This window comes from Andrographis paniculata, unplaced genomic scaffold (genome assembly GCF_009805555.1).
Source record: "Andrographis paniculata isolate CXL003 unplaced genomic scaffold, ASM980555v1 Contig69END, whole genome shotgun sequence".
Classification (NCBI taxonomy): Eukaryota; Viridiplantae; Streptophyta; class Magnoliopsida; order Lamiales; family Acanthaceae; genus Andrographis; species Andrographis paniculata.
Window position 1 is genome coordinate 2,639,322 of NW_026137605.1, and position 144,179 is coordinate 2,783,500.

At 34.5% G+C, this 144,179-nt stretch overlaps 7 protein-coding genes and 1 non-coding gene across 9 annotated transcripts; 3 read left to right on the top strand and 5 right to left on the bottom strand.

Annotated features, from left to right (window-relative positions):
- Nucleotides 1-20,154: 20,154 nt before the first annotated feature.
- On the top strand, nt 20,155-21,841 carry LOC127264192 (zeatin O-glucosyltransferase-like). Its single transcript, XM_051293643.1, has one exon. It carries the CDS (start codon nt 20,181-20,183, stop codon nt 21,558-21,560), a length of 1,380 nt encoding a protein of 459 aa, XP_051149600.1. The 5' UTR covers nt 20,155-20,180; the 3' UTR covers nt 21,561-21,841.
- Nucleotides 21,842-32,126: 10,285 nt separating this feature from the next.
- Nucleotides 32,127-49,447, top strand: LOC127263833 (putative calcium-transporting ATPase 11, plasma membrane-type). The gene is made up of 9 exons (XM_051293078.1): nt 32,127-32,491; nt 45,514-45,568; nt 45,674-47,679; nt 47,757-47,915; nt 47,976-48,147; nt 48,232-48,530; nt 48,605-49,031; nt 49,132-49,169; nt 49,271-49,447. Exons 1-7 carry the CDS (start codon nt 32,315-32,317, stop codon nt 48,905-48,907), a joined length of 3,171 nt encoding a protein of 1,056 aa, XP_051149035.1. The 5' UTR covers nt 32,127-32,314; the 3' UTR covers nt 48,908-49,031; nt 49,132-49,169; nt 49,271-49,447.
- Nucleotides 49,448-49,556: 109 nt separating this feature from the next.
- On the bottom strand, nt 49,557-51,870 carry LOC127263834 (UDP-URONIC ACID TRANSPORTER 1-like). The gene is made up of 4 exons (XM_051293079.1): nt 51,181-51,870; nt 50,625-50,728; nt 50,005-50,233; nt 49,557-49,703 (listed from the first exon to the last, which is right to left on the bottom strand). The coding sequence occupies exons 1-4, from the start codon at nt 51,646-51,648 to the stop codon at nt 49,557-49,559; spliced, it is 948 nt and encodes a 315-aa protein (XP_051149036.1). The 5' UTR covers nt 51,649-51,870.
- A 1,606-nt stretch (nt 51,871-53,476) lies between these two features.
- LOC127263832 (chromatin-remodeling ATPase INO80) lies at nt 53,477-64,768 on the bottom strand. The gene is made up of 23 exons (XM_051293077.1): nt 64,375-64,768; nt 64,060-64,147; nt 63,536-63,911; nt 62,464-62,899; nt 62,177-62,377; nt 61,951-62,061; nt 61,287-61,711; nt 61,044-61,152; nt 60,880-60,960; nt 60,641-60,813; nt 59,929-60,054; nt 59,145-59,306; nt 59,011-59,068; nt 58,137-58,367; nt 57,674-57,820; nt 56,670-57,188; nt 56,308-56,565; nt 56,113-56,220; nt 55,401-55,495; nt 55,150-55,306; nt 54,752-54,949; nt 54,501-54,644; nt 53,477-53,995 (listed from the first exon to the last, which is right to left on the bottom strand). Exons 1-23 carry the CDS (start codon nt 64,420-64,422, stop codon nt 53,777-53,779), a joined length of 4,470 nt encoding a protein of 1,489 aa, XP_051149034.1. The 5' UTR covers nt 64,423-64,768; the 3' UTR covers nt 53,477-53,776.
- A 14,253-nt stretch (nt 64,769-79,021) lies between these two features.
- On the bottom strand, nt 79,022-81,276 carry LOC127263612 (alpha carbonic anhydrase 4-like). Its single transcript, XM_051292719.1, has 5 exons — nt 80,927-81,276; nt 80,705-80,838; nt 80,425-80,627; nt 80,272-80,343; nt 79,022-79,234 (listed from the first exon to the last, which is right to left on the bottom strand). Exons 1-5 carry the CDS (start codon nt 81,274-81,276, stop codon nt 79,022-79,024), a joined length of 972 nt encoding a protein of 323 aa, XP_051148676.1.
- A 914-nt stretch (nt 81,277-82,190) lies between these two features.
- Nucleotides 82,191-82,262, bottom strand: TRNAT-UGU (transfer RNA threonine (anticodon UGU)). The gene has a single exon. It is a non-coding gene; the product is annotated as a tRNA-Thr (tRNA).
- Nucleotides 82,263-100,957: 18,695 nt separating this feature from the next.
- On the top strand, nt 100,958-102,900 carry LOC127264163 (uncharacterized). The gene is made up of 3 exons (XM_051293591.1): nt 100,958-101,250; nt 101,767-102,031; nt 102,493-102,900. The coding sequence occupies exons 1-3, from the start codon at nt 100,998-101,000 to the stop codon at nt 102,725-102,727; spliced, it is 753 nt and encodes a 250-aa protein (XP_051149548.1). The 5' UTR covers nt 100,958-100,997; the 3' UTR covers nt 102,728-102,900.
- A 30,224-nt stretch (nt 102,901-133,124) lies between these two features.
- On the bottom strand, nt 133,125-136,532 carry LOC127263793 (BTB/POZ domain and ankyrin repeat-containing protein NOOT1-like). 2 transcript variants are annotated; one of them, XM_051293019.1, is made up of 3 exons: nt 135,859-136,532; nt 133,512-134,491; nt 133,125-133,212 (listed from the first exon to the last, which is right to left on the bottom strand). In XM_051293019.1, exons 1-2 carry the CDS (start codon nt 136,321-136,323, stop codon nt 133,541-133,543), a joined length of 1,416 nt encoding a protein of 471 aa, XP_051148976.1. In that variant the 5' UTR covers nt 136,324-136,532; the 3' UTR covers nt 133,125-133,212; nt 133,512-133,540. The 2 variants fall into 2 exon arrangements, with proteins under 2 accessions (XP_051148976.1, XP_051148975.1); XM_051293018.1 differs by lacking the exon at nt 133,125-133,212 and having other exon boundaries at nt 133,397-134,491.
- Between the last annotated feature and the right edge of the window lie 7,647 nt (nt 136,533-144,179).

Below are 144,179 nucleotides of genomic sequence, written 5' to 3' on the forward strand. Positions count from 1 at the left end.
ACATTTCTATCGTGGACATTGGTGAGATCTAAATAAACTTTTATTTACATTTCATTCATTCTGATGTCGGGTGACTAATGAGTATATTGCAATTCATGTTTTATTTAGTAATTGTGGCTTGAAAATGCATTTATATCATGTTTTGGTGGATATTATTGATTTAGTTGGCTGAAAATGGCCTGTTATTGTTGACTTCAAAATGGCATCCACGATTACATATACTCATATTAAATTGTTTTCACTAACAACTCAAGTTTAATCAATGAATTGGAGTTAACAGTTTAAAAACAAACATTTCGTATAGCAAAATGCATTTCATCATAATGTCTTACATTATAAATCTGTTACTAAATATTCTCACATGTTTGCACAAGCATAAACACTTACAAAAAGACTTTCTTACATCAATTCATAGTACTAATAACATAGATCATTCATAACTCGTTAAATACTATTCACATTATATTTTTCAATTACATAGTGAATGCATTCATGTATTAAGTCCATTGGAACACTTACGTCATGTGGAAGATTTTTCTCTCTCAATAAACTATCTTCCCGTGTATGTGGAAGCTTATAGAAGTGTCACCCTTCGTTTTCATCACTTCAATCATGCAACATTGCAAACTTAAAAATACCTTGTTTAAACGTTCAAGTGTCAACTTGTTAAAACTTGAAATGACAACATCTAGTAGGTCATTCACCGTCTTGCATGATTTCTCAGTCCGTAAGCTTTGTATTGCTCTAAACCAGCCTAGGTCATTCACATTTATGTTGGGTGAATTTGGTGGTTGTTGAATAAGTTTAATACTAAATTAAATATAATTATATATTAAATAATTGCTTAATTAAAAAATTATAAATTTAATTATATAAAAATTATTACTTAAAGGTATTGGATGTTATATACATTAAATAAATTGTGATAAATCAATTAATAAATTCCATTGACATAAATTATGGAAAATAATTGAGATAAATAGTAATAGATGATAATATAAATTTAATTTAAATATAATTATATAAAATTGAACTTACTATAAAAAAAATATAAAATATCTTAACACAATGATTATTACTTTTATCGTATGAAAAATGAAAAGTTTTATTTAAAATATGTAGCTACTTAGATAAATATTGATGTTAAGGATGACGATATTATTATTCCAAATACATTACGTAGTATATTTTACAACGACAATGAATGAAATGAATTATGTAAATGAGAGTACAATCAACCTTCAATAGAATTTGTTTATATATTTAAACTAATAATTATCTATCCATGGCAACAAAAAAAATAAATAAATAATCATCATATAGTACATTTATATATATTGTCATCTATTAAATATTATTATTTTATTACACATTGATCGCTAATTTGTTAAAAAAATCAAAAAATTCAAAAGAACGTGCTTATATAATATTTTGTAGTAATGATTGACTGATTCAAAATATATTTGTATTTTTTTATATTTTTCTTTATAATAAATTATTTACACGATATAAATTTAATAATTTATAAAATTTGTGCAACGCACTGGTCACATACACTAGTTAAGGATATAATTGAAATTAAATTGTTTTTAAAATTGCTAGTAGTATCTTAATATTGTAAGTAAATTTTTTATTTGTTTTTTGCATGTTGATATTTGAATATTAATTATTATATTTAAATATAGTACAAATCAAAGAAAAAAGACAAATACTTCTATTAATGTCTTATAATATAAATATAATAACACTAGTATAAAAAATTATACAAATGTAAGAATATTTTTAATGTTAAATATAATGACGCAAAAGATAAATGTAAACTTATTAAGTGAACGATGAAGTATTAGAATTTTTCTGATTTTCTACCTCAAATTAAAATTGATATTGTTTGACCCGCATAATTTTTCAATAACATTATACTACGTATTATTCTATTTTATAAAATATTAAGTATTTAAACCAAAATCAAAATCATATGAATAATAAAATAAATTATGTGTATTTTTAGTAGCTTAAGCTAGTCATATGTCTCATATTCAAATCACACCATCTGAAGAGGCATAAATGCTGTCATCTAACAACATGAAACTATTTATATATATATATAATTATTGTAAGTAAATAGTAATTATGAGATTCTGAAATACAACCAAACACAACCTAAATTATTATAAGTATATTAATATTAATTTTATTATTAATTTTAAATCATAAAAAACTTGACTATTCTTTCAACTTTTTCCTTTTATATGTTTTTTTAAAAAATATTAATAAAAAAATATATTTATTATTTTTTATACTCCATCCGTCCATTTACAAGGATTACATTTATTTTTGGCGCAGTGTTTAAGAAATAATAGTATTTTAATTATATTGAGTAGTTAAAAGTAGTGTAATGATATTTTTGCTCTTAGTTTTTTGTGTAAAAGTAATGATGTGATGTAAATTAAGAGTATTTGTAGAAAAAAGTAGAATATTTAATGAAATATAAACTTTGTAATTGAACGTCCCAAAATAGAAACATGTAAACTTTGTAAGCAGACGGAAGTATTTTTTTCGCAAAATAAATACACCTAAAATGATGTAAAATACGTGAGGAATTTGAAATAAATCTGAAGTTTGGAGAAACGTAATAGCAAAGTGGGGTCACGTGGTATGTAACATAATTTAGTTAAGCATACATAATGGAATTAATTTTTTAATTACGAGTTTTTTTTTTTTTTTTTTTTAAACATGCTTACAGAATGATTTAAGCAATAATTAATTAACATTCAATACTGAAAAATACAGACAAAAGAAATTGATACAATTATATCACTGACACTCATACACATATACATACCCAGCGGATCCTTGCCAATGCTGCTAGAGCTGGCATCCATTCGTCTCGGGTGCAATACTTTAAACGAGTTAAATTACTTAATCTTAATTTGATTTATTTATTATCATATCGAGTTCGTGTTGACTCGTTTATTATCGTATCGGATTCAGGTTGACTCGTGTTGACCCGTATACATAATTAAGTCGAAATTCTTGATTCAAATTAAATTATTTTTTGCCGTGTTGTCATGTTATGTTAGTTTTTATTGATTTGAGCGTAAATTAGATTGAATTATTTAAAATTGTACTTAGTTTAAATTAATTTATGAGAAAATTATTAAATTATTATTATTCTACATATATATATAATAAATATATTAATTAATATTAATATATTATAATCAGGTTATCGTGAAGGGTTCGAGTTGAAAGTTTCAATCCTGATTATTATCGTGTCGAGTTCGTATCAACCCGTGTACATAAACGAGTTGAAATCTTTGACCCAAACCTAATTATTTTGTATAAAGTTATCTTATCGGATCAATTTTTGCCAACTCTATCTACTACCCACGAGCTGCCTTTATTAATGCAACTGTGTATATATATTATATATTTATATATTATATATGCATACAAAAAGTGTGTAATGAGGGGTTGGATAACTGAGGGGTTGTTGCTTCGTGTCATACATAGCTATATAAAGGTATATTTACTTATGCATGATTAAGATATATAATATTTTTTCATCCCAAAATAAAATTATTATTTTTGTCTATTTTAAAATAATAGTCTTATTTTTATTTTTGTAATTAATTCTTTATTTTTTACAAAATTATCTTCAACTTTTCACAATAATTATATAAAATAAGAGTATTTTGGTCTTTTAGAAATATTTTTTCACTCACTATTAATATAATTTTATTATTCTTCAATTCACGTGCCAATCACAAATGTATCTATTTTTTTTGGGAGGGACGGAAAGTATTTGTTACCCACAAATAATAATAATAATAATAATAATAATAATAATAATAATGGTACTAGGATCTCAAAGGAAAGTTAGGACACGAAGTCGGGCGGAAAAGGAGAAATTATGCACTCATGTCGGTTGGTCCTCGGTCGGTTGGTCCGGTCGGTTGGTTCACAGGTCGGAAGGTCCGCAGGTCAAATAGTCTGCGAGTCGGACGGTCTACAGGTCGGACAGTCCGCAGGTCGGAAGGTCCGCAGGTCGGATAGTCAGCAGGTCGGATTAACAAGTCGGATGGTCTGCAAGTCGGGAGGTTTGCGGCTGGACCAACAAGTCGGAAGGTCTGTGGTCGGACCAGCAAGTTGGTTGGTTTGTGGTCGGATAGGCAGGTCGGAAAGTCCGTGGTCGGATAGTCTGCAGTCGGATGGGATGGTTTGCAGTCGGTTGGTTCGCAGTCGGTTGGTCCGCCATCGTTTGAGTCGGCCAATACGGAGTTTGGACCAAGCGAAAAAAGGTTGTTAATTAGTCGCCTAATTAAGTGAACAGTAGTTAAGTCGCTTGGTTAGGGCGACCTTTGAATCGTCTGGAAAGACCAGAGGGTGGTCGCCTCGTTTGGTCTAGCGATCAGTTAGTCTCTGGATTGGTCGGTTGGGTTATGCGTTTGGCGAGACAGTTTCCGTAACCGACCAGACGACGTTTCAAAACGTTTCGTTGTGGGCGGTTGATGGCGGTTGCTGGCGACGGTTCCGAAACGTCTCTTCTGATGAATATTTAAGGATTGGGGTTAGCAACTGGCAGAGTATCTTCAATCGACATCAAATTCAAGAGAATTGCTTTTCGGGATCACCACTTTATTTTCCAGTATGTAGTTTTATTTTCCTATTTTATTTATGTATCCTACAGTGTTTAGAGATTCCTAATCTCAGGCACTAATTGTATCAAATTCGAAGATAATTTTCTATTTTCGGATTTTACTTTTTATTGTTGAAAAAATACATCAACAAATTGGCGACCACGGTGGGAGAAAGACAAGATTACTGATCCTACATCAACAGAGAATTTCATACGACTGAGGTCCGGCCGAATCATCAGAAGGATCCATATGGCAGGTTCACAACCTCAAGCGTCTTCAACACCGGTGGGAGAAACAATTTCACCACCTGCTATGCCGAATGCAGGGGAAGCTCTACAAGTACCTACTGATTGGGTGCCTTATGTTCAACAATTGAACAATCAGCAAATTTTGGTCATGCAAAACATGTTGCGTGAGCAGCAAAACCTTATGTTGCGTGAACAACAAAATCTAATGCGGAACATGTTGGATCAGGCGTTCTCTAAATTCACACTACATTCAAACTTGCCTCCAGCCTTGTCACCTTCTCGCTTTCAGGCAACTTTTCCAGGATCAACGTTTGCAGGGCCAACATACGTTGTTAGTACATTCCAAGCGTCACAACTTTCAACCGAACAGATATGGGGAAAACCCCTCTAACTTTCCCAGATAATGTTCCTTTGGGACCGAAGGTTGATAATACCCAGCCAAATGAGAGGTTGGGGGAACAGGCGCATAATCCCATCCCAGCCGAGCCAACCGTCCCCATAGAAGAAAGATTGGGAGATCAGATTCATAATCTCATCCCATCCGAGCCAGTCTTCTCTAGGGAAGATTCTGTTCCACCTAGGGTAGATCCGGAGGATATCGCTCAAGTTTTGCGGGTGCATTTCGGAATGAACCTGCAAACGGTGAACCGACCAGCGTATCAAAGGCCATTTCCAGAGAGAATCATCAATGAGTATCCTCTCCCGAGGAATTATCGACCGCCAGACTTTCATGTTTTCTCAGGAAAAGACGGATCCTCCACCATAGAGCATATGGGTCGGTTCACAGCACAGTTAGGAGAGGTCGGTAATAACCTTTTTTATAAACTGCAACTATTTGGTTTGTCTCTTACCAAAATAGCTTTTTCGTAGTTTGTCGATCTACCACCTTGACAAATACAAACCTGGGAAGGTTTGGAAGCGGCCTTTCATGCAAGGTTCTTTAATCCTCTTCTAACAGTCTCACTCACAGACTTTCTGGAGATCAGGCAAATGCCAGAGGAGACCGTCTACCAATTCATAGAGCGGATGCGATTAATAAAGGGACGTTGCCCGAAAATCATTGAGAAGAGCGAGATGACCAATTTGGTGGTCCGAAATATGCATACACAACTGCGGGAGGCTTTAATGGCCCACGACGTTTAAGATCTGGCCAGTTTAGCATCCAAGGCAGGGAGGTTAGAATCATTTTTCAGAGAAAACGATCACGAGGTGCTGAAGAAATGGTAGTGCAAGATCGACCAACGCGCAGGCCAGCACCAGTCCATGATAAATAGAGGCCGGGTCCAACGTAGCCTCGAAAGATGGAGGTCGGATATGAGGCTGACGTGGCCTCGGATGATGGCCTGCTAACTCCTAAACATCATGAGAAATGACGCTTAGGAGTCTTGCGGATGAGGCAAGTTGTTACGCACAAATAATAATAATAATAATAATAATAATAATAATAATAATAATAATAATAATAATGGTAGCAGGATCTTAAAGGAAGTTAGGACACGAAGTCGGGCGGAAAATGAGAAAATATGCACTCAGGTCGGTTGGTCCGGTCGTTTGGTTCACAGTTCGGAAGGTCCGCAGGTCGAAAGGTTCGCGGTCGGATAGTCTGCGAGTTGGACGGTCTACAGGTCGGAAGGTCCGCAGGTCAGAAGGTCTGCAAGTCAGATAGTCTGCGAGTCGGACGGTCTACAGGTCGGACGGTCTACAAGTCGGACCGTCCGCAGGTTGGAAGGTCCGCAGGTCAGATGGTCAGCAGGTCGGTTTAACAAGTCGGATGGTCTGCAAGTCGGGAGGTTTGCGGCTGGACCAACAAGTCGGAAGGTTTGTGGTCGGACCAGCAAGTTGGTTGGTTTGTGGTCGGATAGGTAGGTCAGAAAGTCCGTGGTCGGATAGGCAGGTCGGATAGTCTGCAGTCGGATGGGATGGTTTGCAGTCGGTTGGTTCGCAGTCGGTTGGTCTGCCATCGTTTGAGTCGGCCAAAACGTTTCGTTGTGGGCGGTTGACGGCGGTTGCTGGCGACGGTTCCGAAACGTCTCTTCTGAGGAATATTTAAGGATTGGGGTCAGCAACTGGCAGAGTATCTTCAATCGACATCAAATTCAAGAGAATTGCTTTTGGGGATCACCATTTTATTTTCCAGTCTGTAGTTTTATTTTCCTATTTTATTTATGTATCCTACAGTGTTTAGAGATTCTTAATATTAGGCACTAATTATATCAAATTCGAAGATAATTTTCTATTTTCGGATTTTACTTTCTATTGTTGAAAAAAATACATCAAAATTATTATTTTATTAGACATTTTAATTATATGTTTACTATCTATTATTATAGTTTATAATTAAGTAAAATTTGACATAATTATAGCATAATTAGATATTAATTTTTCTTTTGTAAGTTGAATTAAATAAGTATCCTTCGTCCCATAACCAATGATACCATTTTTATTTTAGTCTGTCGCATAACTAATGATATAATTTTATATTTGGTAAATTTTATTAATTTAATACATACATAACAAATACAAATCAATTTAATTATCTTCATAATATATAACAATATACGTCATAAGACCTACTCAAAACTCATCTATATCTATCCCCCTCTTCAATAAAAGAATATTTTAATCTACATATCTTTTATAAAATTAGTTTATGAATAAGGGGTAAACTGTTCTTTTAGTTTCGTATCTGACCCTCTTTATCATTTTAAGATTTTAACTGAACCCTGTTTGAAAATAGTCCCATAAGTAAAAAATTTTCGTTAAAATAGTCTTCTGGTGCCGGACTCGCCACGCTGACGGCCGTTGCTAACGTGGCGCTGACGCGGCTGACATTTCATCGCCATGTAGATGTCATGTCGGAGGACTATTTAGCGAAAAAATTTTACTTGCAGGACTATTTTTAGACATAATCGATTTAAATGTCCTAAAATGATAAAGAATGTCATATACGTGATTAAAAAAAATAGTTTACCAAGATATTTTGTAAAATAAAAAATAAAAAAATAAAAAAAATCACGTGTCACTAACGTGGCATCTACGTAGCGATGACATGTCAGCCACGTCATCAACAGTAGGCCAGCATGGCGAGTCCAGCGCTAGAGTACTATTTTAGCAGAAAAGTTTTACTTACAAGACTATTTTCACACAAAATCTACTTAAAATTTTAAAATGATAAAAAAGGTCAGATATGGAACTCACAAAACAATTTACCTTTTATTAAGATATAATTTCTAGAATATTTAATTACATATTTTAAATTTCTTTTAATCATATATATTATTTCTTATTCAAAAATTATCATCATAAAATAATATTATAATCTACTATTATTAACTAATTAAATATTATTACTTTAAATAAATGTGTCCATAATCAAAATTATCATTTACAATGAGAATGAAGGAGTACAAGGTAGTATTAACTTTTTTTTTTTTTTAAATATCTTTTATTAATAATTAACTTAATATTAATTTTATCATATAATTAAATTCATTTTAGAAAAAAAAATTTATAACCTTAATATTATTTTAAATATATATTGTCTTTTATCATAATATTAACTTAATATTATTTTTTGACTCTTTGAGTGCGGGGCATTCGAAATTTAAATTTGAATTCATAATCTCACGATTACACATCCACTCAATATTTATCAGACTATTCATTTAATAATTTAATTTTATAAATAGTTTAAGTGATCTCATTTAATTACCACTCATTTTTATTTGTATTGACCTAAATATCATCTCATAATTCATTTTGACTTTACAAAATTCAAAAGTATCTTCATTTTTTGAATTTACACATACCCACTCTCACTGTACTCCATTCGACCGATTCTAAAGATCTTATTTATCTTTTGCGTTATTATATTTAACATTAAGAATATTTTTATATTTGTATTATTTTTTTTACAAATATCATTATAATAGTATTATAAGATATTAATAAAAATATTTTTGTCATTTTCTCTTGATTTGTACTACGCTTTAATATAATAAATAATATTCAAAAATTAACATGCAAAAAGTAGATAGAACTCTTAGAGCCGAACATGATAATATAATACTCTCTTGATCTAATCCAAATATAATATATATATATTTAAATTATTTACATAGAATTATATAAATTCCCATACTAAAACTATTGATGCAAATAGTCGGGAATAGCTCAAGCGGTTGAGCACTTCTTGATATCATTGAAGTTGGAGGTTCAATTAGGCACATCGTATAATCCATTAATATACAAAAATTATAAAATTATTTACATATCTTACATGCATAAATACATAATTAAATATATAAATTTCTCTACAGTATTATATAGATATATAATTAAATAAATAAACCGGCCAACAAACCGAAAGAAAATTTATTTTTTTCAATGTCTGATTTTGATTATAATATTCTTTGAACTATGAACCGTAAGTTTTAAATTTTTCGAATTAAAAAATATATATATACATATGGAGAGAGAAATTTGATTTACCTCAAATGGATTTGTATCGTCTTTCTTGATTTTCCTTAATTATTTGAGGAATTAGATCACTTCCATATAGTAGTGAGTTTAAAAAGAAAGACAATGAAAATAAAAAACAAATGAAGGAAGAGGGAAGAAGGAAAGTGAAGGGAAAAAAAGAAAAAGAAGAGGAAGATAGGTTTCAGCCGCAACATCGATTTTGGCTTATAGGATAATGTTTTTTTATTATATATTATTTCCGTCTCAACACTTTTTATATCAAAATATATTTAATAAATATAAATTTAATTTAATTAATTATTTAAAGCATACCATCATACAATCATGTAGACTCATTTAAAACTTCTTTACTATTTTCTCTCTTCAGAAAACAAATATTTTTATTTACATTCAAAACTCTACGTCTTTTATAAATAGTTTATATTAATTATAAATAAATAAACATATTTTGTTTTACTTATTTGTATAATAGAAATTTTATTATTTATGAAATGATATATATATTGCATATATTTTTTATTAGAAAATAAATTTAAATACATATTCTAATTTTTTAATCGTATATATTAAATTTATTTTAAAACTATCAACTTATTAATTATATAAAAATAAAATAAAATAATATCATAACTCACTATTATTAACTAATCAAACATTGTTATTTTAAATATCGTATCACTAATGAACTGAGTCAATTGAATCGGGACGGAGAGAGTACTGCTTTTATAAAAAAAAATTATTATATACTAATATTATCAAAACCTAAATAGTTACTACTATTATACATAAAATAATACTCCCTCCGTCCCAAAACTATAGTTTGGGTTGGATTTGGCACGAAATTTAAGGAATATTGATATTATATTGGTAGTTGGTAAAAAGTACGGGTAAAAGACTTCTTGGCCCTTGTGAGTGTATTAGTGTAAAAAGTAGTAACAATTGTCTAATAATAATGAAAAAGTATGTGTAATTTTATAGTGATATAATTATTTATATAAATGAGAGTATTGTTTTAGGACGGACAAAAATAGTAAACATAACTATTGTATTGGAACAAATGAAGTACTTTTTTTATCATTCAAATATATGCTCAAAACATTTGAATATGAATTTTAATGTAAATGAATAATAATCGTTATATTTTAAATTTTTTATAATAAAAAAATGGAGAAATTCTCCAAATTTTGAGTAAAATACATTTCAACCGACAACCACTTATTCCTTCAATTTTTTTGAGGAACACTGTACGGTTTCTCTAAAAATGGAGAAAACTTTTTTATTTAATTGTGTTTTAAATCCTCCATTTTTTTAAAAAAATTTGATTAACTATTTTTTAAATTTTGTATCCGACCATCTTTATTATTTTAGAATATTAAATGGGTCATCTTTAAAAATAGTCACGTAAAATAAAAAATTTCGCTAAAATGATCTTCCGATGCCGAACTTACCATATTGGTCTGCCGTTGCTGACATGATACTGACGTGACTGACATATCATCGCCACGTAAATGTGATTTGCAACATATGGAAACTTTTTTTCTTATTTTTTAATTTTACAAAATATTTTGGTAAATTATTTTTTAGTCTCATATCTCTGACCTCATTTATCATTTTAAAACTTTAAATAGATCATATATTAAAGTAGTCTCGCAAGTAAAAAAATTGACGAAAATAGTCCTCCAATGTGCACTGATGTCACGATGACATATCAGCCACGTCAGCAACGGCGGACCAGCGTGGCGAATCCGGCACCGGAGGACCATTTTAGCGATTTTTTTTTATTTACGAACTATTTTCAGACAAGGTCAATTTAAAGTCCTAAAAAAATAAAGAGGATAGATACGAGATTTAAAAAACATGTTACCTTTTCATTTTTTATATACTATTTGGTATTTTTAATTTAGAGTAAACTGTTTTTTAGTCTCGTATCTAACTCCTTTATCATTTTAAAATTTTAAATAGACCATGTCTGAAAATAGTCACATTAGTAAAAAAAATTTCGCTAAAATGATCCTCCAGAGCCGGAGTTGCAACGTTGACCCGCCCTTACCGATGTGGCGCTGACGCAGCTGACATGTTATCGCCACGTAAATGTCACGTTGGATAACCATTTTAGCGGAAAAAAACAGCAAAGTACATAAATTATATTTTGTATTATTTTATAAATTATAAATTAGATATAAATATTCATATTGCAATAAATATATTATTATTATTATTATTATTAAAATATTACATAATATATAATATATTATTAATCCCTTCGTCCCACTTATTGTATCTATTTTTTTATTTCCGTCCGTCTCACTTATTCAGACACTTTTTTTGAAAAATTATTATACACTTTAATCTCATTTTAAAATTTTTAATAAATTTTTTTAATTTTAATTATATTAATTAGTTATCTTAATTTTAATTTAAAATTATTTTGATTAAATAATAATTATTTTTACTAATATATTCTTAATTATTTACTAATTATATTTATTCTGAATTCATGTGTCGGACATCATATCTGAGACGGAGGGAGTATTATATGACACATAACTATTACATTATAATATTAAAATAAAGTGCAAAGTACAACAAGAAATATTTATAGATATTAAAAAAAAACAACAATAACTAAATTATTGGAATAGAAACAAATGAAAATACATATTATATTAGTACGGCGGAAAATCAGATCGTCTCTACTTAAATTATTAAAATTATAGTCAAAGAGATGTGAAAAGTAGGTATGGATTGTCGTTGTTTCGTAATTCTTTTTCTTAATATAAGTCTTTACTCAATTTGGAAATACTCCCGAATTTCAGAATCAACCATATTATTTAAATCTATAAGCAAGATTTTGGCCTTTTTTTTATTTTTTATTTTTTAATTCTTTGTAAGTTCTCGTTTCTTTTTTCTATTGGATCTCTTGCATTAATTCAAGATTCTAATTTTATTTCTATATTGTTTTATTCAACCATTTTTATTTTATTTTATTTTATTTTTAGTTTAGCCTTTTTCACTTTAATAGGTCTTTGACTCGAAGAGCCATATGCATTTTTATTTAAATTTATAGAAAAACTTGAACGTCCTTGCGATGTTAAAAAATTAAATTCAAAAGTAATGATATGATTAGCAGGATCAGAAGAGGTATAACCGACTCTTTGTGATTCAGATTGTTATCTTAGTTGAGACATTATTGCAAAAAATTTCAATGAATTCCGAATATGGTCAAACTTAAAACTTTTTTTAAATGTTAGATCTTCCATGAATAAAAACTTTGTTCAATCTAGCTGCAAATAACTTAGGCATTCAATAAATATATTCAATCATATCAAATTTCAATGATTTTATATAATCTATATATATTTACAATATTTTGTTTTGATACTCTATTGATAGTCATGTTTTAAATTTTCTGAGCACATGAAATTAATTTTCGAACCACATTCTCTATATTATGTCATTGACATTGTAATAATTTGACATTTACGAACCTTCAATTCAAGCTCGTGTTTTGCATTCTATGTTGCTCTAAACTCTTGCCTAAAATTGCTCTTTAGATTGATAAACACCTACGAAATCTTGAGATTACTCGTATAAGTTGCACATAAATTGATAGCTTCATGAATAATGTATCCAAAAGCTCGAGAGCTCATTTTGTTTGAATGAGAAAATGATAAGTAAAACACTATATATATATATGTATATATATTGTTTGAATGATAATACTAAACATTGTATACTTTTTAATTTGAAGATTAGTATATATAGACAAAAATATTATGGTATTCAATGATGAATTGCATCCATTTATTTGGTATCCAATGATAATGTATCTATTCAATTGGTATCTAATTTTGAAATATGAATTATATTCATTCATGTATAGTATCCAATATTAAATTACGAATCATATCTATTCAATTGATAACTAATTTATTATGGTATTCAATGATGAATTGCATCCATTTATTTGGTATCCAATGATCAAATGTATCTATTCAATTGGTATCTAAATTTGAAATATGAATTATATTCATTCATGTATAGTATCCAATATTAAATTACGAATCATATCTATTCAATTGATAACATATATTGAATTATAAATTATATCAATTCATGTATGGTATCTAAAGTTGAATTAAAAATTGTACCATTCAATTGATATTTAATGTTGAATTATAAATTATATCATCCAATATTGGATGATGAATTGTATCCATTAAATTAATATTCAATATTGAATGATATTTATATTTAAATTCATCTATAAATATAATTTTAATATGAACATATAAATCATCTCATTTCATAATAAATTACAATAATATTCTTCACTTCATAATTCATCATTATCATCAATTCCTTCTAGTGATAAATTTTAAGCGGAACAATAAGTATTACTCTAAATATTTCAAAATAATATTTAGAATATTATAATATAATTTTTATATGCTCAAGCATCCTTGTCTAGGTAGTTTATCTCTCGGTAGAGTGATCAACTATGACCGTAAAGCTGCAAAATATCAATTTGTTCAATGATTACTTCAGTGATAATTCACGATACAACGATGAAATATTTCTTCGTAGGTATTGAATATATGATCGTTTTTTTCTTTTTTTTTTTTTGCTTTTTTTCTTTTGTATTATTGAAAGTGTTCAATCTCACAATATATACTTCCAACTATAATGTGACAAATAAAAAAAAGTTGGATTACAACTTCTCAAAAAAACAGTCGTTTTTCGAATGTCGGCATATGGTGTACCGGTAGATGCACCAGAAGAACATGTGAAAATCGGTAAATAAACAACAATTGGAAGTCCTAAAAGATTATTTCATGTTGTTGTTAATATTTTTGTAGGAATTTATTTAAGATCATCTAATGCTAATGATGTAGCGAGACTCCTACATAGTGGCCATAGCATAAGCTTTTTAGGAATATTGGGTAATTTTGATTATATGCATTGGAAATGAAAAAATTATCTCATGTATTTGACGAATAATATACAAGACGTTCGGAAAAATTAACAATTATACTGGAAGTTGTGGCTGATTATAATTTTTGTATATGGCATGCTTATTTTGGTTTCCGATGGCACATAATGACATCAATATGCTTGAATCATCAAATTTATTTTTTAATTCTACATAAGGTGTTACTCCACCTGTAAATATAAAATATTATTTAACCGATAATATATATCAAATGTGGTCAACACTAGTGCAAATTATTCACAAGCAACGAGGCAGAAAGAAGCAATATTTTATCATGAAACAAAAGAAGTGTAGGAAAGATGTGGAGTGTGTATTCAGAGGTCTGCACTCACGTTTTGCCATTATCGCAGGACCATGTTATTTTTTAGATAATTTTTTTTATTACATAATATATGTGTTCATTATCATGAATAATATGATTATTAAAGATGAACGTAATCTCAGTGTACTGATAATAGACGTTCTACATACACTACTTCCTACGGTTGAAAGAATCATTGATGAAGATGTTCGATTTCAACGATTTTTTAATCGACGTAAATGAATTAGAGACAAAGATGCACATATAGTACTAAAAAATATATTAATAAATCATTTATGAGAGGTATATGATAATAAAGAAGACTATAATAAATAATATGTTATTTATATTTTATGCCGTTATTTTCTTAATGTAATTATGATTTTACTATAATTTTTTATTTTACTCATAAAATATTTTACAAGAAATATAACCAAATTAAATTATTATTATTATTATTATAAAAATACCCATATTGTATAATTTGAATTTATAAAAAAAAATATTTTTGAAATTAATATGTAAATAACTAAAAATTGAATAAATGTTATGTAATTTTTTAAAATAAGAAATATATATGACATTCCTTTTTTTTTTATTAAAAATATAGAATGGATTAAATGATAGTTACAGTTTAGAGAGAAATTTAAGGTAAAAAAAATTAGAAAAAATGGAGGATTCAATTTTTGCTGGTCTTAATATAAGAGATTTTATATCATGCAAATTGTTAGTATTTCTATAAAAGAATCAAACAAAATTTAAAGACTTTTTAAAATTCGACTATCTCAAATAGTAAAGATTTTAAAAAATTTGAATTAATACTCTCCAATTTTGAGATCTTAATAAAATCTAATAAATTCTAAAATCATTTTACATTCATTCCTAAGAAACGATAGTATTTTATTAGTTAATAAAAATGTGTAAAAAAGTTTTGATAGTTTTATTATTTGTATTTTACAAAGTACAAAGTAATAGCATAAATAACTATATATTTGTTATTTATGTAAAAATTGAAGATATTTGATATTATTGTAGAATGATTTTAACTATAATATATATATATATATATACTTGAATAAGCTATATAAAAATGTTAAAAAAAAAATAGTTCGTATTAGACTAAAACTTTTGTAGTTCTAAAATATTGGAATGGTAGAAAATTAATATTTTTATATGACATTATGTAAGAGAAAAAAAAAATATAATTAATGTAATATTTTTAAAAATTAAATAATGTCAACATTTCAATAATATTGTGTAACAAAATATATTTTGGTGAAACATAAGGAATACTTCGTCTGTTGGCTAAATTTATTCTTATTTTTCTTTTTCGTTCGTCCTTTAAATTTATCCCATTACTATATTTGAAAAAATGAAAAATTCAATATTTAATTATTACGCTTCATTCAATATTTATTTATAATAAATATACTCACTTTATTATATTTTCTCTCAATTTTCTATAATTTCTAAATAAATTTTCAAAAATACTTTCAACTACCATTTTACTTTTTCTACCTTTTTAATAAAATATTTATTTTTCTTAATTCGTGTGCCGAACTCAAATGGGCTAAATTTCTCGAATTGAGAAAGTATTGTTGTTTCTTTAATTTACAACAAAATTATTTTAAGACCATACATATTGGAATACAAAGTAAATTATTAGCATTGTAAAATAAATATAAAAGATATACACTACGTAGTGATCAAAAGATCTAATCTTTAACTTTTTTATAATTCACCTTACCAATGCCCGTTAGCCTCAGAAGACATCCCTGCGGCGGCTTGCAGTTTCATTCGGGTCGAGGCGGCAGGCTTCCATATTTTTGTTTTCTCTAGTTTCGTAATACTTTCTTTATTTCTGTTTTACTTTTATGCTTTTAATTTTCTAAGTTCTATATGAACTTAGAATTATGTATAATTTGATCCTGTTTAGGTATATAGCCAATTCACTTTGACCGCAATAAAAAAAAAAAAAAAAAAAAGATTTTTTTGATAATTCAATAAATTTTTATTTGATAATACATATACGATAATCATAAAAATATATATATAAGGTATCATAGATATTATATTTGACCATGGTGGAATTTTGTGATACTTTCGTTTGTTTTGAAAAAAAATGTTATATTATCATATATACATATTGTACTATTAAATTATACACATGTGGATTTTTCATTTTGATGGTGTTCTTTTTTTATTTAGAAAATGTTTGTGGGTCTCGTCATATAAAAATATACTATTATCATTATATGCATAATTAATTTTTCTTTTAGATACTATTATAATAATATGCATAATTCAATTACAATGATATTTGATTACCAACCAATGAAATTACCATAATTTGGTTGTGAATAATAATATTTGATGTTTGCATTGAATTACTTTTGCTGATTACAAAAGCAACCGAATCGTTGTAACTTGGCTACGAATAATCATATTAAGGCTGACATTGGATCTCATATGAACAATACTATCGATTGGTTGCATGAACAATCAAATTGCTATCTGAAATCATTTGTAGTGTTTGCTTTACAAACAAGAGTACTCTCTCCATTAAAAAAATATACACATTTGGTCGGACAAAAGTTTTAAAAAATAACAATAACTTGGTTGTGAATAACTATATTTGATGTTTGTATTAAATTATTTGTCGATTGATTACAAAAGTAACCGAGTCGTTGTAACTTGGCTATGAATAACCATTTCTAGATTTTGATATTGAATTATCGTATAAACAATGCTATCTATTGGTTGCAGGAATAATCAAATTACTATTTGAAATCATTTTTTGTGTTTGCTTTACAAGCAAGACTACTCTCTCCATAAAAACGTATATTCATTTGATCAGACATATGTGTTAAGAAAAATAAATAAAATATAAACCTTTTCTTTGTAAGGTAAAGAAAAATTTTTTAAAAAAATTATATTTTTTATTAGAAACAAAAATAAATTTAAATAATAACTAAAATAAGAAAATAAGACTAAATTTGAATGATGAAGAGAATATTCAAATATAAAAAAGGAATACAAAAGAAATAATTGACATTGTATGATAAAAGAATCATATTCTCTCCATCTCAAAATGATAGAGGCATTTGTGATGAACATGGAAATTAAGTAATAATAATATTATATAGTGGTTGTGAAAGTATTTTTAAAAAATCAAAATGCCTCTATTAATTATTGTGAAAAAGTGAGATAGTTTTGTAAAAAGGTAGAGAACTAGTTACCAAAAATGAAAATGAGACTATTGTTTTAGGACGGACTAAAATGACAAACTAAGATTATTGTTTTGAGACGAAGAAGTACTACATAGTGTTCAAAAGATCTAATCTTTGTATAATTTTTTGATAATTTAGTATGTTTTTATGTTGTGATACATATATGAATTCAAAATTTATAATGTATCATATAAATATATACTTCCTTCATCCCAATTAAATTTTTTTTATTATTATTATTTTCTTATGTTCCACTTTAAAGTATCTATTTCTTATTTTAGAAAAAATAATTATATACTAGTACCAAAATATCCTTAACTTTTACTTAAATTACAAAAATACTATTACGTATATAATTATTTAATACATAAAATAGACTAAAAATGTCAAAAATTCCTACACACTTTCACTAACTAATAAAAAAATTATTATTTTTTAATTTATTACAAAATTTCAAATGGACTTTTGATTTATATAGGAAGGAGTATAATATTTGAAGATGGATGATGTGGAATTTTGTGATGTAAATTAAATATTAAAAATTGATTTGTATAAAAAATTGTACTCTTTTATTTAGGTAGTCGCAATATTGTTTGTTTTCATTTTTTTTGATTTGAGGTATATGTTTTTATATGAAATATGATAAATTATATTGATAATATAAGAAAATAATGTATATTAGATATTGACTTTTTATGATAGCATAATATATATATTATACTTTCTTCATTTAAATTCCAAAGGGGTCTGTTTTATTATTTTTTTTATATAGATTAAAAAATAATATTTCTTTCGTCCATCTATATATACATTTACGTTAAATTTAAGAAATAATAGTATTTTAATTGTATAGATAATTAAAGTTATTGTAAAAATAATTTTGTTCTTATTATTATTATTTTTGTATAAAAATAATGATTTGATAGTAAAGTAGACGTACTTGTAGAAAAAATGTGTTATTATTTAAATAAATATTTTGTAATTGGACGACCCAAAATACAAATAAAAATATATATATTTTGTAAATAGATAAAAGAAATACCGTTGTATTAATTAGTGAAAATATATTAAAAATTGTGACTGGAAAAGAATATTGTGCGAACAAAGCCCAAATTTCATGTGTTTATCTATTATTATAACAATGTATTTTAATCATGTAACAATAATGCCAAATTTTTTTAATAAATATACAATTCAATAACTGTGTATAACACGGAAAAATGATAACAATAGGTAGAGTATGAGTCAGAAATAGTTGAATTCGAGACCTCTACGAGACTTCTACCCCATATATATTACTAGATTTGAGATCTTACCCGAACCTGAATATATTCATACTTGAATTTACCTGAACTCTACTATGATGTATCTACCATACCTACTAGACATGTTAAATTTAAAAATTTTCAATACAAAACGCAATTATCAAGAGTGCGCTCTACTATTGAGCTAATAGCCGGTCCTTAACTAAAATTCGAATTCGATCTCCCTAAAACAGTATCTATTTATTTAAAAACAAGAAAAATTAAAAAATTCGTATTTTTCATATTTATTCAAATATAAAAATATATCACAATCATTACCTATCATGAAATCATTGGAATGCATTTTTATTTGGTTCATTCATCGTAAAAAAAAAAAAAAAAAATAAAAAACCTAATCGCCAGAATTAGATCTAATATTTAGGTGTAAAATGTAAATCTTAAATTCTAAACTTAAATTTTATTTTTGTAATTAATTGGGTCCGGGTCTACGACTAAACTTTAGATCCAACCGTAAATAAATAAAATCTAGATCGGATCCTGTCTACCCAAATTCATTTCTATCCCGGTCAGAATTAATATACAGAAAAATAAACTATCCTGGTGCTCACCTGAAGATAAGAAATTATATCACTTGTGACATATGGTTCATCTAAACCAAAAATTTATTCAAAAAAAGTAACGATTACATAATCCTACGTTTAAAAAAACACAAAAAAAGTGACAAGCAGCCATCCTACAGTCCCACCTCTATTATTATTATTATTATTAGTATTAGTATTATTATTATTGAGCCAAACACACTTCACAGTCCGCACCTTTCCTAAATTAATTAATTAATTCCCTTGGCTTCCACGGTTCTTCCAGTCAAGTCTGCCTCCTATACGTGGACACCACGGCCGCTACTGCGGCCCGCGCCAGCCCCCACTCTTCAAATACAATCCTACAATGAGAAATAAACAGGTTGCTTACTGCTAATTCACTCATTCGTACGACAATAAAAGTACTTCATCATTATCCATTAATGGCGGAGGCGCGTGGGCGCGAGTGTGAAGTTGCCGTCGTCATCGTTCCACTCCCCGCCCAAGGCCACCTCAACCAGCTCCTCCACCTCTCCTGCCTCATCTCCTCCTACAACATCACCGTCTCCTTCCTCGCCTCTCCCCTCCACACCCGCCAGGCCAAAGCTCGCATCAATGGCGTCCACCCCCACCTCCTCGCCAAAATCCACTTCCACCAAATCCCCCTCCCCGATTTCCCCTCTCCGCCGCCCGACCGCACCTCCCCCACCAAATTCCCTTCCCACCTCTGCCCCTCCTTCCTCGCCACCACCGCCATGCGCCAGCCCTTCGCCGACCACGTCCGCCACATCTCCACCCGTTACAGACGCGTTGTCGTCGTCCACGACTCCATGATGTCCTTTGTCGTTCAGGACGTCCCCTCCATCCCCAACGCCGAAACCTACGCACTGAACTGCATCTCCGCCTTTTCTCTCTCCTACTTCGCCTGGAAACCCACCGACTCGCCGCCGCCGCCCGCCGCCGCTGACCTCTTCGCAGAGCTGCCGTCGTTCGAAGGATCCGTAACGGATGAAATTCAGCAATTCACACATCTACAATATAAAGCCCTAAATCACAGATCAGGCGATTTGTACAACACCTGCAGATTAATCGAATCCCCATTTCTCGAAACCCTACAGATCGACGCCGGAAATCGGAAGAGTTGGGCAATTGGCCCGATTCTGCCCCCCAACCCATCTTCAAAACGACACCACAAATCCTTACAGTGGCTGGATAAACACGAACCAGATTCAGTTCTCTACATCTCATTCGGCACGACGACGACAATGTGTGACGAAGAAATAGCAGAGCTTGCAAAAGGATTAGAGCAAAGTAAAGTGAAGTTTCTATGGGTACTAAGAGAAGCCGACAAAGGAAACATATTCTCCGGCGAGCCCCGCCGGGCTGTTCTGCCGGAAGGGTTCGAGCAGAGGGTGGAAGGCGTGGGCCTCGTGGTGCGTGACTGGGCGCCGCAGCCGGAGATTTTGGCGCATCCGGCGACGGGGGGATTCGTGAGCCATTGCGGGTGGAATTCGTGCATAGAAAGTATTATGATGGGGGTGGCGATGGCGGCCTGGCCTATGCATTCCGACCAGCCGGCGAATGCGGCGTTGGTAACCAGAGTGCTGAAAACAGGGCTGCTGGTGAGGCCGTGGAGTGGGGATAAGGAAGTGGTGAAGGCTTCGAGTATTGAGAGTGTTGTGAGACGATTAATGGCGTCGGAGGAAGGCGATGGGTTGAGGAGTAGGGCGAAGGAGGTCGGCGCCGCCGTGCAGAGGGCGGTGCAGCCTGGGGGAGCTTCTCGGCTCGAACTCGATTCCTTCATTGCCCATATCACAAGATAGGCATGGCATGAGTATAACATATAGCACAGCTTGAACCCACCAAATCCATCAAATTAAAGGATATATGGACGAAAGTAGCATCATTTCCGGATTAAAGAATACTCGTATATGCAAGGAACTTTGATCATTGTAAAAAAATATAATAAAGTTCATTTAAACTATATAAATAAATATTATCCTTAGGATTAGGATGTATATATGTAATCGTGATAACTGAGTTTTGAGATCCACGGAAATAAGTCTTCATGAGTGCAATTGATTATGAAACAAATTTTCAAGAATTTGATATGAAATGAATGTGTATTATTTCGTAGATAATTAAATTGTTTTTCTAATTATACATAAAATAAATAATAGAATAATTATTTATTTATAAAAAGATATTTAAAAAAAAATCATAAATTATTTTAAGCACAAAATAAAGTTAGAGTTTGAATCTAGGAATGATGAATTGACGGGGGCGATTCAGTGGTGGGCCAGAGTCATTCGATTGGATGATTGTTGGGGTCAGGTCTGTCGGACGGTTGGCTCTACGGACAGTTTTCATCCGAGTTTGAGTCTTGGGGCGGCTGGGTACAAAGGTAATCGACGATGAAACAGTTTTTGAACAGTTCAGAACCGACGCTGAAACAATTTTTTAACGATTTGTAACCGGTGTGGAAGCAGTTTTTTGATGGTTCGAATTTGTAACCGACATGGAAGCAGTTTCTTGACGTTTCAGATCAGTAACCGACAAGGAAGCGGTTTCGAACGATTCATATCGGTAACCAATAAAAAAGCGGCTTCAGACGGTTTAGTTTAATATGTATATAAGCAGTACCAGTGAGAAATGATGAGCATCTTCAATCAGACAAAATTTTAGAGAAATTCTTATTAGGGATAACTATTTTAGTTTTCCAATTATCTTTTTCAGCTTTTCTTTCTCTTTTCTTTAGCAATATTATGTATTGTCTGTCTAACGATCCGTAATCTCAGACACTTTTCACTCAAGTTCAAAATATATTTTCGAGTTTTACTTTTTATTTTTGAACTTTTACCATCAACAAATTGACGACCACAGTGGGAGTGCAAAGCATTGTTAATCCTACTTCTAACGAAAACTTTATACAACTCCGATCTGGTCGAGTCGTTGCAAGGAACTTCCTGGTAGATTCTCAATCTCAAAGCCTCAGAACAGCCATCGGGGCCACCACGGCAACGCCATCATCAATCCCCACTATGGGGGTTGTCTCCTAAATACCATATGAATGGTTAAATTAGGTTCAACAAATGAAAAACCAGCAAACAACAACCATGCAGTTAATGTTGCATGAGCAACAAAACTTGATACGGAATATGCTAGATTAAGCCTTGTCGAGAGTTTCGCTTCACTCCACGCCTTCACCTCCAGGAATGTTTCCGTCGTGCTTTCAGGCAAACTTTTCAGGGCCGTCGTTCGTGGATAGCACAATTCCAAGTGCTACAGCCCTTAGTGAGGTCAGGATGTCAGGACTGCGCTGGCAACAAGAAGAGCCGACCTGGGAAGAGCCCATTTTGGCTAGCCTAGCCAATGATTGTTATGAGAAACCTGAATGGGCAAAGATAATAAATCCGGATCCAGCAACGGACAATCCTTCACCAATAATTTTCTCTCCGTAAAACGCAAGTGTTATAACAGTAGATGATGAACTGTTTCGTTGGCCAAAATTTATTCGAGAAGAAAGAATCATTCTTTACAGCACAGGACCCCTTGATCGAGTATAATGTAGGAACCAATCTGGTTCCAAGGATGGTCAGAGTTAGTAGTTTGTTGTTAAAATAACAATAGAGTCGGATGGTCGATTTGATTCGAAGTAATGTAAATTGTTTGGCATGGGATTATTCGGAAATTCCAAGTTTGGAGAGAATTTTGGTGGAGCATAGGTTACCTATCAAATCAAGGTACATGCCATACAAACGGCCACCTCGACGGATACGCCCCGAATTGATGCCTCAAGGCAAAGAAAAGATTGAGAAGGTTTCAAAAGGTAGGATTTATTCGGCCATGTCGATATGCTGAATGGTTGGCAAGTATTGTACCAGTGACTAAGGAAAATGAAAAGATTCGGATTTGCATCAATTTTTGTGATCTCAATTTAGCGACTCCTAAGGATGAGTACGTCATGCCTGTATCCGACATGTTGATCGATTCAGCCGCAGGACATCGGATTCTTACTCTGATGGACGGATATGCTGGTTATAATCAAATTTTTCTGGCATAGAAGGACATCCCCAAAACATCCTTTAGATGCCCAAGGGCATTAAGGATATACGAGTAGACGGTCATGTCTTTTGGATTGAAAAATACGGGGGTAACATACCAACAAGTGTTGGATGCTATTTTCCACGATCTCATTGGTGAATTTATGGAAGTCTATATTGACGACGTGATCATTAAGTCGGCTGATTTCAAAAGTCATTTGAAATATCGAAGGCTGAGATAGGCCGACTGTTTGGATCACTAGAAGGTCGGCTTGGAGTTCGGTGATCCGTTCCATTAGTCGGTGCAAAACTGGAGTAGCTGCCGACTCGGTGGGGGTCCTGAACCAACAAATCAATCGTGACTTGTGCCAGAGCTTGAAGATCTTCAGGCTTCAAGTCAGCAAAGGGAAGTGTTGCACATCGGGCCACGACCGATCGGACAGTTGCTGGAATTAGAGCTCGGGAAATGAAGGAGAGATCAAGATTATGCTACCAAATGGAATTACTGATTTATAATTTGGAACATCAACAAGATTTTTTGAGAAGTATGCGAAGTTGTCTACCTGACCCTGGATGGCGGTCGCCTCGGAATGAGCCAACAATGGGGGAAGTCGGTTAGCCTCATATGGGAAATATTGGAGACAACAGTCCAACAGGAAATCGGTTGGCCTCAGGATATGTCTATCAGACTCCTTTCCAACGAGAAGTCGGTTGACCTCAGGAGAGTCGGGCGCTGGAGGGTCGGCCTCTTGTTGGCCGGCTTTGGAAGGGCCAGCTGCCGGGGGACCCCAAGATGAGAGCCCAACCGCCAGAGGATTAGTGGTCGGAAGGTCAGCTATTGTCAATTAGGTTAGTTGTTGCTCAGGAAAAGCCGGTAATGTGATCGGGCAACAGAGTCAGGAATACCTTGTCGACAACCGAATTCACGTGCAAAAAAATGAGGTTGGTAGTTAAAGACTCCCAATTTTTGTTGCAGAGTCCTAACTTCCACTTCTTGCGCCGTCGAGAGTGACGTTTGAGAGTCAGGAGATGAGGAGACAAGTTCTTGACCACAAAATAAGGTTAGAGTTTGAGCCCAGGAAGGATGAATGGTTGGGCCCAGTGGTGATCCAATGGTAGAGTTATTCGGTCGGATGGTTGTTGGGGCCAGGCCGGTCGGACAATTGGCCGTATGGACAGTTATCATCCGACTTTGGGTCTTCGGACGGTTGGTTACAAAGGTAACCGACGAGGAAACAAGTTTTGGGCGGTTCAAAACGGACGTGGAAGCAATTTTTGGATAGTTTGTAACCGACGTGAAAGCCGTTTTTTTACGGTTCAGATCGGTAACCGACAAGGAAGCGGTTTCGGACGGTTTAGTTTGATATGTATATAAGTAGTTCCAGTGAGAATGGATGAGCATCTTCAATCAGACAAAATTTCAGATAAATTTTCATTGGGGATCACCATTTTAATTTTCTAGTTATCCTTTTCAGTTTTTTTTTTCTTTAGCAATATTATGTACTTCTTGTCTCCCTTGATCTCAAACACTCTTCATTGACCGGATGGTTGGCCCTTTAGACTGCTTTTTCATCCGAGTTGGTTACAACGATATCTGACAAGAAAGCAGGTTTCGGACGATTTAGATTGGTAACCGACGATGAAGCGATTTCAGACAGTTCTGATCGGTGATCGGACACGGAAGCAGTTTCTGGACGGTTGGTAACCGACGAGGAAATGGTTTCGTACAGTTCAGATTTGTAACTGACATGAAAGCAGCTTTTGAAGGTTGTAACCGACGTGGAAGCAGTTTTTTATGGATCAGATTAGTAAACAACAAGGAAGCGGTTTCGGACAATTCAGATTGGTAATCAACGAGGAAGCGGTTTTGGACGGTTCGGATCGGTAATCGGACACAGAAGCAGTTTTTGGACGGTTCGTAACTGATGAGAAAGCAGTTTCGGACGGTTCAGATTTGTAGCTGACGTGGAAACAGCTTTTGACGGTTGTAACCGATGTGAAAACAGTTTTTGACGGTTCAGATTTGTAATCGACGTGGAAGCATATAATGGCTTCTCTGGAGCCTTCAATTAATTTTGTAATACCACTTATTGTATTGACATTCATTCTTTCCCTTTTCAAATGGTAGAAATATTTTTCGTGTTTTAATATAGTATGTGTCATTACACTGTCAATGAAACACATATTTGCATAATTTTGATTGGCATCCATTTAACTTTAAAATATAAATAAACGCAGTATTAGTAAAGATAAATATAAATATTACAAAATGCATTACAAAAAGGTAGTATGCGATAATTTAAATATTACAAAATATAAAATAGCAAAATATAAAATGACATAGTATGTCTGTCACTGAGGGTTTGCTGGATCTATGAAAAAATCCGCTATATCAAGATGCGTTGTGTCGTAATCCAGAAGATCATCATCGGGGTCGTCATCATTATCAACGTGATTAGTCTCGACCTCCTTCCCCTTTTCTGTTGTGAGGCTTGATAAAGATCGGCTAGGTGTTTGGTTGTTCTGCATGTATTGGCCCAATGGCCATCAATGCCACACCGATTACAAATTCTGATATGCCTATTTCCTTGTTTAGCCTTTTCGGCTATATCCCCATATTGGGGTTTACTCTGCTTCTTGTTAATGTCAAAACCGTGATGATTGTAAGGGGTATATCGACTTCGTTGACTCTCACAACTGCGACCACGTCCATGGCCTCTACCACGTCCTCAGCCTCATTCATAAAATATTACGTTCAGGGAACGGACTAAAACCAGTGGGTCAGGACTGATGATTTTTCATCAGTAACTTATTATTTTGCTCAGCTAATAAAAGACATGCTATGAGCTGTGAATACTTTTGAAAGTTTTTCTCACGATACTGCTGTTGCAGCACAACGTTAGAAGCATGGAAGGTAGAGAAAGTCTTTTCTAATTTATCATTCTCGGTAACATTTTCTCCGATGAGTTTTAACTGAGATGTAATCTAATGGATAGCAGAGTTGTACTTTGTAACAGTTTTAAAATCCTGCAACTGCAGGTTAAGCCAATCATGTCGGGCTTTCGGGAGAATGATATATTTCAAGTGTCCAAATCTCTCCCTTAATTCATTCCACAAATCCAGTGGATCTTTCACTGTCAAATATTCAAACTGTAGAGGAATGTCCAAATGATGACGGATGAAAATAATAGTCTTAGCCCGATCTTGGCTTGTAGCCGCATTTTCACTTGCAATTGTATGAACAAGGCTCATTAAAACTAGATGCATTTCTATATCCTGGGACCAAGTTAGAAAATTATTGCCGGTGAGAGACAAAGATTTAAAAGAAAATTTTGCAAGATTTTCCATAATTTAGAAAATAAATAATATAAAAATAAAAATTACCAAAAATAAAATAGGCAAGGACCTTCGTGCTCATAATAACGTGTTATGTAATAATAATAATATAATATAATATTGGTAAGTATACATAATATATACTATATGTATATGTATGTATGCTGTGTAAGTATATATTATTATATATATTTTATACATATAAGGCACTATGTATACATATATATTAGATATGATATATACTAGTGTAATTAATGCAGAGAGAAGGAACGAGAAAGATTTGTAAATGTGGAGAATTGATATTATGCAAGTACATCGTGGTATATATATTATATCTTATAAATACGAGTTTGTACGGATCTGCCACTTGAAAAGTCTAACTTGCCCCTCATTTCGAAAATGACAATTTAGCTCTTAACCTACCTTTGTATTGGCTTGAAAAGACGTTTTGGAACCGTCGTCAGCAACCGCCGTCAACCGCCCAAGACGAAACGTTTTGGAACGTCGTCTGGTCGGTTACATCAACCACCTCGCCAAACGCCTCCACCTGTTCCAGAACTCAAATAGCCCAACCGACCAATCCAGAGATCAATCGGTAGACCAAAAGACTCCTTGGCCGCACCCACCAAGCGACCTGTCTATCCGCATGCGGACCAGCTGACTTGCCTATGCGACCGCAGACTAGCCGACCTACTTTATCCGACCGCAGACCATCAGAAATGTCTGTCCGACCTTTTGACCATCAGACCTGTCTGTCCGAACGCTAACCATCCGACCGAGGACCAACCGACCAGATCAACCGACCGAGGACCTTCTGACTTGCCTATCTGACCGCTAACCAACCAACCTGATCATCCGACCGAGGACCAACCGACCAGACCAACCGACCGAGGACCTTCCAACCTGCCTATCCGACCGCTAACCAACCTACCTGACCATCCGACCAACCGATCTGACCAACCGACCTGAGCGCAAATTTTTCTCCTTTTCCACCCGACTTCGTGTCTAACTTCCTTTAAGATCCTGCTATCCTTATTTTTATTATTATTATTATTTTTTGTGCGTAACAATTATCAAAGTTGAAATATCCTTGCTATTTTTTACATTTCAAAACTCATAAAGAGATGTAGGGTCACCCTTCTTATCTTAGTCTATCCGCCTGCGGACCAGCTGACTTGCCTATCCGACCGCAGACCAGCCGACCTATTTTATCCGACCGCAGACCATCAGACATGTCTCTCCGACCTGCTGACCATCAGACCTGTCTGTCCGACCGCTAACCATCCGACCAGATCAACCGACCGAGGACCTTCCGACCTGTCTATCCCACCGCTAACCAACCGACCAGACCAACCGACCGAGGATCTTCCGACCTGCCTATCTGACAGCTAACCAACCCACCTGACCAACCGACCAGACCAACCGACTGAGGACCAACCGACCTGAGCGCAAATAATTCGATTGCATTTTTGTTTTACAGTTTATATTTTAAATAAATAATGTTTCACTACATTACATTATAGAATAGTCGCGCGATATACCGCGCAAGAGCTTGTTCTAATATATATATATATATATGAGTTTTTTCAGCCAATCACAAATATTCACACCTATTCTAAATGTTTGGCAACAAAATGCTGCGTATTGCATTTGTTTACAACAATAAATCAATTTGAATAACACTAAATAAATTTAGATGACACAAATATAAATTATATGGCATTATAACATTATTTAAAATTAAATATGACTATTTTAGTCACATATAAATTATAGCATATATATATATATAATTTATAAAATGACTCGCATAGATAATCAATTAACAACATAAGATAACAAATAGATCAAACTTGGTCCAAACTAGCCGGTATTAAGTGATACTCCCTCCGTCCCAGATATAGTGTCTGCTACACTGTAGACACGGTATTTTAGGAGGGGTGTAATTAGTAGATAATTAAGAATGTATTAGTGAAAATAATTATCTTATAATATAAATAATTATAAATTAAGATTAAGACAACTAATTAGTTTAATTAAAATTTAAAAAAAAAATTAAAATTTAAAATGAGATTAAAGTGTGTAATCATTTTTCAAAAAAAAAAAGTGACATGGTATGCGAAACGGACAGAAACGACAACATGAACATGGTATTTGGGACGGAGGGAGTATTATTGGAACAACACTTACAAGTACAAAATTTGGATCCATTGCACCTAAACTTGAGCTAATCTAGATACAGCAGCAGATTAAGCTAACTATCTAATTCGGAACTAATAAATAAATCGAAGCTAGCTAGCTAGGATTAAACTTCAACAATTTGAAACATAATTAATCAACTAAGAGCATCTGTTGTTACACTCATCTCTTTTATTACTTTTGTAATTGCATTTTCAATTTTTACCGTAACAAAATTCATTACCATTAATAAAAAAAATACAATTATAAAAAAATTTATTACATTTATCAAGAATCTATTACCTACGACAAAATAAAAAATAAAAAATAATTAAAAACTATCCAAAATTTTTTTGAAATTTCAAAATTTTAAAGTTTAAATTTAACATAAATTATATATTAATATATTTAAATTTCATTAATTAATTCTCTATTTTTTCATATTCAATTAAACGAAATGCCTAGTAAAAATATTGATCCTTTCAATAAGTTTTTTAAATTAAATTATTAGACACAATTTGATAATAAAAATAATAATTTTTAAGTTATATTGTTGATATATTTATTTTTTACATTTATATTACATTACGGTTCTTTCTTATGTTATTTTTAATTAATATATATGTTGATTTATTTCGAATATTTTCAATTATTAAAATTTATATAGATCAATGTTTAAAAGTTAAAATATAATATTATATGAAATATTATTAGATAATAAAAATATATAGAAATATGTATAATTAAATAAATTATTTATATATATTATTACAAAATAAAAATATATAGAAGTTAATAAATTATTGTTGATTTATAAAATAGTAAATGTAATGTGTTATAGGTGATTTAATAAATGAAATAATTTGAATGTTGATATAAATACGATATAGACAAGAAAAATAAAATGAGATAATGAAGTAAAGATAATGATTATAACAGATGCTCTAACTAAGCACATGTTTCCATGCAGAAATGAAAGCAATCAGGAAAAATTCAATATAATTATTAACTAAGCTAAAACAATGAAAAGAAAACTCGCCTGCGTTTTCTTGTTGCAGTCGAATTTTTTTTTTTTAGAAAAAAGGTTTGGCGGTGCCGATGCGATATTTACTATTGAACTCCTTTTTCAACATCTTTCGTGGCTCGGGAACTTTCAAAGAATCCACCTAGGCGCTTAGAAATCAAAATGATTGCTTACAGCTCCTTTTTATGATGACGTTACGGAAAGTTCTGAAAATTCTTGACACCATTCTGATATTCTTTGCGTAGGACAGAAAACCCTCATTCTCTAAATCTTTCCCTAAAAGAATAAAAATTCTTTGAAATTCCTTGGTTTTGAAGGTTTTCGCTTCAAAGGCAAAAGGAAGATTCTTTGGATGAAAAGAGGTCTGAGCGAGGAAAATTCTGAAGATGGAGTCAAGTGATTACAAGTGCGTGACTGGGAGAAGCCAACTTAACATTACTATGATATTGCCAGCTTTGGACCGACTGCACAAATTTGTTTTCTCTTAAAGGCTTCTTACTAGTGGAGTTTATATGGAATTTGGGTTTACACCCCAATACGTTGCAGCCGGAGATCTTGGTGCATCCGTCGACGGGTGAGTATGTGAGCCATTACAGGTGGAATTCGTGCATAGAAACCATTACGATGGGATTGCTTGGCCTATGCATCACAACCAGCCGGCAAATGGTAACCCGAGTGCTGAAAATAGGCTGCTTGTGAGGTCGTGGAGTGGTGACGAGGAAGTGGTGAAAGCTTCAACTATTGAGACTTGAGAGTGCCGTGACGCAATTAATGGCGTCAATGGAAGGCGAAGCGAAATTTTTTGAGAACCTTATCCTCTTTATGCAAAATGCGGCGCATCCATTCATACTTCCAATCTAAAATTAATCGATGATAGGTGGAATGTTCTTCACCCTTAAAAATAAAAGAAAAATCCCACATTTTTCTAATATAGAATATATTAAAGACTCCAACTCAATTCCTTCATTGCCCATATCACAACATAGGCACGTCACATCAGATGACACGACATGACATCACATAACGTGCATACGCATAGGCCGAACGAACGAATCCATCAAACTTAGCGGTACGCATGCATGCACGCACGCACGGGATTAAAGAATATTCATATATTTTCTATTGACTAAATATATACAAAAACAAATTCAAGCAATTTGACTATTCTCAAAACACTGGAAAAGAAAAAGTAATAAATCGTCCACCCTTATCTAGTGATCCTATAAGAGGTGATCTAGTGGTAAGTCACGTATAGTTCGTTAAGAATAATTTATCTTTTTGTGTAATTTGTCACGATTTTGATCGAAATTATTTAGAATATATTTAAAAAATAATTAATGCAATACAGCACAATTAAAAAATTTAAAAGAATAAATTATATAACATTGTTTTTGTGTTTTAAAAAATACACAAAATATTCATGTATTCTATTTATTGCATGAAACATCTTGTTAATTTAAAGTTTGCACAAAATAATTTCTAGTCAAAGCTGAAATTGGATAAGAAAAAGACTTATTGTTTTCGTATTTATAATCAAATATCAATTTTGGATAAAAATAGTATTTTAGTGTAAATTTTACATTAATTCAAGCAATAAATTAAATATAAAATATTTTTATACAGTTTTATATAATTTATCCAAATTAAAAATAAATATAAAAATAAAATAAAACAAAAAGTCAAATACAGGCCAAGTGGAAAATTATACGTCAGAATAATAAAAATAATTAATAATAATAATTTTAATAATAATAACATGAAAGAAAGGAAGAGCACGAAAGTAGGGCGCGTAAAAGGACCAAAGCGCGTACGATATTATGGTGAAGTCGACTCCACATTTTCCCTTGCAAATTCGCTCCGGTTTCCTGCTCTCTGCTGTTTCTCTCTGTGTCAGTCGTCTTAGCTTCTGCAACTTGGATGATGCACACGCTTCTATATAATGAGGAAGACCAAGCTTCCAGAGCAGCGATAAATAATTTTATTAATCTGCTCGGAAATGGAGAATTTTATTCCGCCGGAGTTCGATTTGCACCATAAAGAGCGGTCGGAGGAGGCGCTGAAGCGGTGGCGCGATGCGGTTGGGAAAATAGTGAAGAATCGTCGACGGCGCTTCCGCTATGCTGCTGACCTAGAAAAGCGCTCCGAAGCCAAGGAGCAGATGCGGAGACTCAGGGTAAGTATGAATTGCATTTTTGTTATTATCTTTTTAGCTGAAGAAGCTAATGCACGTTATAGGTATTCTCGCTGCTAATCTATATTTTTCGTTGTTTTATCTTAGTTGCAATGATCGAATAAAAATGGTGACCTATATATAGTGAACTTTGCTGTTAACACGCGATTTAGTGACGCGCAGTAGTTCATCATTGATGATATTGGAAATTTAGCAGTTTTCTCGAGTTCCTTTTATCTAAGTAATTATAAATATTACCTTCCTTGAAATTCTATTGTGGCTTTAAAATTACCATTGCAACTTACACTTTTTATGAGTAAAAAAGCTTGAATGATATTTCCTTGCAAACGGGTGGAAATGATATGATCAGTGTCCGTACGGGGGAGAATGGATGGCCACAATCCATCTATACTGTCAAACTAACTGCCATTGTCGCTCTCAAAGTTTCAATAGCGATGTGTCGTTCTGCAATTCATGAACTCATACTATGCCAAACGCGTGATACTTACGACCCTCTTTCAGGTCCCTGCAATGTGTTATTACCATAGAATAGGTGTGTGACCATAGTGGGTTGTCTTTTATGATGATCTCTTTGAAATAGAGTGAATTAGTGACTGCTTTAATGGCAACCTGCCCCACCAGGCTCCCTCTCTGACGAGACAGCCGATGAAAAGGTCACAACAAATAGCACCTTCTCCATCTCTATTTAGATGTACGTAGTTGTTCAAGCGTTGACATTAGACCAGTGGACACCTTCTACTTCACTTATATGTATCTGAGAAAATAGTTAGAACATTGAGTTAACTTTATATTATACTCCCTCCTCCGTTAGCCTCTCACGGTCACATTTATGGTCATTGTACTTAACATTAAAAATATTATTATATTTGTGTAATTTTTTATACAAATATCCTTCTATTAGTATTACAAGACACTAATACAAATATTTTTGTAATTTTTTCTTGATTTGTACTACATTTCGATGTTGTTGATATATTTTTTCAACAAACAAAAAGTAAAATTGAAAGATATGAAAATATCCTTAAATTTGATTAATTAGTGCATGAGATTAGGAATCTCTAAACACTGTACGGTACATAAGAAAATTAATTGGAAAATAAAATGCTGGAAATTTAAAGTGGTGATCCCCAAATCTGACTTTACTTTGTTGAAGTTGATTGAAGATACCCGAAGAAGAAAAATCTAAATCCTTAAATATCCCTTGAGAAACAGTACTGAAAACCGTCGCCCGAACGGTTGCAACGTCTCTTTTTCAACCGTCTGCTAACCCTTCTCCTGCTGACACGTGCCCTCAACCGACCACAGGATCATTCTCATTTACTCTCAACGGTATCCGCCTCTTTGGACCGACCGCAGACCCTCCGCTCTTTTGGCCCGAACGCAACTCTTCCATCTTGTTGGTCCGACTACTAACCTCCCGACTTGCAGACCACCTGACTTGTTCGGTCCAGCCGCAAACGTCCCGACTTAAAGACCATCCGACCTGTTTGGTCCAGCCGCAAACGTCCCGACTTAAAAACCATCCGACCTGTTGGTCCAGCCGCAAACGTCCCGACTTAAAAACTATCCGACTTGTTGGTCTAGCCGCAAACGTCCCGCCTAAGAGACCATCCGACTTGTTGGTCCAGCCGCAAACGTCCCGACTAAAAGACCATCCGACTTGAGGACTTTCCGACCTGAGGACCTCCCGACCTGAGGACCTTCCGATCCTGAGGACCTCCCAACCTGAGGACTTTCCGACCTGAGGACCTCCCGACCTGAGGACCTCTCGACTTGAGGACCTTCCGACCTGCGGACTTTCCGTCCTGAGGACTTTCCGACCTGAGGACCTCCCAACCTGAGGACCTCCCGACCTGAGGACCTTCCGACCTGCGGACTTTCTGTCCTGAGGACTTTCCGTCCCGAGGACCTCCCGACCTGAGGACCTCCCGACCTGAGGACCTTCTGACCTGCTATTTCCTTTGAAATATATCTTTTTTACCTGAGTTTCCCATGGTGCCCCTCGGCCACTTCGATTAACTCGATTACTAGGCCTATTCTTCTTTTTACCTTGGGCTTTTTAACCTAATTCTAAATTTCATACGTAACAACTTGCCCGCCGCCAAGGGACTTTCAAACGCCATTTATCAATCGTTGTTTAGAAGTTCATAAATCACAACCCTCCAGACTTAGGGTTATTTTGGCACCTTTAGCGACCACCATCCGTCAAGAGGTACGTGCAACCTTGCACAATTAATTCTTAACATTTATTTCTCCATTCAGCCTGAGATAAACATCTTTTTATTTCAGGGATGTCCTGAGCTAGCCCTCTTGTCGGCGATCCCCATTCCGACGGACGTCCGAACTGTAATTGCACAGGCTGTTGACCAATCTTTCCCGACCTGGGGTCAGACTTGCTTGACAGCCTTCTTCAAGCTGTTGGTGGTCTCTTGTTCCAAATGTCTTCAGAGTCGGCTGCTGCCCCATTCTTCATCAATTAATGGAACGACTATCCGAACTCCGGAATGAAGTTCTGTTCGCCCAACTTTTGACAGCTGAGACACCCTCACCTGATTTGAAACGAATAAGTCTGGAGGCTTCCTTGACCAAAATCAAAGAATCCATTCAACAAGCAGTCGGCCGACTAGAAGGCCTGAATAACGCCAAGGTACAAATAGAGGGGTCAATCCAGCAAAAAGAGGCAGAGCTGAGGGCGCTTCAACAAGAAAGGTCTGTCCTGGAAGGACATATCAACGACGAGCAACGCCTGATTGATCGGTACCAAAGCAATGCAGCCGACCTGGACCAAGAATTGAAAATTCACGCCCGATCCCAACTCATAAAGCAGTACCAGTCGGCTGTTAATAACAGGCGACGCTCCAGAACATAAGACAAATGGTCCCAAATAAAACTTGTATTAGGATCTCTTTTGTAATTTTGACTTGGTAAATAAAATTTCTCTCCTTTTATTAAGGATCACCTTCCAAAACTCCAACTATTTGGGGAACTCACCAATTCATCTCCTTATAAACATTTGCAATCCCTGCAAATCAACTGATAAACGTTTACTCAACCTTGAACACGTTTGTTCACAAGCATTTAAAATGCCACCTCACTATCCCCATGTTCCTGCAAACAATTGGCAAGGCGTCATTCAACCCTTCTTCGTGGATAATCATCCAGTTGGAGGTCACGCTAAAGACCTACTATACATCCTCCAACAATTGGATTACAAATTCAGGTTTTCCCAGCGAGGCCGAAAGACCATCCACCGTGTCATTCGCCTGATGGAAAACATGCTAGAAGGATATGAGACCCTTCGGGATATTCAAAGTCGCCTTCCCGACATTGATCATCACATAGATTTGATTGAACACCATGTGACAGTCATACTTCCAGACCTTGGCTGGGATCACACCTTTTCCAACCAATATGTAGTCTTTTCAAGATACGCACTTTTGTTGATCGTGAACGCCAAAGCCATAACTGACATGAAAGCCCGAACTGACTATGATCTTGAGAAGATGCAGGACCAATGGGAGAAGTACCGACCTAGCTTTGAAGACCTTATTGATGAAGAGCCAGACCTTATCCCTAACCATTGGAATGATGATTCTGACTCAGGAGAAAGTGGCCCTCGGCATAATTCAACATCTGACAATGAATGAACCCTTGTTAGGTTCGAACCCTTGGCAAATGGGTTTTGAATACTTACTGTTTCATGCTTTCTTGTAATCTGAAAAGGCAGGAAAATACCTCTTCAGATATCTAGCATTAATACAGTCGTGTACCATTTTACCTTCTTGATTTATAATAATAAAGACACCATTTCCAATCTCCTTTTGAATTATGAATGCCCCTCCCAATTCGGGGACCACTTTCCTAATTGGTCAACCTTCTTATAAGTTGGAAGAATACTCTTCCAGACCAGATCTCCTTCCTTGAATGTTCTGTAAAAGATTTTCTTTTATAAGTCTTGGCCCTGATCTCATTTTGCTTCACAATCTGATCAATTGCATGAAGTCGGTTGACATCCAGCCTTTCCAATTGCTGCAACATCATTTGTTGATATTCCTCAGTAAATTTATCATTGGTAAAGCTTGTGCGTCCAGATGAGACCTGCACTTCGGCTGGTAACACATCATCTGGTCCAAAAGTGAGTTGATATGGTGAGAACTCTGTGGCAGAACTTCTGTTATTCCTATGTGCCCATAGGCTCGAGATAACAACAAATGCCATTTCCTTGGGTCAATCGTTTTCTTGATAATCCCAATGATAATCTTGTTAGCTGCTTCTGCCTGTCCATTAGCTTGGGGATAATAAGGTGAAGAATGACTCAGACGAATGTCAAACTCTGCCAAGAAGCTCAAAAACTTCTCTTCAGTAAACACCAGACCTTGGTCGGTTGTTATTGAATGAGGTATACCATATCTATATATGATTTGATTCAGCGCAAAATCAATCACCTCCTTCTGATCTATATCTTTCAAAGCAACCGCCTCCACCTATTTAGTGAAATAATCTATTGCAACCAAGATAAAACAATGATTCTTGGATGAGGGAGGATGTATTTTCCCAATGATATCCATAGCCCAAGATTTAAAGGACCATGGTTTTACCATCGTTTGCAATTCTGTTACTGGCGAATGAATTAGTTGCCCATGTCTCTGACATTCTTGACAGCCCTTGGCAAATTGTATGCAGTCTTCGTAAATCTTTGGCCAAAAGAAACCTAAACGATGAATAGCCCATCTCATGTTCAGACTTGCCCGATGAGCTCCACATATTCCACTATGTACCTCTGTCATCACCTCCAAAGCCTGCTCAGGGCCCAAACATTTCAAAAGTAATCATTCGAATGTCCTTTTATATAACACTCCTTCTACCAATTGAAATCGCAAAGCTTTCAATCGAATTCCAATTGGTACATTTGCTCATGGGTCTTGCAAATACATGACAACTTCTGTCCTCCAGTCGATTCCTGCTCCAGTATGCCAGACGGTTCCTTCTTCAGTCCTCCAGTCGGTTCTTGCTCCAGTCTGCCAGACGGTTCCTTCTTCAGTTCTCCAGTCGGTTCCTGCTTCAATCCTCCAGTCGGCTCCTGTTTCAGTCTCCCGGTCGGGTCCTTTTTCCATCTCAGGACCGACCTCTGCGCACATATCTTTTAGAATTCCCTTGCAAGCTTTCTGAGCTAAATCATCTACAAACTGATTCTCCTTTCTAGGGACGAACTCGATTATCACTTCGGAGATTTTCGATAGCAACCGACCTACCAAATCCCTATACCTCCGTAGGTGGGGATAATTGCAAACATATTTTTTGTTTACCTGGTTAATAACCAATTTAGAGTCCCCTTTTATAATAACCGACTGAACTTTTCTGGCTATCAAAGCCTCCAATCCCAAGATCAAGGCTTCATATTCTGCTGAATTATGGGTCATATCTTCCAATTGCAGCTGCAAATTAACCCTTTGACCGTCTGGTCCTTCTAACAGGACGCCTGCACCGGATCTGTTTCCTGAGGTAGAACCATAAAAAAACATTAACCAATTTCGAGTGTTTACATAAGATATACACCAAGTCGGTTGCTCTTCACGACATGTGAAGTCTGCCAAAAAGTCTGCTACTGCTTGGCCCTTGACCGCCCTCAAAGGAGAATGATACAAATCAAAAGGGGCTAACTTAATTGCCCACTTCATAAGTCTGTCCTGCATCGTAGGTCTTTGCAAAATCAACTTGATGAGATCAACCTTTGAAATAACCTCAACTCTTCTTGGCAGCATGTAATGTTCAAGTTTGGTGCATGCAAACACCAATGAATAACACATCTTTTCTGATTTTGTATAATTTAATTCTGGTCCTGTGAGAGTCTTGCTCAAATAAAAAATTGCCCTTTCCTTTCCATCATCTCCATCTTGAGCTAATAAGCAACTGACCACTTCATAGGTGTTTGCCAAATAAAGTTTGAGGGGACGACCTTCATTGGGAGGCATCAACTCAGGTGGTTGAGCCAATGCTTGCTTTATAGCCTCTAAGGCTGTCTGTTGGTCTGGTCCCCAATCAAAGTTACTTTCTCCTGCCTTCAATAATTTAGTGATTGGCCTGACCTTGCCAGGAACATTAGAAATGAACCGCCTGAGATAATTTACTTTTCCCAACAGACTTTGAATATCTTTAACCGTCTGAGGCGGTCGGCTAGTAAGGATTGCCTTGGCCTTGTTAGCATCAATTTCAATGCCCCTTTCATGAACCAAGAACCCCAAGAAACTCCCAGCTGATATGCCGAAAGCACATTTAGTCGGGTTCATTTTCAATTTGTATTTCTTCATCCGACTGAAAGCATCCTTGAGATCCCTCAAATGTTCCTCAAAACTGGAAGACTTGACAATAACATCATCAATGTAGACTTCCATAGACTTACCAATGAGATCATGAAAAATTGAGTTCATGGCTCTCTGGTAGGTCGCCCCAGCATTCTTCAAATCAAAAGGCATAACTGTCTACTCGTAAATGCCTAATGCCCCTACATCTAAATGTTGTCTTGTGGATGTCTTCTTCTGCCAAAAAGATTTGGTTATATCCTGCATAACCATCCATCAAACTGAGAATTATGTGCCCTGCTGCCGAGTCAATTAGCATGTCGACCATAGGCATCACATACTCATATTTAGGGGTGGCCATATTAAGATCTCTGAAATCGATGCATATCCTGATCTTACAATTTTTCTTAACCACTGGTACAATATTGGCCAACCAATCTGCATAACGGCAAGGTCGGATGAAACCCACTTTGAAGAGCTTCTGAATCTCTTCTTTGATCTGAGGCATCAAGTCAGGACTCATACGTCTTGGAGATTGCTTACAAGGTTTGAAATCCTTCTTAATGGGCAATCGATGTTCTATCAGACTTCGCTCCAGACCAGGCATTTCTGAATAGTCCCAAGCCAAACAATCAATATTGTTTCTTATAACCTCGAGCATTAATATTTGTTGCTCTTTAGACAAGTAACCACTCATCCTGATTACTTTTGGAACCAGGTCGGTTCCTAAATTAAACTCCAGCAAAGGATCTTGTGCTGAGAAAGTTGGCTCTGTTTTTTCTAACAAATCAGACCAAGGAAATTGTTCATCTTCTTGGAAATGAACATCATGTATATTTTTTACTTTTTCTACCTTTTTTCAAAAGCTAATCTAAATAATACTTATTAATAAGTAAACTACAATCTTGTAATTCTGCTTCTTCCATAAGAAAAGTATTATATAAAGTAGGTCTGGCTTACTAAAGAGTCATATAGTACAACTGTTCTTTAAAAGAATATTGAATTCTGGCCAATGAACTTAAAACCCTTCTTTGGGTAGTCATTAGCCATAAAAAACTGATATATTGGAGGTACATGACCAAAATAGAAAATTGATTCTTCTACTTGTTCTGATACTCCAAAAGGATTGTCATTTGCCTCAATTTTAAAAACCTGATTGCCTTCCCAGAACATCAATTGCTGATGCAGTGTTGATGGCACACATTTAGATGGATGAATCTAATCTCGTCCAAGCAGGATTGAATATGTGGTGTTGCATCCACCACGAAGAAGACAGAAGAAATCTTCTTTGGACCGACTTCAATGGAGGCGACCAACATGCCTTCTGGTCTGGTCGGCTGTCCTGTAAAGCTAGTCATCTCAAAATCCACAGGAGATAGATCATGAATCCCTTTCCCCAACTTTTTGAGAGTCTTTAATGGCATTACATTGAAAACGGCTCCATTATCTATGAAAACCTTTGTAATTAGTTTCCCACAAATATGAGCATTAACGTACAGGGGCTTCAAATGAGACGCCACGCCTTTTGGAATGGGAGGGAAGACTACTGGAGGGACCTCTGATTGAAAGTTAGGATCTGCAATTTTTGCCCATTCTGGTTCTTCTACAGACTCATCCACCAGACTTGCCCACAAAGGTTCTTCCTCAACCCAATTAATTTCTGTCATGCGGCAAGGAATACGTGGCCCTAGTCGAGATTTGACAGACCTTGAATCCTTCTCTGGAATTTCGTCTCCGACTTCCATTTTGTGTTGAACAGTCAAAGATTCCAAGCGAAATTCCTCTAGTGATGGGTTAATGTTAACCTTCTCACAATATTGACATCTGAAACCCTTAACTCTTTCATCAGACAGGCCTTTACCCTTCTTTTGCATGGACCGACCTCCCTCATTGTCCCGAACGCTGGTCGGCTGCTTTGATGAGGCAGCCCCAATAAACCGACCTCCCTCTGCCTCATTCGGTTGCTCAAACGAAACGACCCTGATGGACCGACCTTGCTCAGTATATTTGGCAGTGCCTCGGTTGTTGTTCGGTTGCTTTGATGAGGGGACCTTGTCTCTGTATTTCGCAGTGTATCTACGTTTGGCATTTCGAATCTGAGTACGATTTATGCCTGGGAAGCGAGGATCCACATCAATTGGTAAAGGTTTCTTATTTCGAGTCCATTTGCTTCCGACCGCACCCGTCTTCCTGGTCGGGTGGTCCCGAACTATAGCCTGGTCCTTTAATTCCACATTAAAGGAACCATCTTGGTTGTCCCATTTTTCACCCACTGTTTTTTCACAGACCTTGAGTTTCTCCTCCGGTCGGCCACTGTTTGAGGAACTCCCTTTTTCTTTTCTGGAAGTTGTTTGTATATTAACCATTGTTGTGGTTACTTTTGGAAATGGTTACTGTTCAACTCCCAAAGTAATATACTTGAGCCGACCTGCCTTAATCGCCTTTTGGATCTCATTTCGAAAATGAGTACATTGACTTATATTATGTGTGAAGGAATTATGCCACTTACAGTATGGCCTCCCTTTAATCTCTTCCTTAGTAGCCAACCTCTGCCCTTTAGGAATTCGAATCTGACCATCAGTTAACAGAATGTCAAATATCTCATCAGCTTTTGAACTCTCAAAAGTCGGTTGCCCTTTAGCTTCTGTTCCTGGTGCTGGCTTTAACTTAAAGCATACATAAGGTTTCCCTGAAATTATTTCGGCCGCTATCTCTTCTGTTTGATCATAATCAAAGTCGTATGCCTCTGTTTCCATACTAGCCATATGTTGGCCTTTATTACGCCTGAAATTCTGATCACTTTCCCTGAAAAGCGATTCCAAACATCCAGCCTTGGATGCGAGACTTGCCAAATCCTCGACATCATGTGCAGTGAGTGCATCCCTTAGGCGACCATGCATGTTTCGGACCACTAAGTTGGTCATCTCTTTCTCATTGATTATAGTGGGACATCGTCCCTTCATTAATCGCACCCTCTCAATAAATTGTGAATTTATTCCTCTGGATATTGTTTCATCTCCAATAATTCAGTCAGAGAAACTGTTGGCAAGGGATTGAAAAATCTGGCATGAAATGCCATCTCTAAACGTTCCCAAATTTGTATCTGCCCAAGCGGCAGACTTACAAACCACGAAAAAGCAGTTCTAGTTAGGGACAATCCAAACAGTTGTAACTTGTAAAAAGGGTTGTTACCAATCTCCCCTAACTGTGCTATGAAACGCCCCACATGCTCTATAGTCGAGGACCCATCCTCTCCAGAAAAAACATGAAAATCTGGTGGCCTGTAATTCCTTGGGAGAGGATATTCATTAATAATCCTTTCTGGAAACGGTCTCTGATAAGCAGGTCGGTTGGCCATCTGAGGATTTAAACCAAACTGAACCCTCAATACATGAGCAATTTTATCACCCAAATGAAACTGTTGATGATCAGGAACATCAATGGGATTTTGTACAGGAATATGAATATGAATGGGATCCTGCACATGTCCCCTGGCCTTTCCTCTCTTGTAATATTCGGTTGCATATTTTCAACCCTTGGTCCCAAAGGAATATTATTTGGGAAAGTCAAAAGAGTCTTTCCCCTATCTGTTCGGTTGAAGTTTGTGGCGCTTGGAAGTGTGCTGTCCACATATGATGGCCCTGCGAAATTTGCTTGCATTTTTTATGGTGACACCCCTGGTGGCGTCTGAGTGGGTTGAAGAGTAACCCTTGACAATGCTTGATCTAACATGTTTTGCATAAGATTTTATTGCTCGCGCAACATGTTCTGCATAAACACATTCTGCTGATTGTTCATTTGCTGAACATAAGACAACCAATCGGTAGGTGGTTGGGGAATCTCCCTTGGATTTGGCATAACTGGTGGTGAAATATTTTCTCCCACCGGTGCTGATGATGATTAAGGTTGTGTGCCTGCCATGTTGATCCTTCTGACGATTCGGTCCGACCTCAGTCGTATGAAATTCTCTGGTAATGTAGGATCAGCAATCTTGCCTTTCTCCCACTGTGGTCGCCAATTTGTTGATGTATTTTTTCAACAAACAAAAAATAAAATTGAAAGATATGAAAATATCCTTAAATTTGATTAATTAATGCATGAGATTAGGAATTTCTAAACACTGTACGGTACATAAGAAAATTAACTGGAAAATAAAATGCTGGAAATTTAAAGTGGTGATCCCAAAATCTGACTTTGCTTTGTTGAAGTTGATTGAAGATACCTGAAGAAGAAAAATCTAAATCTTTAAATATCCCTTGAGAAACAGTACTGAAAACCGTCGCCCGAACGGTTGCAACGTCTCTTTTTCAACCGTCTGCTAACCCTTCTCCTGTTGACACGTGCCCCCAACCGACCACAGGATCATTCTCATTTACTCTCAACAGTATCCGTCTCTTTGGACCGACCGCAGAACCTCCGCTTTTTTTGCCCGAACGCAACTCTTCCATCTTGTTGGTCCGACTACTAACCTCCCGACTTGCAGACCACCCGACTTGTTCGGTCCAGCCGCAAACGTCCCGACTTAAAGACCATCCGACCTGTTTGGTCCAGCCGCAAACGTCCTGACTTAAAAACCATCCGACCTGTTGGTCTAGCCGCAAACGTCCCGACTTAAAAACCATCCGACTTGTTGGTCTAGCCGCAAACGTCCCAACTAAGAGACCATCCGACTTGTTGGTCTAGCCGCAAACGTCCCGACTAAGAGACCATCCGACTTGAGGACTTTCCGGCCTAAGGACCTTCCGACCTGAGAGGACCTTCCGATTCTGAGGACCTTCCGACCTGAGGACCTTCCGATTCTGAGGACCTTCCGTCCTGAGGACCTCCCGACCCGAGGACTTTCCGACCTGAGGACCTCACGACCTGAGGACCTTCCTACCTGCAGACTTTCCGTCTTGAGGACTTTCCGACCTGAGGACCTCCCAACCTGAGGACCTCCCGACCTGAGGACCTTCCGACCTGCGGACTTTCCGTCCTGAGGACTTTCCGTCCCGAGGACCTCCCGACCTGAGGACCTTCCGACCTGCTATTTCTTTAGAAATATATCTTTTTTACCCGAGTTTCCCATGGTGCTCCTCGGCCAGTTCGATCAAGTCGATTGCTAGGCCTATTCTTCTTTTTACCTTGGGCTTTTTAACCTAATTCTAAATTTCATACGTAACCGATGTAATAATTAATATTTAAAGATTAACACACAAAAAGTAAATGAGAGACTCTTAGAGCCGAACAGAGGTAGAACTTATTTATATAGAAACTTTGTTTTAATTAAAAAGAAAAAAAAAAAGTCTAGCAGTGGATAGATTGCTTAGGTTTTGAACAATTAAGTGAGCCAGACAATTTTATTTATCTATGTATATAATATATATACATATCTTTTGAAGAAATTGTTTTATTACATTACTTAAAACTTTGTCAAAGATCCTGGCTGGATTTAAACAATAAAATAAATAAAGGAAAGAATCATCATATGGTAGGCAGCCAGGCAGGAGACTCTCGTAGATAATTCTACCTTTGATAAGTCATCAATCAACTTGAAGGTCAACTCAACAATAGCATGATATAGTCCATTTTAAACTAAACAGCATGGTTTTATTTTTGGACTTACTCCGGCGCTCATACCAGTGGAGATGTGTAGATTTTTTTCAAATCTTCAGAGGATGAAATTGCATAATGAAATTGCACAATGAAATTGCACATAATATGAATGCAGTGGAGAATTTGTAAAAAAAAACAGTACTACAACATAAAGAGAATATGCTATTGCTTATTAAAAATAAATAAATCTATCACTTAAAAATGATAAATTCGATAAGAAAATATATTATTGTATTTTTAATTATATTTTTAGTTTAATAATTTATAACAATAATAATTTATATATATGTGATATTTTATGAGATTTGAATAATATAAAATAATTATAAAAATTAAATCATAGTAAGAACAATAAAAAATAGCAAATAAATACAAATTAAATCGTAATAATTAAATGTGAAAAAATCAATAAATAAACACACGTTCTCTCAATTTTATTTCTCTTTCATTTCTATGCATACAGAAGAGAAATGAAACTAGAAACTAGAGAATAAAAATAGTTTATTTTTCAATCTTGAATTGGTTGTCTCAACCACAAACACATTTTCATTTTTCTTGTCTCCATTTTCCAAACACCCCTTATGTCAGCCAACCACACCATTTGCTGAAATGTTGATATATTTAAAAATGAGAACCTTGCTAGTGGAATTTTTTCCAAACTAACTGTGTGAGCTTAAAGAAACTTCATTTAAAGAATAAGCTAGATTCTTTAATTTTAAATTTGATAAGAATCCATTTTAACTTGAGAATATGTTCTTGGCAGAGCTGAACTGTTGTGGATTGAAACCCGTGAAGGAAAAGAAATTTATAAGAACTTGTTATCAACTCAATAGGAACTATTTTGGAGCATGCAATGATCTGCCAACTATGTAGGTCTTTTTTGTAGAGATGGTGTCACTGCCTCTAGATATGCCTTTTTGTTCTATATGTTTTCTTCACTATTTTGCACCCTTGTCTGTTAATGATAATTGACCATGGTTGGGGTAAATTCACTTTCTTGAGTAGTTTCATCACTTCACGCAAAGATGACTGTTCAGCTGCACGCAGCTTTGGTCTAATATGGCTTTCTGAATCTAACAATGCTCTTTTTTCTTTTTCTTTTTAAACCAGGACAATATACGTATTTGCATTGTCGCTTATACTGCAGCAATCAAGTTTCTTGAGGGTATATTTCCTTATCATGCATTTTGATAATTGGTTGCAGCATACAATAATTATGCTGCTCATTGTCTTGTTCACTTTCCACCATTTTTCTGTCCTTGTGCATCAGGTGGACAATGCAAGACATCACCCATAAGAGACACTGGAGTCTCTAGTGAAAACCCTGAAGACGATGCAGAGATGGAGTTTCAGAATGGGCTCAAAGAACAGGCTAAACTTGCTGGATTTTATATCAATCCAGATAAACTTGCATCCCTTGTTGCGTCGTATGATATTAGGACCTTAAGAAAACTAAAAGGAGTCGAAGGACTTGCAGATAAACTGAATGTTTCACTAGACGGAGGAATCAGCTCCAGTGAGGTGCTCACAAGACAAGATGTATTTGGTCCCAATTTGTACACTGAGAAACCTTTGAAGAGTTTATGGATGTTTCTGTGGGATGCTTTGCATGATCTAACACTAATCATACTTATGGTCTGTGCTGTAGTCTCTATTGTTGTGGGACTCGCCACCGAAGGGTGGCCTAAGGGCATGTATGATGGGGTAGGAATCCTTTTAAGCATACTTCTGGTGGTTATGGTTACTGCAATTAGCGACTACAAGCAAGCGCTGCAGTTCAAGGCATTGGACAAGGAGAAGAGGAAGATTTTTATACAGGTCACTAGAGATGGAATCAGACAAAAAATCTCCACATATGACTTGGTTGTTGGAGATGTTGTTCATCTTTGCATTGGAGATCAAGTTCCTGCAGATGGAATTTTTATCTCAGGTTACAACTTGACGATCGATCAATCAAGTCTGACTGGGGAAAGTCTGCCAATATATATATCGGAGAAACGGCCTTTTCTGTTAGCCGGAACAATGGTTAAAGATGGGGAGGCTAAAATGTTGGTGACTACTGTTGGTATGAGAACTGAATGGGGAAAGTTGGTTGAAACACTGAACGAGGGAGGAGAGGATGAGACTCCATTACAGGTGAAGCTGAATGGTGTGGCAACAATTATTGGTAAAATTGGGATTTTGTTCAGTGTTTTGACTTTTGTAGCGTTGACGACGAGGTTTCTGGTCGAGAAAGGACTTCGCCACGAGTTTTTTATATGGTCTTCCGGTGATGCTCTGACTCTTTTGGATTTCTTTGCTACTGCAGTGACTATAATAGTCGTCGCAGTTCCAGAAGGCTTGCCACTTGCTGTGACTCTGAGTCTTGCTTTTGCTATGAAGAAGCTAATGAATAACAAGGCATTGGTAAGACACATCTCAGCATGTGAGACGATGGGTTCTGCTACGTGCATTTGCACTGATAAAACCGGTACGTTGACTGCAAACCATATGGTGCTGAGTAACGTGTGGATTTGTGGAAAAGCAAAAGAAGTAGATGTCCATGGAGATAGTCATGAATTGGATTCCATTATATCCGAGCCTGTACTAACCATTCTCTTGCAGGCTATATTTCATAATACCGGCTCAGAGGTGGTTAGGAATAAAGATGGGAAGATATCCATTTTGGGCTCACCTACAGAATCAGCAGTCCTACAGTATGGATTGCACCTTGGTGGTGATTCTGATGAGCTTCGCCGAGCCTGCAAGGTCTTAAAGGTTGAGCCTTTCAATTCCGAGAAGAAAAAAATGTCGGTCCTTGTGGCTCTTCCAAATGGAAAAGTACGAGCATTTTGCAAAGGTGCACCTGAAATTGTGCTAGCAATGTGTGACAAGGGGATCAATGCGAATGGAGAACCTTTTCTTATGTCTGAAGAAGAAGTGAGTAATGTCTTGGGTGTGATCAATGGGTTTGCCAGCGAAGCTTTGCGCACACTCTGTTTAGCTTTCAAGGACATTGACGATGACTTTCATGGCAACAGCATTGCTGATCATGGCTATACTTTGATTGCAATAGTTGGAATAAAAGATCCCATTCGTCCGGGAGTGAAGGAAGCAGTTAAAGCTTGTTTGGATGCTGGAATCACCGTGCGCATGATCACTGGTGATAACATCAACACAGCTAAGGCGATTGCCAAAGAATGCGGCATCCTTTCTGACGATGATCGAGCTATAGAAGGTCCAGATTTTCGTCGCATGACTGAATATGACAGGAGTCTAACAATACCAAATCTTAAGGTTACATCTATGCAAATAAGGTGTGTGTATAACACTAGCTTTGTTGTTATTTCACCATGTTTGTTTCTTGAATGTAGGTTATGGGTCGGTCTTCGCCAAAAGACAAATATGATCTGGTCAAGATTTCTCGAAGCATGCTTAAAGAGGTTGCTGCAGTTACTGGTGACGGAACAAATGATGCTCCTGCGCTGCATGAAGCCGACATTGGTCTTGCCATGGGGATTTCCGGAACAGAGGTATGTTACACTTATTACATATCACCAAGCATCATGATATTCTGATATGTCTTTGTTCAGGTTGCTAAAGAGAGCGCCGATGTGATTGTGTTGGATGACAATTTTTCGACGATAGTAACAGTCGCGAAATGGGGACGTTCTGTGTACATCAACATTCAGAAATTTGTGCAATTCCAGTTAACTGTTAACATTGTTGCTCTCATGATCAATTTCATTTCTGCTTGTGCCTCAGGTATCCCTATCCTCCCAGCATCCTTTTCATTCAATGCTCTTATAGTAGTTATGGCAACAACATTAACCTTCTCTGTCCTTGCAGGATCAGCACCTCTTACTGCTGTGCAGTTGCTCTGGGTGAACCTAATTATGGACACTTTAGGGGCACTCGCACTGGCGACCGAACCACCACAAGACGAGCTCATGAAAAGGCCGCCTGTCGGGCGTAGCGAGAGTGTCATTACTGTTACCATGTGGCGGAACATCATCGGACAGAGCATCTATCAGCTGTCCATTTTGCTTGTCCTCAACTTCTGTGGGAAGCAAATATTAGGACTTACAGGCTCTGGTGCTACTGCTGTGCTCAATACTTTCATCTTCAACACCTTTGTTTTCTGTCAGGTAAACTCTCGGCGCTCATTATGTTTTTTTTTCTAGTGTGATTTCTGAGCCTTGTACTCTCTTGGTCGATCCAGGTCTTCAATGAAATAAACAGCCGTGAAATTGAGAAGATAAATGTCTTCCGAGGAATACTAAGAAACTGGGTATTCAACGGCGTAGTAGCTTCCACTGTTGTGTTCCAAGTGATGATAGTAGAATTCTTGGGAACTTTTGCCAGCACTGTTCCATTGAATTGGAAGCTATGGCTGCTAAGCGTTGCACTCGGTTTGGTGAGCATGCCTGTAGCCGTTGCCCTCAAGTGCATTCCTGTTAAAAAGAAGACCGATGCACAAGATGATGGATACCAACTCCTCCCTAGCGGCTCGGTTCTTGTTTAGCAATGCTGCAGGAGAAGTCGCCAAGTGCCGCCAAATAAGAATGAATGAATGAACTTTCTTCTTAACTGCCTAACGATGCCAGTAACTTGCTATTATGTAAAGGGCGCCTGTATATAATATATAAGTATGTAAATTAGCAGAAGAAACCAAATAAATTTCATGTTTATTGTCTTGGTCAGGTTTTGCTTACTCATCCCTGTCCTGATTTTGTTCTTATTTTGCAGTTTCCCCCAGGATTAAGGCCTGTTTCAGTCCTGCTCTTGTAAGTACATAAATGATAATATACTGTTTCCCTTATTTATATATTATAATGAAATATCCTATTCATCTAATTTAGCTGTTTTCACTCTTGGCATCCTTCAGGTCAGTCACTACTCACTACAATACGTACATACAGTGCAGCCAAGGACTTCCTACAAGTAAGCACTAAGCATTCTCTCATGTTGTGGAATTAAACCATGTTAGTAATATGCTTGAGATGTTTATTGCCATTTTTACCTTTTATGAGCATCATGAAATAAATACATCTAATGATGAATATGACTGTAATTAGAGGTACAACATCACAAGATCCAAGTCTAAACTTACTGACCTTTGCATGAACTATATGTATACTATAATTCGAGCTATTGCCTATGCTCATAGGGCTCTACTTGTATCTTCTCTTGGATTCTCCATATGCAACAACTCCCATAACAGTCATGGTGTAACCAAAAATGCCCATGAAGGTTACGGGGTTGTGGAATATTAGAATTGATATAACCACAGCCACAGCGCCCTTTGCGTTGCCCAAAACCTGGCCAGATTTCAGAAAGTAAGTTAGTTGGCAGATCATGCCTTTCTCAATGTAATTTACATACCAATGGCATTCAGAGTGCCCAAAACAAGATCACTAGTACAACTTAAGTCATAGTATGATCTATCTTTTATATAGGGTCAGATTTGAACAGCAGATATAAAGCTTCTCAGACATTGGATTTTAGATTCCAAATAACATCAGCCTGTGCAATTCATTAACTATCTACACCTTTCCTATGATCTTAGACATAAAAATTTATTGGCATCTTAAACATGATTGAGTGAGAGAGAAAGAGAACCTGAAGAGTAAGGGCACTAGTATGCTTTGTCACTAAAAAATTGCATAAGTTGGCTCCATAAGCCATTGCCGAGTTTAACAGAAGAAGAAACAACACAAACTTGTGCTCCAACCCAAGTGAAATGGCAACACCAAACACATTGGGTTCCATGAAAATGGCTACAGGGAGCAAAACAATAACAGCAATGGGCGACATATAGAGCATCAAATTCATGGAGTTCAACCTTTCCCTGCAATAATAATTGACATTCTTTGGAGTTAAAAGTGAACCTCAGTAGAAGATACAGGAAGGAATGCAATATGAGTTTCCTAAATGTTGTTACTGAAACTACCAATCATTGCCACAAATTCAAGAATTTCTCAGCTGCTAAGATCCAAATTCAATTCCAAAGTAAGAACACCACGCCTACTAAATCAGGGACAGGGGCAGCGCAAAGACATGAACTAGGAACAGAATGTAGATTTGCGAAATCTCTTTTCTCAATCTTGAGTAAGATACCCAAACAAAAGAAACCACAAAGCTATACAATCTTTGATTCTTTGCATATCCAATGAATGAATACTCACATTTTCTGATAATATTTCCTAAGAATACACACAAACAAGGGTAAGAAAATTTACCCTTCATTAGAGAGGAGGACACCTTGTAACACAGACTTGAACGCTCGAGCTGCAGTCGCACTAATGCACATGATAAATCCATACAAATGGAACCCCGGCTCACCCTGCAGCCGCAACCGCAACCAAAGTTTCAAAACTCATGAAATTCTAGAAACAAAAAAAATCAACACCAGAAAACGTCAGGATGCTTATTTTGTGTAATGAAATTTTCAAGCCACATGTACTCCAATTCAATATCAGCCTAAACAGCAACATGTGATTGCAGCAAAATCAGCTCATAATCGATCCTTTTTTCTCAAGAAGTAAGCACTCAATTGGAATTGATTTTCACACGACAATAACCAGATCCATACCAACAAAATCAACCACCAAAAAGTCGTAGATCTGATCTTCATTCATTCAGTCAAGAATATGTAGTTTCCTCTTCTAAATCACCACCACGAAAATCATAATCACGCAACAGGGTAGGGAGCAGATTGATTTTGCGTTGCAAAATCGAAGTGAATTGAAATGGAAAGCATAAACAGAGACAGAGAGAGAGACGAGACGTACATACCCCACTGGCAATGACGACTCCAGTGACAACAGGCACGAGGCAACCATAGGTGACCCAGGCCTCTCTCTTGAGCGTCATAAGATATGCGAACAGCGCCGTGAAGAACGGCGTTGTGGCACCGACAGCTTGGTTGAAGCTGACGGGGAGATACCTGAGCGAGATGTTCCCGCCGACGACGGAGGCGCAGAAGACGATGCTGAGCGTGGCGATCCGAATGAATTGGTGACGCGATTTGATGCGTTGGACGGGGACGATCTTGAGGAAGATTATGGAGACGTAGCTGAGGACGGCGCAGGCAGACATGTGGCACATTGTGAGGAAGATTGGATAGGCGAATCCATAGTTGGATAGGAGGAATTTGTTGAGGAGGAGGACGCCGATGTTGGTGGCGTACCACAGCACGATCAAAGAGGTGATGAATACCGCCTGCTTCCTCGACGCCGCCGAGTGAGCAGCTGCTGCCGACATTTTTCTTTGTTTTTTTTTTTATATAAGTTGTTCAACTCGGAAACCAACAATGGCGGCAGTGCCTGCTGCGAATGAATATATTCAATGGAGGAGCAATAGCAATAGCATAGGCATAGCAGTTAGGCGTGACAGGGAAGGGAAAATGGTGTGAGAGTGGAGGAGTGTGGGAGGAAAGGAAGAGAGAAGAAGGAATGAATGCGTGAATTTGGCCACCGAGATACACGCACATAGACATAGCATACACACACAGGGTTGTATCTATAATATTTAATTTTAGATAATATTTCCATAAATATGTTTTGTTACTAGTTACGTACTCTTAAAAAAATAATAATAGTAATAAAAGCAAAAATTAATTTTAACTTCATTCAAACTTTTTTTTTTTTTTTTTTTTGGTTCTACTTAAAAAATAATTATGAAAATTAGTTTCATCCAAAATATTCTTATCATTTGTAGTTTTACCGTTCAAAATTTTAACAGTATTAGCTTATGTGGCTGTTACATATAAGATTTGGCTGCTACATACACTTATTTGGCTGCTAATTCAGAACGAATACGCCTGTGTTCAAAACAATAGCTCATCCTCGAATATTGTATTATATTAAAATATATATATAATTTAAAAATTTTAACATAAAATTATAATTGCTTGTAAATAAAAATGACCTTAACTAAACATGAATACAATTGACCGTGGCGTAATGTTGAAACTATATAATAGTATATGAATAAATTACACATGATAAAAGAAAAAAAAAAAAAAGACAATGCATATATTATATTAATATAATACAAATATGTTATATGAATCAGCAATATACCATAGAGGGATAAACAACAAATGATACAATAACAAACAAAATGATATAGAGATTAACTGACAAAATATAATTATGCTAACACTGAACTCAATATAGAGATACAACACCTATACATATTGTACTAAATGAAAAATAGTGGTGTAGATATGGACTTATGAGTTAGATTTGTTATATTATTATGTTTGAAAAAGTAAAAATCAATATGTAAATATTATTTTTTATTTAATATTTATTTACAATAATAAATGATACTAATTTTATTATATTTTTATTCTTTATTCTTTTTAATTACTAATTAAATTTTAAAAAATACTCATTATTTTTTTACTATTTTAATACCGAATAGAGTAAATATGATGGAGTGAGGGAGTATTGTTCTTTGTTATAAAATATCTATGAAGTCAAACTATTATGTAAGTTAACTTTACTCTTCAAGTTGGAATACTATAATACTATAGGATTCATTCTAATTAGAGCTATGAAATGGAAGATGAATTATGCCTTGAGCCTACTTCCAGTACTATAGCAACTTCAACTTGTCCATTCATTATTATATACTATTTGTTTATAGTTGTTGGCTGCTTGCTCAAATATATACATAGTATTATTTAAAGTTTCCCATTACGTGCTCAACATGATAAATAACTCTCTACAACTATTTTCCATTGTGTACACATCAAAACACAACTTTTTTATATATATAAATCAAAATTTTTAATGCATAATACAACTATTTCTCATGCTTCATAATCTTACAACGGAGCAGAAGACTATATGAATCATTCATTTTAATATTAAATATATATATATATTAAAAAATAATTAATTTCCAATATCAATGGCTGCCAAACCTAGTCTGCTAATGGAACTACAAAAGTAAAAAAAAAAAAATGTTATAAATAGTTGAAATAGTAATTTAGTCCGCCTATGAATTTATGATACAAGCAAAAATATAAACCTCCTGTTGCATACTTCTCCGTTCATATAAAATGAACAAAAAATAGGAAAAAAAAAACAAAAAGAATATATCTATCAAAATTCTTTGAAGTTGTGTGAAAAAGGAGATTTTGTTCCAGTTAACACACTCATAAATAGTGTGCTAAATATTCAGAATCTACTATAGAGCTGCTATACAATCAGTTTCATGGAATAAACCCTCCAAAAGCTCAATTTTACAAGTCTACTATACAAATCTGCTCTCAACTTTCCTCCTCCCACAAAAATTTGCATTCTTCAATCCCGACCGAGCCAACAAAGGCGTTCCTGTTTCAGTAGTAGACAGTTCTGAGCAGCAGTGTTGAATGATGTTAGGAAGGGGGTGTGAATGCAGGTTCGATGTTCTCATTTACGCTCTTTGTTGGTCTTTTCAATCTCTTCGGCCTTTGCTGTACGGTGTCGGTGTTCTGTGGGGGCTCATCAAGCTCATAGTCCATCATGGCTGCATTTGGCGAAGTTGGGTCGCCCTGTTTGGAACCCTTCTGTGCCCTTGACTTAGACTGTGTTTGCTTCTCGGTTGCAGCTTTCCTCTGCACAGATTTATAGGCATTAGTTGGTTCGGAATATAATAATAGTAGAGTTTATTTCTATACACAAAACCCATGCTCTTGGAGGAACATCGCACAAACAAAATCAATAAATTTTCTTCGCTTTTGGAACACAAATTCATGTCTCTGCTCAAAATACTGAAGAGGAGTAACAACAAAATGTCAGTTTTCATTTTTTTGGAAATTTATAGTGAATAATTTTATCTACTCACAATTTATTACCCCTGTTTAACACATAATAACCAATTCATCACTACTTTGTCTACCTTACGATTAATTTATAACTTCTTAATAAATTTCTCACAGTACCCTCATAGTACTTTTAACCTACCATACTTGTATATTGAAGTACTACTTAGTTTTCAGTTTCCGAATCCATACAAAGTAGCATAAGAATCACTGGGGGGGGGGGGGGGAGGTGTAGGCATAATATAGAGGAAAATCTAGTTATACTATTCAGTCAAGTAGTATAGACTTGATTTATTACCTTTTTACTGCTCGACTTCGACTTATCATGATCAGGGGGCTCATAATCCTTATCTAGTTCGTAGTCCTCCAAAGATGCTCCGCCTTCAGCATCAATCCGTATGCCCTTTGAGCTGCTGCCTTTCTTCTTCTGTCTATCTTTTGCCTGATCACAGTCATGAGGCCAAAATTTTCAAAAAGCTCAGGCATTCGATGTTAAATCTATAATATAAAGAAATTGGTCACAGTATTAAGCTCAAAAGCACTACCCACCTGTTGTGACACTTCTTTTAGTTTCTGCTCCAGCTGGGTATCATCAATCAATAGTGACACGACATCTTCTGGTGCTAAAAGGTCACCCTGCACATGACCGCCAGTCATGACAAGCTGTTGGACAGTGCTCTTCTGACTGGCTCTCTGTAGAATCTTTTCCTCTACAGTCTCTTTACATATTAGACGATACACAGTTACCTACACAGCAGAAAGATGTCTTTCAGAATGGGAATCAAGCAAACTTGACTTAATAAAGAAAGACAAATTTTTCAATCAGAATTAGCATGAGATAGAGTTGGAAAAAAAAATAAAAACTGCTGCTATAAAACTGGCAAAATATCAGAAATTGAACTGCTTGTTCTTAGCTCCAAGAGATGGTAAAGGTATAAGAAACTGACATCCTTAGTTTGGCCCAGACGATGAGCTCTATCCATTGCTTGCAAATCCAAAGTTGGATTCCAATCACTTTCATAGAATATAACAGTGTCGGCAGCTGTCAAGTTAATTCCAAGCCCACCAGCTCTGGTGCTCAGCAAGAATACAAAGATGTCACTCCTGACAGAAAAAAATGGCAGACAGCTTAGGAAAGGGTGTGTCCAAAAAATAAGAGATATAAAAAATATATCAAGCACATCACATAACTGCGCACCTATGCTGGAAATCTTTCACCATATCTCGACGATCCATAATTGTGGATGATCCATCAAGCCTCAAATATCTGTACTTCCTGTAATTCATATAGTCCTGCAAACAATGTGGTAGTATCAATGGTAAATTAGTAAGAGCACTAAGAGAAGTAATGATATGCTGATTTGAAGAATAAATTTATTAATTCTAAATAAATAACAATATAAACAACCACTTAACCAATCAAATTTGTGTAAACGTAACATAATTTAACACTGAATACAGGTTAAAAGTGTAGGCAGGAAGCCTTGGGCTTCCAAGAAAAGAATATCAGTATCACCAATGGCTGATTAGTAAAAGAGACTCAGATTTAAACAATGGTCCACAATTAGCATGACGCTATTTCTCAGTAACCTCTCAATGGAGTAATATTAAATAAATGGTTAACCCTGCGGAATGCAGCTAAGCATGATGCTATTTCTCAGTAACCTCTCATGGTGAAGAAATGATACTTTCAGAAAACCTATTCCATTTGTTACTTGTGTAAGTTATTTTACAAATTATATGTAGTATATTTCTATACAATATTTATTTCTTTTTTCAACTATTTCTCACACACATCTACATCTATTTTGTCGTCAAAGATGAAGGGCATTTTAGCTAGGAAATAGGAAAGAGTTTGCATTTTTTATTTTTCAAATGGTAGACTATGACAAGAGTGAAGTAAAATATACCTCTAGGATATTAAGCATTTTTGTCATTTGTGCAAACAGAAGAACACGATGATTTTCAGCACGCAGACGCTTTAGCAATATATCAAGTGTCTGAAGCTTTCCCGAGTCCTGGAGAAACAGAAAACATGTTATATCATAAAGGTCCACTTAACTCATGAAGCAGTTAAAAGAAATGCATAGTTATGAAGAACGCACTGTGAGCATCTTCGCAGGGTCAAATGGCTGCATCGGTGGACAAGATCCAAAAACATTATATGTAAGCTGTAGAGCTGGCTGTGAAATAGGTAACTCAGCATCAATCTCTTGAATCAATGGGTGAGGGGCTGTTGGCATTTTTGGGCCATTAAAGTTGGATGTCCGAGCAAATCCAACCAATAATCTCTTAAGCCAGGGATGATGCCACTCTTCAGTCATTTTGTATGCACACTCTCTATCAGAACAACGGACATTTATCTGGTTGCAAAGAAAAGCATTCATACAGGCTTCGGTATTTATTATACATAAAAATCTCACTATTTTAAATGTCACAAAGCATAATGATTTCTATTAGCACTTACAGGTGGTGCTCTAGTCCTTGGGATGAAAGAGTATACTGAATGTATTATCTTGACATTAGATAGTATCCTATCTTGATAAGGCATGACTAGAGACTCAAAAAGAGCACCCGTAGGACCTGTTGCAAGACTTCTTTGGAGTAAATTTGCCTGCGACTTACACGGCATTAGCAGCATCCGTGTGACTGCTCTGACCTTCTCTGTGCCAATGTCATTGCTGTCATCAGTCTCCAACATCATGTCCAATATTCCATCCAGAAATTGGCGATCTGACCTCAAAACTGAGAACAATAACCTCTCCATAAAAGAACTAGTGGCCAAGTACGACATTTCTGCTGGCGACAAATCAATAAGACGGGAGAATCCAAATGCTTCACTTTGTTGGAGAGAAGAATTGTAGATATTCTCAGGAGAAAATATGTTAAAAAGCTTCACAAGTGACTTCCCGCATAATCTTCGGTCAGATTCTAAATAATGAATTTTCGAGGCCTCACCCACTTCTTGGTACACCAACTTTGGCATCTAAAAGAGTTGGAACAAATATTTGTTATAATTTGAATACTTTAGTACTTCACATGGCAATACACTCATTATACTCTTGATACTTGGATCATACAAGTAACTCAAGGAACTAACCTTATCCTACAAATGAACTTTTTGCATGATATTCAAAGTATATGAAAAATCACACAAAGAAATCCCCATGTTAAGAATGACATGTTTAAAGAAACATGAATGTAAGTTTTGAGAAAAATGAATCCCAGATCTTCCTTACTCCATTGAGCCGTAATATTGTTTCACATAGAAGTTGAAAGCAAAGAACCCTTGAGTGGTTAATAGTAAATGTGTGTTTAAACTTTGATATTTTATCTTAGTCCATATTTATCCTTGAGTCAACACTGGATAACAGAGTATTTGCACATACTCATCATACTCAATGTTCTTCTATGAAATATTAGGGTTGCAAAGCAGAAGAATATTACTAAAAAATAGTAGCTTGCAATTACCTTATAAGAGATAGGATTTCTAGCTCCAGAATAGAAAATTACTTCCAGTTCACCAAAGGGAGGAGGCAAAAGAGAATTCGGAATCTCTCCAAAATAGAAGTATGTGCTTCCCTCATTTCTCTCAAATAATTCTGGGTGATTGCACACCTGAAGTGTAGAGCAAAGCACCACAGTAAGACATCAGTTAGGAAGTAAAATAAGTCCAGAAATCTCCCTATATACATGCAAAACATGCACACACATATAAGAGAGACTTCCTCCACCTAATATTCAGATTTCCCTTTCCAGTTTAAGGAAGTCCACAAGTTATTAATCCATTCTATATCACAAATTATGTATAACAATCTTTGCTGAGCAAAGGATTGGATGGTGAAATCAAAAGCACAGCCTTGTGTGTTCAAAGTGACATCTCTTATTCAAATGAAACTTAACATAGAATCCACCATACAATCAAAATCACTACCTTCCTCAGCTGGATGACAATGTTCATCAGATTCAGAATTTTTTTCTCATTAAGATGCCCACGGTTTCCATCGAACAACTCAGCAAGGGAAATCTTGTTCTTTATAGCTTGATAAAAAGCTTGTTGGCGCGAACTTAATATACAGTGCACTGTAATTTCAGTTTTTCCTGTCAGTTCCGAGATCACATCCTTCTTAACCCTCCGCAGCATGAAAGGTTTCAGAATTGCATGCTGTTCCAGAAAGTTGGGTAGCCACCAGAGTAAGAATTAAAAGAAATCAGATCATATAATATATATCCAAAATTTAACTAAGTAAAATACATCGGGCTTCAAATTTTACAACAAAGAAACATGTGAAGAAACTTTAGCTTTATCCATAATAATCCATAACTCAATTATAGAATGGGTAGACCATAAGGTTAAAAATTATTAGTGCAGATGATTTGCATTTTCAGAATTGCATGCTGTTCCAGAAAGTTGGGTGGACAACACCGTAATAATTAAATGAAATCAGATCATATATGATATATCCAAAATATAATTAAGTAAAAGACATCGGGTTTCGAATTTTACAGCAAAGAAACATGAGAAGAAACTTTAGTTTATCCATAATAATCCACAACTAAAATATAGAATGGGTAGACCACAAGATTAAAAATTATTAGTGCAGATGATGTGCATTTCTTGTAACAATCATTTAATGGTCTGTCCAAAAAAAAACAACCATCACATGACACCTAAAAATAGCTGCTATAACATTATGGAGCCATTGCACCGACAGTAATGGCAAAAAAGTAACGTGCACAATGTGCTCTGCAGTTAACACAACTTCCCAGACTGAGATATTAAAATCATGCGTTAATCCAGTGCTTACCAATCGATTCAGCTGGTGTTCATTCAACGTCCCACCATGCTCTGCATGACCCTCAATTCTGTAATAACAGAGGAAATAATGAGGAAATATAAATGAAAACTTGGAGAGGTTTACACCTTTGAGGAGAAACATACCCCTTTGAAAACCACTCATTGAACTGCTCATGGTTATCAAACAAAGTAGGCATAATAAAATGTAGAAGCGCCCATAGTTCAGCCATGTTATTTTGAATTGGTGTACCAGTCAGCAGTAATCGGTTTCGACAATTGAAACTGAGCAGTGTTTTCCATCTTATGCTGCAATCATAACACGAACATTGTTATTGAAGATACATTTAAAATTGTTACTCCATGTATATAGGTATACACGATTTAATAGTTAAGCTTACAAAAAAAATCCTAAACTAAAACACCACCAACAATTAATTATTGAAATTTCAGTTAAAATGATAAACCAGCATGTCTCAAAGGTGTGGTAGTCAAGAATAATATCAAGTTAAACAAAAAGAAGAATCCACAAAATTCATTAAAAAATAAAATAAAATAGAAAATTGATAATTTAATCATGCATAACAAAACCTCACTTTCTCGACTGTGCACAAAAGCTGATATGGTTTACTTTTTGTCTTTCATCAATTTGTTCTCATTCTAGTTGCACCCTCAACAACAAAAGTTCCTAAAACATTAAATCATTGCATACTTCCAGCATATGGGGCAATTTAACAAGACAGGAATTGCACACTTAATAACCATTATAGCACTCAACAGCTTCGGTGATCAATCACACAAGTTAATAGGCACACAACACATGGTGAAAATATTTATAGGTGTCTGGTACAAAATACATGGAACATTAATCAAATTGCAATTTTATTGTATGGCTTATAACTTGACAGGCAATAAATATAAATGATCTAACCTGTTTGAACTCTTGATTGCCTGGGCTTCATCCAACACCATGTATTGCCATTTTACACGTCGAAAATACTTTTCATCAGAAACTAACAGCTGGTAACTAGTAATGAGAATGTGAAATCCAGCCTCCCTAAAAAGTTAACAACAGCCGTTAGTAAAACCAACATCACCATCTATTGAATTTTTTAAGCCAGAAAAATGACAATGTCTGACACCCAATCCTTTTCAAGTTATCAGTCAAAGTCTGAATTATAGAACATAGATCTTCTCAATTTCCCATGGCCATGAAATATGAGACCAGTCACAGCACATATGGATCTTCCAAAATTGACAATAATTACCCAAGTTGATAAAAGTGATTATTTCAAATTATCACAGAGGCAACATTAGTGACTTATGCAACATGGTTTGAAAGCTACCCCAGCTACTATTTGTACCAGTACATGGTTCATAATATGCACTTAAGCAGACTTTCATGGTACATAAAACATATTGGAAACTGTAGTTACAGCAGATTGTATTTGCATTATTAGGCATATTTGGTCTCTCATGACCATACCATGAAACATGATGTAGAATAACGTGTACCAGTAAACCTTACAATTAATCTAAAAGGTTACGAATTTAAAGTGCATTATCAGGTAAGACCAAACAACCTGTTGAAGCAACAGCCAATCAAAATTAAAGCCAAGGGGACCTTGAAAACAGTTGATCACCTTCGATAGAGACGTTTTGGATTTATGTTTTTCCTAAGTATTGTACGCTCCTGAAGACCACCCCAATATGGAAGAGTCTTCAAGTCAGGGCAAAAACGACTGATTTCATCAGCCCAGTTACTCAAGACAGAAGCAGGGGCAACAACCAAAAAAGGCCCCCAAATATTTTTTTCCTGCACAGGAGAACTGGTAAGTAAATCAATGAATTAGATATAAAATCTCAAAATATTGATTAATACCTCAGCCAAATGAGCCAAGAATGCCATGGCTTGAATTGTCTTGCCCAAGCCCATTTCATCAGCAAGAATACCATTCAAGCCCTGAAAAAATAAAAAATAAAAAATAAAAAATGTAAGATTCTATCTGGTAGAATATTAAAAATGGGCATTGGGCATCTTAGTACCTGTTCATAACAGTTTACAAGCCATTGAAGACCTTTCAACTGATATTCTTTGAGAGAGCCCTTAAACAGCTCAGGTGTCTGCACCGTAGATGCCACGGGCATAGTTGACCTGATATCAGTGTCATCATATATAATTAGATAGAATCATAGAATGCATAAAATATCCTGAAGATGTTATGTCTGCCTATAATTCTGGCAACTAAAGAATGCAAGGAAAATTGTTTAGAGATCAAAGATACTGACGGGTGCAGTAAATCAATGTTACTAGACTCAGCAACTGAGGGATCTTGAGTAAGACCCTCAACATCTGAAACTTGTCTCAGCTTCAAGCATTCATTATCAAAAGCACTTGTCATTCTTTTCTGCTTTGAAACTGCATCCTGCGCTGCTAGGAGAGCTTCTTTTCTGAGTTCAGCATCCTCGGGATCTTCATCCTCCAGCCTAGTTTCTGAAGAAATTGGAAGCATTTTTTGGTCATCAGACCTTTCGTCATCTACTGCTAATGCTTCAGATGCTTGTGCAGTCTTATTCTGCATAAAGTGACTGTAAAGCTCAGTCTGGGACAGCAGAAAGTTGAGTCTTTGCTGTTGCCTTTTGGCTTCACGAAGCTCCTGTTCTCGCTTCAAAGCTTCTGCAGCTTCCTTTTCCTCTCTCTTCCGTACCTCAGCCTTTAAGAGGACAAGTTCACAGAAAAGAATTTCATTATGCAACTTACTATACAAATTAGAGATGTGTGTGTTACCAAGAGCCATATTGCAATTAAAATATTCTTTTTAATCACAAAGAATGACCAAGTATTCAGGAAAAAACATGTTTTTACCATAACTGGTATTATCACACAAGAGATGTATCGGCATGCTAAAATCCAAAGAAACAAAACAGAACACAAAGTCAATAAAAAATATACCATTTCTTTGTCAACCCTCTTCCAAAATACTAACATGTCTCTGGCTATCTTCCTTGTACGGATTGAAGCACCTTTCATAAATTTCAGGGATCTGCTGACCTTCATTTTAACCTGAAAGATAGAAGCAAGTTCCACAATTTTAGCTAAGGTTCAAGAATAATTTCAAAAACTTACCATTTAGATAAAGAAAATGACAAAGACAAGAAATTCCTCCAGTAAAAACTACCTCTCTTTGACAGGTTTCAGAAATCCGCTTCGCATCGGTATATTGTTTTCTGTGAAAGTTGGTGAAAATTCGGTGATGCTTTGGAATTTCTTTCCTAGCTATATTGACCCAATGTTTGCTAATCTTTTCCATTTCTTCCCTCTGAATTACAGAAGGGTCCTTCTTCACCTTTGGTTTCTTTGGTAAACTGCGTTCAATAATCTGCAATAACATGCATTTAAGCTTAAATGATGACCACACAACTCAATTGTCTATAAACAAGCATGATGAAATTTAACTTATCTGACCTCATATGTATCCCCTTTCTCCAAAACTTTCACATAGTTAACCTGCAATGTACCACCTTCAGATAAAATGAATCTCCTGATCCGCCCCACTGCCCCTTCTGGAATGCCATTGGATTGCAATGCTTCTTCAGTTATTTTCAAACTAAAGTTTTCAGCAGAGACATTGCCCTGCTGGGCCCTCAATTTGTCCTGAAGAGATTCGTATTGGGGCTTGGGATCAGCCATTCCTGCTCTGACTCTCCTCTGAAACCTGTAATCAGAAGCTATCATTGCATCCAATGAACCCAAGTCGAGGGTACCCTTCAAGTAAAATTCCTCCACCCGTATATCTGACATGCTTGGCAAATTTAGAGATGAGGACAGTTTTTCATACGGAAGAGGAATTCTATAAGTGATGCCATCTCCAATATCAAGAAAGGCAGGCTCGAGATTGGGCCTGCACATATTTTTTAGAATACCCAGTGAATAAAGTTGTAAGTTCAGAAGCATCATGTAAACTACGTACTAACAGAGATAAAGCTTCCTACACTAAATATTCAAAAAAAGTTGTAAGTTCAGAAGCATCATGTAGACAAAGTTAGTATTTATCATGTGATTCCTCCAACAGTATATAGATCGGAGAGCTTATTTTGCTTCTGTCACGTATTTTAATGGAAAGCTTCACACATACATTCAACAATCAAATTACATAACGATTGGTATGGATGCACATTGCTTAGTTGAGAGATTATAAACTTAAATGTCGAAAACAGAATTTGACCTTCAAACGTATCTTGCCAAAAGCTAATATACTCCAAATATAAAATTGTCATGGTTGCAAATGGGAGAGATTCGCTCAAGATCAAGATGCTAAGCTTTTCTCTACTTATTGCCACGTAAAAATCATTAATGGAAACAAGGCATTAATATATTATTTAATAGACAACATATAACACTTCAATTCAATAATTTTACTAAAGCTCATTAATAAAACAAAGTTGAAACCTGCAAATTTTCCAAAAAGATGTGTCAAATGTTATCATTACTAAGAGTATTGCCCATACATGGTGAAAATAGTGGTAAGGAAACAAACCTAGAAGAACCATATGGCAGCCCAGAATCTGGTTCTTGATAATTTGTCTTCAGGGAGTTACTGCCGTTGAAAAAATCTGAAGTAGCTTCAAACTTGTGCAATCCTCTATTATCATTTGCTAGCTTATTATCTTTATTCTTTGTTCCCGTTGTCCCAATTCTTGTTGTCACGGGATTTTGCTGCGACGAGTAATTCTGTCTCCTTTTGTATTTCTGGATGTGATCTCCAAGCATTGCACGATATCGCTCCTCCGAAATATATGGACTATATGTACCAGCTTCTTCCTCATCGCTGCTATAAGTGTTCAGCCTCTGCTTCTTCTTTTTGGATCTTCTCTCAGCCATCTTACCATTCATATGCTCACCAATTGCTCCTCCTAATCACAACAAATATAATAAAATGCAAAATCACCATGCGCAACAAGAAATTTGTTGATTAAACATATGCCCTTGCCGAGGTTTAGGATGAACCTAAACCCCAAATTTAAACCCTTCCATTCACATGAATGAACGCAAATTCCCTACCTTGGCTACCTCTGCTCTCGTCCTGACTACTATTTGCATAATAATCAAAATCCTTGTCTTGTTTCGGCAGTTGAAAGTTCATCAAAGGCTGACAAAACAAAGCCAGAATCAATACCAAGAACAACCAAAAAACAAACCATGCCAATTTATCAAAGAAAATTCAACATACCCAAATAGCAGTCCCGAAATTACAACAATCCCCAATTCAAAAACAATATCCCGACGCAATTGATCCCCAAAGCAATATCCGCAGGGCACAATTGCCCAAGAACAAAAAACACCATATACAATTTGAAAAGCACATACATAAAGTACCTCGAGATTGAACAACTTTTCATAAGAATAATTCCACCTTGAGTCCATAAGCCCTCTCACCGACTACGCAGCAACGAAACCAGAATCCGACGGCGAGCATTGGGGTAGAACGGCGAACAAAAGGAGAAAATTCTGCGGCCGGAGAAAAGTTGTGGAGAGACGAGGAGACGATGTTGAGGAAACCCTAGCCCTAGAATGAAAAGGGGTGTGGGTGTGAGCGTGGGTGGGACGGTCGAAAGGGATAAGGGGAAGAAGGAAGTGAGGGCGGACATAGGTGAAGTTGTGCATCTGGTGTTTGCTAACGTGAGCCGGTTTGAAAGAGAGGGGCGTGAACGCACGCGCCTGCCTGCCAACACTGTCACCCTTAGGTTTTTCTCTCCTCTACAAGGCCTCTTGTTCCACCCTTTATTTTTACATGTATATATATATATATATATTTATAACGTAGTACCTTCTAGTATCAAATATAGTGCAAATATTTGTATTAAATAGAATAATTTGATAATTAAGTAATATAATAAAAGAAAAATATATATATTTATTTGAATGATGTAATAGAATTAAGTGTAAGATGTTTAAATATAATTAATTATTTTTTATTTTAAAAATATTGACTTAGGACAGAGCAAAAGTATTACGTGGTATTTTGAACATATGAAATACTTTTTTTATGACATTATAGTTCATACGACTTTTTATTTTAGTATGTCTTATATAAATTAGGTTAATGTTCTTATTTTTAATAAATTTATTAATATTAAATATATTTAATAAATATAAATAAAATTAACATCACACGTAGGACTATTTAAAATTATTTAAATTTTTTTCTTCCATTTAATTTAATTAAATTTCTAACATGAACTAACAAACTTGAAAATTTCTTTATTTCTATCTCTCTTTAATAAATAAGTTTTTATTATATTTAAAACTTACTATTTTTTACACAAAAAAAAATAAATTATGTTAATTATAAGTAAATAAAAATATTTTTTTGCTTTGTTGTGTTATATAAAATTTTATTCTTTATAAAATGATATTCATATATTTTAGTATTTAAAATATATTTAAATACATATTCTAAATTTTTTATCATATATATTACTATATTCGTCTCACATACCTTGTCTGCTACATATTTTAGGAGGGATGTAATTAGTAGATAATTAAGAATGTATTAGTGAAAATAATTATCTTATAATATAAATAATTATAAATTAACATTAAGATAATTAATTAGTTTAATTAAAATCTAAAAAAAAAATTAAAAAGTTTAAATTGAAATTAAAGTGTGTAATTATTTTAAAGTGACATAGTATGTGGAACGGACAAAAACGGGCAACATGGACATGTCCCCCTTCAATTTCAAACATGAACGAACAAACATGAAAATTTCTTTATTTCTATCTCTATTCAATAAATAAGTTTTTATTACATTTAAAACTTACTATTTTTAACAAAAAAAAAGGTTAATTATAAATAAATAAAAATAATTTTTTTTACTTTGTTCTGTTATATAAAATTTTATTTTTTATAAAATGATATTCATATATTTTAGTATTTAAAATATATTTAAATCATATATATTAATTTTTTTTAAAAAAAAATACTCCCTTTGTTTCCCAATCTTCTCACGGTTACAAGTCTAATTCCTACACCACCAGGCCATTACGTGAATAGCTTTAAAAGAATTTTGTAGTAGATCAAATAAATAAATAAAAGAAAAAAAATACAATACTATTGATAAATAAGTTTGTGAAAGGTGAAATTGTTTTAAATACCTTATATTTATATAAGATGTAATAATATATAGGTAAATGGCGGCGGTTATCGTGCTGAATTTAAAATTCAGCATTATATATATTAATATAATACATGAACTAACATGACATATTATAATCTCATATAATACACGCAATAGTTATTTTAGCATATGAAACACTCTTATACAACACAGTTGTAATTATGAACAAACAATACATGTCTTTTATTACACACAACATGTAATGTATGTTATAAAAACATGTGATGTTTGTATACTATTATGCGTGCTAATTTGCAATACTGATTTTTTCAAATAAACACTGTAATCATTCCCGTCGGTAAACATAAATAAAAAAGAAGATAAATTGATAATTTATTGAAAGCATAAATTAAAATAGATTATTTAGGGTGTGTTTGTTTTGTAAATAATGCGAAGAGATATATTTTTTATGTGAGGTATAAAAAAAAATTATAAATAATATAAAAATAATTAATATATGTAGCATATTAAATTTTTTGAGAAAAATATTTATTCTTCTTTTGCAAAAAGAACACGCCTTTAGATTAGATAAAAAGTGAAACTATTTAAGTGGTATGGATCAGACATTTTTTATTTATAAAATAAATAAAAATCAATATGAAAAATAAATATAATGAAACATAGCAATAACATAAAAGTAATTTTATATCATGAAACATGACAATATAAAATTTTGATATCTATACAATAAAATATGGCATAATGCATGTCATGGCACCTATATCATATATGTTATACTACTCCCCTTTTAACTGTCATTTAATTACAACTAATACCGCTCATTAAAATTTTACTAGAAAAAAAAAATTAGTGGGATAAAAATCTTAGTAAAAGAAAAGAAGTACGACATTCATGTTTTTAAAATTGCTCCAATTTTCTTTATAAAAACACATGGAAAACAGAATCATGGGCATATCCTTCCTTCATTAATGATTCATTGAGACAATTATATCACATGCAATCAAATTGTTTGAGCTCATACAAAAACTTACATAATGTAATATAATAATATTTTTTTGACTTTGATTTGTTTGATTCAGACGTACTGAATCTTTTAATGATTTGCATATAGATATCAGTATATAATTAGCCATATAAATAAACAATTACGATGCCCATCAGACGCATATCCAAGTTTTCATAAACTGCCAAACTAATAAGATATCAAAATATCATTTCATCAATTACTGGAGAATAAATACCATTAAAACCGATTCCAGGTCTTTATGAAAAACTTTAGGCAACAAGTCTTGCTTTATATATGGCAATTTCATTGTTCTTATTTCGTTTTTGAATAAATATCCATATATAGTCAAGTGGCTTAACATTTTCAAGTGTTTCTACAATGAGTCTGAAAACTTTGTTTTTTCACCAAATTCAATTTGAATTGGATCGTATATTTCTATTTTGGTCAATCTTTTCTTTTCCACCATTCATCAACTAATTTAGTTTAGGATCATCGTCATTTTCTATTAAATCAAGTGCTACATCATATATATAAAATTATTATTTATAATTATGTCTTTTCGGTTTCAATATTTTCCAATAGTAACATAATTTATTGGATTTTCAATAACTTCATTATTTTCAAGGTTCATTAGAGCTTCTTCAGGAAGTTTATTAGAATCAACTTCTTAAGTAATTTTATCCATGTCACTACTCGTTTTGTGAGAATTTTGATTAGCATTTAATTCTTCAATCCTTTCATTTTTCTTCTTTTCTTTCGAGGAATTTTATCTTTGTAGCTTAAAGGTCTGCTAAGGTTCAGACGTGCATTAGATTTAATAGCACTTTGCATTTGTCCTTTAAGGACAATAATTTTAGCCGGTGCATTCTTTTCAGCTATATATGATCTTGTGACTATGTTGGCGTCAATAAGAGAATTAGGTAACTGATTTGCTATTTGCTACAAATGTACAGTTGTTTGCACTTCTAATTCATTTTGCCTATTACGAGGATTAAGAAAATTAAAAATTATTTTTCAAGTAATTTTCTTTTTCAATTAATTAGTATATTTCCCTAATGTCGAAAAATACAACTCGTCAAATTGGCAATCAACAAATTGAGCTGTAAACAAATCATCATTTAATGGTTCAAAATATTTAATAATAAACGATGATTCATAACTGACATATATCCCTAATTTTTGTTGGGGGCCTATTTTTGTTCATTAAGGAGGTGTTAGTGGCCCACATATGTCACCGTGATTTTTTTCTAAATATACAGGGGGTTCACTTCTAATTTTTGCTACTGATGATCTAGTTATTAACTTTTATTTTGAGAAAACAAAATATTTCAACTTATTTATATTTAATATCTTTTGATTTTTCAAAGTATGACTGATAACTCCAAATAATAGCATATTTATCGCTTGATAAAACTATATATTTCCTTAATTTTTATGTGAATATCATCACAATATTTGATTCATGACATACTTTATTGATTTATTTCGCTGGTATGATCCCAAACCGACTTGATATGATACCATCACAATATCATTTTTATGTATATTTCGCCTTTGGTAGAATGACTGACTTTAGGTAGTCAAATTGATCATTCAAATTTATCCACAATTCAAGTGAATTTTTTATAGGTATTCTATTTTCAGAACTTCATCAATGTGATGATGAAGGATAATCATTGCCTTTACACGCTATTGGCTTGTGCATACATTCTCCTTAATTATTATTTTTGTAAGTCCTATAGATTCATAGTACATTTAAATATTCATCACCCACAACATATAATTACTTTCGATAATAGCCAGTGGGAGAATTTAAACTTTGCTATGTTAGACATAATTATATTGAAAAGAATTAAATAAATACCTTGAACATTTTGAAAGGGCTTCATACAAAAATTTTCTTCGAACGCAATTTTCGTAATCTATTTTATCGAACTCCAAAAACACACAAAAAAATATATTATCTTTATATTGGTACTTCATCGACAAACTCTTGTGCTGATAACGTGTGTGTTTGTTGTATTTTAGAGAGAGAGAGAAATTGATACGGTAGATAAAGACTTTATGAAGTAAAGTATCTGTATTAATTTGAACAATAATTATACTATTTATGGAATTTACATAAGGTGATTAGTCATAAAAAAATGAGATTACATGGGAATATAAAATTTTGACTCTATGCAATAAAATATGGCATAATGCATGTTATGACACTTATATTATGGATGCATCTTATTATTAATATACGCATCATTTATATTAATATAATACAAAGATAACACATGAACGAATAACACATGATACAGTCTCACACAACATATTCAACCGTTTATTTTAGCACATAACATACTCTTATAAAACATATTTTATAATTATGAACAAGACAAGTGCTATTTTCATATTTTACGTGTGCTGATTTTCCAAATCAACACCGTAACCCTTCCCTCAAATATCGTATATTTCAGTAGGATTTTTTTTTTTTACCATAAATATAAATTATTGATGCTAATTGAGTTTCAAATGAAATACTTATAAGTAATTATTGCATGCAATTTATATCAATTTGTTTTTATTCATAATATTGTACTATTCCGTTGTGTCACGTATCATCTTCTAATTTGTCCATCCCATAAAAGATGACTTTTTTTATTTTTTTATTTTTGGTAAATTTATCAATTTTAAATACACTTAACAAATATGAATTAATTTAATTGAATTGCTAAGCTCTTATACGTACGATCCACTTAAAACTTCTTTATTTCTATCTCTCTCATTAATTAACAAATATTTTTATCTACCTTTAAAACTTCCTATGTTTTTTTTATAAAATTAATTATGGTAAATAAATATGTAGTTTTTTTTATTTATTTTTATTATATAATACTTTATTTTCTAAAAAAAATATCTAAATTGTATATATTTTATTAAAATATATGCTAAAAATATTAATACTAACAACATTATTCATATAAAAATAATAATAAAATAATATCATATAACTTATTATTATTAACTTACTAATCTATACGTGTGCTCTAACCAAATGGGTCATTTGATCCGGACCAATAAAATATTTTTAAAATAAAATAAATTAAAATTTTAATATTATTAAATACTAATATATTAATCCAAAATATAAAATATAAACAAAAATACAATATAATATTATTTGATCAAATATAATAAATACAATAGAAAAATTAATATTATAAATTATAAAATAAAAATAAAAATATAAAAAATAATTTATTATATAAATAATAAAATAAAAATCACAAAAAAATAAAATAAATAAGTAAAAATGAATTTTAATTTAAAATAAATAAAAGTCACCCTCTCATCTCGGATGAGAAGAATTTTATCTCATTCGAGAGGGTTGCAACTGTATAAATAAAGAGGGGGGAGAGTTTGGTGTATCTAATTCTATAAAAATAAAAAATTTGTTATTTTTGCAGGGTGTGTGCTGGAGATGGTCTAAGAAACCTTAGCTGCCACCCCACCCATTCCTTCACATTCAAGTTTGAAGTGATTTTGGAGTAAGTTTTTATATATTGAAATTCGATTTCATATCATATATGTAATATTTAACTTATTTCGTTTTTTTAACCATGGACTTACTACTACTACAAGAAAAAATTATTTTTGTAACAAAATTTTTTTGTCTCTAAATCTATTTTTTCCGTTACTAATGACATTAGAGACGGAATTAGGAATGAAATTACGTTAACTACGTGAACTTTAGGGACGAAATTCCGTTACAAATATATTATTTTTTGTAGTGTACTTTTAAAATCATATTTATATTCTTCGTGATTTTATTTTCATTTTGACATATTCTATGAGTTATTTGAAAGAAAAATAAATTTTATATAATTTTCTAAAATTATGCATTTATTTTCTTGACGGAAAAAACATTACAGAGTATTTGATGAATTGTTTTTGTAATTTTTGGATGTTGTTTTCACACTTTTGTTTAATGTGAAATGAAGGTATTGTGTTATCTTTAATTAGAGATGAATTTTGTCTTATTTGAATGTAAAATGAATATTTTGTGAATGTGTTACTTTGATTTGGCACTAATTTCATAATATTTGGGCTAATAATAAATTTATGGTGAATTTTATAAGATTTGTGCAAAATTTAAGTAAGTTTTGATAATGCATATATTGTCCAGTATTTATATTATTATAAAATATAATTAATGTTATGGATCGATTTTTACTAATTTTGACATGTTATTGATTGGTGCAAGGAATTGAGTAATTCACGTCCATGCCATATTTTTTATCAAAGAATTTTGGAAATGCTTGATCTAAGCTTGCATGTCAAGGAAAGTGATGGATTATGGGGATTGAGACGTAATTGTAGGCATAGTGATTGAGATTGAGTGATTAAAGGTGTGATTGAAGAACCGATCATCTAACAAAAGGGGGCCAAGGCATGGGATGAGATATCACAATTTACACTCACATTTCATATTTTAAAGGATTGGGCAAGACATTTGAGAGGAAGCACCACCGGGAGATCATCATTATCTTCATCTTATTGCTTTCTTTTATTTTGAGCATGAGTAGCTAATTTTCTTTATTCTAGTCCAATGTTGAATTTAGATTTCATATTTGGATTTGTAAGATTTTGTTTTGATTTAAATTGCATCTTGTTTATGAAATTGGCATTTGTGCAATTTCTGTGATTCATAACTACAATTGTTTAATTTAATCCTTTATCGCGGTCGGATTTTAGATTTGTTTAGCAATTGTGTGTCAATTGAACATTTGCATCCGTAATTGTGCACTTGTTTGATAAAGTGATAAATAGGTTGTCAAGCTTAGCCTAGGAATTGCATGATCAAATAATTTAATCTTTTTGTAATTGATTGAATATTTGAATTAGTTTTTCTCGGGCTATTTTCAAATGAGAAAATTAATTTATGGTCATACCTAGATTATTTCTTTGATTAGGAATGCGGTTAATCGGTTGTACCATTGCCGCCAATAAAGTAAAAAAAAAAAAAAATTGGGTGTTATGATCGTATCTAATGTCTATAACCAATTTATCAATTGAATAACAAAATTATTTAAAATCGATGATCGAATCTTCAATCCGGTTTCTTGTTCACTCATGGAGCTAGAAGTTTAATCTCATTTAAATCTAAATTTTATCGCTTATTTTAATTATCTTGGTGAATTGTTAATCTATTCCCCCCCCCTTCAATATTTTAAATTGTGACAAAACAAGAATTAAACTTCACAGTCCCTGTAGATCGACCTTGACACCATTTGCTACGCGGAAATTGTGCTGTTAGAGTATTTTTATTGGAAGCACCGAAGCTACCAATTTTGGCGTCGTTGTTGGGGACTGACGTTTGATTTATTTTGTATTTTCGTCATTCAATTATATTTTATTATTATATATTATATATTTCAATAGTTTATGCCCCACTCTTCTCGCAGAGGAAATTTAATATACGAAGCGAAAATCAAGAGATTAGCAAGGACATTGCGGAAGGAAACAAAAAGAAAGTTGAAATTTGAGAAGGCTTCGAGTTCGCACCAAACGAATTGATCAATCAAGAGCCCGATATGGCGGAAGAAGATACCCGCGCGCTCAGGGATTTGGCTGCGCCTAATTTAAATTTACAACCTCTATGCATTACTTTGCCAGAAATTGAAGGTAACTCTAATTTTGAATTACGATCCAGACTGATACACTTTTTGCCCTCATTTCATGGTATTGCAAGAGAGAAACTACATAAACATCTGCAGGAATTCGATGCGGTTTGCTCGAGCATGAAACCACCAACGGTTACCGAAGAACAAGTAAATTTACGGGCATTACTTTTCTCATTAAGGACGCGGCGAAGGAATGGCTCTTTTGTCTACCGGCGGAAAGCATCACTGTTTGGAGGGACATGAAAAAGAAATTTTTGGAGAAGTATTTCCCGGCATCGTGGGCGGCGACATTGCACAAGAAAATTTGCGGAATCAAGCAACAACAAGGAGAGAGGTTGCATGAATACCTGTAGAGGTTCATCAAGCTTTGTGTGCGGTGCCCACAACACTAGATTACTAACTAACTGTTGCTTCAATAATTTTACGAAGGACTGGGCATGCGAGACTGGAACAACATTGATGCCGCTAGCCAAGGAGCATTGGCGGATAAAACACCGAAATCCGCATGAGAGTTGATCACGAGGATGGTAGAGAACTCGCAGCAATTTGGAACTAGTGGAATCGAATATTCGGAAGGTAACGATTCTTTTTGTTAACAAATTTCCGAACTTACAAGATTTGTTTATCAATTGGCTATAGGAAATACACGCTATGTGAGAGCGTGTGGCATTTACACAAGCCCGGAGCATGCCACCGATACATGCCCTGCCTTGCATAAGGGAAGTCATGTCGATATGAATGTAGCCGGTTTTGGTCCACCAAGACAACCGTAATATGACCCTTATTCAAATCCAAGATGGAAGGATCATACGAATCTCACGTATGGGAATCCGCAACATCAAGGGTTCCGACCACAAGCACCTCCACAACAATTCTTCCAGCCACCACCACCTCCACCCAACCAATCTATCATATCATTGGAAGAGATGATGAAAACCATGGCCGCCAACACAATTCTATTCCAACAAGATACGAGGGCGAGCATTCAAAGCCTTGAAACCCGCATGAAGCAAATGGCGGCGGATCTTCACTATGTCAAAGAAAGAGAGACCGAAAAATGGCTGTCACAACCGGAAAAGAACCCAAAAATGTTAGTGCCATGACTTTACAAACTAGAAAGACGGTTGGAGCTCCGGAACCAATCATCCCGAATGAAAAAGATGAGAGCACCATTGAAAAAGAAATCGAGAAGAAAGATGCGAAGAAAAATGAGGTAATTGATAAAATTTTCACTAAATTAAATACTAATCTTGCCTCTTTTCTGTCCATGTTGGCAAAGCCGTAAAAACCAAAAAGAGAGAATGAGATTTTGGAGATTTTTTCGAAAGGTCGAGCTCAATATACCCTTATTGGACGCAATCCACCAAATTCCAAAGTACACAAAGTTCTTAAAGGAATTGTGCACCAACAAACGGAAGTTGAAGAGCGACGAATGCATCATTGCAAACAAGAATGTCTCGGAACTACTTCATAGAAAGATTCCACCGAAGTGCGGAGAATCAGGTATGTTCACAATCCCATGTAAAATAGGGCAATTAGAAGTAAAGCGTGCTATGCTAGATTTAGGTGTGGCAATTAATGTCATGCCTAAATCGATCTATACTTGTTTGAATGTTGCACCAGTAAAGAAAACTGGGATTTTTATTCAACTTTCTAATAGGACGTATGCATATCCCGAAAGAATTATAGAGGATGTCCTTGTCCAAGTTAATGATTTAATTTTCCCGGTCGACTTCTATGTCTTATAAATGCATGATAAACATTCACCCAAACCATCACCACTACTCTTAGGGAGACCTTTCATGTGTACGGCTAATACTAAGATTGATGTTAAGTATGGTAATTTGACGATGAAATTTGATGGGGAAAAAATTGAATTTAAAATTTTTGATGCGATTGAACATCCCCCAGATTCTCACTCGGTTTTCTTGTTAGATGTTATTGACTTTGAAGTGCATGATACTTTTGAGGTAAGAGACAATGAGGCGCTAGAAGGGATTTCGCAGAGGTATGCCAATGCTCCTTTATTCTTGCCCGAGACTAATACATATTTATTGTCTTCGATTGTGCAGCCACCGGAGTTGGAATTAAAGCCACTACCGAATCATTTGAGATATTCTTATTTATGAGACGGTGAGATATTACCATTGATAATTTCATCCACAATGATGAAATTCAAAAGGAATGAGTTGAAGAATGATACAAAGTATTACATGTGGGATGACTAGTTCAAGGATGGAGACGTAGTTTGTTTGGATGGCTCTTGAGGGACCTTCGTCCTAAATTCTCAATTAATAATTCATATCCAAAGCGTTAAAAAGAAAGGCGCTTTTGAGAGGCAATTCAATTTTATTTTATTTATAGTTTTCTCTTGTGTGTTTGGTGTGTTTATTTGTTTGTCTTTACTTTCCATAGGTGATGGTGATCTCAACATGCCCGAGACAATATTTTAAGTATTTAAGAATGACACTTTAGTAGGTGGCACAACTTTAGGTATGCCCATGCCAGACTTTCAACATGCCCATGATAGATGAATTTATTAAAGTTTTTGAAGATCTTGCGCACCACCCCCACTCGGTTCAGAGAAGTCCTACTGTCATTTGCTTTTTTTCTTTTTCGAGATGCATTTACATTAAGGACAATGTGCATAGTGGGTGTGGGGAAAATATGAATTGTTTGCCCGATTGCATGATTGACTTGTGTGTATTTATTTTCAATATGACATGTTTTCATTAGATGATTTGCTGATGAAGTAGACGATAAATATGTCGAGCATGACATGTTTTACCATATGCCAGATTTGAGCCTAATAGAGCATACATTTTAAATGCTATATATTTCTTCTTGTGTGTGATTGTTGCTATAGACTTAGTTTTTCTAGAACTTGCATAGAGATACATATCAAATTTGATTTCTTAGGAATCTATGCGATTAATATGATAAGGGTATTAGGATGAACCATTTGGCCTAATATATTTCCTACCTAAAAAATTAATCACTTAGTGAGCCAATTTGAGCTTGAATACTCTATTTTATTGTTAAATGAGCCGTATATTAACCTATGATATTTCTTTTTAAAGTCAAAATTTATTTTAACTTATAGTCAAAGGAAAATATTTTGAACTCATATTATTTTAAAGTCTCCAAGGGAATGAGAAGTTATGTCTATTTATTGTTGTTTATTGCTTATGAGAGAAAAGCAAAAAAAGAAAAAAGAAAAGAAATAAAGGATTGAGAAAAGCAAAAAAAAAAAAAAAGAAAAAAAAATTTACGTAGCGGGAACGGACATTTTGGTGTTAACTTGTCGGTTGAGTTGAGTGTAATACGGGTTATCGTGGTGAGCATTCTTCTTGTAGTTTGCAAGAATAAACTTTTGAATATGCATGTTAATGAAAGAATAAGTGAGGAATGAGAAATTTTATGTATAATTGTCTACCTTGTGATACATAGAGACTATATATTACATAATGAGCTTGGAATATTTTCTTTTTGACTTATTTAGCAGAATAATATATTATATCCTACCCCAACCTAAAGCCCCGTTACAACCTTATTTAAAGACCCTTTGATTTTTTACATTAGATTTCGAAGAATTAAAAGATGTGATCAATATGCAAACCTATGAGATAATCATTTTTACGATGCGACACGAGTGACTTGTTAATCCATATATATTTGAGTATTGAGTGTATACACTTTATTCCTAGTAAGGTTATGTTCCACTTGGTATGTTTTGAGTTTCACTGAGGTAATGATAATGCGAATTTGTTTGAGGAGATTATGATTGCATCAAGTTCTTGCATGTGCTTGTTTGGTTTATGCTTAAGGGTAGGGATGGAGAAATTTACCGAATATACCGAAATACCGACTTATTGTACCGTATCGTGTCGAAAATAGCAAAAATTTCGGTATACCGAAAATTTAGGTACGGTATGGACATCGTACCGAAGTTTTCGGTACGGTATCGGTATGAATTTTCGGAGAGTTTGGTATTTCGGTATGATACCATACCGATATTATTTTTATTAAATAATTTAATTATTAATATAAATAATAATTATTTATTTTTTTTAAATCATAACAAAAAAATATATAAACTATTGAAAATTTATTGATTTTTTCATAATATTATTGTGGTGGAGAATTGTGATATTTATTAATTTTTTTAATTATTTTGAAATTTAAAATTATATTTTCGGTATAATCGGTATATACCGGTATCTACCGAAATCAAAATTTTCGGTATATACCGGTATCGTACCGAAATTGAAATTTTCGGTATGAACGGTATATACCGGTACTATACCGAAAATTTCGGTATGCCAATTTCTAGTCCAATGTTGAATTTAGATTTCGGATTTGGATTTGTGAGAGTTTATTTTGATTTAAATTGCATCTTGTTTATGAAATTGGTATTTGTACAATTTCTGTGATTCATAACTACAATTGTTTTATTTGATATTTTATTGCGGCCGGATTTTAAATTGGTTTAACAATTGTGTACCAATTAAATATTTGCATCCGTAATTATGCATTTGTTTGATAAAGTGGTAAATAGGTTGATAAGCTTAGCCTAGGAATTGTATGATCAATTAATTTAATATTTTCGTAATTGATTGAATATTTGAATTGAGTTTTTCTTGGGCTATTTTCAATTGAAGAAAATTAATTTATGGTTGTACATAGATTTTTTTTTTTTTTTTATTAGGGATGCGGTTAATCGGTCGTACAATTGCCGCCAATAAAGTAAGAAAAAAATTAGGTGTTATGATCGTATCTAATTCCTATAACCAATTTATCAATTGAATAACAAGATTATTTAAAATCGATGATCGGATCTTTAATTTGTTTTCTTGTTCACTCCTTGGGCTAGAAGTCTAATCTCATTGAAATCTAAATTTTATCGCTTATTTTAATTATCTTAGTGAATTGCTAATATATCCCCCATCTCCAATATTTGAAATTATGACAAAACAAGAATTAAACTTCACAGTCCATGTGGATTGATCTTGGCACTACTTGCTACACGAAAGTTGTGGTGTTAGGATATTTTTATTGAAATCACTGAAGCTACCAATTTTGGCGCCGTTGCTGGGGACTGGCGTTTGATTTATTTCGTGTTTTTGTCATTCAATTATATTTTATTAATATTTATTTCAATAGTTTATGCCGCGCTTTTCTCGCACATGAAATTTATGGTGAATTTTATAAGATTTGTGCGAAATTTGAGTAAGTTTATTGATCGTATTTGGTGATTATCTGAAGTTTGATTGAATCAAGTCTCACGACTCAGTGGTAGTTGAGTTTGTTAACTTCCTATAAGTAAGATAAGATGTTAAATTACACATGCTTGAAATGAATTGACTATCTAACTACGTGCCTGAATTCAATATATCATTATGATTATATCTTCGTATGTGATATGTCGTGAACTTGCTGTTATATGAGATTAAGAATTGATAATCTATGTATGTCGTATATTTAGCTAGATTTTGTTGTTGATTGAAAATTCGATTGATATTTTGTGTAAGTCGTAGATTTGGTTAGACTTGACAGTTGATTGACAAGTCGATTGATAATTTTTGTAAGTTTTGGATTTGGCTAGACTTAGGCATTGATTAGAAAGTCGATTATTTATCTGTGTATGCCATGGATTTGGCTAGACTTAGCCGTTGGTTGACAAGTTGATTGATAATTTGTACATGCCGTGGATTTGGCTAGTCTTACCCGTTGATTGTCAAGTCGATTATTAATTTATGTACCGTGAATTTGGCTAGACTTAGTCGTTAATTGACAAGTCGATTAATAAATTGTATAAGCTGTGAATTTGGCTAGACTTAGTTGTTGATTGACAAGTTGATTGATAATTCGTTCAATTGATGCATCATAGGAATGGGATTTTATCGAGCATGCATGATTTTTTATTAGATAATGTCTAAACTTATGATTATATATACTCTCTACCTTTGAGATGCATTGAGAGTTTTCATACATGTAAAGACTTTTTACAATTACATGTTTTTTAAACACTTATGAGTGCTGGAAAAATACAATTTTTAATAAAATTTTTACACTCACTATTATGATGTTTTAATCTTAGTATCGGGGCACGTCATATTTTTACGTGACGTTATTTTGGTATTGACATGTGATACTTCAAGGTTATTATTTGGAATGTTACACTTTGGCCCTCTACTAGCTACGCTACTGCTTTTCCATCTCCAGATCTCCGTTACCGCCACCATCACTACCACCGTCTTCTTCTTTGTCATCTACGGCGGTAGCCACCACCACCCCTCGAAGCCCAACTGCTCTCCCCTCCCCACCGCCACCACAATCGCCGCCGCCTTTATCACTTTTTCCACTTCCGACACCATTTCCACCGCCACCACCACTTACACAGCAGCTCATCATCATCTTCAACGACCAAAATTCAACGGTTGACGTTGAAACATAAATTTCAACCTTGAATCTGTCCCGTATAGACCAACCCAAGGCATGCAAGATCGTCTATTACAATTAAATTCAATTGAGATTTGCTGTTGAATATATTAATGGAGCATATAGATACAAGTTTTTGAAAAATGTTGTCAGTAAAAAAATTTGATATTTGATTTTATATTTTGTGTGAAAAAATTAATTATATATTTGATAATGATATTTAAAATAATTATTATTGATTAATAATAATAAACGTTTGAAAAGTTTATTTAGTGTTCTAATTTGAAATATTTTTTTACATGAAGTATGAAAAAATTGAGGTAATAATATAAACAATTATATATATATATTTTAAGAAAATATAGTATAAATATAATTATTGAGAATCCTATCACCAACAAAAAAATATATATATATTATTCACAGAGCCATAGAGTTAGGTATTATTTTATTTGTCTATCAAATTTATTTTTATTTTTTCTTATCCGTCCATTAAATTTATTTTATTATTATATTTAGAAAAAGAAATCTAATATTTAACAATTATTTTTCATTTAATACTTATATACATAAAATATCACTACGTCTATTATATTTTTTCCCCTCATTCTTTTTAATTAGTAATTAAAATTTTAAAACTTCAACTATCTTTTAATTATTTTTTAATAAATATTTATTTTCTTTTAATTTTCGTGTTGAAGCATACTGAGAGAGTATTATTATTATTATTATTATTATTATTATTATTATTTTCTAAATCTATATTAGATAAAACGATTATATTGTTGATTCAAGCTGTACTATCACACTATATCCATGTAATAAAATAAATGTATTACCCAACAAAATTCAGGAACGCATACATAAAATAAAGTTATTTTTTATTGATTGAACATGTGATATATGTCTTTAAGCAAATATAATATAATTACAATACAAATCAATAGGGGCATTTAATTTAATTTAATTTAATTTGTTGTTGAAAAATCAAATCAAATCAAAACGAATCAAACGCATTGGGGACGATAGAGCTGCACACTTCTCCCATCTATTTGTTGTGTTGGCCTCGAATTATTCTCAAATCCCTGCAATTAATAAATATTTATTAATAATGAAATAATTAATTAATTAATTAAATAAAATTAGTAAAAGTGAGAGATAGATACATGATGGACAGAAAGTGCGAGAGCTCTGGACTGTTCCCTGGAGACTGTCCTGATCTTGTCCACGATTGTCCAAACGACGCCTTCAGTACAAGGCGGGACAGTTAAGGATCCCATGTACCTAAAATACTTTCTGCTCCCCAGCTGCACTGTCCATGGATTCACATTCCCCAACTCTATTCCCTTTTCATTCTCATTTTTGTTCACTTTCTCCAGAACCTTAATGTATTATATTAATATAAATAATATGTTCCTATAATTTATCATTCATATTGAATCTGACTATATAACAATAATTCGATTAAATTAAATACCTTAGAAAGAAACTTGTCGGGATGCCCGAACTCGTAGAGGACAGCCACCACAGCGAGCTGTCCCTCGGAGCTGTTGTGCACCATATGAAGCTCCATCTTCAATCTATAACAAATCAATAATATTTGTATTAATTAATTAATTATAAAATGAACTGACAACATATGACAATAGGAAAAAAAAAAAAAAAAACCTCTGGCCATTGATGGTGTGCTCTGAAGGAGAGTGCCAATGGCATTGCACGAGCTTGTAGTGGGTCCCGTTGACGACGATGCCGCCAGCGTCGCCCTCCCACTGAACTACGATGTCATGCCCTCTGTTCATCATCACCGCCGGAGCTTCTTTGTAGCTTCTTTTCAAGCCCTCAAGGCTCACCCGGCTATCCGCCTCTGCCACCGCCACACCGTTGTTCGTCTTGAGGTCGATTGGCGACTGGAACTTGCCGGTTTTGCATGTCTGCCATGCTGGCTTCAGGTCTCCCCAATGTCCGGGGCCCTTTTCGTCGCTCTCATCGTACTTGAACGAATGATCATCCTCTGCCATCATCATTATTATTTATTATAGCCAAAATTGTCCATAACTCCCTTGAAATCAGTCGTAAATTCTTCATTTATTTTAAAAATTGCATGGTGCATCTTACAATTTAAAAAAAAATTAAATAAAATTTCTTTGTGGTTTTAAAATTCAACGAAAATTTCTACTTTACTTTAAAAATTGTATGACGCCCCTCGTACTTTTAAAATTGTTGCATGAAACCCCGCCATATAAAAAATATAGATAAGAAATCATATTCAACTTTCATGGTGATATGATTTCATACAAATATTTTTAAAAGTATAAGTGGACACCATGCATCTTTTAAAGTACAATTGAATTTTGAAACACCAACGAATTATGAGCAAATTTACCTTTTTATTATATGAAATAATAATAATAATAATAATAATAATAATAATAATAATAATAATAATAATAATAATAATAAATAAATAAATAAATAAAGAACGATGTGTGTTTTTCCCTTACCGAGGGGGGAAGCTTTGGTGAATATTGGGGACAAAAGGAAACATATGATTAAAGATGTGGGAATAATAATACTACGTTCGTCGAGTCCCATGTTAATCCTTTTCCTTAATTGGTAATTTGGTATGGTGTTTTTGTTTTTATTTGAGATTGAGATTTCCAACCGGCCGGAGGGAGGAAGAGGTGACGGGACGCGGCGGGTATGTATGTATATACGCAATCTATATATATAATTATATTTTGTTGGTAAGAATAGAATTACGTACCATTGAGGGGCTCGGAGTTTCTGAGGATTGTGGGGGCGACAACTCATTCCAACGTTGCCTCTGCACCACCTCTTATTTAACTGTCTCTAAATTAACATTCTAAATTTAACTATATAGTATGTTGAAACACAAAATTGTTATATAAATTAAAATTAAAAAATGAAAATGTGCCCCCATGCAGGATCGAACTACAGACCTTCAGTTTACAAGACTGACGCTCTACCACTGAGCTATAGGGGCCAACTTGTTATTTACTTATACGACTTAAAATATTAAAATGTTTTACTGTTTGTTGTACGGCTTGGAAATAAAAAGCTCGACACATGGGACTGATAAACATTAGGGATTTGATTGTTTTAGGTTTTCGTTTTATTTTTTATTTTTTATTATTTTCTTTTAGGTAAAACATATTTAATTATGTAGGTAATGTATAGATAATGTGTATAATATATTAATGCCCTTGTTTCAGTGTGGTTTGTCTTGTAGGACCTAATTTTGCAGGATATTAGGTTCGACCAAGAGTTTACTCAATATGCATTTTCGGATAGCGGTTGTGGGTTCCCACGTTATAAAAAAAAATTTAATTTGAAAATGTGGAAGTAAAAGTTGAAAATTAGATTACGTTTAAATGTGAATTTGAAATTTTTTTATAAATTACAACAATTGAAAAACATTAATAAACTTAAGAGTTTTGGATTACCTTGAAATTTTAATTTGAAAACTTTTATAAATTACAAAAAAAAAATAATAAATATTTGATATTGTACACAAATAAAATTAATTGGACCGGTCCAATACAAATGCAACTCAAACCTTCGAGTTTCGCAGCCCAGCAAAAGGTCCAGATCAGCGAATGGGCCTACGGACCCGAGTAGCCCAAGGACGCAGCCGGCTTAGTACATTTAGAGCAGTCAACGGATGAAAGATTGTGGAAGTAAAAGTTGCTAGAATTATTGGAGGAAAATTGGGATTACGATTTTATTAAAAGGAATTCAAAAAATAACAACAAGATTTATAGAAGATCAAGAAGCAGAATTACATACGACATTCCATCATGATCTTCCACTTCTTCTTTATTTAATTTTTTCTCTTTGCGAATTTTAGTGTATTTTTCTTCCATATTTTTACAGCTTTTTTCATTAATTCTAATTTAATTTTCAGCTTTGTTTCTTGTTTATCAACCTTAGTTTGCTTTCCTTTTACATTAATTTTTTGATCATCACAAGATAGCCCAGATCCTTCCTTGATGAGGCCGAGGAAGTCTTCAAAACAAATCGATTCTGGCAGGCTTCTGATTTAGCCGCCGGAGGTGATTTTTTTATGACAACAGAATTGGCACGTTTGGTTGGACACCGACATCTCGCGACTTTTGCATGCATCTTTGGAAAAAAAAACTGACACCACCGACAACTATGGAGATGTCAAAAAACAAAGAAATCGTCGGCGATTCGTCATCACGTCCTGCGCAGGAAGCTGCCCCGCGCAATGAGGCTTCCGCGGCTGCTGGAAGGCCGGACCAGAACATTAGCCTTCCAGCTAGCGTCCTTTCATGGATCCGCCCAAGAACTATCAAAATACATTAGCGACGTTTTGAAACCTGCCATTCGGAACGAGTTTTTGCTGCTTCTAGAGAAAGAAAATCGAAAAAACAAGGTTCGAAAGGTTGATTCCAGCCAGTTAGAGATTTGGCCTCCCGCGGGCCTTACAACCAGTTTCGCAGTAGATCCGACCTCCTAGACACTTAAGTATGGCCATGTTACTCTGTTCAGTAGGGGTGCCGGATCTGGAGGACCTCTGATCACCATCCAGAAGGTGGGACAATCTCGGGCGTCGGCCGGGCAGGCCTCATTTGGGCCGCCTCCACCCAACGAATTTGGGATGACCTTTAGGTCAGTCCCATCGGCACCATAGGAAAAAATAGTTCCTTATTTTCGGGAACTACTTTCAGCACCCCAGTCCCCACTCTGGGCCTTCAAAGAAACCCAACGTCCGGACAAGAGACTTCCAATGCATAGGGAGAAAGGCCGAAAACGATTCCAGCACCTTTATTTGTCCCAAAGCCTTTTAGAATGACTTGGGAATTAGAAGGACCAGTTCCAACACCTTCCCGATACATTGGGGGGCACGGAGCTGTTGGGGAAGATCGATTTGCTGCTGGTTCCGGAGAGCAACAAACCTACAAATATCATGTCAAATCAGCCCCGAAAATTCTCAAGTGCAACAGGCCCAAATGTTCAGAGAAGCTACGGAAGGCCCTCGAGTTCATTTCCCACAATAGGGTCCTGCTCATCAGGCCTTCCACTAGCCAGTAGCCCGCAATCTGCCATCTGTCCAGGCAGATTCAAAACAGCCTGGGGAGCAGGCAGAAGTGGTGCCGCCGCCTCATCCATTTATAAATCCCCAAGCGGTCGAGGATATAATTAGGAGGATGTATGGCGAGCCCATCTACCTACCGGCTAGGCCTCACTATCAAATGCCTTTCCCGGGATATATTCCTTTGGATCATCCGCTACCCCGCAATGCTCGAATCTTTAAATTCATGTTGTTTTTGGGGGAAAATTTCCGTTCTACCATCGAACATATTAGCCGATTTACGGCTCAATGTGGAGGAGAATACGAGAATAATGACTAGTATAAACTAACTTTTTCCTTTTTCTTTGACAGGTCGAGCTTTTTGTGGTATACTTCACTACCTCTGAACTTCATTCACACGTGGGCAAACATAAGAAGGCCTTCCACAAGGGCTTTTACACCCCTCTTCCAGAGGTGACCGTCTCATATTTGACAAACTTATGTCGCACAGTGATGAATTTGTGAAGCAGTTCCTGAAACCCTTCAGGAGGTCGGAAAGTAGACGCCAAGTTTGCATACCGGAGAACCAGGTAATGAACATGAAAATTGACAACATGACGCATGAGCTGCGTAAAAAATTGGCCCTCCAAGAGTACCATCACTTCCGGAAACTGATGTCCAAAGCTACGATGGTCGAACAACTCATAAAGGAGGCTTAAGCAGCCCAGAATCATAATTTTCAGAGTGGAAACCAGCCTGCTCATTCCCATGGAGAAGCTCTCGAAGCCGATGATGAACCGAATGAGACTTTTATGGATGAATCCCAGAGGGAAATCATCAAGGAAGGCTGCCATTAGCTGACCGAGAAGCCTGAAATGAAGATTGATACTTAACTATTTCCCACACCAATAAAAACCGTTGGAATACATTCAACAGGGCCTGGAAGGTCGGAATCAGGATTTGGTTAAAATAATCGGAAAATAAAACCTCGAAAACCGGTGTTTGAAAGGCTCGGGAGGTCGATTAAACCCTCGAGAAGGAGCTCGATGCGGGATAGACTTTCCCCCATAATATGGTCATTGAAGTGAGCTTTGAGAAAGGAAGAGAGGTATGGCGACTAACCTCGGTGGATCAGGTGGTAATTACACCACATCAAAAACGTCTTCCCGAAAAGGCCCTTGATGATGGAAATTGGGCCTTGAATCAGAAGGAGCAGAGATTGCGACCTCCTACTAGGACCCAAAAGAGGAGAATGCAGCGAAAACGCTTAGCCGCTTGTCACTACCATGAGGGTCAGACTAGGGGGCAGCCGAACGACGGCCAGGAAGGCCAGGCTGAAGGGCAGCAAACCGAGAATCAGGAAGGAACTACTGGTGAAAGATTAAAATTAAGTAAGGAGGACTTACGCCACCCGCTTCGGACCGGGAAAGAGTGGAGGCCGAAGTGTGTTTTAACTAACAATGATTGTCTTGTTAATTCGCAGGGCCGTGTAGTACTTGGAACAACAGAGATCCTAGAGGATAAGCCAATGATCGAAGAACTTAAGTGCGACGAGATATCGGCAGCAAGTTTGGACATAATTGCCACCGATCAAGACCTTGAACAAGCTTTATATTTCATGGGTGACTTCAAAGTCAAGGTGATCAGATTTTTTCCTCCAAACTGAGGCCGACACATGACCCAACAGCTCGTTGGTCCATCATGAATGACAACATGATCCTCTAGGACTGGGAAGCGCGAGCGGGCAGATCCGGCTACCCATTCATATATGCCGCAAATTATGCCGCTTACCTTTCTGACAAGCAGACAAGGGTATCTTCCCAGCCGCCTATTTTGGATCCAGACAAAGAAGATATTCATTCACCGATTCGAAGAGATGCTCCACCTTCGAAGCGCAGACCCACTGGAGGAGATAAACTCGGTGACGAGGTAGCCCCTCGAATGACATGGATCAATTTCTTGCTTGATGTAGAGGAGAATGAGCAAACGGTTGCTTTGAGTCGAGAATTCAAGTATTATTTCGCATGAGAATACCAAGAGATGCCGGGGATGTCAAGAAGCTTAGTAGAGCATCGATTATCCACTAAAGTTCCATTTCGGCCGCACAAACAACCCCACAGCCATTTCAACCCATAATTATTGCCGAAAGTGAAAGAAGTGTCAAGAAACTCCTTAAAGCTAACTTTATCCGAACATGCTGGTACCCGGAGTAGATTTAAAATATTGTACCAGTAATGAAGAAGAATGGAAAGATTCGGATCTGCATTGACTTCCGGAACCTCAATTTGGAGACGCCGAAAGATAAATACGTGATGCCCATCACCGATATGAACGTGAATTCTACGGTTGGTTATGAGATCCTTTCATTCATGGACGGCTACTCTGGCTATAATCAAATATATCTGGCCGAGGAGGACACCTATAAAAACAGCTTTCCACTGCCCTGGAGAAATCGGAATCTTTGAGTGAATAGTTGTAACACCTCCAGTTGGCTCGTACTGGAAATGCTACCGCCACACTGCATCATGAGGTCGTCACATCCTACTTCGGGCCCACAACACAGTGTTAAAGCTAAAATTAACCGTAAAAGCGCATTGTTATATTACAAAATTTGATTTATAAGTATTTACAAAACACACTCCGAAACAAGAGATTTTTTCGGTTAAAAATTTACATATAATACAATATATGTAAGTTCACTCACTCAACCCGTCTTTCTATATCATGAGACGTCCCCTGTCTCGGAGGTGCCATGCATACATGAACCAAATATTTTTCTTAAAATCAGTCTATTATTACATCTCTTTTAAGAACTAACGTGAAATATGTCATGTCATACCTTTTAAAATAAATTCTAATCTCCGTCAATCATAAAATACGTGTCATGTCATGCCAATAGTGAAATGATGCGACAAAGATATCAAAATCGACAAAGATGCACATGCACATATATATACATCCGTCGAAGTGAGCAGCCGGAAAAGCCTCGGCCCCATAATAATAATAGGCTCATTGCATCTTTCTAAGTGAGCAGTCGGAATAACATCGGCCCTATAATAACAAGCTCATTAGACCATCATCAATAAATAGCCGAAAAATCCTCAGCTCAAGAAAGGACCTAATAAACTCATAATAATATAACGGTCATCTCACTTCCATATACCCACCATACGACTCCCACAATCAATACATGGATAGCCGAACGTTGTCGCCATTAACCACAAGACGCCTCATAGTCTGTGATAGCGAAGATAGGACCCCCAGTGACTAGCCCTATCCCGTGTAATGTAGTAGAATCCGTGTAATCTGGAATCACCCAAGGGAAAACCTGGAAACTCTACTCCTCCTCGCGTGCCCTAACATGATCACGTTTGGAGTTTGACATATAATCCTAAACTACCGACTAGGTGCAAATTTAATGAGTGGAACAACACCGAACACGAATGATTAGACCAAATACGTCTCAACTACAATGGGTCTAATCCCTAAATAACCGTGCGACTAAGTCACCCAATTGTCCGACTATTATCGTCCACTATCGCCAAAGTGTTACGGTACATTGGGGTCGAATATCCGAACCCCATATGATGTCCTCGCCTAGCACTACCGCACACGGAGACTAAATGATAGATCTATAAAACATATCCGATAAATCATCCAATATGTGTGCAGCATGTCAAATAAGTGAATTTACCAAAAAGGACTTGTGAGACAGCTTACCTCTCCTCATTTTCATAAATTCACAAACACGATCAAATACATATATCAAATATAAAAAAATACGAAGTCTCACACATGCATACGTACGCATATATATAGATATACATGCACTGACAAAATGATTCACATAATATCACATTAGCATATTATTTAGAATCGCATGCAACATGCATACCTAATTTTTAAAATTAGATTTAATTTCCTACAGCTTACCTCTTATCGACATTTCCTTACTTTAGCAATCTCACCCAAATCTCCTCCAACGTACACCTGCCCCATTATTTACTCAAATCAGATGAGCTATATGCTTATTCATAGGAGCTACCTACTTATTCAAAAGTTAATTTCTATAATTAGCTCGTTGGGCTTAAAACTTTTATATTTAGTAGAATACGATTTTTTAGCTGTAAAAAATCCTTATACCTCATAATATTTATATCATCCGATTATTAACTAAAAATATTTAAAGATATGAATAAACAAACACGTGTAGTACACTGCCGTTTTCAATCCGATTTGGATCAATACGAAATTCTCAGAATATAACACTAGGACTACGAATAAGCTATTAGCTAAAGAAATTAGTCGATTAAATAGCAAAATAGCCAATTATGAATTTTTAAAGAATTTTTAATTTAATATCTCCACTATCTAAATTCATATTAAAATTCATAACTAAAGTCTATGTATAGCAAGAAATACAATACCAAAGTCGAAATTAAAATCGAATGGCTAATTTTTTTTTTCTTTCTCCTTTCTTTTTCTTTCCTCTCTGGACGTTGTTTTTGCCTTTCCTTCGCAAATGAGTTTGCTTGCTTGTTTTCTTTTATATTATATTATATTATATTATATTATTATTATTATTATTATTATTATTATTATTATTATTATTTTGGGAAAATTGCAAAAATAATCATATATGTAGGTCCAATTATTATTTTCGAATATTTTTTTTCACTTTTGCAATTTAAGATATTATGTGTACTCCGGGCATTACTTTTGTCCTCCGGCGCCGGAAAAACGCACGTAACCGTCACGTGCGCCTTCGTGGCATGGCCGGCGCATACGTGGACGCCGCCGTTGCTGTGTTGTCGTCCGCGTGGTCGTCGGACAGGTGACATGGAATTATCTTGTTTTTACTTTCGCAAATTAGGACATCATGTGTACTCTAAGTATTATTTTTGCCCTTTGGTTCCGAAAAAATAATTTGTTCTAGGGTCGTAGGATAGGTGACATGGAATTATTTTTTTTTTTAAAAAAAAAAGTTTATATCTTTTAAAAATTTTAATTCGGCCCAATTGGACCAAATTGAAATAAAAAACTTAGAACAAATTGTTTTTTCGGCACCGAAGGGCAAAAATAATACCCAACGTACACATAATGTCCTAAATTGCGAAAGTGAAAGAACAATAATTCCACCTGTCCGACGACCACGCGGACGACAACACAACAATGGCAGTGTCCACGTATGTGTCGGCCATGCCACGAAGGCGCACGTGACGGTCACGTGCGTTTTTCTGGTGCCGGAGGGCAAAAATAATGCCCGAATTTCACATAATGTCCTAAATTGCGAAAGTGAAAAAAAATGTTCAAAAATGATAATTGGACCTACATACAGGGCATTTTTTGCAATTTTTCCTATATTTTATGTTTATTCTTATCGATATTTATCCATTTAACAGTCTCTATAATTATAATCAATATACAAAATAAGAATAAAACTTATTCCAAAATATTAATTTCTTGATCCCAAAATATTATAAAAATATTTATTTTCTATAATAATATTATTTTATACACTTCGAAATCGAGGCATTACAATAGTAATGCTTTTTGTCCTAAAAAATGCCGGATCGACCTATCAGAGGGCGATGAAATCAATATTTCATGACTTGATCAGTGCTTGTATGGAGGTATACATAGATGAAGTTGTGGGGAAGTTCTTAGCATTCGATCATCACCTACTGAACCTTCGGAAGACCTTTATGCGGATGATGCAGCATGACCTCAACATGGTCGAGGTCCATGAAGGTATCGTAGGTGCCTACAGGGCGTCCAGCTAAGAAGTGGATGATCATCCGATACGGCTATTTTTGGCTAAGAATGTGGCAGGATTGAATTGATTAAACTGGGGGATATCTAGCATGTCAACGTCATGGACCACTTTGACGAATCCCTATGGAAGAACTTCATTCGATTATCAAACCTTGGTCTTTTCGTGGATAGGCGATGGACATCATCGGCAAGATCCATCATCCATCTTCTAAGGGGTATTCCTTCATTCTCGTAGCTATGAACTACTACAGGAAGTGGGCGGAAGCTGTTCCATTGACCAATGTACAAAATAATCATGTCATACGTTTATTAAGAATAAAATCATTCGCAGGTTTGACATTCCCAAGACAATAATCACCGACCAAGGGATCTTATTGATGAGTGAGAAGGTCAAGGCCTTTGCAGCCCAATACGGAATCCAGCTGCTACATTCCTCTCCGTATTACCCTCAGGCTAACGGGCAAGCCGAGGTGACAAAATGTACAAAATAATCATGTCATACGTTTATTAAGAATAAAATCATTCGCAGGTTTGACATTCCCAAGACAATAATCACCGACCAAGGGATCTTATTGATGAGTGAGAAGGTCAAGGCCTTTGCAGCCCAATACGGAATCCAGCTGCTACATTCCTCTCCGTATTACCCTCAGGCTAACGGGCAAGCCGAGGTGACAATCAAAATCTTGATTTTTATTATCAAGAAGGCGCCAGAGGACAACCCGAAAGGCTAGCATGATACTTTGGAAGAGGTTTTATCGGTGTATCGGAACGCCAAATCTTTTGTAACCGGCACCACCCCTTACGAGCTAACTTATGCCCATGATGTTGTGCTTCCGTTGGAAATTACACTATATTTTCTCCGAATTTTGGCACCATCGGTTTGTCATAATTAGTGTTGTCACGGATTCGCCTTGGCGTGCTGGTGGTGCACCATCACCACCAGGGCAGTTCGCCTCGCCATTTAGCGAGGCCGGCGTCTAAGCGTCGCTTTGGCGATGCCAAATGGCGAGTTTCTGTCAAGTTCTATGCCCGAACCAGTTTATTTCTTTTTTCTCGCTCTTCTCTTTGGTCCGCCATACCTGTCATTCCTATCGCCACATGTAAACTTTCTGAATCAATAAGTTGCGTTAGAGAATCACGAGTATTTTTACTAATATAAAATATTTTATTACTGTAGGGGTTTATTAAAAATTATTTATAAAAGATTATGCAGTAATTTATTAGAAATTTAAGGTTATAATTTTGTATTTTGTATTGCATTAAAACTTTATTCGATATTTTATTTGAAACTAGTAATTTAAAGTTATAATTTTGTATTATTGCCGTGAGAAAATTCAAAAAAAACAAAGTAAAATTCAAAAATAGATTTCAAACTTAATGAGTTGTGCCTGAGATTATGAGTCTCTAAGTACCAGATAAGCGTAATGAAGAAGCAAAAGAAAGTAATGGAGGAAAAAGTCTAGCAGTTCTGTTTTGAGAGAGCCCGACATCTTCTTTCGTCTCTGCACCTGCCTATTATCAGTTCGCCCACACCGGTTTTGGAGGGTTTGATTAGGTTACCGAATTATAAGGTAACCGCCTGGTTTGATTCGGTTACCGGATCATAGGATAACCGCCTGACGGATAGCCCCGAACCTTCAACCACCAAAAATTGGTTACTTCATAATGCATGTGCCGCTCACCGATTTTTGGACACTCTAACCGACTATTTTTTTAGCTCTCGACTTTATCACCCATTAGCCCCAATAAGAACCTAACAAGCCATCGGCCCACCAAATTCACATCAATTCGGCCAAGCATTCGGGCGCTCATTTTTGAAAGTGCGAGCCCATGGGCCGAAACTCTAAATTTAAATTTTCAGTGACTCAACAGTATTATATAATAATTAGAATTTTATAATAAGTAAGTCGTCATATTGCCAAATTGTCGCCATAACGGGTTCGTGTCGCCTAGGCGATATGACAAACCGGTGGTGCCATGTCCGAAACCTCGCCATGACAACCTTGGTCATAATATTGTTATTATTTATGAAAATATGATTAATATTCAGTAAATTGAAAAAAACATTCCTTTTACTCACTCCGTCCCAATTTAATGGGATCTTTTAGATTTTTGTAATAGATTAAGAAATAATAGTATTGGAAATTTTGGCTGTTCAAGGTCTAACCCAACGAGTTCCTCGGTAAATAAAATAAGTTGGTCCACTCCTTAGCCCGGTCTACCGGATTCGGCCCAATCCCTTTAGCCCAAAACCAAGCCCAAACCCAAACTATTTAACCCGTATTTTATCCAAATTAGGTGAGTAAATTTGTTGGTTTTGTTAGGCAGTTTTATTAGGCAAAAACCGTGAGGGGTTTTACGTACGGAAGTTTCAGAGAGTGAAGCCGAAGAGAGGAAAGCAAAGAGAGGGCGAGGTTTGATTTCGGTGAGTTCGAGTGGTTTTCCGGTGAGAGTAGAATCTTATCTGATAGCCGATTCTGGTGGGTGTCGAGCCGACCTCCATGAGGTGTGATTACCTCAGGCCATCTTCGCACCAAGGGTCTGAGCCGAAATCCAACTGTCCCTTCGCTGGTGAAAGAATCGTTGTCGTCAGAGTTGTTGGACGCTACCCCTTGGAGGTGGTGCAGCTGTGTTGTTTGTCGGTGGATGAGATGCTGGCAGAGAAGATGATATGAGAAAGCTTCCGCCGGAGATCTGTTACTACTCATTGTCGTAGGTAATCGTCGAAGGTGAAGGGATATGAATTCCTCCCCAATTTTAGAAAGATAACGCAAACAAGGAAGCTTCTTAGTGTTTGTTTGTTTGTATTCATATTAAAAATTCCAATGTATGCATTTGATTGATTAATCTATGTTATTTTGATTTTGTTTTGGTTTAATTGATTTGGGTTTATTTCCAATTCGATTCCGCTAATATTTTATATTTTGTATACGAAGTTTGCTCAAAAACCGATTTCGAAATTGAAAGAAAATTTGGTTCGAGTTTGGTAGGACTCAAATCGTGGTAAAATGCTAATCCCTCGTCTATTTATTTTCGGTATATTATTTTTCTTAGTGATTCTTGGTGAGATTGTGATTAAATAATATGTTGAATTTTCTTTGTGTTGATTGGCTATACATTGGTAACTGGTGTATAATCTTGGAATTGATTGTTATTTCCTTATATATTTTTTGGTGATATTTCTTGAAAGTTTTTTGTTCTTCGATTATATTTTTGTTGTATTTCTTAGGTGTTAATTGAAAAATGCCTAAAAATAATGAATAACTAGAGCATAATCAATAATAAAATAAGTGTAGTTGCATTGTGTGATTTTTTGGTAAAAATGCATGTTTCTTAATTTGTATGCTATGTGATTAGTGGTTTGTTATTGCTTTGTGATTGTACTCTCGGATATTCTTTGTGATAGTGTTCAGTCGAACTAGGTGCTTAGTCTTTTGCTTTCTGTCTAGTTGTTTAGTATTCTTCTAGGGTTAGCTTTGTTCCTAGTTGTTGAGTGTTCATTTAGGTTTCTTCATAGCTGCTTAGTGTTCGTCTAGATAGGAGGTCTGAGTGGTTGAGGATCCGAAGATCTTAGTGTTAATAGTCGATCGATTAGGTGCTTAGGTCGTAGGACTTTGTGCTTAGCCGTAGAAGTGTGTGCTAGAGTTGTAGAGTTTAGTGCCTAAGGTTTTCTTTGTGTCTAGTGTTGAGTGTTCTCTTGTAAATGTCAAATAAGGTGGAGCTCTTATTTTGTGATTCAAAGTTTTTTGTATTCAGCATGTGATTACTTTCATTTGTGAATATGCATGTTTGTTGCTCGATTGTATAGTATTTGTGTGTACTTTGTGCTAGGTTGTTATATGATCTATCTGGGTGCATGTTATGATCTATGTGTTCTATGTTGGATATGTTTTTTCTGCATTAACATTTGTTTGTGTATACAACGAGGGACAAAAGACGATGATGAAATCCATTGATACAAGGTAAGTCTATATCCAGTAAATATGTATTTTGGGATTTGGTTAAATCACGACCAAAATAGGTGAAGTATATTGGAATTTTTGTCCGTTCGAGGCCTAACCCAACGAGTTCTTCGGTAAATAAAATAAGTTGGTACACTCCTTAGCTCGGCCCACCGGATTCAGCCCAATCCCTTTAGCCCAAAAGCAAGCCCAAATCCAAACCATTTAACCCTTATTTTATCCAAATTAGGTGAGTAAATTTGTTGATTTTTTTAGGCGGTTTTATTAGGCAAAAACCGTGAGGGGTTTTGGGTGAGGAAGTTTCATAATGTGAAGCAGAAGAGAGAGATGCAGAGAGGAAAGCGAAGAGAGGGCAAGGTTTGATTCCGGTGAGTTCGAGTGGTTTTCCGATGAGAGTAGAACTTTATCCGATAGCTGATTCCTGTGGGTGTCAAGCTTTAGAGTGTCGAGCCAACCTCCATGAGGCGTGATTATCTCGGGCCATCTTCGCACCAAAGGTCTGAGCCGAAATCCAACCGTCTCTTCGATGGTGAAAGAACCGTCATCGGAGTTGCTGGACTATGACACCCCCGGCCCGCAAGCCACGTGAAGCCGAGCATATCGGGATCATAGATTGGCCCCACAGGTTAACACAAGTCCTTCCAGCACGTTTATGTCCTCACTCACCCGCACCCTGGGAGCTCCCGAAAATGAATGTGTACATTGTTGATATGAGTAGTCTATTCAATCCATTTAACCTATATTCAACTTAGGATGGCCTGTCACCACGAGTCCTTCCAACGTGCTTCTGTCCTCACTCATGTGCAACCTGAGAGACTTCCTAAGGGCTCAACCATTCTCAAATTACTCTAAATAAAGCACGCTTAACTCTAGAGTTTTTTCAATAAGACTCCCGAAAATGAATATGTACATTTTTTACATGAGTAGTATATTCAATCTATTTAACCTATATTCAACCTCGTATGGCCTGACACCGGCTCATCCATGGGAGTTGGCCTAGCACTGGCCCAACTCCGGGGATATTACATGGACGCTACCCCTCGCAGGTGTTGCAGCCGTCGCGGGTTTGTTGTGAAAGAAGTTGTATGCAGCCTGAGGACGTCCAGCACTGTCCCTGCCTCTGCCCAGATGCGTTGTTTGTCGGTGGAAAGATGTTGCCGGAGAAGATGATTGGAGGGAGCTTCTGCCGGAGATCCGTTACTACTCATTGTCGTCGGTAATCATTGACGGTGGACGGGATATGAATTCCTCCCCAATTTCAAAGAGAGAACGCGTACACGGAAGCTAATTACTTTAACTCTTTAATTCATCTTAGTGTTTTTTTTTTGTATTTCAATTATCAAATTCCAGTTTATACCTTTGATTAATCTTTGTATTTCAATTTCATTTTGGTTTAATTGATTTGGGTTTATTTCGAATTCGCTTCCGCTAATATTTTGTATTTTGTATACTGAGGTTTGCTCAAATAATCCAATCGATTCGGGAATAAATTCATAACAAATAGTATTTACTGATTAATGAAAATATATAAGAGTTTTTTTAACATTTTTGTCCTTTGACTTTATGTACTCCGTCCCATTAACCATGTCCGAGTTACTGTAGACATGCGAATTTAGGATAAATATAATTAATAAATAATTAAGAATATATTAGTAAAAATAATTATCATATAATATAAAAAATTATAGATTAAGATTGAGATAACTAATTAGTCTAATTAAAATTTTAAATGAGATTAAGGTGTGTAATTATTTTCCAAAAAATAAAAGTGACATGCGATATGAGACGGACATAAATGGAAATGTGGATATGGTAGGTAGGACGGAGGGAATACAAAATAATTCGATGTAATTGTATTTTTGTAAAATTAACTTATCAGGTAAAATTATTTGTATAACTTTTAATTCAGCAATAATTTCTTTTAGGTCAATATCAGAAATATTGTTACGAGAAAAACCAGTTGATAAAACAGTGTAACATTCTTTTAACTCTTTATTGTCTAATGATTTTAATTTTTGTTAATTAAATAAAAAAATCATATATGCTATTAAACATATTCAATTGCATATATCTATCATTTAATAAATTAATGGTCATATCTACTACAACTAAAAAAATAATTAATTTTAAAATTTTCTTCTTCTGATTGTACTTGTTCATTTTGATAACTATCATTTTTTTTTTTCTAAAAATACGTTGTTTAATTGGAAATACGCATTTGATATTCATAATTAAAGAAATTTCGTTTGCAACATGAATACTATTACAAAATCCTTCAGTTCTATATTTTTCAAAAAATAATAAAGTATCTTCTATTTGTTTCATAGCCGTATCAATACTCACAAATTCAGATTGTAATCTTTTACTCACACTATTAATAACAAATAAAATATCATACAAAGTAAAAATTCATAGGATTCAAGTGAACCAATCAAACTTTCAACTTCACTTTTTGATTTAGCACCTATCACATAAATTAATTAAATCTAACAAAGCTAATCTAATTTGAAGGGTTTGAAATATAATATCTTTAATACTTTTAATTATACTTTCCCAATGAGTGTTTAATAAAGATTTTAAAGTAAAATTTGAAATATTATCGAGCAAAAATTTCCATATTTTTGTCGAGCTCGAAAATAATGTATATATACATTGCAAAATTCTAAAAAATGATACTGCTTTTATACAAGAATATGTCATACCACAAAATGTAAGATTAAGACTGTGACAAACACATACATATATAATACTTTGGAATTTATATCAAGTAATATTTTGTGAACTCATTGGTGTTTACCTTTCATATTAGATCAATTATCATAACTCTGACCCCTTATATTATCAATATTAAGATCAAGGTATTCAAATGTATTTTTTAATTCATTAAAAAGTCTTAAATCATTTGTATCTTCTACTTGTAAAAATTGTAAAAAATATTTTTCGATTTTAATTATACTACTTGACATATCTATACAACGAACAAGTGGGCGGGCTGCATATGCTTTCTGTTGAGTGATCGTAACACAGTATATAAGACTCGTGGTACAATCTAAAATTTTGACTCGTTTATAATTTTTATAATTAAACTTCTAACGCTATGAGCCAGTAAATAAATTAATTCATTTTGAATTTTGTGACCAAAATAATGATAATGACTTTTATTATTTTAAATACGTCTCTTGTGGATTTATTCCCGGATCCTTTTGGATTTATCGAACAAATCTCGTATACAAAAATACGAAATCAATTAGTAATAGCGGAAGTGAAATTTGAATAAACTCAAATTAAAATAAAACCGAAATCAAAATGAAATTAAACATATTAATAAAAGGCTAAAAACATTTCTGGAAAAACAAAACCCAATCAAACACGCCTTAATAGAATTGAATTGAGTATTGAAATTGAATGGAAGGAAACTTCCTGTTCGTCTTCATCCAAAATTCAACCGCGACATGAAACTGAAGCCACCGTCGACGATGACACGGCTTCCAGCAGCGGCGGCTGTCTTGCGCGGGACTTCACCGGTCATCCTCTCAGGCAACAGCGACCAGCAGATCCGGTGACAGAGGCGGCGGGACAGCGGCGGGTTTTGGAGACGAACAGTCGCTGCTCCTGCGACACTCTTGAACAGCTTTAACAGTTTCCGACGATCTCCTCTTTTCTTCTCCGGCGGAGAGACGACAGACCCGCAGAGAACTCCGGAGTCTATAACTTCTCCGATCTTTCACCGGCGGGAAGGGACGGCGGATATTGGCTCAGTCCATGGTGCAAAGTGGCCCGAGGTAATCACGCCTCAAGATTGGAGATCGGCTCGTCACTCAAGCCTCGACGCCCACGGGAATCGGCACAAGAAAATGTTCCCGAACCTCACCGGAAACTCACCGGAATTGCTGGACCGGTTTTTGCTCTCGATCTCAGCCTCTCCGGCAAAACTGCATATATCCCTGTGGTTGGGATGGAAAATTCCGCGTCGTTTTCCCCTGTACTTTAAAAACTACGCGATTCTTACCTGTGTTTTGAAAAACGTTGCGCCTAATCCCCAAATGGCAAAAGTTAACGGAAAGTGAAATACACCATGAAATAAGCAAATAGACTTGCTGTTGCTTCTTTTAAACTACTCAAATTCTCTAATTTACCCTTCCACTCCCATTAAAAAGAAGACCGAAGAAGAATATGATGATTATGAGTCGTCCTCACAGCTGTTGGAAGAAATTCTTTCTTCTTAGTTGTCACTTAACTCACCTTACTATCTTCACCTTATTATCAAAGTCTTTCAACATATCTGTTTAACATTACCCTTAATATAATCCACATTTTTATTTATTAATTCATTCCACTTTCTTCTTAATTTTACTTCTTTATATATATATATATATATATAATCACTTGTTTCATCTTTATTTAGGACAATGAAATAACTACAGAGTTGAACTTTTGTTCCCCAATTACAGCAAGACTATTGTGCTGAAATCTATTGTCCTGAAATCTTTTATTCAATTAAGCAATGATTCTAACATCATATATATATATTTGATAACGTGAGAATCCATAGGTGTTTTGCAATAAGTGTGGATAAAGGCTTAAACGTTCGACCAAATCTAATAATTTGCAAATGAAATTTACAAGATAAGCCACACCAAATAAACTGTGTGGTAAATAAAATTTGAAGCATATGTTAACATTGTTACTATTAGTTTATTTAAAATGAAATCGAAACGATTAAATTTTTTTATAATACAATCAAAATTTTATTAGTGTTTTTTATTATAGGATCAAAACTATTAGTATTATTATTACTCCCTCCGTCCTAGCTAAATTATGTTATTTAGCTTATGCACGGAGTTTTAAGTATTGTGTAATTAATAAGTAATTAAGAAGTGTATTATTGAAAATAATACTCTCTCTGTCCATATAGAAAGTAAATATTTATTTTTACCGTGTTGTTTAAGAAATACTAATATTATTTTAATTATAGTGGGTAATTAAAAGTAGTTTAATAACATTTTTGCTCTTAATTTTTCTGTATAAAAATAATGATGTAAAGTAAAGTAAAGGTATTTGTAGAAAAAAGTGAGTTATTTAATAAAATGATTACTTTATAATTACACGTTTCAAAATATAAATATTTATACTTCCTAGCTGAATGGAGCATGATTTAACAAAATAATTATAAATTAAGATTAAGATGACTAATTTAGTTTAATTAAAAGAAAAAAAAATTATAAATAATAAATTTTAAAATATGATTAAATTTATCGTTATATTTTAAAAGAAAAATGATAAATTATGTGAGACAGACAAAAAAAAAAATATAAGACAAATTAAGTGGGAACAGAGCGACTATTATGTTATAGAAAAAAAAATCAATTTTGGTCCCAAAATAATCAAAATTAATCAATTTTGGTCTCAATATAAAAAATTCATCAATTTTGATCCCAATATAACTAAAATTTATCAATTTTGGTCCCAATATAAAAAGTCTCATCAATTTTGGTCCCAATATAAACAATTTCAATCAATTTTGGTCCCATTATAAAAAATTTTTATCAATTTTGGTCCCAATATAAAAAGCCTCATCAATTTTGGTCCCAATATAAACAATTTCAATCAATTTTGGTCCAATTATAAAAATTTTTTATCAATTTTGGTCCCACCGTTAAAAAACTAATGGAAATTGCTGACGTGGACATGACGGAGGTGACGTGGCAGTTGATCTGGAAAGTACATGGCCATGTACAATTATACACGGCCATGTTGTTACATGACCATGTATATTTCAGTGTATAATTATACATTGCCATGTTACACGGTCATCTACAATTATACACGGCCATGTTCTTACATGACCATGTATATTTCCGTGTATAATTATACATGACTATGTTATTACACGGCCATGTATAATTCTACATGGCCGTGTATCTTTATGTTTCGGTCTAAAATTTTAATTTTTTGTTATATTTTTAATTTTTTTTTAATTTAGAATAGTTGATATAGTTAAAATGGAAAAAAATAATAATAATAATAATATAATTAAAATATATCAATTTTAGTTCAAATATAAGTATTTATCGAGTATGTTCTTTTGGAAGATTTTGTCTAAAATTATACTAAGAGAATTTTTTTGCTAAATAGTAGAATTTTAGACAAAATCTTCCAAAAGAACATACTCGATAAATACTTATATTTGAACGATATATTTTAATTATATTATGATTATTATTATTATTATTTTCATTTTAACTATATCAACTATTCTAAATTCAAAAAAAAAAATTTAAAATATAACAAAAAATTAAAATTTTAAACCGAAACAGAAAGATACATGGCCGTGTAGAATTATACATGGCCGTGTAACAACATGGTCATGTATAATTATACACTGAAATATACATGGTCATGTAACAACATGACCGTGTACAATTATATATTGAAATATACATGACCATATAACAACATGGCCACGTGTAATTGTACATGGCCGTGTACTTTTCAAGTCAACAGCCATGTCACCTTCGTCATGTTCACGTCAGCAATTTCTTTTATTTTTTAACGGTGGGACCAAAATTGATAAAAATTGTTTATAATGAGACCAAAATTGATTTAAATTGTTTATATTAAGACCAAAATTGATGAATTTTTTATATTGTGACCAAAATGGATGAATATTTTATATTGGGACCAAAATTGATGAATTTTTTTTATTAGGACCAAAATTAATTAATTTTGATTATATTGAGACCAAAATTGATTTTTTCCCTGATCAAAATGGTGACATCTTTTATAATGAGATCGAATTGAGTATTTCTTTTTTTTTTTTTTTAATTATATTCTTATTTGTTTTTCGAATATCTATATCACGTTTATTTTATTTTATTTTATTTTTAATAATTAGTGTTATATCATGAATTATGAAGCCAAAGATGAAAGCCTACTGAGATAAGTAATGGCGAGTCCTTTGTCGGAAGACTTCTCTGTGGTGGTTTCGGGGTCGGATTTGGGCATCGACAGCCGGAAGTTTCAATCGGAGCGGCAGCCGGAAGAAGAGGATTGGCATGACTGTTTTTCGTCTCTTCCCTCTGCCGGTGATCATAGCCTTGATTACGCAGAACTTGACGCGCTCAACTTCTTCCGTCGTGAAGGAGGTTCTGATAAGTCCGGGAACCGTATTTTCCGCGTAGTCGGAAAGTATTTCCCTGGTAATTCTCACTTAACAGTACTCTGCTTCTTGGAATTCATTCATTTCTGCTTATCGTGGTGTCCGATTTTCTGCTCTGCAATTTAGGTTTTCGAAATTGGCCTGGAGTTTGGGCAAACTATGTTTTATGTTGTGTCTATTTTGCTTTCTGATGGATGTTAGGTTGTTCTTGTAGGAAATCTTGTCTGTTCTTTTATAGCAAATAGAAGTTTGAAGTTGTGCTTAAGGTCACTGGTTTGTTTTGATATATAGTGTACAGAGGACAAATCTAGACATGAAAATCAGCTGATTGATTTCCTACAGATTGAGTAAATCAATTGTAGACGATGATATCTTCAATTCTTCTGTCATCCATGAAGCATATATAGCACTGGGGAAATTGTCCCAAAGTTTTAATGCTGAAAATATGGAAGAAGCGTTATGCTGTTTGTGTACCTAATGTTCTTTTTAGGCATTTTCTATATATCAGTTTTTACTCTTTACTTATGTGATGTTATGATACTTTCAACAATTCCAGCTCCTGTAATCACAGCAGAAAGGCTGAAACAGTATGTGTTCCATAAGATTTTGACTGAGATGCCAGAAGGGCCATACTGTATTGTGTATATGCATAGCACCGTACAAAAGGAGGATAATTCTCCGGGGATTACAATCCTAAGGTGGATTTATGAAGAACTACCTGATGAGCACAAAGAGAGGCTTCAGGTTGTGTATTTTGTTCATCCCGGACTCTGGTCCAGACTTGTCTTTGCCACTTTTGGAAGGTTCCTTTTAAGTGGAGGGTGAGTTGTTTGTGGTCTCTTTTGGGAACTACCTTCCTATTTGTATGTTTTCTGAAGAATACTCACAATTATGATTTAGATGCATGCATTTTCTTGTTTAACTCATGAGTCGTGACCATTTCTTCTTGGAGGAACCCTTTTTCTAGAGTTATGATCTCTTATTAGTTCATTCCATCCAAACCTACTGAATCATCTATAGTTTTCAATGCGAATCTTCTAATCTATAGTATATTTCTGCATGTGGCCACTTAAGGGATATGTTAAATAGCATGTATTGAATCATGCTGCTGTTGTTGGTGGTTTTGTTAATATGATAATATCAACATTAACTCTTACCTCAGAGGTTTGAAACTTTCTCAGAAGTTATGAGCATTGAGCGATGGCTTTTTGTTGTTGTTGGTTTTGCTAATACTGTGTTTGTTTTTTTTGTTTTTTTTTTTTCTTGTATGGATAATAAACAGCTTATACTGGAAAATCAAATACATAAGCCGCCTTCAATACCTCTGGCACGACATAAAGAAGGGCCAAGTTGAGATACCCGAATTTGTTCAGCAGCACGATGATATCCTGGAGCACAGACCTCTGACAGATTATGGCATTGAGCCCGATCCTTTGCATCTCACAGAGGTTCCTACCATGGCCTATTCGTTTGGGAGGTATGAATCTGAGTGGGCATCGAGGGAGCATAGGATTTAGTGTTTTGGTTGTCGTCTCCTTCATGTCAAATACAAATACTCTGTTGTTGGAAGGATTGATTCGACGAGTTTTATGCCTTGGCTTGTAATGCAAATTAGAACTTGATTTTTCTTTCTGGGATTGATTTCTGTAATTACCTTTGAATGAATTCTATATATGCCATGGTTTGTTCATGTTTTAGACATTCTTGGTTTGTAAAATGAAAAATATGTGTAAGTAATGATGAATTTGTTTATGAAAATATATAGTTTGATCTCTCACATACTGCAGGTGGTTCTATTTACTGGAAAGATACAATCTATATATATAGAGATAGATAGATATACACACACCTATGAAGTTGGCACACAAATAATAATTACATATATAGCTCTCATGGATAATACACCTAATTAAACATTAGGTGTAACAAATACTAGATCATTTCATGATGTCCATATATATAGATATATGTTTGTGTCTGTGTTTTGATGTAGGCTCAGAAGCATACTTCACAAAGCCAGCAGCAACACAAGGCAAAGAGACTGCACAAAGAAGGAAATATCTGTAAGTAAAAGCCACTTTTATATCAGTTGCAATAAGATAGTATTTATTTTAACTGTTTTGAGTATGTTCATCTGTATTTATGTAGAGAGAGAGAGAGAGAGAGGAAACCCTAGAAGATTACCATCCTTCAAGAAAACCCCTTTCCCCCTTGGGCTTATTTGCTGGCCAGCAATTGATCATCTTCTTCTTCTTCTTCTTTCCATCTGGAGTGTTGTCAATCTCATCAGCTGGATAACCTGCAAATCAAATCTCATAATCATGGCTGATCAAGAATCATATCAGGCCACTTTAATTTAGAGAGAGACCTGGAGGAGGTTGATTCCCTTGGTTTTGCATCTTGCAAGAACTCTTGCCTATTCTCCTCTCTCTCTCTCTCTCTCTCTCTCTCTCTCTCTCTCTCTCTCTCTCTACTTATATATATATATATGTGTATGCATATGATAAGCACAGAGGCACTTAAAGATGCTGCTTCTGGTTTAACTTAACTCGTTTGTGAATAGTGAGCACAACACAACACAGATTAGTAATCAAACAAATAATTAATGTGAATGTTTTTAATTTAATAGTGCTTAGATTAACATAATTTTAAATACAAATGTATCTTACAAAAAAAAATTGTCATGTCAAGGCACGTATCTACTGACTACTCATTTTTAATTTTCTTATATACATTAATCAACTAACTAATCCACTCTTTACATGATAAATAAGAAATTCTTGAATTCCATATTCTCTTCTATCATCTCATCATGATTAGATTACTCAGAAAAAATTTTCATTATGCCATTTGGCTTTAAATAATTTTTTTAGAAAGTAAGGCGAGCCATCATTCTTTGTGTCAATCATGAGTGTTTTTTTTTTTTTTTGAAAAAAAAAATAAAAAATATAAAATATAAAATAGTGGTTTTCATTTGTGAGTAAAAAAGGGGTTTAACTTAATAAAGTTTATGAAAATAATTAATAATAAACTTTTTATTATTCTTATGCAAGCAATGGAATTAAGAAAGACTAAAAAACCATATCAAAGAATATATACCTTCATTATAAATCTATATATATTTAAATATTTGTGAATGTGTGGAATTGTATTAGTAATTATAAGCAATTATTTACTTGTATTGAAAATAAATTACTTTGGCCCATGTATTCTGGGCTTACCCCTTATCAATCAGAAATAGAAAAGGAGGACTTGGGCTGTTTTTTGGTTTGATTTAAAATCAAAGCCAACATTAGCACGGTTTCCAATGATTCTATTTTATTTATTTATTTATTTATTTATTTTAATTTTTTTAGGTTTTGATTTGAATATTTTATGGAATGTTTAAGAAATTTTGATATTTTATCCTTCAATTTTTTATGTAAATTAATTATATGTGTAATAATATATTAGTAATTCATGTAAAAATTAAAAGTATTGTGATATTAGTCCAGAATTAAATGAGATTGATGATGGATGCTTATGACCATCCAAGTAATTTTGGATATTATAGATGTATTTAGGTTTTGTATAAATAATGTAGTTTTATATGATATTTTATAATTTGTCCATTATTTTTATTTTGTCCCACATAAATTTATTATTTTCTTCTTTAGAAATATAATTACACTTTAATCACATTTTAAAATTCATAATTCATAATTTTTTAATTTAATTAAACTATTTAGTCATCTTAATTTATAATTAATTTTATTAAATTATAATTATTTTTATTAATATATTTTTTAAATTACATACTAATTACACAATACTAAAACTCCCTAAGCTAAATGAAACATTATTTGGGATGGAAGGAATAATATATTTCCTCCATCTTAATGCAAAAGGGTTATTTGAGATCTTGCACTAGATTAATAAATAAGTAATATTTTATTAATCGTCTAATATGATTTGACAATTTTGTGTTTTATACTTTATGTATAAATTAATTATATATGTTGATGTATTTATAATTTATATAAAAATTATATTTTGATATTAATATACTTATTATTATAATAGAAAATACATATTTTTTAGTTGGACAGAGAAAATATTTGATACCCTCAATTCGATATATCTCGGATCGACGAGGCTATATATATATAAACGAAGTTTGAATTGATGAAAAACAATTAAGGCTCGATGGTTTAGCCAGCCCAACAGACATAATCTCTTGGCCCATGCCAAACCCCAAATTATTTTGATTTTAAAGACTTGTCTTTACTAATGAGTGGTTTAATGTGATTAATTCTTCTTTTCAATTTTATTGCCTTCTAATTTTGGATTGACTCAATTCGCTAAACTGTCGAAAAGAATTCGGCCAGCAATAATATTTCTATAAAAAAAAAATTATAGGAATTGTACATTGACGAAAGTTCTATAGGGTTTATAATATAATTACATATTAGGGGAATAGTGTCGTTATTATTATCTATATATTATATATTTGAGGTCGGTGTGGGTTTATTTCATCAAAAATTTTTTTCTTATTTTTCTATTTTTTAATAAAAATAATTATATTAATTAATATAATTAATAGGTTACCATTAATATTATATAGATATTATTGGTATGATTAATGAAATTATAGCTAATAACTATATTTATTAAAATTCAAAATTTATTATTATTATTATTATTATTATTATTATTATTATCTATGTATTATAAACATAATTTAATATATTCATTATGTAATTTATTATTTATTATAATTTGAACTCGGTGGATCCCGCAATTCCAAAGCTTTTTTCTCATTTTTTTTATTTTTATTTTTTAATGATTTTAATATTAATTTAATATTTTTTATGGTGAGATTTTTTACGATAACACGACTCTCCTTCGTGTTTAAGCCTTTCGACACAACTCTTTTTTTCTCGGTTTAGTTCATCGGAGTTTCGAAATATTAGAGTGTCATCTAATATAAAAATGAATTTTTTTGTATCGTTACGTAATAAACTATAAGTATTATTATAATGTATTCATTTTATAAGTCGAAGTTTTATTATCGACCCAATGTAAATTATCGAATATTTCAATAATTATTTTTGATTATTTAGAAATATAATTTATATAAATCTTATAAAAATTTGAATTTGCCTCGGGTAATATGCTTATCCGAAAGACAAATGTATTTCGAATGTTATTATTATTATTATTATTATTATTTTCTGTTGTATGAAAAATATATTTTATTAATTCAAAGTTTATAATATATTTTGTATCTTATGTTTGTGTGTATTTGTTGATGTTTGATTGTTCGTATTACTTTTATAATATATACTTAATAATTTTATATTTTAATATTCCACTTTATATAAGATGCGCATATTATTTATTTTTTATTTTTCATTTTTCATTTTATTTTTTCTTAAAAGTACGAATTCTATTTAAAAATTGAACAAAAAAGAATAATTAAAAGTATATATAAAAATTTAATTAGTAAAGAAAATTTACAAAAATTAAATACAATAATGTAAATATTATTATCTATATATTAATTTAATATTTTATTACTTCTAATTTAAATATATAATTAATAATTTTTTAACTTTTTGAAAAAATTTACCATTTTTAAAATTGATTTAATAATTTTAAATTCTTATTTAAACATATAATTAATAATAATTACATTCGTAATTAACACAACTCAATACTAATAATATTTATAATAAAGTCATATTCAAACTTTATTTTTACATATCACATACCTTATATATCAAATAAAATTTAATTATTCAACTGACTTATCTAAATATATCAACGATACGAATAAAATTTATATATTCCCCTAATTATTTTTTTCTTATTTTATTTATGATTTAAATTTATTTGAATATATATATTTATTATAATATAACTATGGGGTTTGAATGAATTTTATACATATTTTTATTACAATATTCATAATTAATAAAACTATAACTAACCAAATTTATAAAAATAAAAATTTGATATAAATTTTATGATATTGTATAAAGTATAGAATATTTCTTTCTTTAATTTTCAATTAAATTATTTATTTTAGTTTAAAAAATACTTATATAGTATGATATATATTTATATATTCAAAAAAACATATATGAATTTTGAGTAATTTGTACAAATTTATTTGATTAAATTTAAAATTTTTACAACTAAAAAACAACAATTATTTCAAATATGAACAAATTGTTAAATATAAAGGTATATTTTGAATCTCATAACAAATTTTTTTTTCTTATTTCTTAAATTTATTTTTATTTTATTTTTTAGATTTTTTTTTCTTTAATAAATGAATTATAATTTGAGTTTAGCTTTGAATAAAATTAATTTTGAATTTATTTATAAAATTTTATAAGTTTTGAATTAAAATTTTATATTGATTATATAATAATTTTTTATATTCGCCTAATTTTTTCTATTTTATTTATGATTTATATTTATTTGATAAATATTTAAAGAAAATATGATATATATTTTTATAGTAATAATGGTACTAAATAAAAATTAATAGTTAAATAATTTTTTTCCTACACAAATTAAATATAATAAATTTCACGAAAAAATAAAAAAGGAAAATATTCAAAAATTAATAAATAACAAATAAAATATAAAAAGACCATCGCACGGTTTCTCACTAATTATTATTATTATTATTATTATTATTATTATTATTATTATTATTACATTTAACACGAAAGGAGTGGACATGTTAATTGGGTCTACAAAATGCAACAGTAGTCTTCTGTAGGTTTGCTATAAAAGGGAAGTATTCATAGTGATGTTCCAATATGTAGTAATAAATTATATATACATATATATATATATAAATGTATATATTTGTGATTTGCTGAGAATAATAGTGATGACTTCCACTAGTTTTCACGTGCACTTTAATTTTTAGTATCAAACCTATTCTGCCTATTGCAATGCAACCTACCCCAATTCAATATTAGTTTACATGAACTCACCAAACTAGCATTTAAATCTCGGCAATGCAAAATATTATAATTTATTTAATATTTAGCTAATAAATTTAAATAAATAATAATGACAGAATTAAATATGAATTTAAATAATTTTGGAGGAGGGGACAAATTGTATATAAATACATAAAAATTAATATTTTCAATACTAAAAAAATTATAAAAAATTTGACTTGAGGGGTCAATTCCCAATTCTAACGTAGTTCTATCCCTACTTACATGTCATATATATATATATATAGCACAAGGGTGTCGGTCCCACATTTTAGATTCCAGTATTCACATTGTTTTATAGATATTTAAAAAAAATTAATGCATTTTTTAGAAAAAAAAAAATAAAAGTAAACTAAAATTTAGTATAAGTAGTTCATTTTTAAAAATTAGTGGTTTTTTTAAATATTAAGTACATAATTCTTTATCATATTATATTTAACAATAGAATAAAAGATTTTGTTACATATCTTTCATAATTAATTTATATTTTAATTTTTTAATTATATTATGTAAAAATAATTTGTTATAATTTTATTTTTAATATATCTTACTTTTTTTTTTATTTGTGTTGTTTTCATCTTCGAATCGACATCGGTCTCTTCTATTGGTCTCATTATTTTCGAGTCAGAACTCAAAAGCTTTCTTCGTGTTATGTGCTATTATAGGATCATCGTTTTTCCTTTTAAAGATTAAGTAATTTTTTATCATATTAGATTTAACAGCAAAATAAAATTATTTGTTGTATATCTTCAATAATTAATTTATATTTTACTTTCTATTTATATTATGTATAAAAAAATATGTATAATTTTATTTCTAATATATTTTACAGATATTTTTTTATTTCATTTATTTATTTACGTAACTTACGAATTTATAGAAGAAAAAAGTAAACACATAATATTCGAAATAATAGTATATAGGATAATATAACTATATTCTATATTTTTTTGATTAACTTTTATTTATCTATTTTTTTCTATTAATTTTATATATTATATATATATATTTTTTGTATATTTTACAAATATTCATGTCTCATTTATTTTGGCAGTAAAATATGTGAGCATTTCTTTTCTATTTTACAAAAAAATTGAATACATGTGACTTGCATTGTCGAATCTAGTTTGCAGGGTATTAAGTTCGACCGAAGTTTATCCAAAGCACTCTCGACGAGTAACGGCTGTAGATTCTCATGTTATAAAAATAAGAAAAAAGAATTGAACACAAATTTCGATGACGGATATAATATTTTTATCTTTTTGTGTATGAAAAGCTTATTTTTGGATGTATTATGTAGTTTTATAATTTTAAATATTCTTATTATCTAAAAATAATTTAACATTTTAAAATTACTAATTTTGATTATATACTAATTTACTATTTGAAATTGAAATAAATAATTATCTATTAATCTAAAAAATTCAAACAAAATATGCAAGTTAATACATTTTTATTTTTACTTTACTTTAATTTTTTTCTATTTTATTTTAGTTTATGTTTAAAAGATTTTGATTGAAATTAAACTTTTATTTTAAAAATGAAATTAAAATTAAAATTTAATTTATTTTTATTTTTAATAATAAATATAGTTAATTATCTTAATTTTTCTCAAATTTTTAAAACTAGCCTTTAACTTATATGTACAAATATATATATTTGAAACTAGCCTTTAACTTATATGTATGAATGTATATGTATTATTTAGGATAGGAATAGAATGATATTTCAGAAGTAATATATAAAATATTATTATAGATTTTTTTTATATTAAATTTATTGTATTTATTTAAATTTACACACATTAAGTTTGTTCACATTTTTAGATGAATTAATTTTATTTTATTTTGTGTTTGTGTAGTATAAAAAATTATATTGGTAATATAAAAAACAATATTTTGTATTGAATGATTGACTTTTTATGAGTGAATAATATATATTCATTACGTCCAAGTAAGAAGTATACATTTACTTTTGGTGCGGAGTTTAAAAAACAATATTATTTTAATCATAGTAGGTAAGTAAAAACAGTGTAATGACATTTTTACTCTTATTTTTTTAGTATAAAAGTAATGATGTCATGGGTATTTATCGAAAAAATGTGAGGTATTTAATGAAATGATTACTTTGTAACTGCAAAATAGAAATATGTATATTTTCTAGCTGAACGGAGGAAGTATATTATATTAATGTGTGTATATATTTGTATTTTTTAATAATAGTTATGAAAAAATTGTTCTATTGAAAAATATTGAGTAAGCACATTGAATATTTTTATGCATAATATTTATAGTTTATTTATTATTTTTTAAATATTTTAGTTATGTATACCTAGTGCATAGTATGAATTTAAACCCTAGTATATATATTAATTTTATATTAAATTTTTTAATGAATTTTATTTTGATCTAGTAACTAAAATCACAAATTGTTGCATGCTCTCCCCCGTCCATCTTATGTTTGAGTTCGTCCATTCTTTTTTGGAAAAAATATAAAATTTTAGTTATATTTTAAATTTTTTAATTAATTTTTTCACTTTTAATTAGATTAATTAATTATATTAATTTTAATATATAATTATTTATATTACAGTATTATTACTTCTACATATATATTTATTATTCATTCATTAATTAATTACGTAACTTTTAAAATGTACATAAAAGAATATCGGAAACCGGGGAGCATAATTTTAAAAATTATAATATGATCGCACAACACTATCAGAAAAATAGGATATTGTTGCGAAAAATTTGTCCCAGAATGATTTATTCTCACAACTATGGTCGAAAATGTAATAAAAATTATATATAATTTAATTGTCATGGATTTTTGCAACCATCTTTATTACAATAATTTATTTTTTTCAAATTTTTGCGGAAATCCAAAACAAAAAAGGAACAATTTTAATGTTTTCAAAATTTGTTGCAACTTCCTACTCGTTGCAATTCATTACTTTAATTTTGTTGAGGTATTCCGTGACAATATTTTATTTTTTATTTTAATTATCATAATTTTTTTTTGAATAAGACATTCTTCTGATAAATATATTTTAAGAAGTTTTTTTTTTTTTTTTTCTAATTTCTTTAACAAATATTATTCATATTTGAGTGAATTTTATATATGTTTTATTGTTTATTACAGACAAATTTTTATATCATTAAATATTTTTTTTAATAAATTATTAATAGTTTTTACGTATTATGATTTAAAAATTAATTTATAAAATTAAAAAAATATAAATTTATCATCATCCTAATATAATTTTAAAAATAAATATTAGTATTTTTTATTGTGAGTGGTCTCATTGGCAAACCGTTATACGTACTCGACCATAGAATATTGTTGAAATACAATGAGATGAATATATTTTTCAGTCTGACCGAGTCGGAGGAATGCCGGCCTGGACGGATACGAACGAGCGATTCAAACTAGTTGATAGTGAGACAATTTTTTTGTAAATGATAATGTTGACAATAAATATCACTCTTGTGATTAATTTATGCAGTTTTAAAAATAATTAATTTTAATTTCACATATATATTTTTATTATTTATTTATTATATAAAGTTCATATAAATAAATAAATAAATAGATTGTTACAATATAAAAATACAAATAATTGAAATAATATTTACTTATTTATAAAGTCATATTTTTAGAATATATCATTAATAATTATTTATTTTATTAATTTTAATTTTATTTTTATAAATTTTAATAATATAATATAAATATACTATTATTATTATTATTATTATAAAAAACTTTTACATCCGCCGCAGCCTGTACCAGCAACCAAGTTCGCCTCTTTCCTTTCTTTTCCAATTGTTTTCCCCTTTCTTCTTTTTTTCTCCTTCCTTGTTCTTCTCTGTTGTGCCTGCGCCATCAGGTAATGGCCAGATTAAAGAAAACACAGAAAGCCAAAAAGCCGAACCGCCGGTTTGTATTGAACCGTAATCGCTGGTTCAAAAACCGGCAAACATGCGGTTCGAAATCGAAAAGACAAATCTAAATTTATACCTCTAAGTAAAATTATTTTCATGCCCGCTCGCCAAACTAATTCCTCCCGCCTCCAGCTATTTAACGGGTGATGCCTAAAATATTTTAACCCTAATTCACTCTTCGCATTCACACCTGCGTTCACAGCCTCACCTTTGTCGATCAAGTCCGACCGCGCGCAGTCCGCAGACGATTCAAGCAACTTCGTCCATCGATTTTGAGTTTGTCAAGGACATTATAAATTTATTTATCTGTTCAAAATAAATTTCAAAATATGTATACATAGAATCATTATTTTTATTTATGTCCAATATTATAATTTTTTTTTTGATAAATATAAGGAAATATTGTAAGAATTATTTATTCCCTACAAATTTATGTATGGAATATAATAAGCTTTTTCTTTCTCTTTATTTTAAATATAAATCAATTGTATAATTATATGTGTTGTGAATATACTAAGACTTGGTTATTTGTTTTATCGAAAGATAATAAAGAATAAAATTAATATTGTTATCAGTCCTCAAAATCATTACAACATGGTATGGTGGTTAATAATTTTATAATTGAATTATCCTGAACGTATCGGTTAAAATTATTATTCACTAATATAGTTTTTAATATATTGTGTTTGATTCGAGAATTTATTTAGTGCATACAGAGTAATAACGACTGCAAATTCTAATATTATAAAATAAATAAATAAGTTTGATTGCAATAAAGATTTGTTGTTAGACGACATTAGCTTATGTTTTTATGTTTGTTTGTTTTTTTTTTTTTTTTTTTAATGTTTATTTGCTTTTCTATTGGTTAATTAATTTGTGACATTTCATTCTACTTTTATTATTGTTACGTACGAAATTTAGAATTAGGTTAAAAGTCCAAGGTAAAAAGAAGAATGGGCCGGGCAATAGGGTTGATTGAACTGGCTGAAGGACACCGTGAGGAAATCGAGGAAAATAGATTTATTTCTAAGGAAAATACAAGACGGAAGGTCCTCAGGTCGGTAGGTCCTCAAGACGGAAGGTCCTCAAGACGGAAGGTCCTCAAGACGGAAGGTCCTCAGGGCGGAAAGACCTCAGGTCGGAAGGTCCTCAAGACGGAAGGTCCTCAGGGCGGAAAGACCTCAGGGTGGAAGGATCTCAGGTCGGTAGGTCTTCAAGACGGAAAGACCTCAAGTCGGAAGGTTTTCAGGTCGGGAGGTCCTCAAGATGAAAAGACCTCAGGTCGGAAGGTCTTCAGGTCGGGAGGTCCTCAAGATGGAAAGACCTCAGGTCGGAAGGATCTCAGGTCGGTAGGTCCTCAAGACGGAAAGACCTCAGGTCGGAAGGTCTTCAGGTCGGGAGGTCCTCAAGACGGAAAGTCATCAGGACGGGAAGTCCGCAGGTCGGGAGGCTTTCAGGTCGGGAAAAGGAAGAAAGTTAAGATCTCAAGAATTGATCCAAATCCAGACCGAAGTCGGGCAGACGCGGAGGTCTGTTAAGAGGAAGGTCGGGCAAGGAAGAGGTACGGACAGATGCGGAGGTCTTCGGTCGAAGACGGAGGGCGGCTGATGCGGAGGTCGGCCCAAGCGAGGTCGGGCGAAGAAGCAGGTCGGGCGAAGGACGAAGTCGGGCCAAAAGAGCGGAAGGTCTGTGGTCGGTTCAAAGAGTGAAATATAAGGATAATTTTGGTCTGCTGAGGACACGTGTCAGCATGAAAAGGGTTGGAAGACGGTTGGGAAGGAGACGTTGTAACCGTTCGGGTGACGGTTTTCAGTACGGTTTCCCAGAGAATATTTAAAGGTTTGAATCATCATTTGGCAAGACATCTTCAATCAACTTCAACAAAGCAAAGTCAGATTTGGGGATCACCACTTTAAATTTCAGTCTTTTATTTTCCAGTTTATTTTCTGTACGTTACAGTGTTTAGAGATTCCTAATCTCAGGCATTAATTAATCAAGTTTAAGGATATTTTCTATATCTTTGAATTTTACTTTATTTTTGTTGAAAAATTACATCAACAAATTGGCGACCACAGTGGGAGCAAGACAAAATTGCTCATTCCAATTCCGGCGATAATTTCATACGTCTTAGATCCGGCCGAATCATCGGAAGGGTTATGGCAGGTTCACAACCGCAATCATCTTCGGCACCGGTGGGAGAATCCGTTCCACCACCCATTGTGCCGAATGCCGGGGAAATCCCACAACCACCAACTGATTGGTGGTCTTATGTTCAACAAATGAACAACCAGCATACCTTGGTTATGCAGAATATGTTGCGTGAGCAACAAACGAACATGTTGCGTGAGCAACAGAGTCAGTTGCAGAACATGATAGATCAAGCACTGTCAAGGGTTAGTCTTCAACCCACTCAAACGCCACCAGGAGTGTCACCGTCCAGACTACAGGCAAATTTCGCAGGGCCATCATTCGTGGATAGTACATTCCCAAGTGCCACAAATCCCAACCGAATGGATAGGGGAAAATCTCCTTTGACTTTTCCCAACAATGTTCCACTGGGACCAAGGGTTACCAATCCGCAGCCGAGCAATACAAGGGAGGACAGGTCTTAAGGATATATACATGATCCTATTCATATTCCTGTGCAGGATCCGTTCCATGTTCCTGATCATCAACGCTTTCATGTAGATCCTGACGAGATTGCACATATATTAAGGGATCAGTATGGATTAACTCCTCAGATGGCTAACCGCCCTGCATATCAGAGACCTTTCCCAGAAAGGATCATTAATGAACATCCTCTCCCAAGGAATTTTCGACCACCCGACTTTCATGCATTCTCAGGGGAGGATGGATCTTCCACCATAGAACATGTTGGTCGGTTCACAGCACAATTAGGAGAAGTTGGCAATAACCCTTTTTATAAGTTACAGCTGTTTGGTTTATCTCTTACTAGAACAGCGTTTTCGTGGTTTGTAAGTCTGCCTCCTGGACAAATTCAGACATGGGAAGGATTGGAGATGGCATTTCACGCTAGATTCTTCAATCCTTTGCCAGTTGTTTCTTTAACTGATTTACTGGAATTGAGACAGTACCCAGAAGAAACTGCTTCACAGTTTATAGAAAGGGTGCGATTGATGAAGGGACGATGTCCTACGGTAATCAGTGAGAAAGAGATGACCAATTTAGTGGTCCGGAATATGCATACTCGTTTAAGAAAGGCACTCACTGCCCTGGATGTTGAGGATTTGGCAAGTCTTGCATCCAAGGCAGGACGTTTAGAATCTTTGTTTAGAGAAGAAGATCAGCACAACAGGCGTAATAGAGGCCAACATATGGCGAGTATGAGAACAGAAACATGTGACTTTGATTTTAATCAGTCAGAAGAGATGGCAGCCGAAATCCTTTCTGGAAAACCGTATGTATGTCCTAAATTGAAGCCAGTACCAGGATCTGAAGGAAAGGAGCAACCGACCTTTGATAGTTCGAAAGCTGATGAAATCTTTGATATCCTACTGACTGATGGGCAGATCCGTATTCCAAAGGGGCAAAGATTGGCCACTAAAGAAGAAATCAAAGGGAGACCATATTGTAAGTGGCATAATTCCTTCACACACAATACAAGTCAGTGTACTCATTTCAGGAAGGAAATTCAAAAAGCCATTAAGACAGGTCGGCTCAAATACATCACTCTAGGTGTAGACCAGCAACCATTTCCGAAAGTAACAACGGCAATGGTTGACATCCAACCAAGTTCGGAAACAGGGAAAAGTTCGGCCAATGATGGACATACAGGGGAACGAACTCAGGCAAACCCTGGAACTAAAAAGGGAAGTCAGCCAAACAGTGGCCGACCGGAAGAACGACTCAAAGTTGTTGAAAGACCAGTCGCTGAAAAATGGGACCGACCAGACGGTTCGTTTAACGTGGAGGTGAAAGAAAGGGTTGTAGTACGTGACCACCCGACCAGAAAAACAGGGTCGGTCGGGAGCAATTGGGCTCGAAATAAAAAGCCTTTACCAGTTGATATAGACCCTCGTTTCCCGGGTATGAATCGTACACAGATTCGCAATGCCAAACGCAGGTATGCTGCAAAGTATGGGAAACGAGGTCCTTCAATGAAACAACTAACCGACGAACAAAAAGCAGCCGACCATTTGACAGGAGATCAATCCATTCGGGTCTTTACAGAACAAACGACTAACGAGCAGGGAGTAGCCATTCAGTCTCCAGTTGGTCGGTCCAGTCGGGTCTGGTCAGGAAAGCAACCGAATGACGGATTAGGCACTTCCGACCATACCAAAAGAAGTTCGTCGGGACAGGGGAAAGGTAAAGGAGTGGCAGATGAAATAATTAAAGGTTTTAGATGCCAACATTGTGAACGGATCAACATCAATCCATCTCTTGAAGAATTCCGTATTGAATCTTTGACGGTTCAATCTCAATCTCGGGATAAGATAAAGGAAGAAATAGTAACTACAGAGGAAAGTTCAAGATCTGTTAAATCTCGTCTGGGACCACGAATCCCTTGTCGAATGACAGAGATTAATCAGATGAGTGATGAACCGATGTGGGCGAGTCTGGTAGATGAAACTATGGATGAACCTTTATGGGCATTCTTGGCAGATGGTGAATTAGAGGAGACAGAGGGGGCAAAGGCCTCAGATTCCGATCTTCATTCGGAAACACCTTCGATTGTGTTTCCTCCTATTCCAGAGGGTGCGATCTCTCACTTGAAACCTCTGTATGTTAATGCTCACATTTGTGGGAAACCAATCACTAAGGTTTTCGTGGATAATGGAGCAGTCTTTAACGTTATGCCATTGAAGACCCTCAAGAAGTTAGGGAAAGGAATTCATGATCTGTCTCATGTGGAATTCGAAATGACAAGTTTTACAGGGCAGCCGACTAAGCCTGAAGGCATGATGGTTGCCACAATCGAGGTCGGACCAAAGAAGATCTCCACTGTTTTCTTTATTGTGGACGCAGATACTACATACTCTCTCTTGCTGGGAAGAGACTGGATTCATGCCTCTCAATGTGTGCCTTCAACCCTGCATCAACAATTAATGTTCTGGGAAGGAAATCAGGTCTTCAAAATGGAAGCGAATGATAATCCATTTGATGTAACAGAACAAGTTGAAGAGTCAGTGTTTTATTCCAGTCAGGTGGCTCCGATGTCTCAGTTGTACATGGCCAGGGAATACCCAATCAAGGGTTATAAAGTCACTGGCCAGAACTCGATGTTCTATTAAAAGAACACCTTTATTGTATGGCTCATGATAAAGCCACACCCATTCCCGTATAATTTGTTTGTAATGGAAGATACAAGCTTAGAAGTATGTAGTTCTCTTATTAATAAGTTCTATTTAAAGCAATTATTACATAAAGCAGAAAATAGTAAAGAGATTCTGGATGTTCACCTCCAAAAAGATGAACAATTTTGTTGGCCCGACTTATTAGAAAAAACAGAACCAACAGCTTCATCACAAGACCCGTTATTGGAGTTTAATTTAGGAACCGAATTGGTTCCAAAAGTGATCAAGTTAAGTGGTTATTTGTCTAAAGAGCAACAAACAATGATGCTCGAAGTTATTAGGAACAACATTGATTGTTTAGCATGGGATTATTCAGAGATGCCTGGTTTGACAGGAAGTTTAATAGAGCATCGATTGCCTATCAAAGAAGGTTGTAAACCTTACAAACAACCTCCAAGGCGAATGAGCCCGGATCTGATGCCTCAAATCAAGGAAGAAATCCAAAAACTTCTCAAAGTGGGTTTCATTCAGCCTTGCCGTTATGCGGAGTGGCTGGCTAACATTGTGCCAGTGGTCAAGAAAAATGGTAAGATAAGGATATGCATCGACTTCAGGGATTTGAATCTAGCTACCCCTAAGGACGAATATGTGATGCCTATGGCCGACATGTTGATAGATGCAGCAGCAGGGCATAAAATCCTTAGTCTGATGGATGGTTATGCAGGTTATAACCAAATATTCTTGGCAGAGGAAGACATTCCTAAGACAGCATTCAGATGCCCAGGGGCTTTAGGTATTTATGAATGGACAGTCATGCCATTCGGGTTAAAGAATGCAGGGGCAACTTACCAAAGAGCCATGAATTCAATCTTTCATGATTTAATTGGCAGATCTATGGAAGTGTATATTGATGATGTTATAGTTAAATCTGCCAGTTTTGACGAACATTTGAGAGATCTTGAAGAGGCATTTGAAAGAATGAAGAAGTACAAGTTGAAGATGAATCCAACCAAATGTGCTTTTGGAATATCAGCCGGGAGCTTTTTAGGATTTCTAGTTCATGAGAGAGGAATTGAAATCGATGCCAACAAGGCTAAAGCCATTCTTGATAGTCGGCCACCCAAGACGATTAAAGAAATCCAGAGTCTTTTGGGTAAGGTGAACTATTTGAGGCGTTTCATTTCTAATGCTGCTGGCAAGGTCAGACCCATCACTAAATTGTTGAAGGCTGGAAAAAATGCTTTTGAATGGGGTCCAGATCAACAGATGGCTTTAGATGCTATCAAGCAGGCATTGGTTCACCCTCCAGTCTTGATGCCTCCTAAACAAGGTCGGCCACTCAAACTTTATTTGGCAAATACATATGAAGTGGTTAGCTGTTTATTGGCACAGGATGGTGATGACGGGAAGGAAAGGGCAATCTACTATCTCAGTAAAACCCTTACAGGACCAGAACTGAATTACACTATGCCAGAAAAAATGTGTTATTCATTGGTCTTCGCTTGTACTAAACTCGAGCATTATTTGCTGCCCAGAAGAGTTGAGGTCATATCAAAGGTGGATCTCATCAAATTGATTTTACAGAGACCTACTATGAAGGGCAGACTCATGAAGTGGGCCATCAAATTGGCTCCTTTTGATCTTCAACATTCCCCTTTGAGGGCAGTCAAGGGACAAGCAGTAGCCGACTTCTTAGCAGAATTTTCCCAAGTCGGATATTCTCATAGTGATAGCGTCCGACCATTTGGTTGTTCATCATATTTGAATACCCTGCAGGTCGGATGTGTGCCTTATATAAGTACCAGAACATGGTTGATGTTCTTTGATGGTTCTACCTCTGGAAACAAATCAGGGGCAGGGGTCTTTTTGCAAGGACCTGATGGTCAAAAGATCAACTTACAACTACGATTGGAAGCCATGACCCATAATTCGGCAGAATATGAGGCTTTAATTTTGGGGCTGGAGGCTTTAATAGCCAGGAAGGTCCAGTCTGTAATAATAAGGGGGGATTCTCAATTAGTAGTCAACCAGGTAAACAATCAATATGTTTGCAATTACCCTCATCTTCGTAGATATAGGGACATTGTGGGTCGGTTATTGACGAAAATCTCAGAGGTAATAATTGAGTTCATTCCGAGGAAAGAAAACCAACGTGCTGATGAATTGGCTCAAAGGGCATGTAAAGGAATTCTGGAGGATATGTGGTCGGAGGTCAAGTCGGGCATAGATGGAAAGGTGGACCCAATATGTGACCGAATGGTCGGGCAGGAGATAGTCGTACAGGAGCCCGACTGCGAAGTTATGGTCGGGCAGGAGGTAGTCGCACAGGAGCCTGGCTGTGAAATTATGGTCGGGCAGGAGATTGTCGGACAGGAGCCCGACTGCGAGGCCGTCGGGCAGGAGACGGTCGTTCAGGAGCCCGACTGCGAGGCCGTCGGGCAGGAGACGGTCGTTCAGGAGCCCGACTGCGAAGTTATTGTCGGACAGGAGTCCGACGGCGAAACAGTGCCCGATTGGAGAACAGAGCTTATCCTGTATTTACAGAATCCAGGTGCGAGTGTTTCAATTGCGACACGATTGAAGGCTTTACGTTTTCAATTGATAAATGGAATTTTGTACAAGAGATCATTTGAAGGTTTACTTTTGAAATGCTTGGGGTCTAAAGAAGCTCTAGAGGTAATGACAGAAGTACATGGTGGGATATGTGGAGCTCATCGGGCAGGTCTGAATATGAGATGGGCCATTCATCGTTTGGGTTTTTTCTGGCCAAAGATTTTTGAAAATTGCATACAATTTGCCAAAGGCTGTCAGGAATGTCAGAAACATGGAAATTTAAACCATTTGCCAGTAACCGAATTGCAATTCTTGGCAAAACCATGGCCTTTTAAATCATGGGCTATGGATATTATTGGTAAGATACATCCGGCTTCATCGAAACATCATTGTTTCATATTGGTCGCGACTGACTATTTTACCAAATGGGTAGAAGCAGTGGCTTTGAAAAATGTGGATCAGAAAGAAGTGATAGACTTCGTTTTGAACCAAATTATTTACAGATATGGTATTCCTCAGTCTATAACAACCGACCAAGGCTTGGTCTTTACAGGGGAAAAGTTCTCTAGTTTCTTGGCAGAATTCGGTGTTCGTTTACATCATTCTTCACCTTATTATCCCCAAGCCAATGGACAAGCGGAAGCAGCAAATAAGATTATTATTGGGATTATAAAGAAGATGGTTGAAGGGAACCCAAGAAAGTGGCATTTGTTATTGTCTCAGGCTTTGTGGGCACATAGGAATACCAGAAATACGGCAACAAGGTTCTCACCTTACCAACTCAAGTTTGGCCAAGATGCTGTTTTACCAGCCGAAATCCGAGTATCATCTAGCCGAACAGAATTTACTGATAGTGATCTTACAGAGGAATACCAACAACTTATGTTGCAGCAGTTAGAAGATTTGGATGTTAACCGACTCCATGCAATAGAACGAAGTGTGAAACAGAGTGAAATCAGAGCAAAGAGTTATGGAAAGAAAGTTCTTCACAGGACATTCCAAAAAGGAGATTTAGTCTGGAAGACCATTCTTCCTACATATAAGAAAACTGATCAATTGGGAAAATGGTCACCGAATTGGGAAGGACCATACATTGTTCAAAAAGATATTGGAAATGGCGCGTTCATTATTATAAATCATGAAGGTAAAAGAGTACATGATTGTATCAATGCTAAATATCTGAAGAGGTATTATCCTGCCTTTTCAGACAACAAAACTGCCTGAAACAAAATATTATTCAGAACCCATTTGTGGGGTTCGAACCTATTTAAAGGTTCATTTCAGTTAGTCATCATGTATTGGTGAGAAATTTTCTGCCTCTGAATCAGACTTTTCATCCCAGTGAGTGGATATTAGCTCTGGTTCTTCTTCAATAAGATCTTCCAAATCTGGTCGGTACCTTTCCCATTGGCTTTGCATTTCATCTAAATCTTGATGGGTACGTGCTTGCATGTCTGTTATGGCTTGATGTTCACGATCAACAATGGTCCGTAATCTTGAAAAGACTTTTCGTTGATTGGAAAAGATGTGATCCCAACCAAGATCTGGAAGTATAGTTGCTGCGTGATTTTCTATCATTTCCATGTGGTGATGGAGATCAGGAGTGCGGCTAAGGATGTCACGAAGAGGTTCATACCCCTCAATGACTTGTTCCATCAGGCGGATGACGCGATGAATGGTTCTTCTTCCTCGTTGGGAGAATCGGAATTTGAAGTCTAGTTGCTTGAGTATATGTAACAAGTCTTCTGCATGGCCTCCAATAGGGTGATTACCCACAAAGAAGGGTTGAAGAACACCCTGCCAGTTGTTTGATGGAACATAAGGTCGGTCATTCGCCATGTTTGTTAACACTTCAAGTGTTTTGATTTTCAAAATATGCCTTGGAATGTGTTTCTTAAAATGTGAGAAACAATATTCTTTTAAAGAAGGAATTTGTTTTGATTCCTACAAAGTTGGAAATGAAAGGTGATCCTTGTTTTGTGAGAGGAAGGAACAATATATATATTACTAAGTCAAATGTTGTTACAAAGGGGGAAATATTACAACAGTGCCCCTAGGGCAGTTTTTATCTGTGTCCATTTGCTTTCATCCCTGGATAGCCTTCTGGTATTGGCAGCCGTCTGATATCTTATGATGAATTGGGATCGGGCTTGGGTTTTCAGCTCTTGATCCAATTCAGCCTCATTTTTGGTATACTTCTCAAGCAGACGCTGTTCATTGATAATTTGCTTATCCAGGGTAGACTGTTCTTTCCTCAGCTCCCGCAATTCTGCCTCCTTTTTCTGAATGGCATCATCAACTAGAGCTTTTGTGCTAAGGAGACCACCCAGCCTTTCGGTAGTCTGCTGAAGGGATTCTCGAGTCTTAGCCAAAGAATTCTCCAGCGTTGTTTGATCGAAGTCGGGCTGGGGGGTTTCGGCTGATAGGAGTCCAATGACTAACACTTCAGTTTTGAGCTCTGTAAGTCTTTCCATCAGCCGATGCAGAATGGGGACGGCTGGTGATTCCGTCGGAGTGTAAAATAGAAGGCCACCAACTGTCTGAATGAGTTTGTCCAGTAAGTCGGATCTCAATTCTGATAGGGGATGTTTAGTGGCCTCAGTGAATATGGTTCGGGCCTCCGCCGGAACCGGAACAGTCGATAGGACAGCTAAGTCTGAAGGCCCCTGCAAGTCCTACAATGTCAATAAGTATTCCAAGAGAGGTGCAAATTTATTCTTATAAGATATGTGTTACCTCTGGGCGGACTGCTGTCAGTGAGGGGGGCAGCAATGAGGTCGGTCGAGTAGGGCGGACAGCTGGTATAACAGCAGCCGACTCGTCGGCTGCTGCAAATGGTCGTTGAGGTGCCGACCTGGGTCCCTATTGAAAGTAGTATGTAAAACAGTTAGTGTTTTCTGAAAGAGATATTGTGGCATGGATTGGTTTAATCTTACCAAATTCACAGAAGTCTCCGAATCGGATGAAGATACTTCTTCCATTTCTGGAGGTTGGGCTGCCACAGGTGGTTCTTCTGCCTGCCACTCGATTGCTAGAGGAAGTGCCGCTGCTGGCTGGGCGGCTGCAGGTTGGGCGGCTGCTTCTAGAGCCACTGCAGCCAGAATCTCGGGGGCACCTTCGATTTCGGGATCAGCAACATCAAGGATGTCGTTTTGAGGGTCAGCTTCGGCGAGGGCAGTTGGTCTTTCTTTTGATATGGATGAGTCTGATGCTATGTATGGCGGTCGACCCATCTGGTAAGTAGTTCCCTCGCTGTCAGAAGAGACCCCTGCTGCTGATCCGATGGGCGAAGGTGTCTGTGAAAAAATCATGGAAATATTGGTTGTTAAATATATCAGGGTTGATCATTAGAATCCTAAGTATGGCTGATGAGAGAACTTACTGGTTCTCTAGGCACTACTGGTAAAGATTGCCTCCTGGTCGGGTGCCTGGCCCGACCGCTCCTCGGTGCAGGAGGAAGAGTTTGCCTCCTCGTCGGGTCCTCCGCCCGACTGCTCACTGGCATATTGGTCTGGACCAAAGGCCCGGTTGAATGGTCGGCTGGGGCTGGCGTCGGTTGTGTGGTCGGTGCTGCCAAGGTCGGTTTTGGTGAATAATATGTGAAATCAAAGGAAAAATATAGTGAATTGGTTCACGGTGTTAAGAAACATTACCAATTCGGGGTCGGGCCCTTGCTGACGTCCTATTTGTTCCAAGGTCTGCTAGTGTTTGCTGGTCGGTCCCCGAGGTCGGGGGTGTTGGCAGCTGGGACGCTTTCTTTTTTCGCGTTGGAGCACTAGACCCGATCCCCGGGGCGGCTGTTTGTTGTTGGGTTCTAGTATGTCTAGCCGCCCCTTGAACCAATCCTTGGGGGGGAAGGAGTATGTTCAGCAACCGACTCTCATCAGGGGAGATCAGGGGCCATACAACCGACCACCATTCATTAAATGTTTCTACAGTCTCAGGGTTGGAGCGAAAAGGAATATAAGAATTGGAAGTTATATACGTGGTGAGCTGGGAGATATAAGAAGGGATTGAATTCGGTAGGACTCGTCGATCAGGGCTTTGAAAAATTATATGTGGACACGCGACGGGTCCAGGGATACCTTGGCAACAGCCGAACTGGCGCGCCACGAATTGAGGTTCATAATTAAAAGTGTAAAAGGTTTTCTGCCCCTTTTTATCAAGTTTTTTGCTACTAAAAAGAGACCTGGGTTTGAGGGCAACGTCCCAGGCAAAAGGATAAGTGGAATGAGGACAAGGCTCAGGAGTCGGAAGCGGATTTGGTACTGGAAAAGGCCAAAAATGGTCGGGAGCATAGCCCGCATACTTTTTATACATAGAAAATCGAGAGTTATTGCGGGTATCTGTTAAAACTGCGATTATTATTGGATCGGAAGATTGGAGTTTATTGCGTCCTGAGCAGAGTCGGTTAAGGGCTAATCCCAAATGTTTTTCAGCTGTTGGCATAGTGGGCGGAGATCCTAAGTTAAATGCGTTGGGGAAGTAAAGACGGAACCAAAGTTCTAAAAACCAAAAAGGACCCGATGCGGCAGTATCTAATTTTCTACTGTCATTATCTGTCAGACGAAGGCTAACCCTGGTGAGTCCTTCAAACAGATTGGCTAAAAACAGGGTGCCAAGGGAAAAGAACCGACCTGACGCGATATGAATGGCCAGGTCGAGATGAGAAGGAAGAACACATTTGGAAGGGGAAACAATGACGTACCTACAAAGCCAAAAAAGGATAAAAGCAGTATGCTCCCGGTCGGTTACAGGGGTCCCTGGAGCCCCTTGCTGGTCGGTTGCGAACTTTGTCCAACCCCATTCCTTCACACCTTGTAAAGACCACCCTGGATGGTCTTCTGATGGCTCCTGCCCATCTAGGGCTCCCATTACAGGGTCTTCACCCACGACTGGAAGATGCGCGATGATTGCCACGTCCATAAGAGTTGGACCAAAGGGGCCAGAGGGTAGGAAGAAAGTCCCATTTTCCGCATTCCAGAAGGCAGACATGGCCAACAGCACCTTCTCATGCAGGTTGATAGGCATGGTGGACAGTAGTATGGCTTGATCGATTTTTTGCGATCGCCATTGGGCCTGGAAGTGTTCTGCTACCCGTCGATACCAAGCGCGGTAAGGATCTTTTGGGTCTGTGAGATGGGTTTTGATGCTGTCTCGAATGCGAATTGCTTGGTAGTTAGGATTGTTGATAGCCAAGGAATTTCGGGATTCCAAAACTTCCCTCATCCGATTTGAGTCTTCAGGAGTAGTGCAGTATGGACGGATTGTCGGAGTTAGTACTTTCGAGGCTGAAAATGGGCCCTCCGGGAGGGTTCCGTCGAAAGGAAGGGCAGGAATGTATTGATTCGCCATAGTTAGAGTGTTTTGGGATTGTGATTCACAAAGGCTTGTATTGCGGAGAAGGAAGTTAACCAGGAGTATTGCAGTAACTGGTGCAGTTGCTAAGGGAATGTTTCAAGAAGGTAGTGATTTATGAACTTCCAAACATTGATTGTTAAATGGCGTTTGAAAGTCCCTTGGCGGCGGGCAAGTTGTTACGTACGAAATTTAGAATTAGGTTAAAAGCCCAAGGTAAAAAGAAGAATGGGCCGGGCAATAGGGTTGATTGAACTGGCTGAAGGACACCGTGAGGAAATCGAGGAAAATAGATTTATTTCTAAGGAAAATACAAGACGGAAGGTCCTCAGGTCGGTAGGTCCTCAGGTCGGTAGGTCCTCAAGACGGAAGGTCCTCAAGACGGAAGGTCCTCAGGGCGGAAAGACCTCAGGTCGGAAGGTCCTCAAGACGGAAGGTCCTCAGGGCGGAAAGACCTCAGGGTGGAAGGATCTCAGGTCGGTAGGTCTTCAAGACGGAAAGACCTCAAGTCGGAAGGTTTTCAGGTCGGGAGGTCCTCAAGATGAAAAGACCTCAGGTCGGAAGGTCTTCAGGTCGGGAGGTCCTCAAGATGGAAAGACCTCAGGTCGGAAGGATCTCAGGTCGGTAGGTCCTCAAGACGGAAAGACCTCAGGTCGGAAGGTCTTCAGGTCGGGAGGTCCTCAAGACGGAAAGTCATCAGGACGGGAAGTCCGCAGGTCGGGAGGCTTTCAGGTCGGGAAAAGGAAGAAAGTTAAGATCTCAAGAATTGATCCAAATCCAGACCGAAGTCGGGCAGACGCGGAGGTCTGTTAAGAGGAAGGTCGGGCAAGGAAGAGGTACGGACAGATACGGAGGTCTTCGGTCGAAGACGGAGGGCGGCTGATGCGGAGGTCGGCCCAAGCGAGGTCGGGTGAAGAAGCAGGTCGGGCGAAGGACGAAGTCGGGCCAAAAGAGCGGAAGGTCTGTGGTCGGTTCAAAGAGTGAAATATAAGGATAATTTTGGTCTGCTGAGGACACGTGTCAGCATGAAAAGGGTTGGAAGACGGTTGGGAAGGAGACGTTGTAACCGTTCGGGTGACGGTTTTCAGTACGGTTTCCCAGAGAATATTTAAAGGTTTGAATCATCATTTGGCAAGACATCTTCAATCAACTTCAACAAAGCAAAGTCAGATTTGGGGATCACCACTTTAAATTTCAGTCTTTTATTTTCCAGTTTATTTTCTGTACGTTACAGTGTTTAGAGATTCCTAATCTCAGGCATTAATTAATCAAGTTTAAGGATATTTTCTATATCTTTGAATTTTACTTTATTTTTGTTGAAAAATTACATCAACAATTATTATTACTAAAGTGGAGACCGTGCTATCCACGCGATAGTTATGAATTTTATTGAATTGTTAAAATTAAGTATTATTATACAATAATTAAATTATTTTTAATATAAATTTTTAATATGAACATTATTTGAATAGATTAAATTATTTTACACGATCAATTTTTAGTATTATTTATTTATTTATTATATAAAATTATATAAGTAATACTTTTTTCATTCCACAATTTTTTTCCGTAATTTATAACTTTTTAATCTTAATTACTCTATTTAATTATTTTAATTTATAATTATTTTTTTAAATATATTTTTTATTACTTATTAATAATGTATATTAGTAATATTATTATTTAACAGCCGCACATGGGTCATCCTTATTTTATTTTATTATTGTTAATTTTAAATGGGCCCACAAAGAAAATTTAAAAAAAAAAATAGAAAAATTCTTGCTGTTAATTTTAAGTGGACCCCACAAAAGAAATTTAAAAAAAAATAAAAAATTCTTGCCATGACACGTGGCAACACAAAATCCACTCTAAATATATATATCCAAATACATATATATGAGTAGTTGTATGATAACTCAAATTTTGATTTATATTGCAATTTGCATACAGATTCACAGGGAATTTTTATTCGAAAATCAATGAATAGAATTTTGTAGGGAAACAATCAGATATAGCAATTTTGTGTGGTTGTAGACCCTGAGTAGTTATCACAATTATTTATACTCTTTTTACTGGTAAGTTTCCAGGTCGAGCACAAGGATTTTAAGTCATGAATTTCAACTGTGAAAATCTTGGAGAAAGCGACGAATGATACAAGAAAGGATCCGCTTGCAGCGGGTCCGAATTTTAACTACTGAAAGCGGTAAATAAAGCAATAAAGATGAGGTGAACGGAAACGAGCGAAGCGAAAGCGAGAGGTGGAGTGCCAGTGGTAACCAGATGATCGGAACATGAGCGAAAATGGGGACCAGATGATTGGGGCATGGATGAATCGCGGTTACCAGAGGATCGGGGCGTGAGTGAGCGGCATATTATATATATATATGTCTATGAGCGGATTAGAGTGAATGAGAGATGCTGTTGTGTCTGATCTGTGCGTTACTAAATGGATAGATTTCCCTGGATGTAGTGAGCGAATGATGTAAGTGTGTTATCGGAAGAATATATGTATATTATGAAAATGATGAGAGAAAGATGCTGTAGTTATATAAACTGGATTATAAATAACTCATCACGCTGGTATTTTTGACCTGGGGGGATTTACAACAAGACTTCAATGACACCCAGAATTAAGACATTATAAGAAAGAAACTCTACTGTCACTAGGAATTTCTACGACCTAATAGACCCCGTCCATGTCCCGTTAATTTTCCCAATTTCTGCCTCATTAGTGGCTTTACCCCTTGATGTTACTACTATTTCATCAGAATCGAATTTAGCACAACAGTTAAGCAGGTCGACAAGGCTCCCGCGTACTTAACTACATTGAACTACCTTGAAACCGCTTTTGGCGCATAACAATGCTTAAATAATCAATTCTTCTCTCGCTTTATACCAGTGATATGAAATTCTCTAAACTTGATTTATATAAGTATGGAAAATTGTGAAAGAATTTAATTTGAAGAAGTGAATGATATTTCTTTATATACTACGAAAGCGCGAAAAATTAGACTACAAAGCTGTAAATGAAAGCAGTAATCTAATCTAAGAAAGCAATAAAGACGTGGCCAAGGAAGAGGGAAGACCCCTACTCCCTTGGCCTTTCCTGTGGAGAACTCCCTTACAGGGTTGGAGCTCTCGGAAACAGGAAGACGACGAATGCTAGATGTATGCAGAAATCACCAAAAATTTGATATGATTACATAAAGATATTTGGCCCTATTTATAGCAGGTGTGAAGAGACGGTTGCAAGTAGCTGTTAGGCAGTTCCAACCGCTGGGCAGTTAGGCGGTTGCTGGTGATTATTCTGTTGAAGCAGTTGTTGGCCATAACTCCCAGGGTGCCCACTTCGCTTGCATTGAGGGTTAAGGGCACAGATCTTCTTCGCTTGCTGGGGCGCTGGAGGGTATCAGCGCAGCTCGGCTCGCTTGTGCTGGTTGGAATTGGAATGGCTGTACCGCTGCAGTTGAAGTACTTAGTTGAAATCTGGTGATAGTCTGCAGCGGTGGGTATCTGGACTGTCGCTTGCAAGTAGGAGAGCTTATCGCTTGCGGGCTGTGAAGGTAGCCGCTTGCCTCTCATGCCTTAGTATTTTCAAAATATGTTCTGGGCGCTTGCAAGCGAAGGTGACTGTCGCTTGCGGCGTCTGCCTTAGCTTTTCTGGTTCCAGATTACCGTTTACGAGGGCAAAAATCGTTAATAATCTCAACAACAAATTCTGGATCATGCCTAGTGATATAAATCAATATTGTATGCCGATCATGAATTATTTTGATGGTTCTTATGCAGAAATTCGAGTAATACACATTTTTGTCAAGCTAAGAATATGCTCATATTTGGAGTCATCATTGTACGAATGCCTACATAATATGACTTTTCTACCATTTATTTATTTATTTATTGTTAGTGTATTAGCTTTGTTGCGTTAGGTTGTCAAAATGCAAGTCTTCGAGGTCCTAGAGTGTCATTTTGTTTATATTTTATACTTTTGGTTATTGATATTGGATGTTCTTGAGAGTTGTGTTTTTTCAATTCCATTTGCTATTTTATAGTAATTTACTTGTACAAAATATATTGATATGGATATCATTTTGTAGATCGTAACGTTTTCTCTAATACAATAACTTAGTTACAATATTCTAATGCTATAATATAAAAAAAATGCATTAGAAACTAATGTAGAGGTTTTTGAATTTGTTGGGCACGCAAAACAAAAAAAAATAGTCCGACTGGACGGCTGATCTTACAGAAATAGAAGGCATCCGATTTTGGGGCAGTCTCAAATGGTAACCGATCTCAGTATCAGCCGACCTCTGGATTATCCGACCTCCCTTTCAGCCGACCTCCGTATCAGCCGACTTCGGTATCAGCCGACCTCCCTTTCAGCCGACTTCTGCATCAGCCGACCTCTGTATCAGCCGACCTCCGGATCAGCCGACATCCCTTTCAGCCGACCTCCGTATCAGCCGACCTCTGGATCAACCGACCTCCCTTTCAGCCGACCTCGGTATCAGCCGACTTCCCTTTCAGCCGACCTCTGTATCAGCCGACCTCTGGATCAGCCGACCTCCGTATCAGCTAATTCAGTATATATATTCATTTTGTAAAAAATAATTTTCTAATAAAATAGAAAAAAATATCCAAAGAAAAATATATATATTTTTAAATTGGTTGGTTGCACAGATATAAAAAAATATTTAATTATATAATTTATTATATATTTTTCTCTCATCTTTTTATTCCAACCAACCGACTACTTATTGGACGGTTCTCATCCTCTTTGTTATCTGACCAATTCAGTATATATATTCATTTTGTAGAAAATAAATTTTTAATAAAATAGAAATAAAATATCCAAAGAAAAATATATATATTTTTTAAATTGGTTGGTTGCACAGATATAAAAAAATATTTAATTATATAATTTATTATATATTTTTCTCTCATCTTTTTATTCCAACCAACCACTACTTATTGGACGGTTCTCATCCTCTTTGTTATCTGACCAATTCAGTATATATATTCATTTTGTAGAAAATAAATTTTTAATAAAATAGAAATAAAATATCCAAAGAAAAATATATATATTTTTTAAATTGGTTGGTTGCACAGATATAAAAAAATATATTTATATAATTTATTATATATTTTTCTTTCCTCTTTCTATTCCAACCAACCGACTACTTACTTGACGGTCCTCCTCCTCTTTGTCATCCGACCAATTCAGTATATATATTTATTTTGTAGAAAATAATTTTTTAATAAAATAGAAAAAAATATCCAAAGAAAAATATATATTTTTTAAATTGGTTGGTTGCACAGATATAAAAAATATATATTTATATAATTTTTTATATTTCTTCAATCGGCTGAACAACCATTCGTCCAGCTGATTCAATGGTCGCCCAATCAAGCGATCAACTGACCGCCCTTTCACTTGTCTGACCTCCGGGTCGGCCGTCTTATCCTTCTTCGCCCGACCTCCATGTTTGTCATCTCATATTTCTTCGTCCGATTTTATTTCGTCCGACCTCCGTCTCGTCCCTCATCTTTCTTCGTCCGTCTTCCTTTTGTCCGACCTCCGTGTCGTCCGTCTCATCCTTCTTCGCCCGACTTCCTCTTTTGACCGTCCTCTGTATCGGCCGTCTCATCCTTCTTCGCCCGACCTTATCTTCTCCAATCTCCTTTAAGACCCTGCTACCATTATTATTATTATTATTTATTAATTTATTGTACTTAACATTAATATTTAGATTGTTTAAATGAAACTTATATTAATTTCAACTATACATATAAAAAAAAATAACGCTACCAATACTACGCGCGCGAACGAGCACTAGTATGTATATATATATATATATTAGATAGATGGTATGAATATATATATATATTATATTTTTTAATATTAATTGAGAATTGTGTTAGCAAAACTTGTTTGGGTGAACACACACGTTTGGCATTTATTTTATTAGACCTATAGTCTGCTTTAATACTTGTGGAAATTGTTGTCTCGTCATGAAATATAAAAATGATATTTTATAAAATTGTATGGATATGCTTGCTTAGTAATTATTTTTGTTAGATTTAGATATTTATTTCATATTATTTTAGAATAATTTTTTAATATTATTTTATTAGATTTAGATATGAGTCCACTACTATATATATCTTGTAAATTCCTATTTTGTTAGATTTATATATGAATTTCCCAAAATTTTTAACATGATATTAAAGCCCGGTTTTCCAAAACCAAAACTCTAGCCGTCGTTGCCGTTGTTCTCCGTCCATCGTCTGTCCTTCTCCTGCCCTCGTTTTTCGGTTGCCGTCTCCGGCTTTGGTTCCCTACATCGTAGGGTGATTGGTTTTGTCGTTGGAGTTGATTTTGCTTTGCGACTGTTACCAGTTGGATTGTTCGATGTACTTTTTTGATTTGGACTTTAATTTCGTGATTTACATATTTTTCTTCATTTTTTTTTATTATGGAGCGTATGGACGTTCATTTACCTATTATTACTATCTTGTCTGGCGATAATTATGATTTTTGGATGCAGTCTATGAAAATTTTCTTGATTGATAGGAAGTTACGGAGAATTGTCACTGACGATATCCGGCCACATGTCTTTCAATCTCCTTTTGTGAATGTTGATCCCATATTTCGGGAGCATGAAGATTATGTTGCCAAATTAAAAGATTGGGATAGTAAGAATCATCATATTTTTACTGCACAATACTTTTGTACCTGCGATTCATGTACAATTGACTCCTTTTGATACTGCAAAGGAGGCATGAGATTTCATCGCCGCTTGTTTTCATACTACAGGTCTTGCTCACTATTATCAGCTTTGGACCACGCTGAGCTCCGCCCGACAACAACCTGGTCAGTCTGTTAATGAGTTTCGTGTTCAGACTCAACCTATTCGTTATCGTCTCCGACAATCACAGATTAGTCAAGACTATCTTGACCTTATTCAGATATTGATGGCCCTTCGACCTGAATATGAGACTGTTCGTGCCTTAGTCCTACATCGACATCCATTGCCTACTCTTGATGCTGCCATTCAGGAGATTACTTTTGAGGAGACTCGTCTCCAGTTGGCTAAGACACCCAATTCTGATTCTGCTTTAGTTGTGTCTCGCTAGTCCTGATCTGCTATTACTGGATGTCGAGTTTGCAAGTCTCCTAATCACACTTGGTCCACCTGTTCGAAGATCGAGTGTCACTCTTGTCGTTTGCGTGGCTATATTGCTCCGGCTTGTCCCACCAGATCTCAGCGTCCAGGTAATTCTACTCTAGACATTCCGGTAGCTCTGCTCCTAGACATTCAGGTGGTTCAGTTCCCAAACCTAGAGAGCCTAGTGGGTCTTCTTCGAGTACTTCTTCTTCGGTTACAGCTGCTACTACTAATGAGACTCAGCATTCGTCTTACAATCTTTACTATATAGAAGTCATTATCAAACCGGTTATGCAAACCAATTCTGCTATGTCTATCGCTCCATATACATCTGCTTTGTATTTTTATTATGATTATTGTTACTACATGATCTCTAACCCTCGTAACTTGACTTCTATGTCTCGTGTCTCTCATTTAGCACCTATACATACTGCCAATGGTACTACCATGCATATTACTCACGTCGGTTTTACAACTTTTATGCTATTTTCTATTAAAAAAAAAAAAAAAGTTATCACATACAATATATTATTCAAATTAAAAAAAATAAAAATAAAATTACCAACTAAACACATCTTATATTTTTGAAAATGTTTTAAAACATATAAATACATTCTAATTATTTACACACATTGTCCACAAATCAAATGATACATGTCAAGAACCAATTATTGGAATTATATTCAGACTAACTAAATTCCACAACAGCCCTGCAATACACAAATCAACAAAATTAAAATCACTATTAAGTAAAGTCAAGTGTAATTAAGAACAAATAACTTGATATAAATAAAAATAACATAAAATACTAACATTTAACAAAACTTAGTAATAACTAATAATACTTATATAATTAAGCAAGAGTAAGTCTTAATTAAAATAACAAAACTTCTGAATAGAACCACTGATCAAAATTAATCAACCGCCTCTCATGTTCATTTTCTTCTACATATACATACATAAATATATATATATATAGAAAGAGAAAGTTAGAGAGAGAGAGACGTACAGCCAAGGACAGAACCTTGAGTCGATCAATTAATACTGATTATGTGATGAGTGATGATGATGGTACATTGAAGCGGCGCGCCGCCGCCCATGGCTGCTACTGCCATCTCCGTCGCCGGCGCCGGCGCCCATCTGGGCTCCCAAATTCAGATACACCATTCTGGAATCAACATTAATATTACCCCCGCCACCGCCGTCGTCGCTAATCGGAGGATAAATCTCGGCGGCGGAAGCCGGCGCGGCGGCGTTGCCCTCCTCCCTGGACATGACCATTGCCGCCGATTGGACCAATTCGAGGCAGAGGCGCAGCTTATTGGGCTCGATGTGGCTCAGCCCCGGAATGGCTCCTTTGAACAGGAAATCTGACGTCAGCGTCCGGAGAACATCGAGCGGCGTAATGCCGTCGACGGTTCTACCGTTGGGGTCGGCCTGGTGGTCGAGGAGGACCGCCACCATGTCCGGCGACACCATCTCCGCCGCGACATGGAGAGGGGTCTTCCCGGAGGGCCCCGCCGGAAAATTGACGTCGGCGGCGCCGAGCTCGAGCAGAGCCTTGACGACTTCCCGGCTGCAATTCTCGACGGCGTAATGTAAGGCGAGAGCCTCGTCGAGATTGAGGCCTTCCCCCATAACCATAAGCTTCACGAGCTCCACGTCGGAGGCGTCCAGGGCGCGGCGCATCCGCCGGATTTTCTGCTCGTGGAGGTCGGCGGCGGCGGTGAGGTCCTGGTGGTGGTGGTGGTGATGGTGGTGAGGGATGAGGGAGCGGCGGGCCATGGAGGACTTGAGGCGAAGCTCCTCGATTCTGGCGACGACGTCGATGGGGAGGTGCTTGGCCAGGACCTCCGGCGGGAGTCCCGACTTTGCAACTAATTGGGAGCAGGTGGTCCAGAGTTGAGGCAGATCTTGTTTTCTAGAAGCTACTAGAACCTTCATTACATCTTCTATGCTTGCCTTCTCCACCATGCTTACCAATTGCTTCTGCATACATACATATAAGCATTATCATACTTCCATTAACAAACCTAAATAACCAATTACGTGTTAAAAAAATAATAACTTAGAAGATTATGTTTGTTTTAGGCCTCCATGGAACAATGCTTTAAACTCTACAAATTGAACCAGTTCTTGTAAAAATGGTGTTTTTTTTTTTTTTCAGTTTTTGTTAACAGATTCTTACAAACATCGCCTCAAATACTGTTTAAATAAAAATTAAAATTTTCAAACTCAATCCATATTGAAAAAAAAAAAAAAAAAAAAAAAAGGAAGACACTTTTTTTGTTAACTAAGGTTAATACCTAAATAGCTAGTATTAAGCATGATCCATCTTAACTAGAGTTACTCTATAAAGGCATTTGATTTAGTTCTAAAAACTGATGCAAACAAAATTTTACCAAAAATCTGAACCAATGTATAGACAAATTTGTCTAGTGGTGTATATAGTTTTTTATGTAAATGAAGAATTTCAATCTCTTATGGAGCAATTCTTGAAAATAAAAGTTTCACAAACATGGGAGTTTATTAGTTAAGCTTAATTTAATAAGAATTTAACTAAAGATGCATATATGGAACATGTAAACCTTAAAGAAAACCTAAGTAAGTAATGTTGATGCAATTGTGGGGTAAATATTCTTATTGCATAGCTGAAGATGAACAGTTGGATGTCTAGTTGGAACAAAACCGGGTAGGGTAAGAGTGAGAGGGTTAGATTTGATTTCCATTTTAGAAGAAGGAGATAGAGAGAGAGTTAGGGGCTGTTTGGGAAAAAATCTGATAAACACTGTATATATATATAGACATGACCAGAGAGATAGATCATCGATGGAACCACCAAATGTGGAATAACTCACACTGTGGATTGAAAAGATGGATGAAGAAAATCCCACAATTTCACAATGTCACATGAAATCAAAAGATTATTACAAACTTTACATGATTGACGTATAGCCAGAAACATTGCACAGAGGAAATACCACAAGCACAACAGAAATCCGAGGAACAAGACAACCTTGTAGCTTGTCCATAACTCGCAGAGAAAAGGGAAATTAAAAAAGCTTCTATCTATCAGATTAAACACTGCTCACTGTTCATCAAAATAATTTTATTTTATTTTATTTTTCTGGATTTCTTTCGCAAAACGTGGTCAAGAATAATCCATGAGATTTCGTGCCGACAGAAAGAAAAATTTTACCCTATCCTTTTAGTGAAAATTGGCGGATTCAAGTTCCCAGAATTAATGTAATTTAATCGAATCTAATCTTGATTTAATCTGTGTAAGAAAAATTTGATTTTAAGTATTGCAGTGATATACGATGCAGAAGCTAATTAAGGTATGAGCTGCAGAAAACCTGAGTGAGCAAAGCGAGCTGCTCGACGCCGAAAGATCTAGCGGCTGAGAGCGTCTCGAGGGCGAGATCGACGGCGGAGGAGCAATGCGTGTGCCAGCACGTCCTTTCCCCGCAATTAGGGCGTGGCTCGTGTTTCTGAGGTACAATCGAGACTTGCCCAGAGTACAAGAACTGAAGCATGAGTAGGAATACCTCATACCCTACAGTGTTCACCGGAATCACTTGAGCTGCTGCGGCGGCGGCGCCGCCTGTTGCTCCGCGGGGCGAACCTGTGCCGGCGGCAGGAGAGTCCGGGCCGCCGCAGAAGAATTTCCGGAAGAAAAGGCTCCGCGCCGCCAGAATGCAGCGGTGGGCGTGGACGAGGCGGCCTTCCACGCTGAAAGTGACGTCACTGAATGCCTGACCGTTGATCAGAAGGTTGAGATAATCCAACGATAGGGATCGCAGGGTGTCTTCTGGGCTCATCTTTTTTTTTTGTTTGTTTTTTCTGCAGTTGGAGAAATTAGGGATTGATGAGGAAGAAGAGTGGTGAGGGTTTATTTAATCTGCTGGTTTTTCGATTGGTGGATTCATTTAAATAATGGCTGTACCTGTGGGTAATGATGGTGATGATGGGATTCTGCTTTCTGCTATATATGAGAAAATTTAGAGAGAGAGAGAGAGGGAGAGAGGGGCTAAGAAGAAAGGAGGGGAAGGAAGGAAGGGAGGAATATTAATGGCGGATCCAGGCGGCTGAGATTATGGAAATTTTTCATGAGGTTTGTTATTTACAATTTGATCCTTCAACTATTGACTGGTTGCAGTGTGGTGTAGGTTTTTATTTGGCTGCATTCTTGTGTTTGTGTATGTATTTTTTATTTTATTTTTTTTTTTTTTGGAAGAAGAATTGTTGTGTGTTTTAATTTATTTTTCTTCACCAAGTTTAATCTAATCATTTTATTTACATGCACCTCCATGGAGACCAACACCGCTGTCATCCCGTTTGATGGATCTGCTCCGCCGCTGGCCATGGACCGATCTTCCAATATTATTCCGGTGGTGCGCCCTTTGTCTTCACCGTCATATTATATTTAGATATTTATGTTTTTTGAATTTACATATTTATTTATTTTTTGTCTCCCTATAGTATGTATTTGAATTTTAATTATGTATATTATAGAGTTTGAAATTGATGCGAAATAGATTATAAATTTAATTTTTTATTATAATAAATATTTTATAAGAAAAAATATATGTTTTTATTAAAAATAGCAAAAAATAATTAGTAGCGATTTTAAACTAAAAGTACAACTCATAATAATTTGTACTTTTTATGTTTTTGTTCCCTCTACTCCACATCAAGTTCAAGTTTATAAGACCAAAAAGTGTAAATTATTATAGTAATATACGATTGTGTAAGATAAAATTAGAATGTATAATGTGTTTTAAAATTAAAAATCATTTTATTGTTAATATTTATTTCTTACTTTTTACATTTGAAAATTAATAATAAATCATAATTATAAAATTCACTAGAGAAAATATATTTGAGTATATAACAAAATTCACAAAAAATGTTTTTTTTTTTACTTTGTGTTTTTTAATTGATTTTTTTTTTATGTTAAATATAGAGAATTATATTGATAATATAAAAAATAATATTTTATGTTAAATTATTAATTTTTTGTGCTTGAATAAGTACATATACAAATAATACATATTGTGTATGATAACTATACGTGTTGTTTATTCATAATTATATATGTGATGTACAATAGTATATTATGTGCTAAATCAACTGTTGTGTGAGTTGTATGTGTGTTAATTCAACACTATAATTATTCCCATACATTACTATATATATATTGTATTTTTTAAATAATATTTATAGGAAATTGTTTCACTTATGGTGTGTTTGGTACATGGAATTGATAATAGAGAAATTGAATTTGGAAATAAATCATTTTTATTTTTCTATTTTCATTTTTCTCATATATTCAGAGAAATGATATTGCAGTATATATATTTTTATTCTTTGTTGTAATATTTAATTTTATAATTATTTATATTATATTATTTCAATTTTACAAAAATTATACTAATTTTTATAATTATTTATATTATATTATTTCAAATTTACAAAAATTATACTCCCTCCATCCCGTTGAAAGGGCAACATTTTCTTTTTACACGTAGATTTTTTAATATTAGTATTATATTGGATTGTAGTAAAAAAAAAAAGACAAAAATACCTCTATTAGTATGGTGTAATATAAAAGTAATGACATTTATGTAATATATTGTAAGTTGAAAGGGTATTTATTATGTTAAGTAGGTAGTACAATTACTAAATTAGGAAATGGTAACCTTATTTTGGGACGGACGAAAATGAAAAATGGTAACCTTTCAATGGGACGGAGGGAGTATTTGATTTATCATTCAAGTATTTAATTTTTTACAAAAAAATTTTAAAAAATTATGCTAAAATATGATCATACAAAACTTCTAATATAATTTATTATTTTTTGTTTTAAAAAAAGTTACCATAAATATTTTTTTCATGAATTTTCACTCACTAAAAGTCTCTTTTGTTAAATAGGTGTTGATGTGATGTTTTGAATGTAAAATTGATTTTTAGTATAATATAAAAAATAAAAAATAGGTGTTTGATTTAATATTTTTTGGGAGAAAAAAATTGGATTAATAGTGTAAATATAATCCAATTCCCCAAACAAACACACCCGTAGTAGATTTAAAATTTGTATTTTATTGAAATATATAAGATGATTTTGATATTTTTGTTATTTATATTTTATGTATAAATTAATTGTATTTATAATATATATTTGTAATTTATATAAAATTTATGAGTATTTAATATTAGTATAAAAATAAATACTTTTAAGTAGTACATATAAAAATAGTAAAAATGATATTTAAATTGTGATAAATGGAGTATACTTTTATAGTCCGCAATGAGAATAGTAAAATAAATAAATAAAAAAAAAAGTAATTTGTTTGTTTATGATTTTAAACATAAATCTACACTATTCAATTCCTACAATTTTCAATAAATATACACTATTATTTATTAAAAAAAAAATATATCATATAAAAAGACTATTTAAATAAAATTTCAAATCAATATCTTATTTCAAATTACAACAAAATAGACATATATTTACTTTTAAGTAGTGTAGCGAATAAGATTATTTGCATCTTCTTGCACATATATATTTATATTTCTTATACTTTTGCCGGACTTTAAATTGATTTTGTAAATTTTTCCCTTTGTTCGCCAAATTATTTTTACTTTTTTTTTTCATTTGTCTCATTACTATTTTTGAAAAAAGTAATAAAGTTAATCTTCAATTATTAACATTTATTCAAAATTTATTTACAATAAATAACATTAACTTTATTAAAGTATCTCTCCTTTATTCTTTTTAATTAGGAACTAAATTTCGAGACGGGAAGAGTATCATCTATCACTTAGTTCGCAACCACATTATTCTTAAATTTTACATTGAAAAGATGAAATATGATCAATTATCTAACAGAATAAACCTATTTAAAAATTACATGATTAAAACAATAATCAAATATAGCTATAACATAAAAAAATTATATATAAATTTTAAAAAATAAAATAAAATAAAAACTTAAAGCAAATTGAATAGTTGGTTGAATATATTTGTGGGTGTGTGTATGTTTGAAGATTAATATGACTTTACATGGAGAGCAGTAGAAGTAACGTTATATATACCAATTATTGAAAAGAAAATAAATTTGGAAAATTAAAATTAAATTTAGTTTACCAAAATGCAGTATTATATAAAATGACACTATACAGATAATTGACAATATTTATTTAATAATTTTACAGACAATAATAAAATACTAGTTATGTAGTAGTCTTATCATATCATATCTTTTCTGTCAGTCGTGAATTATAATTTGTACACACTCCTTTCAATTTTTTTGCATTAATTATTACTCCTCTATAAAAGCACAGTTCGGTGAAAAAAAATGATTGCAGATGTGACAACAAAGTATAATCATGTAATTTTAATTCATATCATGAAATAAAATAAAATAAAATAAAATCTTGTGAGTGAAGAAAATTGCCAATAAATTAAATAAAAATGCAGAAATTCGGTAGGGGCAATAATAAAAGCCGAAAAATACGTATTGCGGTCATGTCAACAACCCAAGTTATAAGGCTCCGTTTGGAGGGAAATTAATACTCCCTCCGTTCCACGTAATATGGGTGTATTACTGTAAACACAAGAATTTAGGTAAAATATAATTAGTAAGTAATTAAAAAATATATTAGTAAAAATAATTATTATTTAGTAAAAATAATTATAGATTAAGATTAAAATAAGTAAATAGTTTAATTAAAATTAAGAAAATTATAAAATTTAAAATGCGATTAAAGTGCATAATTATATTTTCAAAAATAGAAATGATAAGTTACGTGGGATGGACGAAAATAAAAAATAGAGATAAATTATGTGAGAAGTATTTTACGATAAAATTCTAATTATGATTCTCTTAAAATAAAAATAAATATATATAGATGAAGTGATGGACAACACATGACTGACTGTCAGTCTTATGATTTGAAGTTCTTCGATTTGACGTTTGACTTGTCATTTCAAGCCTTTTCTTTTTTATTTTATGAAAAGATAAAATTAAATTAAATTTTATGGAATTATTAGGTATTACAATTATATATATATATATATCTCACAAAATAGATTTATCTTCACTTGGCACGCGCCCGCCACGTGACTCTTGTTTTTTATTATATTGATTGAATTATTCGTTGTTTTTAAAATAAAGTTTAAAATTAATTAGTAAGATATATGTAGAAAAAACGCAAATAAACCATTTTTTTTATTACTAAGTTGAGAAAAAACGATTGAACTCAATTTTTTTTTTTTTTTTGAAATTAGAAAATCAATGCCACTATAAAAATGTGCAGGAATTGTTTACTTTGATAATATATTTAATTTTTAAGTCTAAAATAGTATGATGAAAATTTTGAATTAATAAAAGTTGTGTTCTATGCAATATCCATTTTATATTAAGGAATTAACAATAAATTATTTATTACCTAAAAAAGAATGTAATATACATATATATATATATTACTCCTTTCATCCCACATACCATGTCCATATTGCCGTTTCTGTCCGTCCCACATACCATGTCACTTTCTTTTTTAAAAAATAATTACACACTTTAATCTCATTTTAAACTTTTTAATTTTATTTTTTTAAAATTTTAATTAAATTAATTAGTTATCTTAATCTTAATTTATAATTATTTATATTATCATATAATTATTTTCACTAATACATTCTTAATTATCTACTAATTATACCCCTCCTAAAATACCATGTCTACAGTGTAGTAGACACGGTATGTTGGACGGAGGGAGTAATTTGGATAACATTAAGAGCATTAAATTTAAGCTTCCACAGCATTAATTATAATGACTAATTAACTTAATAATAAAGATAAGAGTAGTACTCTAATACCTACGTAGATGTCAGTGTATGATTGGACAAATAAATTATTTAAATCATTAATAATGAATTGATCTATTTAAGATACATCATACATACATAAGTGCGATGTATTCATACAAAATGTGCACTTATTTATTACTGTCTTAAATTAAATTCTAACTTACAGCATTCATAAATATTGTCCATGCTGCTTGTTTGTCCAAAAAAATCATTGTCCTATTTTTGGTATCAAATATGAATATCGGGGAAGAAAATTTGAAAGTAATTGACAAAAATAATATGGTCAACATAACAAAAAATAAATTCGAAGTATGCTTCTCATTGAATTTTTATCATCCAAACAGCATAGTGTATGAATTTTTATTTTTTTATTTTTTTTATTAGTTAGAAATATTTACTGATGTCAGGTTTGTTTATTTACAGGGTGGTAGATTTGTATCTTCATTTTATTTATTTATTTTTGGGTATTTTAATTTCTACATTGATTGCCAAAAAAATAGATAGGTGATATATTGTAAAGATTTAATTGTATAATAGCAAGTATATTATTCATTTTCTTTATTTCTTTCCGACAAAATGGTGCGAAAGAAAATTGTTCGACTTGTATCCATTCTTCAATAACACCGCTTATTATCTTCAATTGATCTTTCTTACCACCTTAATTATGAAATTAATCGTAATTTCTTACCGGTGTATAGTATTCCTGTGACAATGTTCCTATTGGCTATGTCACATGAATTCACAAAAGCCAAGATGATTTCCAGCTCCATTCCCTCATTCACTTCAGCTTCAGGTCGACAAAGGAGGATTTCATTGCTTGATCATTCGCTACCTACTCTTTTATCTGGTTTCACCAAATAGAGTAGGTTTTCCAGTCAAAATATGAGCTCACTAGGTGCCCTTCTGATCTTTTATTTACCAAACTGTATACCCCAACCCTAACCTTATATTTATAAGCTAAGCAAGTCCAGTGCTACAGGCTTCATTCGACAAAACAAAAGGAGATGGTTCTCTTGAGAGGTATCGGGCACGGTTGTGTGCTTCTTACTTAATTGAAGATTGTCATGCTGACTCTTTCGCGCCTAACCCTATTTCAATTTGACTTGGTAGTTCCCCATCGGTTCTGTACAAAGCAGGTTGACGACCTTATAAAAGCCCTAAAAGACCCAATCCCTCGGCCAGGGACAGATCCAATGCTTTTATAGGGTTGACCCTAGCAAGTAGCTCGGGCATAAGTAGTCATTCCTTTTTTAGGGCAGGACGATTCCCCTTAATAAAGTTCAACAACTTTTTATTAATTTGAAATGCTTGACCCTGAAGCTCATTCACATATTCAGTCGTACCAGTATGGCCCCATTGATTTGTTTTCGATCAGAGCATCAAGCAGCGCAACCCGGTTCTACTTGACTAAGCCCGTGCTCCTCCAAGGAGGGAGTTTGCTTTACCCAACGTACTTTTTGATAACAAGGCAGAAAGCCCCTCTACCGGACACTCATTAGTTTCGAATGAAACTTTTTTTCGGGTAGGGTAGGCTTTACGTCAGAGGTCCTATTTTTCTCAACCAAATAAGCACTTTTTCCTCACTCGTTCTCGATTCTCTATTGAGCTTAATATTTTCAAACGGCTATCTTATACCATCATCTTAGAAAAATAAACTAATAAGTAGAAAATTCGATATGGTCGAACTGATTGTATAATTTCTTAGTATATATCATCGATCTTACATGTATTCAAAATTGGTATATCTTTTTTTTTTTTTTTTTGGGAGTTTTATTGCATAAAAATGTAAATAATAATAATAATAATAATAAATTTTAAGGGGCGACCAATTTTGACCTGGTGAAATGACATGTGCCCTAAAGGCTGGCAACATAAATTTGGGTTTGACCAACAAAATTAGGTCTTGGATTGGAATCATTGCATTGGTGAGTAATTGCCATTGGATCCTCCAAAAAATATGAAATGACAATTTTATTTATTGATTTATTGATTTTTATGTATATGTGTAACATAGTATATTTATTTAGTTAAATAAATTGTCTTTTCTAGCTAGAACACAAGTAATGATCATAATATGCCCAATGCTGTTTGCCCACGTTAATATGTCACCGTAATTATATCTCCCTTATATATATATTCATTTAAGTTAAATTTATTAGTATTTCAATCCTTGAAGAAACTAGCTAGCCATGTGTGCCTAATGCCTACAGCCTATAGGCCTATCCTATATACTAGGGTTGGGACAAAATTAAGTAATATTAATTACAACAGAAAAGGATAACCACCAAAAAAGAAAACATTATGAAAAGTACCTTTACCAATATCTAAATCTATACATGTATTCTACTATTTTCTTAAAATTATATGTTTTATTATATATATATATATTTCAAAGTAACATTTCTAGAAAAAATAATAATAATTATTATTATTATATCAAACACAAATTAAACAATATTAAAGACTGCAAAAGTTTATAAATGAAATTCTTGATATCATACAAGTTAGTAGTTTAAGTTATCTAATTTTAAGTAAAGAAAGTAATTATTGAATTATGAAGGGACAAAAAATCTATTATGGGGTTGAGGAAATCCAATGGCATTGAAATCATCAAATTAAATTAGAGGTGTTGATGTCAACCAACAATGATGTTTTTGTGATCTTTTGTAAAGATTGGTCAAGAAAAAATTAAATAAAATTTCGGATACATGCATGTATTGGAGTTAGGCAAATATATTAGGTACATGGAAATAACTTTTTCTTTCTATTAATTTTAAAAATGATATACTTTAATTTTGTAAC

Coding starts and splice junctions, on each gene's coding strand:
- LOC127264192 (XM_051293643.1), top strand. CDS start 20,181: ATGGCGGAGGCGCGTGGGCGCGAGTGTGAAGTTGCCGTCGTCATCGTT.
- LOC127263833 (XM_051293078.1), top strand. CDS start 32,315: ATGGAGAATTTTATTCCGCCGGAGTTCGATTTGCACCATAAAGAGCGG. Junction 45,569..45,673: donor AGCAATCAAGTTTCTTGAGG/GTATATTTCCTT, acceptor CTTGTGCATCAG/GTGGACAATGCAAGACATCA. Junction 48,531..48,604: donor ACACCTTTGTTTTCTGTCAG/GTAAACTCTCGG, acceptor TGGTCGATCCAG/GTCTTCAATGAAATAAACAG.
- LOC127263834 (XM_051293079.1), bottom strand. CDS start 51,648: ATGTCGGCAGCAGCTGCTCACTCGGCGGCGTCGAGGAAGCAGGCGGTA. Junction 50,729..51,180: donor GAGTCGTCATTGCCAGTGGG/GTATGTACGTCT, acceptor TTGCGGCTGCAG/GGTGAGCCGGGGTTCCATTT. Junction 49,704..50,004: donor CTAGTGCCCTTACTCTTCAG/GTTCTCTTTCTC, acceptor AAATCTGGCCAG/GTTTTGGGCAACGCAAAGGG.
- LOC127263832 (XM_051293077.1), bottom strand. CDS start 64,422: ATGGACTCAAGGTGGAATTATTCTTATGAAAAGTTGTTCAATCTCGAG. Junction 60,961..61,043: donor TTGTAAACTGTTATGAACAG/GTACTAAGATGC, acceptor TTATTTTTTCAG/GGCTTGAATGGTATTCTTGC. Junction 60,055..60,640: donor CCAAAACGTCTCTATCGAAG/GTGATCAACTGT, acceptor TTAACTTTTTAG/GGAGGCTGGATTTCACATTC.
- LOC127263612 (XM_051292719.1), bottom strand. CDS start 81,276: ATGGCAGAGGATGATCATTCGTTCAAGTACGATGAGAGCGACGAAAAG. Junction 80,839..80,926: donor CACACCATCAATGGCCAGAG/GTTTTTTTTTTT, acceptor GATTTGTTATAG/ATTGAAGATGGAGCTTCATA. Junction 79,235..80,271: donor AGCTCTATCGTCCCCAATGC/GTTTGATTCGTT, acceptor TGGTCGTTGAAG/ATGATGATGAGCTGCTGTGT.
- LOC127264163 (XM_051293591.1), top strand. CDS start 100,998: ATGGCGAGTCCTTTGTCGGAAGACTTCTCTGTGGTGGTTTCGGGGTCG. Junction 101,251..101,766: donor AGTCGGAAAGTATTTCCCTG/GTAATTCTCACT, acceptor CAACAATTCCAG/CTCCTGTAATCACAGCAGAA. Junction 102,032..102,492: donor AGGTTCCTTTTAAGTGGAGG/GTGAGTTGTTTG, acceptor GATAATAAACAG/CTTATACTGGAAAATCAAAT.
- LOC127263793 (XM_051293019.1), bottom strand. CDS start 136,323: ATGAGCCCAGAAGACACCCTGCGATCCCTATCGTTGGATTATCTCAAC. Junction 134,492..135,858: donor AGCTCGCTTTGCTCACTCAG/GTTTTCTGCAGC, acceptor GTATGTATGCAG/AAGCAATTGGTAAGCATGGT.